At 43.6% G+C, this 120,015-nt stretch overlaps 1 protein-coding gene and 1 long non-coding RNA gene across 2 annotated transcripts; both read left to right on the forward strand.

Moving 5' to 3' along the window:
* Nucleotides 1-24,358: 24,358 nt before the first annotated feature.
* On the forward strand, nt 24,359-105,008 carry aprt (adenine phosphoribosyltransferase). Its single transcript, XM_061837791.1, has 9 exons — nt 24,359-24,429; nt 25,652-25,713; nt 25,824-25,911; nt 37,166-37,269; nt 44,374-44,507; nt 49,273-49,351; nt 74,269-74,387; nt 89,177-89,263; nt 104,923-105,008. Exons 1-9 carry the CDS (start codon nt 24,359-24,361, stop codon nt 104,998-105,000), a joined length of 822 nt encoding a protein of 273 aa, XP_061693775.1. The 3' UTR covers nt 105,001-105,008.
* Nucleotides 105,009-114,039: 9,031 nt separating this feature from the next.
* Nucleotides 114,040-119,954, forward strand: LOC133509590 (uncharacterized). Its single transcript, XR_009797387.1, has 3 exons — nt 114,040-114,170; nt 118,008-118,069; nt 119,833-119,954. It is a non-coding gene; the product is annotated as an uncharacterized LOC133509590 (long non-coding RNA).
* Nucleotides 119,955-120,015: the final 61 nt, after the last annotated feature.

Genomic DNA, 120,015 nt, shown 5'->3' on the forward strand with positions numbered 1-120,015 from the left:
GAAAATGGGGGTTATGTCACCTCTGCAATTCCTAAAGTCCAATATAAGTTATTTGGTTTTCTTTGTTTAAAATCCTAACGGGACAAGCTGAAAGAAGAAGAAGAAGTGGAGCACCACTGAGACAGATTTTGGACCTCAGCACAGTAAGCAGACTCATCCTCCCCTGAGATGAGTCCTACCACAGGTGTGTCATCTGTAAACGTAATGATGTGATGGATAGGTGTACAATCAGAGGTTTACAGACAGTTCAGAAGAGGGCTCAGCATACAGCCCCGAGGAGACCCAGTACTCAGAGTGATGGAGGAAGAGGGGTGAGGTGAGGTGAAGTATGACTGCTTGAGGGTGGTTAATGAAGTCCATAATCCATGAGCAGTGTTGTGTGTGTGAAGGCCAAGGGGAAGCAGTTTCCTCATCAAAACGTGTGGTATAATTGTATTAAATGCAAAGCTGCAATCAACGAAGAGCATACAGATGTACAAGTTAGTGTTCTAGGTGTTTCAGTGCTGAGTGGGGACCGATGGTGATGGCATCCTCCATTGACCTCTTTTCCCTGTAGGTGAACTGAAAGGTAGGAGTTAATCTAGTTATGTGCCTTGGTCTTTCCAGGCATTTTGTGACAATGCTTGACAGTTTTTACCACAGGTTTGGTCTTCCTCTTGCTTTTTTGCCTGGCAGCTCCATCATCAGCATCCTTCTACCAATATATTCACTCTCTCGCCTCTGAACATGTCCAAACCATCAAAGTCTGCTCTCTCTAACCTTGTCTCCAAGACATCCAACTTTGGCTGTCTCTCTAATGAGCTCATTTCTAATTCTATCCAACCTGTTCACACCAAGCGAGAACCTCAGCATCTTCATGTCTGCTACCTGAAGACTTTGCCCTTCATCCTAGCGGATACTCTTCTGTCACATAGAACACCAGACACCTTCCACCAATTGTTCCATCCCGCTTGGACCCGTTTATTCACTTCCTTACCACACTGACCATTGCTCTGTATCGTTGACCTCGTTGTCAACCAGGGAAGTAAAACTCAGCAACTGTCAACAGAAAGACGGAACCTATGGTTGTCAAGGATCAACTGAGCAGGATTTCTTCCTGATCCCAAGAGACACTACAAAGTTTGCTCCGATAATTTCATAACACGTAACGTTTTCAATTGAATACCTGAGGCAACAAGGACTGAATAAATTGTGTTCTACACAAAGCTATGACAGAGAATTATTTTATTATAAAGACTTTAAGAGAAAAAAAATTGCCTTACATTTTTAACTGCAGAGGGCAGTAACCAGTAAGACCTCTCTTCTATAACTGTCTTGCTATCCCGTAATTTTACTGAAGCCGCGACTGCGAAAAGAAGCGCAGCCCTGTGTGAACACACTTCTCCAAGACCGGCCATACAAGTCCAATGACCGGAGAGAACACAGCCATCTTTTTGGGATATGATCCAGGGACGTAGTCGTAGATCGGTAGACCTCTGACCTCTTACTCGAGCCGCCATTACACACTGATTACTGATCACGCATTGCCATACATCTTGAACCCACCCACTTACAAAGTCATTGTAGGATTGTAGAGACTCGTAAGCCTTTAGTTCATCAAGGGTATATGGACTCAGAATTCCCGTGATAATTCACGATATCGGATATGTCACGTCAGGGGGGAGCCTTCCACATCGTCACTCCAGTCGCTTGCTTGAAATTCATATGAATCTTTCCCGCCGATGTCCTTCAATTTCTCTTAATTATCTGGCTCTTCTTAAAGCATCAAACATGTTTTTGTTAGGGTTAGGGTTTGCATTTGCTTTAAACCAGTGGTTCCAAAAGTCAACCTGGGCCCGGACCCCATGAGTTCAAAATCTCCCGGCCAATAATGTAGTGCTGGACACAGCTATGCCCTTCTGGTACAAAGAAATACTCCATTTTAGTGGCTCGCGTGCTCTTGCTTTTTATTCTTGCACAATAAATCAAAACGTGGTTCAACACTGGAAAGGGAAATTCTCACATCATGATTAGCTTCCAGACGATTTCGTTTTTTCGTCTTCACATCACGGACCCCCTGGAAAGACGTTTTTCACCCCCTGGGGGGTCCGTGGACCCCTCTTTGGGAACCACTGCTAAATGATGTCATAACTTTTACACCAAACGGAAAAATTAACGATAGAAAAAACTTCACGCGTCACCATTCATCTGTGTTCTCTGACCTCTAAGACACACACAGTATGGCATCCGTTGCATGGCATGATGTGGATCATGGTCCAAGGGGATTCCAGTCTAACCTCAGCTGTCAGCCTGCCTTACTGCTGCAAACAGGAAGGGGCTCAGCTCGGAACTCTGATGCAGTCCCACCTCCACCTTAAATTCTTCTGACACACCTATCTCACCGCTGTTCTGCTCCCCTCATACATGTCCTGAACTACTCTAACATATTTCTCTGCCACACCAGACTTACGCATGCAGTACCACAATTCTCTCTTGATACTCCGTCATGGGCTTTTTCTCGGTCAACAAAGATACAATGTAGCTCCTTCTGACCTTCTCTGTACTTTTCCAAGAGCCTCCTCAAGGCAAATAATGCATCTGTGGTACTCTTTCTCGGCATAAAACCATACTGTTGCTCGCAGATACTTGCTTCTGTCCTGAGTTTAGCTTCCACTACTCTTTCCCATAACTTCATTGTGTGGCTCATCATCTTTATTCCTCTGTAGTTTCCACAGTTCTAAACGCCTTTGTTCTTTGAAATGGGGACTAATTAACTTTTCCTCCATTCTTCTGGCATCTTCTCTCACGCAAGTATTCTATTGAATAAGTTGGTCAAAAACTCCACAGCCACCTCACCAAATTGCTTCCAAACCTCCACTGGTATATCATTGGGTCAAAATGTCTTTCAAATTTTCATTCTGTTCCGTGCCTTTTTATCTTCTCCATTACGAATCATTGCCACTTTCCAGTCATTCATGCTTGCCTCTTCTATCTTCTCTCACATTTTCTTCTTTCATTTACTTCTCAAAGTACTCTTTCCATCGACTGAGCACACTACTGGCACTAGTCAACATATTTCCATCGCTATCCTTAATCACCTTTACTTGCTGCACATCCCATCTCAAGCCCTCTGTCTGGCCAACCTTTAGAGATCCTTTTCTCCTTCTTTTGTATCCAACCTGGAGTACATGTCGTCATATGCCACTTGTTTAGCCTTCGCCACCTCTACCTTTGTTCGATGACGCATCTCAATCTATTCCTTACGCCTCTCCTCAGTCCTCTGACTATCCTATTTCTTCTTTGCAAATCTCTTTCCTTGGATGACTTCCTGTATTTTGGGGTTCCACCACCAAATCTCCTTCCCTTTCCTACCAGAAGACACCCCAAGTACTCTCCTGCCTGCCTCTCTGAATACCTTGGCAGTGGTATTCCAGTCTTCTGGGAGGTCTTCCTGACCATCTAGAGCCTGTCTCACCTCTTTTCGAAAGGCCACACAACCTGACAGTCAGTAACCTCTTTCAGATTACATCGTCTGCACAAAATATAATCCATCTGCGTGCTTCTACCTCAGCTCTTGTAGATCACACCATGTTCCTGTCTCTCCTGGAAATAAGTGTTTACACCACTGCCAATTCCATCCTTTTTGTGAAGTCCACCACCATCTACCCCTCAAAGTTCCTTTGCTGAATGCCGTACTTAACTCCTCACTTCCTCATCGCCCCTGTTTCCTTTCCCAACATGTCAATTGCAATCTGCACCAATCACAACTCTCTCCGTGTCTGGAATACTCAAAACTAATTTGCGTAGTCCTTTTCAGAATTTCTCTTTCAACCCGCGGTCACATCCTACCTGTGGGGCATAGCCGCTAAACAAAATTATAAAATTAAATAATTTAAATTATACAAAACACTCTCAATGTCAAGTTTCATCATCATCACTCGATGTGATACACTTTTCACCTCCAGGACATTCTTTGCCAGCTCTCCCTTTAAAATAACACCTCCTCTATTTCTCTTCCCATCTACTCCATGATAAAATAATTTGAACCCTGCACCTAAACTTCTAGCCTTACTCCCTTTCCACTTGCTCTCTTGGATGCACAATATATCAACCTTCCTCCTAATCATCATGTCAACTCACTCCTGAGCTTTTCCTGTCATAGTTCCAACATTCAACGTCCCTACACAGTAAGGTCTGGGTCTTTCTCTTCTCCTTCTGCCGACCAAGCCGCTTTCCTCCTCTTTTTTTGTCTCATATTCGTATCCAAATTGGTCCCGTATCGTTCACGTTGAAGCTGCTCGGTCCAAGTTAGCTTAGTGCGCTAACATTACCTACGTAGAGTATATAACGAGGACCAAACAATTTAGGACTCAACCTTCAAGTACTAGAGTACTAGAGTTTGGGCCATTGTGGTTTGAATCCCATCCACGTATCATTTAAATCGCCATATCCTTTATATTTATCTTTCTTAACACAGGTAGTATGCGATTTGTATACCTTATGTGGTGACTGTGTTTATTGTGAGTGCTTTCATTTGACCTTAACTTTAACATAGATTAGGTGGTATGTGAATTGTATATCTCATGTGCCGTGTCACATGACATGTATTACATTATAACATGTAGTGGTCACAACTCCTTTGGCAATGGTTTTGACGGTAGCTCCTACTATTATGCCAATCTTCTCGTACCAAACACATTTGTGTAAATTAACTCCATGGCCACACATCATCCAATGTTCGTACGATGCATGGAATGTTCCTGGGCCATAGATTCTCTTATAGTCTACTCAGTCAAAACCTAGTAATCCCTTTCCATCACATAAGCTTTTTCGGAATGCATGTTCTTCAAGAACTTGTACGATGGGGGTCGGGTTGGTATGGTATGTGATTCTGTCCAATCGTTTTTATTAGACCATAATCTTTTTGCCATCACAAGCAATATTTCCTATCTTCACCAGGTTTCCGTAGCCACTGTTGTCGCAGTTTTATCCACGCTGGTCCTTCAATGGTAATGTAATCTCCATTAGGTTATCTATCATTGCAATATGCTTTAAATCTGGGTACCTCATTACACCGTCATCTTGCTAGTTTTATCGTGCAATTAGTTTTCTTCTTATCACAAGTCATTCTCCAAGGTCTAGGGTTGGCATAGAGATCAATTCCTCCCCTAGAGGCTCTTGAATAATTAGGCCATACATCTCGTTTTTTGGAGTACACTGTTGCCAGAAACTGGTATTTAACCCAGTAATTCTGTGTGGTGTTTAGGCAGGGAATCATGAACTGTGTCATCTCATTTTTGTTAAATCCTCACCAAGTCCTGGCTTCGTTTTTCATATGGTATTCACTCCATGCTTGCAGAACTCCTTTGACCGTCCCATTCTTCTTCAGGCTTGTGCAATTGTGAACCCATCGGGGAAGAATTGTTCCTTGGATTTCTTCTAAAGGACATTGTGGTGAGGTACCCTGTGTCCAGTCTTTATTAAAAAGTATGTTCTTTCGTCGTATATTTTTTAAACCATGCATTGGTCCAATTTTTGAAAATCATTTTTTGGCACTGAAAGGAAATCATCTGGAGTTGGGATACGTTGAACATACCAGCGTGCCATATTGTTTTCTCACTCATATGATGACGTAGGAATCAATTTTGGCATGTCCTTCTTCCATATCCAGGTTAAGGATGCGTTCAGCCAAGCCATTGCCCAATACATGGTAGAGAATGCTGGTACATCTATGGCCAGTATTCCAGAAACAAGACTGGAGTTTTCCTGACAAAGCCTTTTGGCACTCTTTGAACTTATCCATGTCCTTAATGGAGCGCCGCTTACGTGAATGCGCTCTTGATGTATTAGTCTCTGATTTGGCCGTATAAGGTTGTAGTGACATCGTTGGTGGTGAAAAAGTCGTGGGTCGCTGGCGGTCATTATCCATGGACAGTGGTTTTATACAAGTGAAATTCAAAAAGTTCCAAGAGGGTTCCCATATCGGCCACATGGTTGTACAGTTATCATCCAAGTGTGCCGCTGGGGAAATGATGTCGATGGTTGATGAGGCCACCCAATATCCTGCTGATTTATCCAGCAAATTGGTCAACCTGACATTTACTTGGTCTTTCGAGCCGGATCTCAAAATACCCAAGGTTTCCAGGGGGTGAGTCGATGTCCAGGCAAAGACCGTGGTCACGGCACTTGAGACCCTTTCCGAGACTGGGCCTGGACTTTGCATCTGGAGGCTGAGGGTTGACGAGAAGACGAAGGAAGTAAAGGCATCTCTGGTGAGTAGGGAACTCCCACACTCATGAGGAATGAGTGAATGCACGTCTGGGTGACTGTGGCAGAACCAAACCTTGAGAATACTAGTCCCCATCGAGTAGAGTAATTAGTCTATACAACTGAGAAAAGGGCAACGTGTGTCCTGTATGTACTTGAGCTCCATGAAACGTGTGCATGTGTAAAAGTGTGAGTGGAGGTTCGCTGCCTCATTTCAACAGGAAATTGAGTGGCAAATGTTTGAGGATGCAGAGGTAAGATTGCTCCGCCACTTATGGTAGAAGCTTGAGAATGACCTCAAACAGAAAGTAATTGTCACCGTGATCAGGGGGAAGTCAGTATAGTCACCCTAGGTGAACCACTGACTCCAACAGGGGAAAATATAACAAATATCAAAATAGTTGATACAGAACATCTGGAAAAAAAATGTGTAAGGATAGAGGTTTGTAGAAAAGCCAATGTCCTACTAAAATAAAACATTAATTTTGTGGATAACACAATATGGGTTTGCTGGCCAGCTCAACACACACAAAAAATATATATAACCTGCAGGATAAAATAAGAGAGAAACACACACACAAAACTGGAGTCAAGATGATGGACTAATGCTCCCAAAATGCAACTTTTTAATTTACCCATACGTTTGTTGGGAAGAGATGGCTTGCTGAAACTAGGAGTGGGCTTAATTCCCTCTCTGACAGGAAATATACAAGTAAAAAAAAAAAAGGAATTCCTGGGAGGACACTCAAATATCTTACAAAATAGGAACCCAGCACTCTACCACTACACCTTAGATATTCCAAACAAACCTCCCACATGAACAGGAGATCTCTTGCTGCAAACAGCTCAAGACATGATTGAACAAAATGACGAAGGAAGTGACTCATTGCATGTGACTATGTTGTATACCATACTGTAAACTTATAACAGCCTACACTTGACAAAATTATGATTATCTGTACTCAGATGGTATATCAGTCGTGACTCGAGGAACCAGACTGACTGACAAACTAAACGCATTACACAAGGAATGGAAACCACCACAAACGTCATTGCACAAACAAACTTAACAGGAGTGGAAGAGTTTGGGACAATTTGTATTGGCAGCACGAAACGTTCCTGATAGTACAGAAAAAGAAACAGATTTGGATTGGGAGGACTGAACTATACAGACAATACCTTATTGGACAGTCTTAAATAATCTGAGACCAGATGCTGTTGTATTCACAGTGGTGTCACAATCTACACAGACAATACTGGAAAAATAGAAGGATAGTGACAACTACAGGGAAAACAGTGACACATGCAAAGCTACGACAAAATTTTCTCATAACAGTTCAATTACCAAAAGAAATAGCCATATGTAAATGTGCAGTACATACATCAAATACAGGTAAAGTATCATTAGGAAATGGATTTACACATAAAACAGTAAAAAAAGTAGCAGCCAAAACCTTTATGGGATTAGCTGGCCATGCAACAAATGAAAACACATTTTCAGATAATGTGTTAAACAAAATGCAACAACAAAGCTTACCAGCAGAAACAAAAAATGTGGAAAAATAAAATACAGATAAAAAACACATTCTACCCAAAACATTTTTTACGTGGGCGGCAATCTTGAGCCATTGGAAGTCTCAGGTCTCAACATGGGGAATGGTAGCCCTGGTACAAAGGCATTACATGACCCAAGGATTTAATTTGTAATCAAAAAAAAAATTGGAGGGCTTCTTTGACCTGCGCTCGACATCATCCACAAGGGAATGTGCATCCAAAACGTGGTCAGTTTCCTCAGGCTACACATCCATCCATCCCTCCATCCATTTTCTTAACCGCCTATCCTCACAAGGGTCGCGGGGTGTGCTGGAGCTTATTAGCAGGAGGCAGGGTACACCCTGAACTGGTTGCCAGCCAATCGCAGGGCACATGGAGACAAATAGCCACACTCACAATCACACCTAGGGGCAATTTAGACAGTCCAATTAATGTTGCATGTTTTTGGGATGTGGGAGGAGACCGGAGTTCCAGAGGGGGCCCACACATGGATGGGGAGATCATGCAGGCTCCACACGGGTGGGGCCGGGATCTAATCCGGGTCCTCAGAGCTGTGGGGCCAACGCTGTGCCAACAGACCACCGTGCCACCAAGGCTACATATCATTTTCAGAAAATACACATGGATTTCATTGAACGAAACAAAAGTAAGGGAAAACAATAGTTTAGTCATCATCGATGCTCTTTCAAAATGGTTAGAAATATTCCCAGCAAAAGAACCTGATGCACTAACTGTAGCTGAAACATTATGCAAAGACATCATACTATTGGAACACACTTTGTAAACAAAGTGGTCGACAAAATGGATTCATGTTCCACATTAACTTGAAACACCACTCTTCTTACCATCGACAAAGTGAGAGAATGAATAGTACAATTAAGAACAGACTGAAGAAATGCATGGAAAATACACAGACCATGGACACAATGGATAGATTTAGTCAAACTATACATACATTACAAGCACGACAGGTCTCATTCCATTCAAAACACTGTTTGGGAGACCATACAAATTACCGATATTTTCCACACAATGAGAGAGAAACGAATGCAAAAAAAAAAAAAAGTTGGGATTCCGTGTATCCATAAACTTCTTTTGAAAAACAAAAAACATTGTTTTCTAATGGCGTGTCACAAGGAAATTTCAGATGCATCAAATTGATAGGACTGGAAACAAATTGGGAAATTTATCAGCATTGAAGTCTAAAACCATTTTTGTTTCATTGTCCTGGTGGTGCGGCGGTAACTGTCTTTTTAATTTTTTTACGCCGGATGCCTTTCCTGACACAACCCTTCTGCATTTATTCGGAGAGAGAGCTTGAGCAAATCCCAGCTAACTTTGGGCGGCGGCAGACTACACTCCGAACTGGTCGCCAACCAGTCGCAGTGTAGATATCGACACCATCACTGAGCGGGAATCGATCCCACGCTGCCTGCACTCAAAACGGCCCTCTGAGGGAAACCCAAACTACAACGTGGCCCGCAAAAGAAATGAGTTTGACACCACTGCACTACACCATCAGAAAAAAAAATGTAATAAGTTACTGTGCTTTAATAACTTTATTATTGCCATTTGTCTATTGATCCTATGTCTGTTTATAAATTGACATTTACTGGACATGCAGTTTTACCCGAACACTGGCATAGACTGAGCAAGAGCTGAATGACATGGACAAAATAGCAGAAAGAAACATACAACATGGATACACCTTACACATTGTAAAAGGTCGTCCCAGCTGAGTCACCCAAAAGGGAAAGGTGAGCAAAGTCCAGCATAAGGTGGGTGCAGATTTATAGGATCTGAAAATACCTGAAGGTTGGTGAAGATTTAAAAGACACCTGACTCATTTAGGGGTGACTTGGTCGACATGACTTCAAAATAGCTAAATAATATGATAGGATGTTGGGCTGCAATATTGACAGCCGTATTGATATTTGTGTTCATATGCTACTTTTGGACACCTGTAAAGCTGACAAAAACCCAGAACCAATAATTTTACTCTGTCAACTATGCCTACCACACATAAGATAAAGAGGCCCAACCTCATTTCAAATAACATTGATAAACAACTATGAGGCAGTAACTGAGGAATGAGGGGAGGACTACATGTGTGCCTCCTAATGATTCAGCTAAGCACTATTTCAATTGACCCCTCCGTAGAAATTGCGCAATCCGCGTCACTGACCAATCAGAGGCCAGAGATCTGCATAAACCACGCCCCTTTTTGGACCCGCAGTTTTCTCAGACAACGCTGGATGGTCCAGTATAGCTTCTGTTGCCGTTTTATCGCGTATTTGGGTTCTGTAACAATAGATGTGGTTAAGAGGTGAAGTCACGGACTTTATAATAGTGACGACAGGTATCCTGAAAGGCTAGTTGGTGGAGTTCAATTCGTACCCTTTCCAAAACCGAAGACCCAGTATGAAAAATGTCTTTGATGGATCAAACTTTGTGGAAGACCGCATCATCAACTGAATCCATCTAACATCAACCGGAACAGAAGACCGAGTACGAAAAATGTCTTTGATGGATAAAACTTTGTGGAAGACCACATGATCAACTGAATCCATCAACCGGAACAGATATGTTTGCACGAAGGTAAGTCCTATATTTTATTTTCAATACATGTCTCATATAAATGAATTAGCAGTTCTTCACTTGGATAATATAGCTACGTGTGAATGATTGTCACACTTGATCTGTGTTGAGCGATATTTTGCGATGATCTGACTGCACAAACGTGTCCCTTTGTTCGCGGCGACGCGGCTACACTAAACCGGACTGTGTTAGCACGAAGGTATGCCCTATATTTGATTTTCAATACATGTCTCATAAATGAATTAGCAGTTCTTCGCTTGCATAATATAGCTACGTGTGAATGATTGTCACACTTGATCTGTGTTGAGCGATATTTTGCGATGATCTGACTGCACAAACGTGTCTCTGTTCGGTGGTGAGCTAAGCTAAACCGGACTAGCAGTCCTAAAAGCCTTCGACGTGCACAGAGACACCAAGACTGAAGGAAGGATGTTTGAGGACACGAAAGTCGTGATTGTCATACTCGGTTGGGACTTAACGTAGGTTCGGCACTAATTCAAGAATAATTATTGAGGGGAGCGCGTGATGTTAAACAAAGAAAAGGAGAGAAACAAATCGTAAATCAAGCCTCGCCTTCTTTTCCTTCATACGGTGGTTCACACCCTGAACCACAAGATGTAGGAGCACTCTGGTGTGTAACCTGACACAATTTCTCTTCGAATCATTCGCAGCGCTTTAACATATATGCTTGGAGCTATGACTTGTCTTATTTTATGCCATACATTCAAGAACATGACTCATTGCTTGAGTCACTCTCTAGCTCTCTCTCTATGTGGGCACAATGATGGTCAAGAGCTCTAAATGCAATCGTAAGGAAACAGAATGTAAACGGTGAAAAATTAAACTCTAAATTAACTGACTTCTGCAGACAAAGTCTTCGAGACAGCAACAGTTTTATTTTTTTTTTGAATCAAAAAGAAGAACCCTATGGCATATTTGGAAATGCAGCTATTTTTTTTTTTGGGGGGGGGGGATAGCTATGAGTTTAAAAGTACAACAGAAACGTGTTTGAACTAAATTAACTGACTTCTCCAGACAAAGTCTCTGCAAATTTTTACCAAGAGTTGGTTAGTGTGAGACAGCAACAGTTTTTTTTAAAATCATCAAAAAGAAGAACCCTTCGGCATATTTAGAGATGCAGCTATTTTTTTTTGGGGGGGGGGGATAGCTATGAGTTTAAAAGTACAACAGAAACGTGTTTGAACTAAATTAACTGACTTCTCCAGACAAAGTCTCTGCAAATTTTTACCAAGAGTTGGTTAGTGTGAGACAGCAACAGTTTTTTTTAAAATCATCAAAAAGAAGAACCCTTCGGCATATTTAGAGATGCAGCTATTTTTTTTTTTGGGGGGGGGGCAGCTCTGAGTTTAAAAGTACAACAGAAACTTGTTTGAACTAAATGGTTAAAACATGCCCCTTTCCTATAATGCACTCAAGTTTGGGTATGCGCAGATGCCTCCAGTGTCTAGAAGAAGATGACTTTCAGCGCTCGTGGAAGAAGAAAAATCCACTTCAATTCTGGGTAGAAGAAGGGTCTAATTCAAATGAGAGTGGAACAAGAATCTACGTCCATTTATCGTACAAGAAAACAAAGCTATCTCTCACATATGCTTATCCCAGCAAACTTAGGGCGGAAGGCGGAGTACCCTGTGCGTGCATGTCTGTGTGTGAATATAATATATATATATATATATATATATATATACACACACACACAGTATCTTGTGAAAGTGCCAAATACATTTGAACTTTTCAACCTTTCGCCACATTGCAGGCTTCAAACATCTTCTTTTCCTTTCGGTTTGTCCCATTAGGGGTCGCCACAGCGTGTCATCTTTTTCCATCGGAGCCTATCTCCTGCATTTTCCCCTCGAACCCCAACTGCCATCATGTCTTCCCTCACAACATCCATCAACTTTCTCTTTGGTCTTCCTCTCGGTCTTTTGCCTGGCAGCTCCATCCTCAGCACCCTTCTACCAATATACTCACTCTCTCGCCTCTGAACATGTCCAAACCATTGAATTCGGCTCTCTCTATCCTTGTCTCCAAAACATTCAACTTTGCCTGTACCTCGAATGAGCTCATTTCTAATCCTATCCAACCTGCTCACTCCGAGCGAGAACCTCAACATCTTCATTTCTGCGACCTCAAGTTCTGCTTTCTGTTGTTTCTTCAGTGCCACAGTCTCTCATCCGTACCCTACATGGCCGGGCCTCATCACTGTTTTATAAACTTTGCCCTTCATCCTAGCAGAGATTCCCATAACACACCAGACACCTTTCGCCAGCTGTTCCAACTTGCTTGGACCCATTTCTTCACTTCCTTACCACACTCACCATTGCTCTGGATTGTTGACCCTAAATATTTGAAGTCGTCCACCTGTGCTATCTCTTCTCACTGGACCTTCACTCTTCCCCCTCTACTCCTCTCATTCGCGCACATATATATTCAGTTTACTTCGGCTAATCTTCATTCCACTCCTTTCCAGTGTGTGTTTCCATCTTTCTAATTGTTCCTCCGCCTGCTTCCTTCTTTCACTGCATATCACAATATCATCTGCAAACATCATGGTCCAAGGGGATTCCAGTCTAACATCGTCTGTCAGCCTATCCATTACTACTGCAAACAGGAAGGGGCTCAGAGCTGATCCCTGATGCAGTCCCACCTCCACCTTAAATTCCTCTGTCACACCTAAGGCACACCTCACCATTGTTCTGCTGCCATCATACATGTCCTGTACTATTTTAACATACTTCTCTGCCACACCAGACTTACGCATGCAGTACCACAGTTCCTCTCTTGGTACTCTGTCATAGGCTTTCTCTAGATCCACAAAGACACAATGTAGCTCCTTCTGACCTTCTCTGTACTTTTCCACGAGCATCCTCAAGGCAAATAATGCATCTGTGGTACTCTTTCTAGGCATGAAACCATACTGTTGCTCGCAGATACTTACTTCTGTCCTGAGTCTAGCCTCCACTACTCTTTCCCATAACTTCCTTGTGTGGCTCATCAACTTTATTCCTCTATAGTTCCCATAGCTCTGAACATCCCCTTTGTTCTTAAAAATGGGAACTAGAACACATTTCCTCCATTCTTCAAGCATCTTTTTGCCCTCTTGTATTCTGTTGAATAAGTTGGTCAAAAAGTCCACAGCCATCTCTCCAAATTGGTTCCATACCTCCACCGGTATGTCATCATGACCAACTGCCTTTCCATTTTTCATTCTTTTTAGTGCCTTTCGAACTTCCACCTTACTAATCATTGGCACTTCCTGGTCCTTCACATTTGCCTCTTCTACTCTTTTTCTCTCTCATTTGCTTCATTCATCAACTTTTCAAAGTATTCTTTCCATCCATTTACAGTGAAGAAAATGAGTATTTGAACACCCTGCTATATTGCAAGTTTTCCCACTTAGAAATCATAGAAGGGTCTGAAATTTTCATCGTACGTGCATGTTCACTGTGAGAGATAATCTAAAATGAAAAATCCAGAAATCACAATGTATGATTTTTTTTTTAATGAATTATTTGTGTGATACAGCTGCAAATAAGTATTTGAACACTTGAGAAAACCAATGTTAATATTTCGTACAGTAGCCTTTGTTTGCAATTACAGAGGTCAAACGTTTCCTGTAGTTGTTCACCAGGTTTGCACACACTGCAGGAGGGATTTTGGCGCACTCCCCTACACAGATCTTCTCTAGATCTGACAGGTGTCTGGGCTGTAGCTGAGAAACATGGAGTTTCAGCTCCCTCCAAAGATTTTCTGAGTTTAGGTCTGTAGACTGGCTCGGCCACGCCAGAACCTTGATATGCTTCATACGGAGCCACTCCTTGGTTTTCTTGGCTATGTGCTTCGGTTCATTGTCATGTTGAAAGACCCATCCACGACCCATCTTCAATCCTCTGACTGAGGGAAAGAGGTTGTTGCCCAAAATCTCACATTACCTGGCCGGGGTCATCCTGTCCTTAATACAGTGCAGTCGTCCTGTCCCATGTACAGAAAAACACCCCCAAAGCATGATGCTACCACCCCCATGCTTCACAGTAGGAATGGTGTTCTCGGGATGGAACTCATCATTCGTCTTCCTCCAAACACGGTGAGTGGAATTATGACCAAAAAGTTCAATTTTGGTCTCATCTGACCACAAAACTTTCTCCCATGACTCCTCTGTATCATCCAAATGGTGATTGGCTAACCGAAGATGGGCCTTGACATGTGCTTGTTTAAGCAGGGGAAACTTTGGTGCCATGCATGATTTCAAACCATGCTCCCTTGGATGCACAATATATCAAATATATGTAATATATATATAAATATTTTTCATAAAAAATGTGTCCCGACATATGTGATATAGAAATGTAAACTTTTGTGATTTAAAACATGGTAACAGGTCCAAATGCAAGAGCAAAATAGATGTGAAATGTGCACAGCTGAAGCATCCAAAGTTAAGGAAGACAGACAAACTACAGATGACTTGCTCCCATCCAGCATGCCTAACTACAGGTATCAAGGAAACAAATTACTGTGAGAAAAGAAAACTAATTTTGAAAAATTTAGAATGGCCTTTATTGACACATGAAAAACTCCGGAGTTGGTTGACATGATGATTAGGAGAAAGGTTGCTATATTGTGCATCCAAGAAAGCAGGTGGAAAGGTAGTAAGGCTAGAAGTTCAGGAGCAGGGTTTAAATAATTTTACCATGGAGTAGATGGTTTGTGTGGCTTTTTTTTGTTTTTGTTTTTTTTTTAAAGGAAGAGCTGGCTAAGAATGTCTGGGAGGTAAAAATCATATCAGATCAATTGATGAGGCTGAAATTTGAAATTGAGGGTGTTATCTTTCATGTGATTAGTGGCTATTCCCCACAGGTAGGATGTGACCTATTGTTGAAAGAGAAATTCTGGAAGGAACTAGATGACGTAGTTCTGAGTATCCCAGACAGAGGGAGAGCAATTGGTGAAGATTGGAATGGACATTTTGGTGAAGGAAACGGGGTGATGAAGAAGTGATGGGGAAGTATGGCATCCAGGAAAGAAACTTTGGGGGAGAGATGGTGGTGGACTTTGCAAAAAGGATGGAAATGGCTGTAGTCAGCACTTTTTTCCAGAAGAGTCAGGAACATCGAGTGACCTACAAGAGCAGAGTAGGAGCACACAAGTGGATTATATTTTGTGCACACGGTGTAATCTGAAAGAGGTTACTGATTTTAAGGTAGTTGTAGGGGAGAGTGTAGCTCGACATCATAGGATGGTGGCGTGTAGGATGACTCTGGTGGTTGGGAAGATTAAGATTAAGAAGACAAAGGTAGAGCAAAGAACCATAAGGTGGAAGCTGAGAAAGGAAGAACATTCTGCGACCTTCCGAGCACCTCCAATGGTCACAAAGTTGCTCCTTTCCTCCAGGTAGGACCTAAACCATTTAAGGACCGTTCCATTTTGTCCTACTCACGTTTCCAACCTGTTTAGCAGTATATTGCTGCGCTGAGATCCAACAAGACCAAAATTGACACCTTTCCTGAGTCAGTATTCAACCTTATATCATTTAGCACTTTGATAAGAGCAGAATCTGTACTGTGATGAGTTCCCAAACCTGATTGAAATTTGTCAAAAAGTCCATTAAAATTCAAGAAATTGATGAGTTGATTAAGAAGAATCTTGGCTATGAACAGGAGATTTGAGATGGGTCTATAGCTTGCTAACATGGAATTGTGCAGTGCTCTGTTTTTTCGAAGAGGCTTAACAGCAGCTACTTTGAGAGCTTTGGGAAACTCTCCAAGTGAGCAATTGATTATTTGCTGAAAATCAAGTAGCACTGACTTCACAATAGTTTTGAAAAAGTCAGATGGTATTGAATCGAGACAGCTCGATGGATGGTTTCAACTGCTGAACAGTTTTTTGGTCAACTATCAAATTCTGACAAGTTAATAGAGTTTTCTCTGGGTGGATTCAAATGTGAGATCATTCTATCTTTTTGCTGAATTGTGCTGACATTTTACCCGTTGGATTGTATTTTTTCACTAAAATAACAGGCAAACACATTTTCATTTGTCAGCTGTTACGAGTTCTGGATCTATCTGATTCGGGGGGGGGGGGTTGGAAGCTTGTCAACCACAGCAAATAGAGCACAACGACTATTGTTGAGGTTCTTACTGATGATTTCAGAAAAGTGTTGCTGTCTAACTCTAACTATTGGTTAAAATTACAAAGACACTGTCTGTGGAGGTCATGGTCAATTTGGAGTTTAGTTATTCTCCACTTGCGTTCTGCTTTCCTACACACCGATTTAGATCTCTTGACCATCATTGTGCTCCTCCTTGGTGTTGTTGGTCCCCTTAGGATGGTCTTAGTTTTAACAGGAACGACGGCATTCATGACCTTTATGATTTTCTAGGTGAAATTGTCCAAACGTTCATCAACTGTCTCAGCATTCACAGTCTGTGCCACATCCACAATTTCCTTTAACTTGGTTGCAGTACTCTCATTTATGTACCTTTTCCTCAGAGATAGAGGTTGTCTGAACTTTTGAAATCATCTGTAATTCAAAAGATACACAAAAATGGTCAGAAATAGCCATATCCTTCATGTCACTCGATATTTCTCGAATTTCACCATCCTTTGAGATGACCAGGTCTAAGATGTGACCTTGAGTGTGAGTTGGACTCTTAATATGTTGAGACAGGTCAAATGTGTCTAGTATTGCAGAAAGTTCTTTGGATGTTTTTTCCAAGTTATTGTCAATATGAATGTTAAATTCCCCTGTTATGACAAAATAGTTGTACTCAGTACAAATAACTGACAGCAGTTCTGAAAAACCCTCCATAAATTTTCCGTTGTATCTTGGAGGTCTATAAATTATTAAAATGATAACCTTTGGGTCACCTTTAACTAAAAAACACATATATTCTAAAGAGCTAAAATCACCCAGTATAATTTCTTTACATTGAAATAATGATTTAAAAATAACAGCAATACCACCACCTTTTTTCCCTTAGACATTTGTTAATAAAATTAAAATCTGCTGGTGTTGCCTCATTTAAAATGGTATTACAGCTACTTTCTGTAAACCACGTTTCATTTAATTACAAAAAGTCCAGACCATAGGTTGTAATGATGTTATTGATCAACATTGATTTGTTACCCAGTGATCTGATATTAAAAAGACTGTCACGATCCTGCCGCTTGAGCACAAGCTGTGCGGGTGTCTGCGCAGGTGCGCTGATTGGAAGGTGCACACCTGCGCCTCATGCAGGCTGATTATGCTGTGGATTTATATGACCGCGATGACAACTGGCCGGCGCCAGTTCGTATGATCTTCATGTCCCGTTCGTGTGCTCCGGTATCCCTGATCGAACCTGTGTGTACCGACCTTCGCCCGTTCTCCGACCACCCTTGTAAGCCTGACTCCTTTGATACTTCTGCCTGCGTTGATTGTTCTCCCGTGTACCGACTCCTGCCTGCCCGCTCACCTGCTCTCTTCGCCCGACGTCCCAACTACCGCTGCTGCACCGGACTGCCTGCTCGATCCCCTACCTCTGCATATAATAAACGTGTCTCTTCTTTAACTACCTTGCGTCTTCCGAGTTCCTGCATTTGGGTCCTACTCTCGTTCCGATGGGACGTGACAAAGACCTAGTCCCGCAGAGATGGCTGGAGAGAATGGTTTGATAGACTCACATTTTATCCTCACTAAGTTGGAAGTTCTAATTTTTTGGTGCCATGTCTTTTTGACTAACTTTCAGTCCCTTGTAATTACAGGGATCAAAAATGCCTGATCTCCATAGGGGTCTGCGTTATTCTGGAAAAGACCCGGTAAATATCAGTCAGATTTACAGAAAAGGAAAGAGGTGAGACAGGCTCTCGCTGGACAGGAGGAGCTCCCAGAAGACTGGAGAAAGATAAGGAGAAAGTTTGATATGTTGTGCATCCAAGAAAGCAAGTGGAAAGGGAGTAAGGCTAGAAGTTTAGGTACAGGGTTCAAATTATTTTATCATGGAGTAGATGAGAAGAGAATTGGAGTAGGGGTTATTTTAAAGGAAGAGCTGACTAAGAATGTCCTGGAGGTGAAAAGAGTATCAGATCGAGTAATAGTGATGAAACTCGAAATTGAGGGTGTTTTGTATCATGTGGTTAGCGGCTATGCATCACAGGTAGGATGTGAACGTGAGTTGAAAGAGAAATTCTGGAAGTAACTAGACGAAGTAGTCTTGAGCATCCCAGAGAGAGAGAGAGAGAGAGAGAGAGAGAGAGAGTGATTGGTGCAGATTGCATTGGACATATTGGGGAAGGAAACAGGGGCGATGAAGAAGTGATGGGTAAGTACGGCATTCAGCAAAGGAACTTTGAGAGTCAGAGAGTGGTGGACTTTGCAAAAAGGATGGAATTGGCAGTGGTGAACACTTTTTTCCAGAAGAGACAGGAACATAGAGTGATCTACAAGAGCGGAGGTAGAAGCACGCAGATGGATTATATTTTGTGCAGACGATGTAATCTGAAGGAGGTTACTGACTGTCAGGTTGTGTGGCCTTTCGAAAAGAGGTGAGACAGGCTCTAGATGGTCAGGAAGACCTCCCAGAAGACTGGAATACCACTGCCAAGGTATTCAGAGAGGCAGGCAGGAGAGTACTTGGGGTGTCTTCTAGTAGGAAAGGGAAGAAGGAGATTTGGTGGTGGAACCCCAAAATGCAGGAAGTCATCCAAGAAAAGAGATTTGCGAAGAAGAAATGGGATAGTCAGAGGACTGAAGAGAGGCGTAAGGAATACATTGAGATGCGTCATCGAACAAAGGAACATAGAGTGACCTACAAGAGCGGAGGTAGAAGCACGCAGGTGGATTATATTTTGTGCAGACGATGTAATCTGAAGGAGGTTATAGGCTGTCAAGTGGTGGTGGGGGAGAGTGTGGCTTGACAGCATAGGATGGTGGTGTGTAGGATGACTCTGGTAGCAGGTAGGAAGACTTGGAAGACAAAGGTCGGGAAGAGAATCAGGTGGTGGAAGTTGAGAAAGGAAGAATGTTGTGTGGCCTTTCGAAAGGAGGTGAGACAGGCTCTCGATGGCCAGGACAAGCTACCATAAGATTGGAATACTACAGCCAGGGTAATCAGAGAGACAGGCAGGAGAGTTCTTAGTGTGTCTTCTGGTAGGAAAGGGGAGAAAGAGACTTGGGCCACCAAAATACAGGAAGTCATACAAGGAAAGAGATTAGCGAGGGAGAGGGACACAGTGTACAGCAGGTTGGACACGAAAGAAGGAGAAAAGGATCTCTACAGGTTGGCCAGACAGAGGGACAGAGATGGGAAGTATGTGCAGTTGGTATGAGTGATTAAGGATAGAGATGGAAATGTGTTGACTGGTGCCAGCAGTGTGCTAAATGGGTAGAAAGATTACTTTGAGAAGTTGATGAATGAAGAAAATGAGAGGCAAGTGTGAAGGACCAGGAAGTGGCAATGATAAGTAAGGGGGAAGTTAGAAAGGCACTACAAAAGATGAAAAATGGAAAGGCAGTTGGTCCTGATGACATATCTGTGGAGGTATGGAAGCAATTTGGAGAGGTGGCTGTGAAGTTTATCTTTGACCATTACTGATATTGTGTGTAAGTTTTTGAAAATTATTACAACAGAACCACATTACTCACTAGCCAAAAAAAAAGGGATAAAATCTTCACGTCTGAAAAGACATAAAATATTCTCTAAGATAGTCATTCATACAACATACATTATAAACTGATATTAATTGATGTGGTTTTCAATTAGAGAACCTGTCATTGTATTAAATTTAATACTGACACAATTTAGCGTTTACCACAGCCAACTTTTTCAACTCCCTACTTTGTGCAGAGATACAATTATGGTTTAGGCCGGGCCTGGTTTTTCTGCCAGGCCAGTACATGGATGAGTAATTGTATATGGGGATATTCTAAGTACGGTCGTACAACGGTGCTTTAGCAGTCATATGCTATGTGATTTAGTTAACCTTTTGAGCTGTAGCCACCTGTTTCTTTCCTTTTTTTTGATGGGAATCTGAATAAAGATAAATTGGGACAGGTTTGCTGTCGATTTGTTCACATTGGAACACAGCATTGAGGCATTTTGGCAGAGAACTTTCACAGAGATGACTTTGACCAAGAAACGCGTATACTTTGTTTGGGCACACATTGTTATGGAAACAGGGTTCACACGCGGCCCTAAAAGTCCCTAAAAACCCCTAAATTTTCGAAGGTCCATTCAGGGGCTTCTAAAAGTCCTTAAAATCCGCAAAAACCGGTCAAGCCCCTAAAAAGGCCTTAAATTAAAAAAATATCAAAGGGAGGACCTCTACCGCCAAAATTCTCCCTAAAAATAAATTAATCTTTTATGTAAAAAAAAAATAGCGATCCGTCTGGCGTCCAAATCAGCCGGAAATTGTCAACGGAAGTCACCGTGTTGACAACTAGTCGCCATCTTGTCGATATTCCATTGTTTGTTTCCGTGAGTAGGCATTTCACTTCGTCTTCGTTACGATGGAGCGTAGTTCTTTCATGGGTCCAACTTGCATCACGGGGAAGTGCATTTTTCAAGAAGCTTGGGTTGGAAGTAAGGAGTTTGGGAGCTGGGTTCGTCGGGATCCAAAAGATTGGCACATGTTTTACTGCCATCTGTGCAAGCAGAGTTACCAGCTTGAAAAGATGGGCGTCAAAGCCCTGGAGTTGCACCGGAAAAACAGGAGACACGCTGATTTGGCGAAGACTCTCTCATCTTCCGTTGGTTTGAATCTGTTTCTAAAATATCAAGATAGTGAAGCATCAACTTCAGGCAGTGGTACTAGCAGTGCATGGGCACTAGGGATCGCAAAAAACACTTACTTTCATAACCGATTTTAACCGAACAGTTGTAGCAAAAAAAAAAAATAAATCGATTAACCGGTTTTAAAACCGGTACCATAGCGGTGTTTACATAGTTCACCCGCGGGACCTTGAGTTGGGGTGCGGGGTTCCGCATGGACTGTTTTTGTTGTTGCTCTTCCGGAGTGACGAGTTCACAGCGTTATGCGAGTAGTGTTTTGATGTCTGTCAATAAAACAAGTTTACTCCCATACTTTGGAGCATTTCCTCAATGCCATGTTTGATGTTTCTTTGATTTAACTGAATGTTCTTTTGAGTCCAACTTTACTCTAACAGCGAAACATTTAAAAAAGTGGAAATGATGTTGAAAAAATAGCGCAATGTGGAGTACCGGAACCGGAAGAAATGAGTGGAAATTTTAACTGATTTCGAAAGTCCGATTACGGTTTCGGTTTTAAAAAGAACCAAAAACCGGTTACAACCGGTTATTTGTGGGCGGTTGCGATCCCTAATGCGCACCTACAGTTGTCCAGCCATCGACTTCAACCAGCCAGAAGTCAGGCTTTATGAACGTAGTTGAATACACGAAGACGGACTCGTTAAAGGCAGAGATCGTGTGGACTTTAAAAGTGATCTGCAGCCATGACAGTTACAAATCTTGTGAAAATAGTGTTTGCAGTCATGTTCCCAGACAGTGACATTGCTAAAAACTACCACTGTGGGGAAAGGAAGATTTTGTACCTGGCTAAATTTGGCATCGCTGCCCACTTTTCATCTCTACTGCCTCAAAGCCAAAAAAGCCTGAATAGAGACTGACATATCTACGCTTATTGAGAAGGCTGACTGGCTGTGTGAGGAGGTAGAAGAAAAGAGGAATCTGAGGTTTATCACCGAGGCCAATGCACTCAGAGGCAGAGCAAAGGACAAGAGAGCCACTTTGGCACTTCTGCAGCAACAAATAGAGGAGGCACTGGGTAGGCTCAAGGAGCTAGAGTCGGGGTGCTGAGACAGACATCAGTAGAAGACATTTGTGTATATAGTTGCAATTGTAGTTAGAATCTGTTTTTCTGTAGACTTTTATGTGAAGACATTGACAATGGTCATAATGAGAACTACCACAAGGGGCGACAGGTGATCACTGTCACAGATACTGAGGTACTGTAAAATTTGATGAACCAAGAACGGTTGATGGCACCATTGGGTGAGTCTCTTTTTTTTACTCTTGATTTCCCACGATAGCCCTAAATTTTTTGTGTCGGCCCTAAATTTTTTCCGTGTCAGCCCTAAATTTTTCGTGTCAGCCCCTAAGAATGCCCCTAAAAAGCCCTTAAATTTTTTGGGTCAGACTGAGTATGAACCCTGGGAAAACATACACATGGTACATTGACACATACATATGTAATAGGAGGTACAGGCCTTAATAATGATGAGTGATGGGTCGCCAATTCTTAAGATCAGTTTTGTCTCCCTTTTTGTGTAATAAAGTCACTATCTCTACCCTAAAGTTGTCAAGTGGTCGACTGGTCTTATCAAACCAGTTAAAAACAGTGATCAACTCTGGTCCTAAAATGTGCCAAAATGTTATGTAAAATTCCAGAGGGAGCCCATCCTCTCCTGGGGATTTGGCTTTTTCAAAAGCAACAAAGATTTTTCCAGTTTCTCCTTGGTAAAAATTTGTGTTAAAAGCTTCTTATTAATCACTGTTTTTTCAACCAAATCTAAAACCTTTGACATCCTCTCTACTGTGGAGTCTTTCCAGTTGTACAGTTTTTGATAAAAGGTTTCCACAACATTTTATAGCTCTCCATTTTCTTCTGTAGTTTTTCCATTTTCCTTCTGCAGTTTAGAAATGCCCCCACCCTTGCTCATTTTTTAAAAAAAGTACCTTGTACATTTTTCTCCTTCCTCAATTTCCTGTTCTCTACGCAGTATCACCCCTTTACTTGTAATGTCTGCTAAAATTGTCAATTCCTTTTTTAGCTGTTTAATTTCATTAAAATTCATCACTTCTTTTGTGTCAGTTAAAAATATCGTTGCAGTCTTTTTTGCAGTCCCACCATGTGTTTCATTTCCTTTTCCTTTTTTTTTCTTCCTGCTTTCTGAGTCCTTAACTTTTATCATTTCCCACCATTGTGCCCGCGATTCAAATAAATCCTGGAGAGTCTGCCACTCTTGGTTCTGCTCTGTGTACTGGCCAACCAAGGCCTCATTCTCAAGCAGGGAGCAGTTCAATTTCCACAGACCCCTTCCAAAAGTGGGGATTTGTACGGTGCAGGATAAAAGCAAGTGGTCTGAGGAAAAAAAAACAGGACTTGAAGTTGCATCCACAGGTGACCGGTCCCGTGTGAAAATATAATCTATTCAAGAGGTTCTCAAGTTGTCTCCACTGAACCAGGTAAAACCTTGTTCTTTCAGATGCATTGCTTTAAAATAGTCTTTTAATTTAAAAACCTGACACATGTTCTGTTATAAAATAAATGTTTTGTCAACTTTAAAATCATCCTGGCTCCTTTTTTGTCTTCTCTTCTTAGCGTGTAATTAAAATCTCCACCCATAATAAATGGTGCCCTACCAAACATATAAGATTGCAAAGTTTCTAAAAGGTCATACCTGTTGTTTTTTTTTTGTTTTTTTTTTTTCATTAAAACCACAAATATTTAAGAGATTAAAATTATGGCCCATAAAATTTAAGTGTGCAAGCAGTGCTCTTCCGTCTTTCACCACTGTTCTTCCCTTCACCTCAACATGGGAGTTATTTATTAAAATAGCCACTCCATCACTTTTATTTTCATTTGAGCACTCAAGTGTGACTGGAGTGGCCACATATTCTCCCACTGTTTGTAATATTTTAAAAAGGGTAAGGCACATTCTTGAATTAAGAACACATCTGACCTAAAAGTTTGAAGAAATGATAAAACACTTTAATTTTAGATTTTACGCAACTGATGTTTATTGTTGAAAGTCATAGGAATGATTTTAAAAGTTTAAAAACAATGACAACACCGTAAAGCGGCCTGGCTCGGCACCGTGATAAGCCACCTTTGCACCGAAGATGAGCCACCCCAGCCGAAGCCGTTACCGGCGGACGCAGTGCCGAAGCCGGCGAAGGCTGTCGCATCCTGCCTCGCCCCCGAGAGTATGTATGAGCCAGCCTGGCCGAAGCAGTCACGGCAGCCTTCGTGTGCAAGCCGACACAGCAGCCTTCGCGGGTGAGCCTGATGCGGAAGCCGTCCGATGCGCACATCGACACATTTAGCGCCCCTGTCATACGTACGTGGATCTTTTGTTATATTATGAGATGACGGATTACGTGGTCCGCCCCAAACTATTATTTGTTTTAGTAGCTGTATACACATCTACCTGTCGTTTGGAACCCATGAAGCTCTCGTCCTTTGCACCTGTGCAATCCATTTTTCACGACAAACCGGGTCTCTTGCAAATTTATGAAGGGTAAATCCATCCTCCCGAGTGTTCAAGCAATGTCCAGCAAAGCAACGACCTGGCATTTTGGCTAACACGAAGGAACAACGAGCTACCTTCCCGGAGATAAAACTAATAGAAACAAACGAGTCCACTGGAGGGCGGTCCTGCCATGTACATCACTTCCTGCTTCTTCTCGAAAACAAATCCCTCGATAGGATTTTCATGGCTGAGGTTACAAAAAGCTGTATAGGTCAAATTCACATTTTGTGATGAAAAAGTGCATGGGTCCATGTCGCCTGCCGTTTTTTCCGTTAACATACTAAAAATCATGCATTTCATGACAGTGGCACTTTCAGATTCAAGTTCAAGCCTACGGACTAATAAAGGTGAAACTGAAACACTGGTGAAAAGTTGCTTCTTTGTGACCGCCTGCATGGTTTTGACAGCCTACAGCCCAAGAAGAATTAACCATATTGACACACAAAAATGCTAAACCTAATGTATTCTAACTAAATTTGACGTTATTGTGTTTCACAATCCACAGTTGTAAGGATGCCAAGGATGTCGACTCAAGTGAAATAGTACCTTAAGGAATGTTTTGCCCTGACCGGAAGTTGAAGCCGAATTACCATGTGAAAGGGGCCTGTGGGTGGTCTAATTTCATTCTAAATCATTGGGCCTAGCTATTCGACGTTCCAACGAAGTAACCATGTTGGGGAGGTCAAAGTTTTCATCAACGATAATGCATGAAAAAGTTCAATTAAGTCGTGACTTTCTCAACCAATTATTTACGACGTTTATTTTATTTTTCAACGCCAAAGCGTGTGCTATTAATACAGAACCTTTTTTCAAATTGGCTTGAAAAATATTTTTATCTTGTGTGTTCTTCCCATTTCCGTATTATGATTGTACAAGGTTGTAGGCAAACGTATTTCAGAACAACGTAGCGGCATCCTTGTTCTCTTTGTGTTAGTCCCGTCCTAACACATGATGTTTACCCTCCTTTAGCGTTGCTGGGGGCACGCAGTTCAAAAGAGCTGTTTCCTATTTAACGATTCTTATCTATCCGGGTACGTCTTCATCTTGTACCTACAGAACTCATCCCGTAGGTGAATATAACATACAACTCCAGACTTTTCAAGTTGACTTAGATATCCACTGCTATTCTGATTCATGGAAGGACTCCGAATCTCCGAATCCAAAATTCAACTGCTTCGTCGACATATCAATGCATTTCCAGACTTTCCAAAGAAGGGCATCTTGTTTAGGTAAACATGTTGTAATTATTTTAACGTAAATGAGACACTTTACACCTAAAAAGTAATGTTTGATGCCTTGTTATGGTGACTATATTCGGGTGTATGTGTAAAAGTTCAAATTATAATTGTTTTTACTGTGAGGTTAAGAATTTAGGCGTGACTGTTAAAAAAAAAAATCCATCGCTTGTAAATTTCTCATTATATCTCCAACTTTAGAAGCGTACATATCATTGCAAAATTCTGTAAACTGAAACGGAAAGCATGTAATTTTGATGGTAATTATTATTTTTTTTTTTTATCAATTAACTCAGACGTTACTATTTGAACATGTGGCACTCAAAACATTCGAGAAAGAAAGGGGGGAAATCATTTAAGACCAGAGAATGACCTAGCACTGAATGGGATCTTAAAATACATGGCAGAATTAATGCAGCACAGTTAAGAGGCGTTTTTAGTTGATAAACCTCCTGAAATCAACATTGTAAACGATATGAGCCATCACAGCAGGCTCTCAACATCACAAACTACCTGGCCAGCAGTGGGCCAAAAGAAGGTGTATGCAAATTGACCAATTTACATAAAATGCGTCAGAAGCATAGAACAACATATACAATGTGCCCTTGCCCATTTGGAGTTCACCATTCGTCACCCTGCGTATTTGCAGATTTTTCTCTTGTACAGTATTTTTCACTATTGAAGAAATCTTCAAAGTGTAACGACATGTAAAAAAAAAACATTTTTTTTGGTATGTTTTCAATTAAAAAAGAAAGGCAGCCGGAATGGACCCATCTGTTTTTTCACAACACGTCGTGATGTTATCGTATATGGATTTTTGCTTCTCCCGTCATGAAAATCCTCTCTTGGCATTTGTGTTGGAGAACAACCAGGAAGTGACATTTTTTTACAGTAGCAGGGTCGAGTTCTAATATTGATTTATATCTATTGTACCAGTGAAAAATTACTTGTTTTTTTTTCATCATGTTAGCCAAAGTGTCGGCTCGTCGTAGTGCTGGATTTTGCTCCAGCACTCGTGAGGGTGGATTCTCTTCACACTTTTCAAAAACACCCAGTTTGTCGTGAAAAAATGGATTACACGGGTGCAAAGGATGAGAGCTTTTTGGGTTCTAAATGACAGGTAGGTAGAGCTAATAAAAAAGAATGATAGTTGTTGGTGACTAATTTTTCCTCACAGTTTATGACATATGTTACGTGTGAATTGAGATTGAATCCCCTTGGTCAAACCGTCAACATATAACAAGGCACTTGTATTGCGTTTAAGACAATTTAATCACACACACAATACAATACAACACAAAACAATAAAATACAAGTACAAAGACAGTTTAGTAGCGTGTAACATGGGCTAACGAGACATATAGTCACCAAACTCAAACAACTTCTCCGAAAGCAGCAATAATAAAAAGCTCTGTCTGCGTCCGACGACCTAATCCTCTCAGAACATAACAAAAGATCCGTGTCATATTGGTAGTGTCCGTTGACTTGTTTGTTAGCAGCAGGATGACTAAAAACCCCTATCGGTGTCCAACGATGTAATCCTTTCAGAATGTCAGAAAAGAGCCGAGTCATATCGCCGGTCACCACAGTTAGCTGCCGTTTCACCCGATGCGGAGATGGGTGGAGAGGCTGACTGGCCTGTGTTGTCACACTGCTGGCGGGGAGGAGAAAGGAGCGCTCCCTCCCACTGGCCACCCCTGACGTACTTACTTCGCCCAGCATGGGTCCTCCTGAGTACGCTACATACACAAGACTTATAAGAGTTAGGAAATCAAACAATTATAGGCCTCTCATTTTGAATATTTCATCGTGTTCCTCGTCCGTCTGTCGGGGAGTCTGTCGTTTGTTAGAAGTGATCCGCATATCATCTAAATATGGCTCGAAACGATAGGGTAATATGGCCCTGGTCACTTCACTTGATTGTGAGATGTTTTCTTCTTTGAAAAGCGCTTCCGTGTCAGAATCGGCGTCAGAAAAATCTGAAAATCTCTGTTGTCCGTCTTCCATACCAGATGGCACAGTGTCTTCTCAATGGTGACTGTCCCAGTGTGACATCTGTAAATGACGTTGCAGGCAATATGGCTGGCACTGGTATGTTGAGTGAGACTTCCACAACTTTGCGCATGAATGACACGCTCTCCGCTCATTTTTTCCTGTATTAGAGATTGAAATGACTAATATTATATATAGTTTTCATAACAATGTAAATTTTAAAATGTATATAGGGATGTCAGTAGACCTTTAAATTCTCTTCTAAATAGATGAGGTGCCACATTAGACGTGGTGGCTAACAATGTGGTACACACTGAGTGCCAGGTGTGTAAGAAATAATATGATGGTGCTCATCAGGCAGTGAGGACCAATTGCATTTCACAACTCTAAGCAGAATAAGCTTATACTGCCCCACACACTGCATGTGAAGGCAGGTCATTACTGAAGGTGTTGTACACACCTATGGTGCGATAAAGATAAAATTATCACACCATAACAATCAGAATAACATAACTGACAAATAATTGAACGGTTAAAAGGACGACTCAAGAAATAATTTACACAAAACGTGTAAACTCTATTTACATGCTCCCAGGATGCTGGCAGTGCTGCAAAGCGTGTTGGGAGGATGTAAAGGCTGCTTGATTAGGCTGATGAGCTTCAGCTGCTGGACTTCTGCTCGTCACTCCTGCAAGGAACTCCTACACACACACACACACGCACACATGCACGCAACACACATCAGGGCATTGGGGCAGCAGGGCCTGAGAGTACCTACCCTACCATGGGCACTACCAGGCGCATGAGCCAAGCAATCAGATGTGGCACAATGGAAGTCGCAGATCAATGGCCTTTTCAGGAGAAAACGAGAGAAACAACTCGTAAATCAAGCCTCGCCTTCTTTTCCTTCATACGGTGGTTCACAAACGGCTATACAGATACATATACAGATTCTCCACACAAGTGTGATATGTAACACGAAAATAGGAAACTGTCAATGACAAATTCGTCTTTGGGTTATAATATATTATATTATGTGGCTTCTCGGTCTTCCTCTGACTCTGGAAAGATCTTGCGCTAATATCAATGGTTTCTCCGTTGATATGCATGTAAATACCATTGAAATACCGCTCGCTGAAATACTTGAAGCCCTGCTGTCTGCTTTTCAACGATATTTCACTGTTAGCTAAGAATGCGAGTGAGAAATCAGCCGGTAAATTGGACAGTTTCGCTCTATTCTTTTCTTGCTGTGGCGATATTTTTGCTAATTTTTTGTCTGACGTCAGTGCACGTGGCGTGATGTCACTTCAGGAGGCGTGGTTAAGTGCCCTGTACAGAGGGGTCAATTGTGTCAGAGGGTGCGGGAATGCAGCAATGGAGTGCTTATGTTCGAGACCTGGCAGAGGACCAGAGAAGCGCAGCACACACCTGCTTCCAGACCCTGGAGCACTGGCACATATGGATCTGCACAGATGGGACTGCAAGCTCCCACAATTGTGATGGGAACAATGGCGGTTGGTAGCCCAAGGAACATTGATAAGGGGACATGGTTAGGGAGGTGCTGGGTGGGGAATTATGGGCATACTCAATGCAGACCAGGTGGGTGCTGTGTAAAGAGAGGCGAGACTGTTGTTGGTGCGCTCACATTGGCCATGAGACTGACTGTGATAGTCAGAGGATAAACTGACACCAATAACCAGGGCAGTGCAAAGCACTTTCCAAACTTACGACGAGAATTTGGTCTGTTTGATTATATCTGACAGGATGCCAATGCAGACTGAAAACATGCTGGACCAGTAGATTGACTGTCTCCTTGGCCGATGGAAGCTTGGGAACTGCCAAGAAGTACGAGGCTTTGGTAAACCTGTCCACCACCATGAGAATGACAATGTCCCCATTTGACAGGCGAAGCCCAGAGACAAAGTCCAGGGCAATGTACGACCAAGAGTGCCTGGGAATGGGAAGTGGACATAATAAGCCCGAGCAAGGTTAAGAGGAATTCTTATTCTGGGTGCACATCGTGCATGCAGGGACAACGATTGGGTGTCTCTCTCCATGGTAACGTCAAAAGCGTTGACTGAGAAAGCCCAGTGTTCTGTGGATTTCGTGTGGATAGGTAAGTCATGATGAATGCAGCCCTATGGGGGAACAAGCCAATGCAATCTGTAGGCGCATCCCAAGCCCAGATAAATGCAGAAGGTTGTGTCAGGAAAGGCATCCGGCATAAAACTGTGCCAAACAAATATGAGCGTTCATTTAAAGAATACCATTCTGGATCAGTCGTGGCCCGGGTTAACGATGCCCGCCCCCGGCACTGTTAACCTCCAGGGTGTTGGTGAAGATTCAGCGACTGTGAGTCGATGACAAAGAAGAGGAGGAAACCAGATTTGTCGGAAGAAGAAGAAGCGGAATGCACAGAACCTAAAACTGAGTGCAGGGAGTTTGAATGTTGGGACTATGACGGCTTCTTCTTCAGCCAGATTTTTCATGGCGGAAGATGGGTAAAAAAAAATAAAATAATAATATACGACAACATTCTGATGTGCTGTAATGCAGCCCTATGTGGTGCACAAACCAGTGCGATCTGTAGGCCGGTCCCAAGCCCGGATAAATGCAGAGGATTGCGTCAGGAAGGGCATCCGGCGTAAAAACTGTGCCAAACAAATATGAGCGTTCATCTAAAAAATCCCATACCGGATCGGTCGTGGCCCAGGTTAACAACGCCCGCCCCCGGCACTGCTAACCTGCAGGGCGTCGGTGGAAATTCAGCGACTGTGGGTCGAAGACAAAGAAGAGGAGGAAACCGGATCCATCGTCAGAAGAAAAAGAGGAATGCACAGAGCCTACAACTGAGTGTAGGGACTTTGAATGTTGGGACTATGACAGGAAAAGCTCAGGAGTTGGTTGACATGATGATTAGGAGAAAGGTTGATATATTGTGGATCCAAGAGAGCAGGTGGAAAGCTAGTAAGGCTAGAAGTGTAGGAGCAGGGTTTAAATTATTTTACTATGGAGTAGATGGGAAGAGAAATGGAGTAGGGGATATTTTAAGAGCTGGCTAAAAATGTCTTGGTGACAAGAGTTTAATATAGAGTGATGAGGCTGACATTAGAAATTGAGCGTGTTATTTATTAGCGGCTATGTCCCACAGGTAGGCTGTGACTTAGAGTTGAAAGAGAAATTCTGGAAGGAACTAGATGAAGGAATTCTGAGCATCCCAGACAGAGACTTGTGATTGGTGCAGATTGTAATGGACATGTTGGTGAAGGAAACAGGGGTGATGAAGAAGTGATGGGTAAGTACGGCATCCAGGAATTTAACTTTTAGGGACAGATGGTTGTGGACTTTAAAAAACGGATAGACATGGCTGTAGTGAACACTTATTTCTTGAAGAGCCAGGAACATGGAATGACCTAAATTAGCAGAGGTAGAAGCAGAGAGGTGGATTATATTTTGTGCAGACGATGTAATCTGCAGTCACTGTGATTTGATGGATGTTTACGCACGAAAAATTTGTTACGAGTATAAGTACATGGATATTGAAAGACGTCGCTTATTTTGTGTAGTATTGACCAATGTTCTCTCTAAACTGTGGCACTGCGCACTTGTCGCAGACTTTCAGCACACATGAAAAACGATCCAGCACAGTGAACCACAGCCTGTTGTCTTTTTTTTTTTTTTTAACACAGAAACAATCGGTCTCTAGTGTGGTAGGGTAGTGGTAGGGGAAAGTGTACCTTGACAACAAAGGATGGTGGTGTGTAGGATGACTCTGGTGGTGGGTATAAAGATTAAGAAGGCAAAGGTAGAGCAGAGAACCATGTGTTGGAAGCTGAGAAAGGAAGATTTTTGTGTGGCCTTTTGGAAAGAAGTGAGACAAGCTCTCGATGTACAGGAAGAGCTCCCGGGCTGGACTACTACACCCAAGGTGATCAGAGACACAGGCATGAGAGTACTTGGGATGTCTTCTGGTAGGGAAGGAGAAAGGAGACTTGGTGGTGGAACCCCAAAATACAGGAAGTGATACAAGGAAAGAGATTAGCGAAGAAGAAGTGGGACACTAAAAGGACTGCGGAGAGGTGAAATTAATTCATTAAAATGTGATGTAGGGAAAAGGTAGAAGTGGTGAAGGCTAAACAAGAGGCATATGACGACATGTACAACAGGTTGGACACGAAAAAAGGAGAAAAGGATCTCTACAGGTTGGCCAGACAGAGGGACAGAGATGGGAAAGATGTACAGCAGATATGGGTAATTAAGGATAGAGATGGAAATGTGTTAACTAATGCCACTAGTGTGCTGAATAGATGGGAAAGAATACTTTGAGAAGTTGATGAATGAAGAAAATGAGAGAGAAGGAAGAGAGAAGAGGCAAGTGTGAAGGACCAGGAAGTGGCAATGATTAGTCAGGGGGAAGTTTGCATTTAAGATGATGAAAAATGGAAAGGCAGTTGTTTCTGATGACATGCCTCTGGAGGTATGGAAGCAATTTGGAGAGGTGACTGTGGAGTTTTTGACCTACTTATTCAACAAAATGCTTAACAAAAGATTAGTGGAGGCTAGCCTCAGGACAGAAGTAAATATCTGCGAGCAACAGTATGGTTTCATGCCTAGAAAGAGAACCACAGATTTATTATTTGCCTTGAGGATGCTTGTGGAAAAGTACAGAGAAGGTCAGAAGGAGCTGCATTGTGTCTTTGTAGACCTGAGAAAGCCTATGACAGAGTACCAAGAGAGGAACTGTGGTACTGCATGCGCAAGTCTGGTGTGGCGGAGAAATATGTTAAAATAGTACAGGACATACATGATGGCAGCAGAACAATGGTGAGGTGTGCCATAGGTGTGATAAAAGAATTCTGGAGTGTAAGTGGGACTACATCAGGGATCGGCTCTGAGCCTCTTCCTGTTTGCTCTGGTAATGGATAGGTTGACAAATAACGTTAGACTGGAATCCCCTTAGACCATGATGTTCACAGATGATATTGTGATATGCAGTGAAAGCTGGGAACAGGTGGAGGAACAATTAGAAAGATGGGGGCGTGCACTAGGAACGAGAGCAATGAAGATTAGCCGACGTAAAACAGAATATGTGCGTGAATGAGAGAGGGGTGGAGGGGGAAGAGTGAGGCTCCAGGGAGAAGAGATAGCGAGGTTGGATGACTTCAATTACTTGGGGTCAACAATACAGAGCAATGGAGAGTGTGGCAAGGAAGTGATCAAACCAGTCCAAGTGGGGTGGAACAGTTGCCGGAAGGTGTCTGGTGTTCTATGTGACAGAAGAGTCTCCAGTAGAATGAAGAGCAAAGTTTATAAAACAGTAGTCAGGCCAGCCAAGATGTACGGATTCGAGAAGGTGGCACTGAAGAGACAACAGGAAGCAGAACTAGAGGTAGCAGAAATGAAGAGGTTGAGGTTCTCGCAAGGAGTGAGCAGGCTGGATAGGATTGGAAGTGAACTCATTAGAGGGACAGCCAAAGATGGATGTTTTGGAGACAAGGTTAAAGAGAGCAGACTTCGATGGTTTGGACATGTTCAGAGGTGTGAGAGTGAGTATATTGGTAGAAGGGTGCTGAGGATGGAGCTGCCAGGCAAAAAGCGAGAGGAAGACCAAAGAAAAGGTTGGTGGATGTTGTGATGGAGGACATGAGGACAGTGGGTGTTAGAGAGGAAGATGCCCAAGATGGGCTTAGATGGAAAAAGATGACACGCTGTTGTTGTATGTTTGGAGACAAGGTTTGAGAGTGCAGACATCGATGGTTTGGACACCTTCCTGTTTCCTGTGGTAATGGATAGGCTGACAGATGAGTTTCTACTGGAATCCCCTTGGACCAAGATGTTTGCATATGATATTGTGATATGCGGTGTAAGCAGGGATCAGGTGGAGGAACAATTAGAAAGGTGGAAGCATGGACTAGAAAGGAGAAGAATGAAGATTAGCCGAAGTAAAACAGAATATTTGTGCATGAATGAGAGAGTGATGCTCCAGGGAGAAGAGATAGCGAGGGCGGACGACTTCTAATACCTGAGGTCAAAAATCCAGACCAATGGTACAGAAGTGAAGAAATGGGTCCAAGCAGGTTGGAACAGCTTGCGGAAGGTGTCTGTGTGTTATGACAGAAGAGTCTCTGCTCGGATGAAGGGAAATGTTTATAAAACAGTGGTGAGGCTGGATTAGGATGAAAAATGAGCTCATTAGAGGGACAGCCAAAATTGGGTTTTTGGAAACAAGGTTCGAGAGAGCAGACTTCGATGATTTCGACATGTCCAGATGCGAGAGAGTGAGTATATTGGTTGAATGGTGCTGAGGATGGAGCTGTCAGGCAAAAGACTGAGAGGAAGACCAAAGAGAAACTCGATGGATGTTGTGAGTAAAGACTTGAGGGCAGTTGGTGTTAGAGAGGAAGATGCAGGAGATAAGCTTAGATGGAAAAAGATAACACGCTGTGGTAACCCCTAATGGGACAAGCTCAAAGGAAAAGAAGAAGATGATAAGTCGTGATGAATGGGCCCACTGTATTATCTGGAGGGGGACCAAATCAGGGACACAGAGGAAGGTTTCGAGACCCCCGCCAAGATCTGCCTGTTCCTTCTGGGCATCCTTTACCAAACTCTCAATTTCTAAAGTCAGGGAGCCCAGAAAAGCATGAAAAGAATGTGCATGGGCAGACCTTGCCATCTGTCAGGAACACTGAGACAGCACCCCACCAACCCCTGCCTCTGAGATATATATATATATATATATATATATTATATATATATATATATATATATATATATATATATATATATAGGGGATTTGAAAATTCATAGTCTATTTTTACTTATTGAAGCTTTATTCAGCCAGGAAAACTGACTTAAGATGAGATCAAAAGAGTGCACATCTCATGTATCTTAAAGGTTCTGAAATGCCTGAGATGTGTAATGGGTGTACTTGAGTTTGAGAAATTCAGAAGTCATGGACAAAACAAAGATGTGTATGGAATCCGATTTTTGGCCTAAAAATTACACAAATGTTTTGAAATCACAAAAAAAGACTTCAAACACTATTTCATGAATTTCAAGCAAAAAATGGGCTATTGCTTGTTTTGAAAATATTTTTGGTTTCTTATGATATTCAAATTTGCGCTTCCTAAACTTGTTGCACAAGTTCCAATTTCTGCATTGCTGCTTCCTGACTTTGAGTTTTGTTTTTTGGCACAAACCTCTCGGGTTGATGGATTTTATGAGGAATGCATCCTCATTGGCTAATTCATTTTTAGTGACAGATAGATATATTTTTTCTCGTGTCACACTGAGCAAGCCAGCAACAAGAATACAATATTTAATTTTTCATCACCTTAAGGAAGTGTAACTATCCTATACAGTGTGCCCTTGCCCATTCACGGTTCACCTTTTGCAGACCTGCATATTTGGATTTTTGTTTTTATTTGCCTTATTTTCACAATCATAGAGGTCTTAAATTCTCCTCTAAAGAAACGAGGTGTCAAATTAGACATGGCTCCCTACAATGTGGTGCACAACATGTGCACGATGAGTTCCAACATTTGCAAATGTTGTTGTGTGACTTGTCCAAATTAGTCCATTTAAATACACTGTTTAAACTGTTAGCATGCATGCCAGCAAGTGTTTTACTATGTATTTAAGCTACCATATGATGGCCCTCACGAAGCAGTGACAAAGTTGCATTTCACATCTGTAAGAAGCTTACATTGCCCCACATACTGCCTGTGTAGGCACGTTATTACTCACGATGTTGTGAACTCTCACGGTGTCACATCAAAACTAAAATTATTACACCACAGTAAAAAGAGTACCATAACTAGCAAAATATAAAATAATGACTCAAGAAATAACTGACACAAAACATGCACTTTCAATGCTATTTACTTCTTCCCTGCATGCTTTCCGTGCGTCCCACACAAGGAGGTCAGTACAATTGCAAAACATTGAGTAGTTACAACCAGACTCAGTAAAAGTAGGGTAATTGTCGATAACATTATGTGGAGTGGGTGCAGCCAGAGGGCTAAGGGTAGTGATGGATACAGGCATTCTTCCAAAACAAAAGGTACATAAATGAGAGTATTGCCACAAACATTATGAAGACTGTAGCTGTGCCACAAACTGTGAATGCTGAGACATTTGATGAACCTTGATACAATTTTACTTGGAAAATCCCAAATGTCATGAATGCTGTCGCTGCTGTTAAAACAAAGCCCATATTGACCGACCTAGAACATTGTGGATGAACACGATGATCAAGAGTTCTAAGTCAATGTGTAGGAAAGCACAACATAAGTGAAGAAAACCTAGACTCCAAATTTAATATGACCTCTGCGGACAGTGTCTTCAATTTTAACCAAGAGTTAGTCAGGTCTTGACAGCCACACTTCTGAAATCATCAGTAAGATTAACAGGGACCTCATCCTGGGTTATGCGGAGTCTGTCAGGCATGCGGGCGTTGGAGTCCTCATTGATAACGTCGCCAGATTTATTCATGGAGCCAAACACAAATCCTCAAGAGATAAGTGTTGCTTGAACGCTTTGGGTGCTTGGTGCTAAACTTGGTGTCTCTGCGAAAAGGGAGTGACTGAAAAGACGCTCTGGTGAAGTCCAGACTGGAAGATGAAAACCATCAGCAAGTCCTGTTAGGTACACAGTTGACAGACCCCACTGCATGTTTAAACCTGGCTGAAGCCCGCCTCCTTGATGTAGAAATGCAACAGGATGACGTGGAGGCTCAATTAGCCAACCCCATTGCTGGAGCTGAGACTGCACAGGTGCCGTCTTTGGATGCCAGGGAATTAAACTGACGATCACAAACCGACACAAGTCCCTATCACGAGCTTTTCTCCATCTAATATGTGTGCAATGGACCAAAAATACGCCAGACACCTATTTTCTTGCTTTGTACAGAGAGCACACCCGGAGTGAACATCCCAATGTACCCTCTGTTGATATTGTGGGTGGCTGTAGTATCGGTGCAACTAAGTGTAATGCAATTGTGTGTTTATGAGAAGAGCTGGTTGTGTATCTGTAATAGAATTTATCAAGCACAAAGTGTTTGCATTGTTGTGTAACCAGGCAGCCAGTTAGTTCGATCAACCAACACTGCACTTTTATTTTAATTAAATCTTGATGTGGTTTATGGAGAAACTATCTTGAATGTCCAACACAAAGGCTCAGAAAGAACTTTGCCTAGATGTGTAACTTCTCACAAATATCCAGGTGTCTAATGTTAAATTTATCTCTTCCACAGAGATATATGTCCCATCCTGAGAGATCCAACTGCCTTAACAGCAGTAATTGACCTGTTCGAAGAGCATGTTAAAAACAAAAATTGGGAGGTCGATCTAATTGTAGGTAAGAAACCTTGCAATTTATTGGACAATTGTCAGAAAAGAAAGAAAAGCTTCATCAAATTTGATTAATAATTCTTAAGGTTCTGTATTGAGGAATGTACTTCATTTCATCCAGGTCATTGTATTGGCAGGGTATGAATTCATACCTATACACGTACACACAGTGCCTTGTGAAAGTATTCGGTTTCGCCACATTTCAGACTTCAAACATAAAGACATAAAATGTTCATTTTTTTGTCAAGAATCAACAAGTGGGACACAATTGTGAAGTGGAACGAAATTTATTGGATATTTTAGACTTTTTTTTTTTAACACATAAAAAACTGAAAAGTGGAGCATGCAAAATTATTCGGTCCCTATACTTTCAGTGCAGTAATCTCACTCCAGATGTTCAGTGAGGATCTCTGAGTGATCAAATGTTGACTGATGATAAATAGAATCCACCTCTCTGTAATCAAGTCACTGTATAAATGCAGCTGCTCTGTGATAGTCTCAGGGTTGTGTTTAAAGTGCAGAGAGCATCATGAAGACCAAGGAACACACCAGGCAGGTCCGAGATACTGCTGTGGAGAAGTTTAAAGCTGGATTTGGATACAAAAAGATTTCCCAAGCTTTAAACATCTCAAGGAACTGTGCAAGAAATCAAAATGAAATGGAAGGAGTATCCGACCACTGCAAATCTACCAAGACCCTTTCCGTCCATCCAAACTTTCACCTTGAACAAGGAGAAGACTGATCAAAGATGCAGCCAAGAGGCCCATGATCACTCTGGATGAACTGCAGAGATCTGCAGCTGAGGTACAAGAGTCTGTCCGGAGGACAACAATCAGTCGTGGTCTGCACAAATCTGGCCTTTATGCAAGAGTGGCAAGAAAAAAGCCATTTCTCAAAGATATTCATAAAAAGTCTCGTTAAAGTTTGCCACAAGCCCCATGCGAGACACACTAAACGTGGAAGAAGGTGCTCTAGTCAGATGAGACCAAAATCGAACTTTTGGCCACAATGTAAAACGATGTTTGGCGTAAAACCAACACAGCTCATCACCCTGAAACACATCATCCCCACTGTCAAACATGATGGTGGCAGCCTCATGGTTTTTTCCTGCTTTTCTTCAGCAGGGACAGGGAAGATGGTTAAAATTAATGGTAAGATGAATGGAGCCAAATACAGGACCATTCTCAAAGAAAACCTGTTGGAGTCTGTAAAAGACCTGAGACTGGAATGGAGATTTATCATCCAACAGGACAATGATCCAAAACATAAAACCAAATCTACAATGGAGTGGTTCACAAATAATAATAATTAATATTTTCATTCTCTTTATGTGCAAAACTGATAGAGACATACCCCAAGGCATTTGCAGCTGTAATTGCAGCAAAAGGTGCTGGTGCAAAGTATTAATGCAAGGGGGCCGAACAATATGGCACGCCCCACTTTTCGGGTCTTTATTTATTAAAAATGTTGAAAATATGCAATAAATTTTGTTCCACTTCATGATTGTGTCCCACTTGTTGTTGATTCTTGACACAAAATTTTAATTCTATATCTAGAGTAGAAGAGGTAAGTGTGAATGACCGGGAAGTGGCATTTATTAATAAGGAAGAAGTTAGAAAGGCACTGAACAGAATGGAAAAATGGAAAGACAGTTGGTCCCGATGACATACCAGTGGAAGTATGGAAGCAATTTGGTGAGGTGGCTGTGGAGAAGTTTAAAGCTGGATTTGGATACAAAAAGATTTCCCAAGCTTTAAACATCTCAAGGAACTGTGCAAGAAATCAAAATGAAATGGAAGGAGTATCCGACCACTGCAAATCTACCAAGACCCTTTACGTCCATCCAAACTTTCACCTTGAACAAGGAGAAGACTGATCAAAGATGCAGCCAAGAGGCCCATGATCACTCTGGATGAACTGCAGAGATCTGCAGCTGAGGTACAAGAGTCTGTCCGGAGGACAACAATCAGTCGTGGTCTGCACAAATCTGGCCTTTATGCAAGAGTGGCAAGAAAAAAGCCATTTCTCAAAGATATTCATAAAAAGTCTCGTTAAAGTTTGCCACAAGCCCCATGCGAGACACACTAAACGTGGAAGAAGGTGCTCTAGTCAGATGAGACCAAAATCGAACTTTTGGCCACAATGTAAAACGATGTTTGGCGTAAAACCAACACAGCTCATCACCCTGAACACATCATCCCCACTGTCAAACATGATGGTGGCAGCCTCATGGTTTTTTCCTGCTTTTCTTCAGCAGGGACAGGGAAGATGGTTAAAATTAATGGTAAGATGAATGGAGCCAAATACAGGACCATTCTCAAAGAAAACCTGTTGGAGTCTGTGAAAGACCTGAGACTGGAATGGAGATTTATCATCCAACAGGACAATGATCCAAAACATAAAACCAAATCTACAATGGAGTGGTTCACAAATAATAATAATTAATATTTTCATTCTCTTGATGTGCAAAACTGATAGAGACATACCCCAAGGGATTTGCAGCTGTAATTGTAGCAAAAGGTGCTGGTGCAAAGTATTAATGCAAGGGGGCCGAACAATATGGCACGCCCCACTTTTCGGGTTTTTATTTATTAAAAATGTTGAAAATATGCAATAAATTTTGTTCCACTTCATGATTGTGTCCCACTTGTTGTTGATTCTTGACACAAAATTGTAATTCTATATCTAGAGTAGAAGAGGTAAGTGTGAATGACCGGGAAGTGGCATTTATTAATAAGGAAGAAGTTAGAAAGGCACTGAACAGAATGGAAAAATGGAAAGACAGTTGGTCCCGATGACATACCAGTGGAAGTATGGAAGCAATTTGGTGAGGTGGCTGTGGAGTTTTTGACCAATTAATTCAATAGAATACTAGCGGCAGAAAAGATGCCAGAAGAATGGAGGAAAAGTGTGCTCATCCTCATTTTTAAGAACAAAGGCGATGTTCAGAACTGTGGAAACTATAAAGGAATAAAGTTGATGAGCCACACAATGCAATTATGGGAAAGAGCATGAGAGGCTAGACTCAGGACAGAAGTATCTGCGAGCAACAGTACAGTTTCATGCCTAGAAAGAGTACCACAGATGCACTATTTGCCTTGAGGATGCTCGTAGAAAAGTACAGAGAAGGTCAGAAGAAGCTGCATTGTGTCTTTGTGGATCTAGAGAAAGTCTATGATAGAGTACAGAGAGGAACTGTGGTACTGCATGCACAAGTCTGGTGTGGCGGAGAACTATGTTAGAATAGTACAGGATATGTGATGACAGCAGAACAGCAGTGAGATGTGCCGTTGGTGTGTCAGAAGAATTTAAGGTGGAGTTGGGACTGCATCAGGGTTCCGCGCTGAGTCCCTCCCTTCCTGTTTCCGGTAGTAATGGATAGGCTGACAGATGAGGTTAGACTGGATGATGTTCGCAGTGAAAGTAGGGAGCAGGTGGAGGAATAAAAAACAAAAGGAGAGGAATGAAGATGAGCCGAAGTAAAACAGAATATATGTGCGTGAATGAGAGGGGCGGAGGAGGAAGAGTGAAGCTCCAGGGAGAAGAGATAGCGAAGGTGGACGACTTCAAATACTTGAGGTCAACAATACAGAGCAATGGAGAGTGTGGTAAAGAAGTGAAGAAATGGGTCCAAGTGGGGTGGAACAGTTGGGGGAAGGTGTCTGGTGTTCTATGTGACAGAAGAGTATCCACCAAGATGAGGGGCAAAGTTTATAAAACAGTGGTGAGGACGGCCATGATATACGGATTAGAGACGTTGGCACTGAAGAAACAACTGGAAGCAGAACTTGAGGTAGCAGAAATGAAGATGGTGAGGTTCTCGCTTGGTGTGAACAGGTTGGATAGAATTAGAAATTAGCTAATAAGAGGGACAGTCAAAGTTGGATGCTTTGGAGACAAGGTTAGAGAGAGCAGACTCCGATGGTTTGGACATGTTCAGAGGCGAGAGAGTGAGTATGTTGGTAGAAGTGGGCTAAGGATGGAGCTCCCAGGCAAAAGAGTGAGAGGAAGACCAAATTGAAGGTTGATGGATGTTGTGATGGAAGAGATGAGGACAGTGGGTGTTAGAGAAGAGGATGCATGAGATAGGCTTAAATGGAAAAAGATGACACTGTGGTGACCCCTAACGGGACAAGCCGAAAGAAAAAAAATATTTGTTTGATGCCTGAAATGTAGTGAAAGATTGAAAAGTTCAAGGGGGCCGAATACTTTCACAAGGCTCTGTGTGTGTGTTTGTGCGTCACACACACATTTTCTCCGCCGCTTGTTCTCCCCTTGCCTACGCGGGTTTTCTCCGTGGACTCTGGTTTCCTCCCAGATCCCAAAAACATGCAACATTAATTGGACACTAAATTGCCCCTAGGTGTGATTGTGAGTGTGGCTGCTTGTCTCTGCTGCCTGCGATTGGCTGGGAACCAGTTCAGGCTGTACCCTCCCCATTGATAGCTGGGATAGGCTCCAGCACTCCCGTGACCCTCCTGAGGATAAGCGTCTAAGACAATGGACGGATGGATATACACACACTTTTGCTAGGATACTAATAGCATTGGTTAAAAGGTGTTAATACTAAAAAAGAATCCCATCCCAACCTTCGACAGTATTACTGTCTTGGTCATTTTCCCACATCCTGTCCTACCCTTTTTTTTCCTCTCTTTTTCTCTTGGTTAGTTATTCTATGCAAGCCAAGTAATCCACACATACAAAAAGTAGAAGAAGTGAAATCAGTAATTAAGTTGCACGTAAGGTGAAATGACTTGGGGGGCGGGGGTGGGGGGGTGAGGAGGGGCTGGAGTATTTCACAAGCCAAATGCTATGTATTTAATTATTGTTCCCAAACCCTTTATTTGAAATGACAGCTTCAAGACTCCTGCTACTCCTGACACGTTCTTCTACACAGCCAGTCTTCAAATCTTGAAGGTTCAGTGGGCTTCTTTTTTGGACTTTGAGTTCAAGTTCTTTCCTTTTCATATATTTTTTTTATTTAGTCAAGTGTTTGGCTGAGCCATTCCAGCAACTTTATTTTTTTTTCCTTAAAACCAATTTTTGGATTATTTTGATGCTGATATGTCCACCCTCGTTTAATTTTCATCATACTTATAGATGGAAGGAGTGTTTTGTCAGGAATGTGTTGATATATTTGCCCATTCATCCTTCCCTCAGTCATGTGATGTTTGCCAGTACCATCATGTTTCTACCGCTGAACTTCAATGTTTCTATGGTGTGTTTAGTGTTATATGCAGTACTATTTGTCCTCCAATCCAGTTCATATTTGCTGTCATCCAACCAGATTATATTCTGCCAGTATTTTTCTGGAATCGATGCCATCATTGCATACCTGTCAACCTATACCAATAAATACCGGCATAATCATATTTTATTCTGGCGATAACATTTATATATATATATATTCTGTTTTTTTCCCTTTTTTCGCAATTAAACAGACAAGCAATGTCCAGGACTTGAAATCAAAAATATTTTTTATTTATTACTAGGAGAAAATATTTCCATTAAATGAAAACAAAATCATTTTAATAAAATAAAATAATGGGGAAAATTGAATTGAATAATAAAATAATTCAAATAATTTTTATGGCAATGGCAATCAGACCATTGTTGACTTTATGCCATGAATGTCAGTAAGAAATTACGATACACGTTAAAATCTTTACCTTAGCTCTCTGTGAATCCGTGAACATAGATTTCACTAAGTCAGAGAAGTGGACAGCACCCATAAACAGGATATTGTGCTCCGCAAGAAAATGGCAGAAGAGAATTTCTGCATTTGTAACTTTGTAACTAAAGTGGGATAACGCTGGATCAGCAGTAGAGACGAAGTTCTTGGTCAATAAGATGTGTGATTTGCTTTTCGCTACATTTTCCACTTGTTCGGCAGTTTTGAAATGGCTCTTCAGATCGTAAAATCCACTAGCAACAACTTTCACATCCTTTTTACACAGAATGCAGAACGAGAACTCGGGACCTTTTGTTGATGATTTAATCCATCCAGCATATTCATCTTGGAGAGACTCCCATTCTTTTTGGTGTCGACCCGATCCTTGAGTTTTTCTCTTCCTACTTGGTGGTCCTTCAATGCTTACTTTCACGATTATAACTGGTTGATTCTTTGATTACAACACAAATGCCTTACTTCAAAATATACGGAAACGGAAATAACGTGATGCGCGCGCATTAGAGCCGAAATGGGTTTCCCGTACAAAAGTTGTTATTCTCCGTACACAATTTGAAATGATCAAAAACAAAAATGAATGTATAAGTTAACAGGTATGTCTTTTGCAACAATTAGTTTGCTATCTTGAGACAGCACTCTGCTTTTATCTATGATGAAATGTGACTTGACTCAGACCAACGGGCTGGATTGTTGTTTAATTACTGATAGGTTTTAGGTGTTGTCTTGGCATTACTTACCTTTCTAGAGCTTGCTTTCTTCATGTGTTCAATATCTTTTCCCCGTGTCATTTCACATTTTTACACGATTTAATTTCTGATCTTATTTGTTCAACTTCCTTTCTATGCCTGGGTTAGAGTTGTTCCCAACATATGGAGAAATTTTCAGATAAATAGCACCTTTTGAAGTATATTTAGTGAGGAAAAAATGTGACGTGTTAACTCTGAACTCGTGGCACAGTAAAGGTTGGCCTCACAGTTCTGAGGTGCAGGGTTCAAATTCCGGCCCCACCTGTGTGGAGTTTGCATGTTCGCCCTGTGCCTGCGTGGGATTTTTCTGAATACTCCGGTTTCCTCCTTCATCCCAAAAACATGCAATATTTGGAGACTAAATTACCCCAGGTGTGCTTGTTAGTGCGACTGTTGTCTGTCTCCATCTACCTTGCGATTGGCTGGTAAACAGTTCAGAGTGTACCCTGCTTCTTCCCCGATGACAGCTGGAATTGGCTACAACACTCCCACAACCTTCTTGAGGATATGCGATTCAGAAAATGGATGGATGGATGGATGGATGGATGGCTAGTCCTGAACTGTCATCAGTTTTATTTTTTTACAGTACTTTCAAGTTAACTAGTATCTTGCTTAATGTGTCTTTTTGTATCTGTATGTGTCTCTGTGCATGATTACATTTGTGTTTGACTGGTAGGTTTAGATGCTCGTGGGTTCCTATTTGGGCCGCTTCTTGCACAGCGGCTGGGAGTTGGTTTTGTCATGGTCAGGAAGAAAGGAAAGCTGCCAGGAGTCACTGTGTCAGTGGCATACGATTTGGAATATGGGAAGGTACTAAATATATGCACACACACTCACGGACGCCCCCTACGCACACACCTACACAAACACACGTACACACAATGATACACTAGTCACTGTGATTTGACAGGCACGCATGTACCTGCTCGCCATCGCACTCAAAAATCTCCACAGTCAAGCACAAAAATTTGTTACGAGTAGAAATACATGGATATTGAAAGACATAGCTTATTTTGTGTTGTCTTGACATGAATTTACATGTTCATTCCATAAACGTTTGTAACAAAACAAGCCTGATCCTAAACGATAAGTATTCACCCGGAAGCAGGAAATGCAAATTAACTGCACTGAGCATCTTCGGAAGTTATAATAAAAGCACATGTTCCAAGCTTCGCCACGTACTGCGAGCGCATTTACGTCGAAAGTCATCAACATCATGAGCTATTGACCTCTTAAAAATGTGTGTCTCAGTCCGTGCAGTGTCAAACTATGATAATGGTAACAACTACATACTCTGGTATAACAACTCAGTAAATTGTTTTAAGTGTTTCAGATTCCGTCCCTCATCACACCCACAACGTTATCTCTGGGCATTACTGACCACAACCGTACATTTTTTAAATATGAGTGACAGGATACATGTTTGTCCAGTAATAGTACTTTTACCACTGCTGAATGAAGGTTTTTCATCTCGATTATTTGCACTGAATGTGGATTTTCTTCTTTGCTCAAAGGACCTTTGAGCAAATTTTCCTGCACTGAACAAATCCGAACCTCAATCATTCCATCCCTTTCTCGAATTTTTATTTGCTTATAGTTTTGAAGTCTTGAAGATTGTCAGACAATTGTTAGTGTCAGACAAATATAACCCACATGATCTTAAAATACTGTTCTTGAAGAGTGATTTCATTTATTAGACATCGACCAATTTTACTCGAGAGATTATGTAAATCCCGGGATGCCAAACACGGAAACAATGAGTCTGAACCAGGGAACAATAAGTGCCTGCAATTTATCATCACAGACTAGCGAACAGCAAACCTCTGCAAAATTACAATTCTTGCCTAGGGGTGCTGCGATGCTGCAGACTTTTATTAGTATTTTTTTTTATACTGTCGGTAGAAAACCTTTGTTTTCCATTGCTGTTCATCTATGTTTCAGGCTTGTCACAATAGCAGTTTTTTTAGGGTATCACTGCAAGTGATGTATCGTTGATATCATGATAATATAATCTAGTGTGATATCACTATGCAACAATAATGATATTATAGCATAATTTGGAAGTACAATGTTTTTAAGAACAGTTAAGTTTTTATTCCAACTCGAACAATAATGAAGATTCACCTATTTTCCGTACCAGTTATCCTCACTAGGATTGTGTGCTGGAGCCTATCCCAGCTGACTCTGGGCAAAAGGCAGGGTACAGCTGTAACTGGTTGTCAGCCAATTGCGGGACACATACCATAATTTCTCAAAAATAATGTGCAATTTTTTCCCAAAATAGCCCCCCTCCGCGGGGGGGCTGTCAACTGTCACCGCCCAGAGCAGTGGCCTGACCACGCCCCCCTCAACCATCCAAAGCGAGGCGTCCGCCCGAGCAGGTCAGGAGGTTGGTCAGGGCGCCAAGCACCAGGATTCCCACAGGGTGATTCGGGTGGGCATCCTAGAGGAGGAACCCAAAGGCGGAGCAGGTAGCAGACGGGACCATCAACGGCTCCGGACGAAGACCTCCCAGGACGCGGTGGTGAGGCGGCCGTGGATCGGTCGCCGCCGAGGCTGGGTCCTCAGAAGGCCAGGAATTGGTCCCCTTGGAGTGTGGTCATCAAGCAGCCGTGGACCGGTCACCATCGAAGCAGGAGAGGGAGGTATGGCGGTCGCTGTTGAGACAGGAATGTGAGACGGAAGAATACCTGTCGCTGCCGAGACAGGAGCATGAGGCAGCCTCGTGCCGGTCGCTGTTGAGGCAGGAGTGTGAGGTGGCCGATGATTGGTCGCAAATTAGTTATGGTCATGAGTTGGCCAGGGATCTGTTGCCACCGAGACTTGGTCCTAAGACGGCCCGGAATTGGTGGCCCTTGAAGCGTGGTCATCAGGCGGCCGGGGACCGGTCGCCATCGAAGCAGGAGAGGGAGGTGGGGTGGTCGCCGTTGAGACGGGCGTGAGGCGGCCATATTCCTGTTGTTGTTGAGACTGGAACGTGAGGCAAAAGAATACCTGTCGCTGTCAAGAAATGAGCGTGAGGGGGGCCGCGTGCCGATCGCCGTCGAGACAGGAGTGTGAGGTGGCTGAGGATAGGTCGCCGTCGAAGCCGGGGGTGCCCACGGGCCAGTCGCCGTCTAGATAGGAATGTGGCCGAATACCTGTTCCCGCTGGTACAGGAACGAAGGGGACTGTGATGTCGTCGTTGCCGGGGCGGGAACTTGTGGCAGCGGCGAAGGCTTGTCGGTCGCCACACGTTCCTGTCCAGGCCTAACCCTAACCCTATGAAGAAATAATGTGTAAGTCCAAGATCCAAGAGAGGAACCTTGAGGGACAGATGATGGTGGACTTTGCAAAAAGGATGAAAATGGCAGGAGTGAGCATTTTTATCCAGAACAGTTAGGAACTTTGGGTGACCTACAAGAGCGGCGGTAGAAGCACGCAAGTGGATTACATTTTGTACAGACGATGTAATCTGAAAGAAGTTACTGACTCTAAGGTAGTGGTAGGGGAGAGTGTAGCTCGACAGCATAGGATGGTGGTGTGTAGAACTGTGGTGGTAGGTAGGAAGATTAAGAAGACAAAGGTAGAGCAGAGAACCATCTGGTGGAAACTGAGAAAGGGAGAATGTTGGATGGCCTTTCGGAAAGAGGTGACCTCCCGGAAGACTGGACTACTACAGCCAAGGTGATCAGAGAGACAGGCAGAAGAGTACTTGATGTGTCTTCTGGTAGGAAAGAAGAAAAAGAGATTGGGTGGTGGAACTCCAAAATACACGAAGTCATACAAGGAAAGAGGTTAAATGAAGAAGTTGGGGCACTGAGAGGACTGAGGAAAGGCGAAAGGAATACACTGAGATGTGATGTGTGACAAAGGTAGAGGTGGCAAAGGCTAAACAAGAGGCATATAATGATATGTACACCAGGTTCGACACAAAAGAAGGATAAAAGGATCTCTACAGGTTGGCCAGACAGATGGATATAGATGGGAAGGATGTGTCACAGGTAAGGGTAATTAAGGATACAGATGGAAATTTGTTGACTGGTGCCAGGAGCGGGTTAAATAGTTGATGAATGAAGAAAATTAGAAAGAAGGAAGAATAGAAGAGGCAAGTGTGATGGACCAGGAAGTAGCAATGATTATTAAGGGTGACGTTAGAAAGGCACTCGAGAGGAGGAAAACTGAAAGGAAGTTTGTCCTGATAACATACCTGTGGACGTATGAAAGCAATTTGGAAAATGGCTCTGGAGTTTTTGACCAACTTATTCAACAGAATACTAGCCAATGAGAAGATGCCTGAAGAATGGAGGGAAAATGTGCTTGTTCCCATTTTTAAGAACAAAGGTGATTTGGAGAGCTGTGGGAATTACAGAGTTGATGAAACACACAATAAAGTTATGGGAAAGAGTAGTGGCGGCTAGACTCAGGACAGAAGTAAATATCTGCGAGCAACAGTATGGTTTCATGCTTAGAAAGCGTACCCCAGATGCATTATTTGGCTTGAGGATGCTATGGAAAAATACACAGAAGGTCAGAAGGAGCTACATTGCGTCTTTGTGGACCGAGAGAAAGTTAGAATAGTTGAGGACATGAATGAGGGCAGCAGAACAGTGGTGAGGTGTGCTTTAGGTGTGACAGAAGAGATTAAGGTGGAGGTGGGACTGCATTAGGGATCAACTCAACAGGTGAGGTTGTACTGGAATCCCCTTGGACAATGATGTTCGCTCTTGACATTGTGATCTGCTGTAAAAGCGGGGAGCTGTGGAGGAAAAATTAGAGAGATGGAGGAATGCACTGGAAAGGAGAAGAATGAAGATTAGCCGAAGTAAAACAATAAATGTATGGGAATGAGAGGATGGAAGTGGAAGAGTGAGGCTCCAGGGATAAGAGATAGCGACGGTGGACGACTTCAAACACTTGGAGTTAAATAATCCAGAGCAATGGAGTGTGGTAAGGAAGTAAAGAAAAGTGGGTCCAAGCAGGTGGGAACAGCTGGCGAAAAGTGTCTGGTGTGTTATGTGACAGAAGAATCTCCTAGCCTCCTAGGATGAAGGGCAAAGTTTATAAAACAGTGATGAGGCCACCCATGATGTACGGATTAGAGACTGCGGCACTGAAGACACAACAGGAAGCAGAGCTGGAGGTGGCAGAAATAAAGATGTTGAGGATCTCTCTTGAAGTGAGCTGGTTGGAAAGAATTAGAAATGAACTAATTCAAGGGGCAGTCAAAGTTGGATGTTTTCGAGACAAGGTTCGAAAGGGCAGATGATTTGGACATGTGTTAAGGTGAGAGAATGAGTATATTGATAGAAGGGTATATTGATGGAGCTGCCAGGCAAAAGAGCGAGAGGAAGACCAAAGAGAAGGTTGATGGATGTTGTGCGGGAAGACATGACGGCAGTTGGTGTTAGAGAAGAAGATGCAGGAGATAGACTTACATGGATAAAGATGACGCGCTGTGCCGCCCCCTGACGGGACAAGCCGAGAGGAAAAGAAGAGGATAAATAGAAACCATTTCATCAGCTTGGAAAAAAAAGTTCAGTCCAATATTTTCACAAAAATACTTAACAGTACACAATTTGTTTTACTGTTCTAGGCAGAAGCAGAAGTTCAAGAGGATGCAGTGACACCAGGGCAGAAAGTCGTGCTTCTTGATGACCTTCTTGCAACTGGAGGTGAAATGTTTTATTCATTGTGAAAGCTATTTTGGTAAATATTTAACACGGGCATTGTGAATGTGTCCAGCAAAACTGTTGGAACAACATTACTTGTATTAGTCACAATTTTTTTCTGGGCGTTTAGACACTTGTATCCTTTGGTTTTTGGCTCAAACACATCACTTATAAGCTAGCGGTAGTATGCCAAGCCCTTTCCAGTCACGCGCCAAGGAGGCAAAAATACATTACTAAAGCAAAGTTAATTTGTTTGTATTGCGCATTTCATACACAAGGTAACACTGTGATTTACGTGATTAAAAACATTTAAATTCAAATAAATAAAACATTTAAAACCTGGAAAACAACTAAAAATGGGAAAAAACTAAAATTAAAATAAAAGAACCATCAAAATGATGTACACTGCAAGAAATATTGGAACGTGAATACCCGTACTCTGAAAAGTATGAAACAAAGAGTTTTTAACCTGATTTTAATAACGTTCACACTTGGGATTGACGTCACTTCTGTTGGCAATGTGTTCCATTTGTGTACAGCATAATAGCTAAATGCTGTTTCACCATGTTAGCTTTGGACTCCGCAATTTGACCGGAGTCTGTCAATCACAGAGCTTGATCAGAGCAGATCTCAGATTTGTATTCCTTAAAACATTTCTTACATGTATTCAGGACCTAAACTTTTTAGAGTTTTATAGACCAGTCGCAGAACTTTAACATACATTCTAAAACTGAATGGAAGTCATTGTAAAGACTATTTAAAATTAGAGTTATATGCTCTGACGTCTTTGTTCTGGTCATAACCAGAGCTACAGCATTCTAAATGAGCTGCAGCTTTTTAATGCTCTTTTGGGGTGTCCACTCAGAAGACATTTCAATAGTAAAGTGTACTTGAGATAAAAGGATGAATCAGCTTTTCTTAGTCTGCTTGACACATGCAAGCCTTCATTCTGTGTCTGTTGTTCAGATGGTGAAATGCAGTTTTATTAATTGATTTGATATGACTGTTGAAAGTCAAGCCGGAATCTTTCAGAACAGCAAGATTTCAGACAAGGTCGTTGGTTTTCAAAGATAGTGTGTCCTGGTATTTATTAACAACAATACTCTTTCCTTTATTGCCCAAATCAATTCTCAGTTTTGTTGTGGTTTCGTTGAAGAAAATTTTCAGCTCATCCAGTTATTTGTCTGCATTTGAAAGTGTATTGGACAATACTCTGAGTGTCGTGCTATAAGACATTGTCTCAACGGAATTAACTTTCAACAATATGGAGACATAAACAAAAATCACGTGATTTTATGACGTAGGTGCACGATCAGTGCTTCAGTGCATCTTGGTACCCCTCATCCCGCCCAAAAATGACAGATTGGCATACAGTTCTGGATTATGGAAAAGGCACTGGTTTGGTAAACCAGGGGTTGTGGGTTCGTATCCCACTGGGGCCTCCACTCCCTGAGAAGGGTTGCGTCAGGAAGGGCATCCGGCGTAAAAATTGTGCCAAACATATATCTGCACTCATCTGAGATGACACGCTGTGGTGACCCCTAAAGGGACAAGCTGAAAGTTCCAGCATTAGAAAGTGTAGCATATACAGGCTGAACAGGAGGGGTCCAGGAACTGACCCTTGAGGGCCCCTTTAGGTCATTGCCATTTGTTGAGATTGAGCACTTCCAAAGGTTGCAAAGTAACTCCTTTCCTCCAGGTACGACCGGAACTATTTAAGGACCATTCCATTCCAACTGCACTCCCCCTCCAGGAACTCATGGAATCATTCCAATCCCTCCAGCAAAAGGTATCCCATCATTCTTCCATTTGATAACAGACCCACCTCCGCTACATATTCCCCGTGAGCCCACAGGTTCTGAGCCATCTCGCGTCCTATACAGAGAACGTCATATCCCCGTTCCCGAGCCCTACTCTGGGGACCTCGATTCATGCAGCCATTTTCTACCCAAATGTTCGCTCGTATTCAACCTTCAACCATACAGTTATCCCACTGAATGTTCAAAATTAGCATACGTGATGTTACCGCACTTCAGATTAGTGACTTACCAGTGCAGTAAGGCAGCTAAATGGCCCACCTCATTACAGGATAACTCGTTTGAATTGAATTTGTTTGATTCTTTGTGTGTTGATCTCAGCAAGGTCTTCGATCATACCATCCAGGGCAAAGAAGCCACCCGTCATCTTCTCTTGCTCTCCCAGGGCACGAGGTCTGTTGCCGAATAGTCCGTCGACTTCTGTATACTTGTTGGTGAAAGTGCGTGGGATGACGCGACCCAGACTGGAATTTTCCCGAACGGCCTCAGCGACAAAATTAAAGATGAGGTCGCTGTCCATCATGAACCCTCCTCTCTCGAAGCTCTTATCTCACTTGCTATCTCCATGGACAATAGACTGCAAGAGAGCCCGGGAGAAAGGGCTCCCCTCACGTGAACAAACTTTCATAAAAAGCACCCGCTCCCTCCATCGCATTGTGGACTATCATCACACTTCATTCTTCTTTTCTTCTTTTCCTTTCGGCTTGTCCCGTTAGGGGTCGCCACAGCGTGTCATCTTTTGCCATCTTAGCCTATCTCCTGCATCTTCCTCTCTAACCCCAACTGCCCTCATGTCTTCCCTCACCACATCCATAAACCTTCTCTTTGGTCTTCCTCTCGCTCTTTTGCCTGGGAGCTCCATCCTCAGCATCCTTCTACCAATATACTCACTCTCTCGCCTCTGAACATGTCCAAACCATCGAAGTCTGCTCTCTCGAATCTTGTCTCCAAAACATCCAGCTTTGGCTGTCCCTCGAATGAGCTCATTTCTAATCCTATCCAACCTGGTCACTCCGAGCGAGAACCTCAACATCTTCATTTCTGCCACCTCCAGTTCAGCTTCCTGTTGTTTCTTCAGTGCCACCGTCTCTAATCCGTACATCATGGCCGGCCTCACCACTGTTTTGTAAACTTTGCCCTTCATCCTAGCAGACACTCTTCTGTCACATAACACACCAGACACCTTTCGCCAGCTGTTCCAACCTGCTTGGACCCGTTTCTTCACTTCCTGACCACACTCTCCATTGCTCTGTATTGTTGACCCCAAGTATTTGAAGTCGTCCACCCTCGCTATCTCTTCTCCCTGTAGCCTCACTCTTCCCCCTCTACTTTTCTCATTCACGCACATATATTCTGTTTTACTTCGGCTAATCTTCATTCCTCTCCTTTCCAGTGCATGTCTCCATCTTTCCAATTGTTCCTCTGCGTGCTCCCTGCTTTCACTGCATATGACAATATCATCTGCGAACATCATGGTCCAAGGGGATTCCAGTCTAACCTCATCTGTCAGCCTATCCATTACCACTGCAAACAGGAAGGGGCTCAGAGCTGATCCCTGATGCAGTCCCACCTCCACCTTAAATTCCTCTGTCACACCTAAGGCACACCTCACCATTGTTCTGCTGCCATCATACATGTCCTGTACTATTTTAACATACTTCTCTGCCACACCAGACTTACGCATGCAGTACCACAGTTCCTCTCTTGGTACTCTGTCATAGGCTTTCTCTAGATCCACAAAGACACAATGTAGCTCCTTCTGACCTTCTCTGTACTTTTCCACGAGCATCCTCAAGGCAACTAATGCATCTGTGGTACTCTTTCTAGGCATGAAACCATACTGTTGCTCGCAGATACTTACTTCTGACCTGAGTCTAGCCTCCACTACTCTTTCCCATAACTTCATTGTGTGGCTCATCAACTTTATTCCTCTATAGTTCCCACAGCTCTGAACATCCCCTTTGTTCTTAAAAATGGGAACTAGAACACTTTTCCTCCATTCTTCAGGCATCTTTTCGCCCGCTAGTATTCTGTTGAATAAGTTGGTCAAAAACTCCACCGCCATCTCTCCAAATTGCTTCCATACTTCTACCAGTATGTCATCAGGACCAACTGCCTTTCCATTTTTCATCCTTTGTAGTGTCTTTCTGACTTCCCCCTTAGTAATCATTTCCACTTCCTGGTCCTTCACTCTTGCCTCTTCAACTCTTCCTTCTCTCTCATTTTCTTCATTCATCAACTTCTCAAAGTATTCTTTCCATCTATTTAGCACACTACTGGCACCAGTCAACACATTTCCATCTCTATCCTTAATCACCCTAACCTTCTGCACATCCTTCCCATCTCTATCCCTCTGTCTGGCCAACCTGTAGAGATCCTTTTCTCCTTCTTTCGTGTCCAACCTGGTGTACATGTCTTCATATGCCTCTTGTTTAGCCTTTGCCACCTCTACCTTTGCCCTACGTCGCATCTCGATGTACTCCTTTCGCCTCTCCTCAGTCCTCTCAGTATCCCACTTCTTCTTCGCTAATCTCTTTCCTTGTATGACTCCCTGTATTTTGGGGTTCCACCACCAAGTCTCCTTCTCCCCTTTCCTACCAGATGACACACCAAGTACTCTCCTGCCTGTCTCTCTGATCACCTTGGCTGTCGTCGTCCAGTCTTCCGGGAGCTTCGGTTGTCCATCGAGAGCCTGTCTCACCTCTTTCCGGAAGGTCGCACACTTCATTGAATCCATCAAACTTGTGCAAATTGCTAAAACACGATTAGACCCCCAAGAGCATCAGCGTCGTGTTATCCAGCAGCTGTGTATTCATCGTGACCAACCTGATCATTTTTTGAATTTTATATCTTCATGCCCTCTCCGACTGAAAAGATTTGGTTCACCACACCCCACTACTGCCCTCATTGATTCCGCTGCTGATGAAAATTTAATTCATGATGGGTTAGCACCCAAATTTCCAATTCCCCTCCAGCCACTCCCATCTCAGGAAAATATCACAGCCCTGGATCTCTGAGTCATCTCCTCTGTCACCCAGCTACCAGTACCTATCACGCTTGTCATCTCCTGCAATCACTGACAAATCATATCCCTGTTAGTCCTTCCCCTGAGATACCTGTGGTTCTTGGTATTTCCTGGCTCCAAATTCACAACGCCACCAAAAACTGGACTCTTTTCTATCACTAGATGGAGTCCTCTTTGTCATTCCCACTTTCTTCTGTTACACCCTCCAAAGACACCCTACCTACTGCTGCCTCATTAGTACCACAGGATTATCATGACCTCTCACCAGTATGTAGTTAGCATTTAGCAACTTCTCTACCCCAACAACATCCGTACGACTGTGCCATTGACTTTTCGCCGTGGGCCAAACTTCCCTCCAGTGGACTGTACAATCTCACCGGTCCTGAAAAGAAAGCAATGGAAGATGACATCTATGACTACCTGACAAATGGCCTCATTCGCCCCTCATCATAACTGGTCAGGGTTGGCTTTTTTTCATTGAGAAGACACCACTCTCCACCCGTGCATCGACTACAGAGGACTGAACTATCCATCCATCCATCCATCCATCCATCCATCCATCCATCCATTTTCTTCTACATCCTACTCCAGCTGTCAATGGGCAGGAGGCGGGGAACAACCTGAACTGGTTGCCAGCCAATCGCAGTTCACATAAGAGACAAACAGACACACTCATAATCACACCGAGGAGCAATTTAGAATTTCCAATTAATGTTGCATGTTTTTTGGGATGTGGGAGGAAACAGGAATGACCGGAGAAAACCCACGCAGGCACGGGGAAATCATGCGAACTCCACACAGGTGGGGCTGGGATCGAACCCTGAACTTCAGAACTGTGAGGCCAACACTTGACAGCTGATTCACCGTACCATCCGGACTGAACTATCTCACGGTAAAAAAATAAATCTCTGCTTCCGTTCATCGATCCCTCATTTGAACTGCTCTGTGACTCCCAGATGTTCACCAAATTGGACCTCCTGAACGCCTACCATCTCATCTGTATCCGAGAGGAGGATGAGTGGAAAACAGCCTTCAATACCCGTTTGGACTCTTTAAGTATCTGGTCATGCTTGTTTAACCAACGCCCCTGACGTGCTCCGTGATATGCTCAATCAGTTTGTGTACCTTGATGACATCCTCATCTTCTTCCAATCCCCCGAAGAACATTGCATCCATGTCCCTCAAGTCCTCCAGCACCTCTTCAAGAACTGTTTATATGCTAAACTGGAAAAATGCAAATTCCACCTGTCCTCGGTACATTTTCTTGGGTACGTCATCTCAAAACGTCAACTACAACATTATTCCGCCAAGATCCAAGCCATCATCAACTGGCCTATCCCCACCACACGGAAAGAACTGCAATGCTTTCATGGTTTTGCCAATTTCTACTGTTATTTCATTCGCAACTACAGTTGAGTCGCACTTCCCTTCCCCTGCCTCACATCCACCAGTCTCCCGTATCAGTGAACCCTGGCAGCCTCTCAAGCATTCGACAAGCTCAAATTCCTGTTCACAAACGCTCCCATTCTGCGGCACCCTAACCCCTCCCTCCAGTTCGTGTTAGAGGCTGACGTCTCGGACTCAGGAGCTGGAGCGGTCCTTTTATAGCGAGACCCCATGACAAAGAAATTACACCCTTGTGCTTTCCTTTCCCGTCGACTTTCTTCAGCATAAAGAAACCACTTCGTCGGCAACCGTGAATTACTCGCCGTAATGTGGGCTCTGGAGGAGCGGAGGCAGTGCAGGGGGATTGTCCAACTGTTAATCATCTGGACTGACTACAAGAACCTCGCTTACCTCTGTTCCGCTAAACGCCTCAATCCTCAACAAGCTCGCTGGGCCCCATTCATCAGCCGATTTAATTTCAGTCTCTCCTTCTGTCCTGGTTCTAGAAACAAAAAAGCAGATGCCTCGTCCCGTATCCACTCACCATCCACGAGTTCATCAGAGCCCTACCCCATCCTTCTATCCACATGGTTTGTGGTAGATGCCTCGTGGGAGATTGAGTAGGTCTTCAAGGAGGCCCCAAAAGATCCAACCTGACCCCAACACTGGGCCCTATGACCGTGTGTTCGTCCCATATTTGGCACATCCCAAAGTCCTGCAATGGGCCCACACCTTGAAACTCACCTGTCACCCCAGCATCATCCGTACAACCCATTTCCTCTAGCAACACTTCTGGTGGCCCAGCCTCATTAAAGACACCTGAGAGTTTGTCTGTCTGCGCTCAACGGAAGCCCCCGCACCAGGCCCCAGCTGGTCTACTCCACCCTTCCAAGTTTCCAAGTCATGCCTGGTCTCTCATCACCGGGGACTCTGTCACCAGCCTTTCCCCCCCTGAAGGTAACACTGTCATCCTCAGAGTAGTTGATCGATTTTCTAAATGTGTTCACTCCATGCTCCTCCCAAAACTCCCATCCGCCCTGTGTTGCATGTGTTCAGACTTCATGGGATTCCCGTTGATATTGTCCCTGACCAAGGTCCCCAAATTCTCGTCACAAGTCTGGAATTAGTTCTACAATGTGATGGGTGCAGGAGCCAGTTTGTATCACCCGCAAACCAACGACCGGATTGAGTGGGCGAACCAGACCCTCAAATCTGCTCTCATGTGTAGTGGCCAAACACCCCGTTTCATTGAGTACGTTCCTTCCATGGATTGAGTACGCCCACAATCCCGCACCAACTCCGCAACCGGTATGTCCCCGTTCATGGCTTGCTATGGTTACCAGCCCAATTGTTCAGGAACAGCGAATAGCGGTTCTCGCTGTCAAGGATCATCTCCAAAGTCTAAAAGCTGTATGAAAAAACAAAGCCGCATTAAACCTCTCGTCTGCTCCCACTAAATGGCTCATGGACCGTCATCACTTGGGGGCGAGTCGGTCTGGCTGACTTTTCATTACTCCCACTCCAAACTGAACCCCATAAGCTCTGGACCCGGTTCATTGCCCCATTCTGGATTACCAAACTCATCAACCCTACGTTTGTCCTGTTGTCCGTTCCTAAAGATTCTCCCAACCTTTCACGTCTCCTTGCAGAAGCCTTTCTCCACCTCCGCCCCTGGGGTGATCGACAACCATCCGGACTTCACAATGTTGCGCATCCTTGATGTGAGGCTGAGGGCGAGTGGGTTCCGGTGCTTTGTTGACTGAGCGGGGTATGGGCCTGAGGAGCGTTTTTGGATCTCCCATAAGATCATCCTTGATCCCACTCTCCTGGTGAATTTCTACAAAGCGCATCCTGGGAAGTCTGGCAGTATGCCGGTAGGAGTCCATTGGGGGTTAGGGTTGTTCTGTTCTGGGTTGTTTACCCCAAGTATTTGAAGTTGTCCATGCTCGCTATCTCTTCTACGTGTTTCCCCTCCACCCATTTCATTCACGCACATATGTTTTGTTTTACTTCAGCAAATCTTCATTCCTCTCCTTTCCAGCGCATGCCTCCATCTTTCTAATTGTTCTACCATCTACTCCCTGCTGTAACTGCAGATCACACTGTCACCTGCAAACATCATGGTCCAAGGGTCCACCAGTTTAGTTGACTTTAGCCTCCACTACTCTTTCCCATAATTTCATTGTGTGGCTCATCATCTTTATTCCTTTATAGTTTCCGCAGCTCTGAATATTGCCTTTGTTTATAAAAATTTGGGACTCGCACTCCAATAACTTCATTGTGTGGCTCATCAACTTTATTCCTTAGCTCAGCAAATCGCCTTTGTTCTTAAAGACGGGAACTAGCACACTTTTCCTCCATTCTGCAGGCATCTTCTCACCCACGAGTATTCTGTTGAATAAGTTGGTCAAAAACTCCACAGCCACCTCTCTAAATAACTTCCATACCTCCACAAGTATGTCATCAGGTCCAACTGCCTTTCCATTTTTCATCCTCTTTAGTGCTTTTCTAATTTCCCCCTTGCCAATCATTGCCACTTCCTAGTCCTTCACATTTGCCTCTTCTAGTCTTACTTCTCTCTCATCTTCATTCATCAACAAGTATTCTTTCAAAGTATTTAGCACACTACTGGAACCATTTCATTGTTTGACTTCCTGTATTTTGGGGTTCGACAACCAAGTCTCCTTCTCCCCTTTCTAACCAGAAGACACACCAAGTATTCTCCTGCCTGTTTCTCTGATCACCTTGGCTGTAGTAGTCCAATCTTCCAGGAGCTCCCCCTGTCCATCTAGAGCCTGCCTCACTTCTTTTCAAAAGGCCGCAAAACATTCTTCCTTTCTCAGCTTTCACTGCACGGTTCTGTGCTATATCTTTGTCTTCTTAATCGTCCTCCCCAGTACCAGAGTCATCCTCCACACCACCATCCTATGCTGTCAAGCTACACTCTTCCCTACCACTACCTTACAGTCAGTAACTTCCTTCAGATTACATCATCACCCTATGTTCCTGCCTCTTATGGAAAAAAAGTGTTCAGTCCAATTTCAAGTTTCAACCCCATCACTTCATCTGATATTCTTTTCACCTCCAAGACATCTTTAGCCAGCTCTTCCTGTAAAATAACCACTACCCCAGTTCTCTTCCCATCAACTCCATGGTAAAATAGTTGAAACCCTGCCCCTAAACTTCTATTCTTATTACCTTTGCCATGGAAAAAGCAAAAGAGAGAGTAAATATGAGGCCAGCTTGCTAGAATGCGCCTTTATCTGAGTGCGATCAAAGTACCTGCCACTCCTGAATCAAGCGACAAGCTGTATGATAGGCTGACGTTTTTTTGTTTTTGTTTTTTTTTTGGGGCACGCCGTCACGACACATTGAGAATCCCTGTACTACAGACTTCACAATCGTTTTGAAAACGTCAGAAGGTATTGATTAAAGACAGCTCATTAATGATTTCAGTTGCTGTAATGTTTTTTTTCTACAGTTTTTTGTTCAAGTGTATCAAATTCTCATAGAGTGATAGTTTTCCCTGTGTGGCATCAGATGTATTATAATTTTAGCATTTTTCTGTTTTGTGTTGATCTTAAAACTGATGGATTGTATTTTTTCACGAAAATAACGGGCAAACGTTTAGCATTTATCAGCTGTTATGAGTTGTGGAGCTATCTGATTGAGGATTGGAGTTTATTTTTTCTCCACTTACGTTCTGCTTTCATGCACTTTAATTTAGAGCTATTATCATCATTGTGCTTCTCCGCTGTGTTCTAGGTTACATCAAGGTGGTTTTACTTTTACAGCGGAGAGAGACAGCATTCATGATATTTGAGAATTTCCAGGTGACCTCCTATTTCAGTCCCTTTTGTAACACCCCCGGGTAGATTGTGATAGGCTTGCTGCTTGAAAAGTAGATCTTGGGGTAAAAAAGTCTGGGCAACCACTGATGTAAACAGTATTTTTATTTTGTACATTTGAGACAAATATGCAAAGGTAAAATCACTTTTTGCTAAAATTATATAGGTTTTTAAGCTGAATTCAAATCTGAAATCAGATACGAAGGAAACATTTTTGGGTATCGATTATCGGGAAAAATTGATGGCACATTGACGAATTCCACGCCACAACCTGAGCATTGGAAATTCTCTAGAAGAGTCATGACGTCACACCGACAAAAACAAACATGGCCGCAGTGCAAGATCAATTAAGACGTCACACCGACAAAAACAAACATGGCCGCAGTGCAAGATCAATTAAAGAACGGCGATGAATTTTCTGATAATTCGAGCGATGAGCGTGTGAATATGGAGTATATAAAGACGTTAAAAGTTATCAATTTGAGCCAGTTAGACAGAATCCAGTTCGAATGCGGATGAAGCGGCTGGCCATGAAGATGCCAATCCAGCAGTCAGACCCAGGGAGGAAAACATGCTTCATGTTGGAAACACTGACTGGTGAGCATTTGTGAATTTTTTTTTTTTTTGCGGGCAGCATTAATTGATAAATAGAAATGGATTATCTCTCATGAATGAATATATGAAGTTTTAGTTCTTGTTTTAAAATGATGCAAAGGCCCTTTATTTTTTCTGAACATTTTGACAGCAAGTGGCTGCTGTCAAAGTTGGTATATTTTCACAAATAAGGATTTTAAGGAATGAAATACGTTTAAAAAGCTGTCACATTGATTTCACAGCAGTAACTGATTAAAACTTGCTTCAACACAATTTTTTTCACGTGATAAACTGATCCCAAATCTTGGTACTTCTTCTGAGAGCCATAACCAGACAGTACCTAGAATCGCCCATCCCCATTTTAGTCACAATTTTCCCACGATGTCATGAGTAAAACTGCTAGAATTTATGTGGAAAGCTGTAAACTGGTGTCTTTTGGTTGTGTTTGGGCACTAAATGCTTAAAATAGAAATTTAAATGATGTGGATATTTCTGTACTGGACTGATATGAGTCTTTGAGCTGTAGAAGTTTGTGAGTGTGAACAGATTTTTTTTTTAATATCCACAGATGTGCATGTACAACCTGCATACCCATGAAAACAACAGAAGAAAGTTTTTGTTGCCATGAGTCAATATATTCACCAGAAAATTTCAGATTATCCAGACCATCCACTGTAGTGCATGACAAACCACCTAGGATTTATTTCCAGCTGCCTGAACTCATGGGTACTTGAGGTTGCCTATTCAGCCAACAGTATCAGCAGCCACAGGAGGTCAAAGGTCAAGGTCAAAACAGGTCTCCTGGATAGCACAAATTCATTCCAACCAGCCCTTGCTTCGTACTTTGGATGAGGTTTTAAACCAGCATATGTCGATAAAATCTCCATATTACAACATGGTAACAAAGTAGAGTTTAGTTCACTAATCTTATTCAAAGTATTACACATACTGTTTTCTCCTATATATATACACACGCTGCCGGTAACTGTCACAGTTTTTACTTACTTGACAACCAAGTTTCCCAAGGAAGTATACAATCAAATTTGCGAATAAGCGAATTTACATTAGTTAGTGATTTGAAGCTATTCTGAGAGTGACGAGTCTGTAATACTTCTTGTTTTTATACTATGTTGTATTTTATTAAAATCACAACCCTCCACACTTCAGAACATAAGCTTGCCTGCACTTGTCAATACCCAGATATACTTCCTGGTGATACTGTTTGTTTAGGGTGGAGTCACGGGCATTGTTTTACATTTTTCACAATTGTCATGAAATTGTTAAATAAGAAAAGGTTTGTCCGCAGTATTTTCCTGTTTTTCGAGTTGAGAATGGCCAAACTATTTCCTATAATAGAACTTGTATTTTTCACTAAGAACAGCATATACTGCTTTAAAGTGCCACTGAAACCTGAAACATGAAATTTAAGTGTATTGTCAACTAGAAAAAAATCAGCCAGAATGGAATCATCCATTTGTTCACAGCATGTCATAATGTTGCCATGTATCGATTTTTTTTTTTTTTTTTTTTTTTTTTTTCATCTCCCGCCATAAGATTTCACTCGACTGTTTTGAGTTGAACAAAAACAGCCATCCTTGTCCTTATAGGAATAGGAAACCAAATCTGATGACGTAATTCTTCTCTCAGAACATAACAAAAGATCCGCATCATAATAACTGAATAAAGTACGTAAGTGCTAAATGTGTCAATGCGCGGTGGCTGCCATTTACCCCAACGCGGAGGTGGGTCAGGGGGGGAGGTCGGTGGCCACATGCACGTGAGGAGAAAGGATTCCCCCTCACCCACCCACACCGGCCACCGGTGTGTGGGCACCCCTTGCGTATTTGCCTGCCATGGGTCCTCCTGTCATCTTTCTTGTCTCTTGGTCGGGGAATGTGTTGTTAGTTAGAAGTGATCCACATATCGTCTAAATACGGCTCAAAACGATATGGTAAAATGGCCCTGGTCGGTTCACTTGCTTCTGAGATGTTCTCTTCCTCAAAAAGAGCTTCAGTCTCAGAAGGGAGATCAGAAAAATCTGAAAATCGCTCTTGTTCATCTGCCGTTGCATTTGCCACAGCGTGTTGTCAATGTTGACTTACCCAGGGTGATGCCTGCACATGAGGTCACGGCAATATGTCTACCACTGGGATGGCGAGTCATACTTTCGCAAATTTTCGCTTTAATAAAACGCTCCCACCTCCGTTTTTTCTGACTCGTATTATTAAGTGATTAATATTATATATAGTTTTGATAACAACACCTATTTTAAAATGTATGTTATGGTGTCAGTGGAACTTTAATTCAACCATGTCAACAGTATTAAGTTTTCATGAAACAAGCAACAAAAGAAAGACAACCAACATACCTCTGCAACTTGTCTTTTTACAAAAGCTCTTCTCAGTTTTGGTACTTTGGAAAAATTGTCCCTCTTCGTTTGCACAAACCTGATCCACTATCTTCTGAGGTTTTGATCTTTGGGAAAATAATGTGAACCGAATACTTCAAATTACTTCAAAATTGAACCACACACTTCTTCACCATTCACCACCTTAAAATCACTGAGGAATTCTCAAAACAAATGGTTTTTTTCTTCGGCGTCAACAAGCAATGTTGCGAGTGATAATCCGAGTCCACAGACACACCATACAGAGGCATGCTTCTGAGGCCGTAACGGTTTAGAAATTTTTCAAACTAACCTTTGCTTGCCGAAAAACCTTGTCTTCCCTCAGGGGGTATCTTGAGGTTCGTCAGCACTTTCTTCAGCATCTTCATCATCGTCGCTGGGCCTTTTTTGATGGTGGATTTTCATTTCCAGGAGTCCATGAAAGTTCTCAGTGGAAAATGGAGGCATCTTAACGAATGGTCTTGTCGCTAACACCAGGCTTGTGCTAACTAGCAGGCCATGCTCACGTAGTGGTTAGAAGGTATCAGAAAATATTGGAATATGGCAACACCTATCTACAAAAAGTAACGTACAGGCCCACTGGCTCACATTCATACCTTTGCACTCACAAGATTAAAGGATTTTTAACTAATGGTCAATCAAACATTTGTCCTGTGGTGCTGTCTGTCACTGGCAAGGGGCAGAAGGAAGGACCAGCCCAAACCACTCTTTGACTCTGCTGACCAGGTGCTGGGATATGTGCTGGCTCGGATACCAACAATGGCAGCAGCTGAGTGTTGTCACACCATTAAGAAGCAAAAAATGAATTATTTTCATGAAGCATGACTGATATGTGGCTTGAGTCATGTGGTTGCTAAAAGATTCAATTTGGAATAACAGGGACATGCAGATGTTTTTGGGGGGCAGGTGGTCACGGAAACATAAGGCACTTATAAAAAAAAAAATTCATACAATGAAAAAAAAACCTTGGATATGAATGTTGGATTTAGTTAACACAATCAATAATACACTAAACAAAGAAGGTGAAGAGAACTTACAGTGGAGATATGGTATTTTGTTGTGCCAATCCCCAGGGAAGTGCACACTGAGACCAAATGGTGCAATCCCTTACCTTTTTGCCCTTGTTGGAAAGAGAAAAAGTTTTTTCTTCATCCATCAAAAGTATTAAGTAATAAAAAAAAATAATACAGTGTGCCCTTGAACATTCGCAACCCTGCGTATTTGCAGATTATGCTCTCCAAGTGCTTTTTTTTAAATTCCATATTTTCATGATTGTAGAGGTTTTAAAATCTCTTCGAAATAGACGATGCACTACATTAGGCACACTCAGTTCCAACATTTGCAAATGGTCTGTGATTTATCCAACAAAGTACATTTAAACACACTCTTCACACTGTTAGCATGCATGCTGGGCACATGTTTTAGAGTGTATGATGGTACAAGGCAGTGAGGAATAATTAGATTTTTAGATTTCACAAAAAAAAGCTTACATTGCCCAACACACTGCCTTTTCAGGCAGGTCATTACTGACAATGTTCTACACACTCACGGCATCAAAACTATCATGACACCACCGCAAACAAAGTAGCATAACAAGCAAATCTTCTTCTTTTCCTTTCGGCTTGTCCCGTTAGGGATCGCCACAGCGTGTCATCTTTTTCCATCTAAACCCATCTTGGGCATCTTCCTCTCTGACACCCACTGTCCTCATGTCCTCCATCACAACATCCACCAACCTTTTCTTTGGTCTTCCACTCGCTTTTTTGCCTGGCAGCTCCAGCCTCAGCACCCTTCTACCAATATACTCACTCTCACACCTCTTAACATATCCAAACCATCGAAGTCTGCTGTCTTTAACCTTGTCTCCAAAACATCCACCTTTGGCTGTCCCTCTAATGATCTCATTTTTAATCCTATCCAAACTACTCACGACTAACTAGAACCTCAACCTCTTCATTTCTGCTACCTCTAGTTCTGCTTCCTGTTGTCTCTTCAGTGCCACCTTCTCGAATCCGTACATCATGACTGGCCTGACTACTGTTTTATAAACTTTGCTCTTCATTCAAGTGGAGACTCTTCTGTCACATAGAACACCAGACACCTTCCGCCAACTGTTCCACCCCACTTGGACCGGTTTGATCACTTCCTTGCCACACTCTCCATTGCTCTGTATTGTTGACCCCAAGTAATTGAAGTCATCCAACCTCACTATCTCTTCCTCCTCCGCCCCTCTCATTCATGCACATATATTCTGTTTTACTTCGGCTAATCTTCATTCCTCTCCTTCCCAGTGTGTGCCTCCATCTTTCTAATTGTTCCTCCACCTGCTCCCTACTTTCACTGCATATCACAATATCATCTGCGAACATCATGGTCCAAAGGGATTCCAGTCTAACCTCATCTGTCACCCTATCAATTACTACCGGAAACAGGAAGGGGCTCAGTGCGGATCCCTGATGCAGTCCCACCTCCACGCTAAATTCTTCTGACACACCTATGGCACATCTCACCGCTGTTCTGCTGCCCTCATATGAGCTCATTTCTAATCCTATCCAACCTGATCACTCCGAGCGCGAACCTCAGCAGCTTCATTTCTGCCACCTCCAGTTCTGCTTCCTGTTGTTTCTTCAGTGCCACCGTCTCTAATCCGTACATCATGGCCGCCCTCACCACTGTTTTGTAAACTTTGCCCTTCATCCTAGCAGAGACTCTTCTGTCACATAACACACCAGACACCTTTCGCCAGCTGTTCCAACCTGCTTGGACCAGTTTCTTCACTTCCTTACCACACTCACCATTCCTCTGGATTGTTGACCCTAAATATTTGAAGTCGTCCACCCTCGCTATCTCTTCTCCCTGTAGCCTCACTCTTCCTCCTCCACTTTTCTCATTCACGCACATATATTCTGTTTTACTTCGGCTAATCTTCATTCCTCTCCTTTCCAGTGCATGTCTCCATCTTTCTAATTGTTCCTCTGCATCCTCCTTGCTTTCACTGCATATCACAATATCATCTGCGAACATCGTGGTCCAAGGGGATTCCAGTCTAACCTCATCTGTCAGCCTATCCATTACCACTGCAAACAGGAAGGGGCTCAGAGGTGATCCCTGATGCAGTCCCACCTCCACCTTAAATTCCTCTGTCACACCTAAGGCACACCTCACCATTGTTCTGCTGCCATCATACATGTCCTGTACTATTCTAACATATTTCTCTGCCACACTTGACTTGTGCATGCAGTACCTCAGTTCCTCTCTTGGTACTCTGTCATAGGCTTTCTCTAGGGCTACAAAGACACAATGTAGCTCCTTCTGACCTTCTCTGTACTTTTCCATAAGCATCCTCAAGGCAAATAATGCATCTGTGGTACTCTTTCTAGGCATGAAAACATACTGTTGCTCGAAGATACTTCTGTCCTGAGTCTCACCTCCACGAGTCTTTCCCATAACTTCATTGTGTGGCTCATCATCTTTATTCCTCTATAGTTTCCACAGCTCTGAACATTGCCTTTGTTCTTAAAAATGGGGACTAGCACACCTTTCCTCCATTCTTCTGCCATCTTTTCTCCTGCTAGTATTCTATTCAGTAAGTTGGTCAAAAAACCCCACAGCCACCTCTCCAAATTGCTTCCGTACCTCCACTGGTATGTCATCGGAACCAACTAAATTTTTCATTCTGTTCAGTGCCCTACTAATCATTGCCACTTCCCGGTCATTCACGCTTGCCTCTTCTACTCTAACTTATGTCCTATTTTCTTCATTCATTAACTTCTCAAAGGGGTCTTTCCATCTACTTAGCACAAATACTGGCACCAGTCAATATATTTCCATCGCTATCCTTAATCACCTTTACTTGCTGCACAGCCTTCCCATCCCTATCCCTTTGTCTGGCCAACCTGTAGAAATCCTTTTCTCCTTCTTTTGTATCCAACCTGGAGTACGTCGTCATGTGCACTTGTTTAGGCTTCGCCTCCTCTACCTTTTCCCAATGACGCATCTCAATGTATTCCTTACGCCTCTCTTCAGTCCTCTTCGTGTCCCACTCGTTCTTCGCAAATCTCTTTCCTTGGATGACTTCCTGTATTTTGGGGTTCCACCAGCAAGTCTCCTCTCCCATTTTTTACCAGAAGACCCCCCAAGTACTCTCCTGCCTGCCTCTCTGAATACCTTGGGTGGAGTCTTCCAGTCTTCCTGACCATCTAGAGCCTGTCTCACCTCTTTCCGAAAGGCCACACATTATTCCTTTCTCAACTTCCACCACCTGATTCTCTGCTCTGCCTTCTTAATCTTGCTACCCGCTACCAGGGTCATCCTAGAGACCACCATCCTATGCTGTCGAGCTATACTCTCCGCACCACTACCTTACAATCAGTAACCACCTTCAGATTACATCGTCTTCACAAAATATAATCCACCTGCGTGTTTCTACCTCCGCTCTTGTAGGTCACTCTATGTTCCTGTCTCTTCTGGAAATAAGTGTTCACCACTGCCAATTCCATCCTTTTTGCGAAGCCCACCACCATCTGACCCTCAGTTCCTTTTCTGAATGCCGTACTTACCCATCACTTCTTCATCGCCCGTTTCCTTCACCAAAATGTCTATTGAAATCTGCACCAATCACAACTCTCTCTCTCTCTCTCTCTTCTCTCTCTCTCTCTAGGATGCTCAAGACTACTTCGTCTAGTTCCTTCCAGAATTTTTCTTTCAACTCGAGATCCCATCCGACCTGTGGCGCATTGACACTAATCACATTATACATAATACCCTCAATTTCAAATTTAATTTTCATCACTCGATCTGAAACCTTTTATCTCCAAGACATTCTTAGCCAGCTCTTCCTTTAAAATAACCCCTCCTCCATTTCTCTTCCCATCTACTCTATGATCAAATAATTTAAACCCTGCTCCTAAACTTCTATCAATACTCCCTTTCGACTTGCTCTCTTCAATGCACAATAGATCAACCTTTCTCCGATTCATCATGTCAACTAACTCCTGAGCTTTTCCTATCATAGTCCCAACATTCAAAGTGCCTACACTCAGTTGTACGGTCTGTGCATGCCTCTTCTTCTTCTGCCGACTAAGCTGCTTTCCTCCTCTTTTTTGTCTTCAACCTACATTATCTGAATTTCTACCTACGCCTTGCAGATTAACAGTGCCGGGGGCGTGCGTAGTTAGCCCAGGTGACGACCTATCCGTTATGGAATTCGTTTGATGAACGTTCATCTATGTTTGGCACAGATTTATGCCGGATGCGCTTCCAGCCGCAACCCTCTGCATTTATCCGGGCTTAGGACCGGCCTACAGATTTGCACAGGAATTGTGCCCCCCTTTGGGCTGCAGATAGTCAAAACAAGCAATCAAAAACAAAGTCAGCACATAAGATACACAATTCACATACTACCTAATCTATGTTAAAGTTAAAGTCAGATAAAAGCAATCAAATAAACACAGTCAGCATATAAGGTACACAAATCACATAGTACCTGTCTCAAGATATCAAGGATTATGGTGATTTAAAGGATATGTAGAATAAAGTTATTAAATTCACAATGGCCCTCACTCTAGTAGTTGAAGGTTGACTCCATGTTCGATGTTTGGTCCTTGTTGTATACGCTATGTAGGTAATGTTGTTTGCGCACTAGGCTAGGCTAACTTGGGCCGAGCAGCTTCAACGCGAACAATATGGCTCCAATTTGAGTACTAAGATATACTAAGATAAGACTTGTTAAATTTCCTATCAGTCTTCACTGCCCTCGTTGTACAAGTTGTTTAGGTCGTACAAGTTATGAAGTTACTCAAGTTCTATGTTTCTTCAACAGCACGGTTTGGGGCTAAAAGCAAATTTAAGTTGATGTTTCCACTTGCCCAACTTCCTAATAAGTACTCACGGTCCTCAATGTATACGATACATAGGTTTTGCAAGTCATGTAAGTACTAGCATTTGATGTTTACATTTTCAGCAAATATTTGATTACATATGTACATATGTTGTCAAGCTAGGCTAGGCTCAGCTGTGCAGCTTCAACGCGAACGAATATGGCTCCAATTTAGGTACTAAGATTACACAGATGTTGATTTTAGTCCACTGAAGTCGTCACCAGGGGCATCCCATGTCAACTATTCACAACATATGGTCCAAATTCTGCAGGATTTATTGTATAGTCATGCAGGGCCGAGTCTCCTCGATTTGTTTTCACCAGTTCGGGAGCCAGAAGCCAACAACCCATAAAAAGCAAAGAATAAAACAAATAAGACACTTGCGCCAATCCAATTTAAACTGTAATTCTAGTTCCCCAAACAACAAAATAAAGTTACGTTACCTCAGACAACTTCCACTTTGGGTCTCCCCGCATAGAGACTAACACCAGATCAAACACACAAACTGCTTTAAGTCCAATCACTTGCAGCATTGCCACATGATAATGGTAAACATGGTCCTTGAAGAAGTATGTATGCCATATTACAAGGCTTCCGACAGGTACTTGTGGAAACATCAGCGCATATCCAAAATGTTTATTTGGTTTAGTGAAATCTCCTATGGTCACCCGACATTTTGAAATCGGTGGAACAGAATCTCAGCTTTTGTTATGCTCTGTGTTATCAGATCACACCACACACACTACGTCCAAAGCGTTAAATGTTTTATCTTCATATCTGGGGCCTGTCACAAATAAGTAATCGCTTAAGATTTTAAATACTTGTGTGTGTGGACCAGACTTTTGTGTTATTGCTCAACAAATGTTATTTAGTGTCTCATTTAAAATGATTTGTGTGTTCTCCAGGTACTCTGTTTGCAGCATGTGAACTAATGAAGAAACAAAATGCAGAAATTCAAGGCTGCATGGTTGTTATTGAACTGACAGAACTGAAAGGTGTTGACAGACTGAAACCACACAATGTATTCTCTTTGGTTCAGTACTGAGATTGTTTGTGTTCCTTCTGTATTGAAGTACACCTCAGATTTTTCAAACATGTTTTACCATAAAAAAATTGATCCTCTTCAATCTGTGCTGTCATTTTCTAGATAAATTAAGAATTAATTTGAATGATTTTCAACTCTTTGTAGATTGGAATGTCTTGTTGTCTTGAGATGTGTCTTTTTTTTTCCACAAAAGGGGACACGGTGAAATTAAATAGAGAAAAATGTATTCACAATTGAAGGGGACGGTGGCGCAGATGTAGAGCGTTGCCTCACTGTTCTGAGGACCAGGGTTCAAATCCCCACCCCACCTGTGTGGAGTTCACATGTTCTCCCCATGTCTGGGTGAGTTTTCTCCGGGCACTCCGGTTTCTTCCCACATCCCAAAAACATGCATGAATTAGAGACTCTAAAATTGCCCTTTGTTGTGATTGTGAGGGTGACTGTCGTGTTTCTCTATCTGCCTTGTGATTGGCTGGCAACCAGTTCAGGGTGAAACGGGAATGCCAGTAAAAAACCCACACAGTCACTGGGAGAACATGCAAACTCCACACAGGGGGAGGCCGGGAATTGAACTCCGGTCCTCAGAACTGTGAGGCCAAGACTCTACAGCTGCGCCACTAAAATGGTAAACTGAAAATACAGGCTCAAAATGTTACAAATGTCATAGTTAGTATATCTAAAGATTCCTTCAAGTGCAGTTTCTTGGAACCCTGTATGTTTGTGGCCAATGCCACAAAAGTGTATTTTGAAATAAAGTTAATCTTTTTTCATCTTGCGTCTGTTTATATGCTTTGATAAAACATATATGAAACTGTATTGCCTTGTCAAAAGTTTCTCCACAGTTTTGATCAATTATGATAACTTGCTTTATTTGTTAGAGGGTCTCTTAGCGCATAGTAATTAGTAGGGAACAGATTTGTTTACTTAAACACAAAACTAAAGTATTGGAACCCTGCATGTTTTTTTGGGGGGGTATGCTTCATTTTTTTGCAGAGGATATTTCATGTTTGTGGGAAAATAATGCGACAGTCTGTATGAATGTACATTGGTGGAGAACATCTGAGCTAATAGTGGGAAAAATCATCCACGATGGAGCTAGTAGTCTTGTTGGCCTGTGGTGGATTGTAAACAACAAGTACTTGAAGAATATTTCGCCATCACCTAAACGGCTACATACCATTTGTTGTTAACTAATTTATGGCCACGGATTTGAAATATCTACAAAAACCCTATCATTTAGTGCCATGGATGTAAAGTTACATTCTTGGTGTTTTTTAATTTAAATGTGTAAAAAGGACTTCACACAGGTCCTCAGTAAGTATCGAGGGTTTGGGAATGGTTTCAGTATGATAAATCAACGATAGGTGACAGGAGTGGCTTTGCTCAGATCTTTGATCATTGTGCAACCCCCACCTCCCATATCCCATAATCCCATTTTCGGCGACACTCAAACTGATGAGGTGGTGTGAGAAAAGACTAGTGGTTTATCGAAATATATATTTGAATAATATCAAATAACTCAACAGAGAAATTAAAAAAAAGTCCTACTGTCATCCTTGTTGCAAAAGAAGTGCAAAATGATACAAGATTTAATTCAGCAAAGGTGTCAATTTTGGTCTTGTTGTATCTCAGTGTGGCTTTTGATACCGTAGATAACATTATACTGTTAAACATATTTGAAACGTGGATAGGACGAAATGGAATGGTCCTTAAATGGTTCAGGTCCTACCTTTTGGAAAGGAGCTACTTTGTAACCATTCGAAGTGGTCATTCTCAACAAATGGCAATGACATGGGGGTCCCCCTAGATTCAGTTCTTATACCCCTCCTGTTCAGTTTGTATATGTTACCCTTGGGTCGAATTTTCCAGAAATTTAGATTTGATTATCATAGCTAAGCAGATGACACACAGTTATTTGTAGCAGTGTCTTCAGATGACTATAGTTTATAATTGATGTGTCGTGCCACTGTCAAAAGCAGATAACTGGATGAGCACAAATTTACTTCAACTAAACCACAACAAAACTGAAATAATTCTTTGTTGCAATAAAGAAAAAATGATTGCTGTTTGTAAATACGCGGACTCACTATCTTTGAAAACCAAAGACTAAGTCCGAAACCTTGGTGTTCTGATAGATTCCGACCTGACCTTCAACAGTCACATCAAATCAATTACTAAAACTTCCTTTTACCATTTGCTGAATAGATCTAGAGTGAAGGCTTGCATGTCTCAAGCAGACCAGGAGAAGCTCATCTATGCTTTTATCTCAAGTAGACTTGATTGTAATGATCTTCTGACTGGACTCCCCAAAAAGAGCATTAAACAGCTGCAGCTCATTCAGACTGGTGCAGCTCAGTTGTGACCATAAAGCGGTCAGAGTATATAACTCCCATTCTAAAGTTTTTACACTGGCTTCCACTCATCTTGAGAATAGATTCTAAAGTTATGCTGCTGGTCTATTTACTGTCCCCCACATCTTGTTAGTGAAAATGGGGCCCAACAGTCAGCGTCAAGAATCCCAAAACACAACAGTACTTGAGACTGAAAGTTGTGCCCACAAATTTAATGGCGCATCTTTGTTTTGATCTTAGATTTCAGTTTGGATTGCTGTTGGAATTGTGAAACTACAAATAAACAGAAAATGTGTTTTATAAATGTGATCACTCTCTCGCTAAAACATACATTTCACTTCAAATACTTAGGGTCAACAATCCAGAGCAACGGTGATTGTGGTAAGGAAGTGAAGAAACTGGTCCAAGCAGGTTGGAACAGCTGGCTTAGGGTGTATGATATGTTATGTGACAGAGGTCTCCACTAGGATGAAGGGCCAAGTTTATAAAACAGTGATGAGGCCGGCCATGATGTACGGATGAGAGACTGTGGCACTGAAGAAACAACAGAAAGCAGAACTTGAGGTCGCAGAAATGAAGATGTTGAGGTTCTCGCTAAGAATGAGCAGGTTTGATAGAATTCAAAATGAGCTCATGAGAGGGACAGTCAAAGTTAGGTGTTTTGAAAACAAGGTTCGAGAGAGCAGATTTCGATGGTTTCGACATGTCCAGAGGCGAGAGAGTGAGTTTATTGGTAGAAGGGTGCTGAGGATGGAGCTGCGAGGCAAAAGAGAAGAAGACCAAAGAGAAGGTTGATGGATGTTGTGAGGGAAGACATGAGGGCAAATGGTGTTAGAGAGGAAAATTGTGGCTTGGGTGCGTCTTCCCCCCGCATTGTGAATGTCATTTCACCAGCAAGTCGCCGTGTTGTTGACAAAATCGGTACTGCACTCCGCTGGAGCCACGCAAGCCGCCTTAGGGGTGCTCTTTTCCCACTGAGAGGAACTGTCATGCTTTTGGGTGTCCTTCCCCAGCATAACAGCCCGCCTGTGGGTGTCCTTCACCCTCCTAAAATGTGTGGTTCATGCCCGTGTACCCTAAGTGTGGAAGTCATGGTTGTCTTTCATCCAGGCAGCACAAGCAGGGCGGAGGACACAGTTGTCATTCATCCATCCAGCACAACCAGTGCGGAAGTCATGGTTGTCATTCATCCATCCACCACAACCAGTGCCCTGCAAGCCCCCTTGTAGATGTCCTCAACCGCCTAAATTGCGTGGTTCATGCCCCTCTACCCTTAGTGTGGAAGTCATGGTTGTCTTTCATCCAGCCAGCACAACCAGGGCGGAGGTCACGGTTGTCATTCATCCATCCAGCACAACCAGTGCGCAGCAAGCTCGCTTGGGTGCGTCTCCTCCCCCACCATTGTGAATGTAATTTCACCAGCAAGTCCCCGTCTTGTGGACAAAATCAGTACTGCACCCCCCCAATGCAACCGCTGGACCCACCCAAGCCGCCTTACGGGTGCTCGTTTCCCCCCGAGAGGAACTGTCATGCTTGTGGGTGCCCTTCCTCAGCATAACAGCCCGTCTGTGGGTGTCCTTCATCCGCATAACTTGTTCATGCCCGTGTACCCTAAGTGTGGAAGTCATGGTTGTCTTGCATCCAGCCAGCACAACCGGGGAGGAGGTCACGGTTGTCATTCATCCATCCGCGGCCGTCCCATGCTTCGACGGCGACTGGCACAAGGTCGTTCCACTCACCTGTCTCGACGGCAACAGAGGATGGCAACGGCTCATCGGCATCCTTCGTCGTTCATCGTTCCTGTCCAGCAGATGGCGATGGTACCACAGTCCTCTTCGCTCCAGTCCCGGCGGCGACCGTTCCGCGGCCGTCCCACACCCCTGTCTCGACGGCAACAGGAGCTGGGGAGTTCAGATGGGCCACCCCGGAACTGGAAGGGCATCGGGATGGCTATGATGATGATCGTGGCGGTCATAGCTTTGCTCCTTCTCTCCGTCGTCCTCCTCACTCCTGATGTTTCCCAACCGCTTCATGACCTAGCCTTGGCCGAAACTGAACCCCGGCCGCCTCATAATGAAGCCTCGGTGGCGACCGGCCCCTGGCCACCTGCCGACCGAGCCTCGGCGGTGACCGATACCCGGTCGTCTCGCAACTGCGTCTTGGGAGGGCTTCATCCGGAGCAGTTGCATGCCTTTGTCTTGTTCGCGCTTCGCCGTTGGGTTATTCCTCGTGGACGTGCACCCGAATCACCCCGTGGTGCTTGGCGTCCGGGTCGTCCTCCTGACCTGTCCAGCTGGACGCCTCGCTTTCGGTGACCAGACAGACTAGGGTTGGGGGGGTGCCCTCCCCCAGGCCCCCTTCCACCCGCCCCTGGAAATGTTAAATTTTGTGTGTGTGTTTCTTTTGTTGAGGCACGTCTGGGAGCCACGCCTTGGGATTTGGGGGGGGGGGGGGTTCTGTCATGCTCCTGCCGGTCCAGCCCTGGCTGGGCGGGTCCCAGCACACCGGCGCTGATTAGGAGGCGCACACCTGTGCCTCATCCTCGTTGATTAACCCCTGTATTTATAGGACCCAGGGGACGACTGCTCTTCGCCAGATCGTCGCAACTCATGCCCCGTTCCTGCACTCCCGTATTCTTGATCGTGAACCCTGGTGTACCGACCTCCGCCTGTCCTCTGATCGACCCCGTAAGCTTGACGTCTTTGATACTCCTGCCTTCTCTAATCGATCTCCCGTGTACCGACCCCTGCTTGCCCGCGGACCGGCTCTCTCCGCCCGACGTCCTGACTACCGCTGCTCCACTTGACTGTCTGCCTGATCGCTTACTTTGGACCGAATAAACACTTTTCCCAAACTGCCTCTGCGTCTCCGGAGCCCTGCAATTGGGTCCTCCTCCGTACCGATGAGTCGTGACAATGGGTCGCCTCTAAAATATACAATTTTGTCCAATTTTCCTTCTAATTCTTTAATGGCAGTGATCACTCCAGCAGGCAGAGTTACCGCAACCGTATTCATGTTTCATGTTTGTTTTGAGCGAGGGAGAGACGTTTGATCATCTACAGTACATCTTCTTCAAGTTGACCCGCAGTTGCATTCAACAATGGAGCCTGAAATTTCCTGGCTTCATAGTAAGGTGGTACACATGGGTGATTTGGAGACAACGCCAAAATATGTTTCTCCTCCAAGTCTCCACCTCCACAAGGTGCATGCATGAATAAAATAGAATAAAAATAGAAGAACATCTTGGATAAGAACAACATGTAAAATACATCTTTCATCAAAACACTTCCATCAAGGAACAGTTATTGCTAAAATACATAAATAAATCCACATTGTTTAATTTTCAGTTTTATGCTCCCTGTCCAGGCTTTGAAAGATTATTAAAGCCAAGGAAAGCAAACCAAAGTGCTGTTGCATAACATTGTATTACAGTACTGTTATGTGCAGTGGTTTTGAGTTCAAGGAGTTGATGGCTCTGGGGACAAAACTGTCTTTGAATCTGGTTGTCTGTGTTTTGTCGGACCTGTACCGTTTGCCAGAGGGCAGCATGTTAAACAGGTGATGACCAGGATGTGAAGAGTCCTTTACAATCTTAGGTATGCTGAGTGGTAAAAAAATGTATACATATACATTTCGATATGCTATTAGATGTCTTATGTCACACATTTATATATATTACGGTAATGTGCGCCCCCAACCTGAGCTCCTCGGGGAGCTTACATTTTACGATGGTTTGTGTAGTACTACAGCACCAAAGATCAGAAACGACTGCCCATGAGTTTGTTCAACTTAAACTAAGACAAAAAATGTCAACTACAATCGCTAGTTGTGTAGCTGCTTTTAAAAGAAATGTGTTATCACTCGTGCCGATGACGTCGCCAACCTGGAAGTAGCGACGTATTCAGAAACTACGATAGATCAATGACTTCCGGTGGGTATCAAAACAACGTTAGCTCAAACTACTTACTATGAGTGTCATGGGCATATTAAAAAAAAAAAAAAAAAAACGGGAGAGCGAAATTCTATCTTTTTTTTTTTAAAATGTGGCAATTACGCTGGTTGCTACATAGTTTGAGCTCACGTTGTTTTGATAACCACCTGACGCCATAGTGAAAGCTACTACAGATTGGAGCCCAATGGAGGGGGAAAGGCTGCTCAACCAAAACTCTTGGGATTAAAAAAACGTTTCCTCACAAACATCATGGATGGCACAGAGGATGACACGGTGGGAGCAAGATGGGATGTTCATGATGCAATGCAAGAGGCACCGGAACTGTCCCAAATCATCAATGATGAGTTCCACAGTGATGCACCAAAGGTAGCTACAATGAATCCTTTTCGGATTGGAGATGAGTCAAATGCGTCTTTTGATGTGTAATACAGTAGATAAACTGCACTATGCACAAATATTTATCCATCTTAGGCGCTTATCCTCACCAATAACAACCGCGAGGGAGTGCTGGAGCCTATCCCAGCTGTCAACGGGCAGGAGGCAGGGTACACCTTGAATGGTTGCCAGCCATTCGCAGGGCACATGGAGACAAACAACAATTGCACTCACAATCACACGTAGGACCAATTTAGTGTCTAATCAATGTTGCATGTTTTTGGGATGTGGGAGGAAACTGGAGTACCCGGAGGAAACAAATGCAGGCATGGGGAGAACACGCAAACTCCACACAGGCGGGACCGGGATCGAACCCGGGACCTCAGAACTGTGAGGCCAAAGGTTTCCAGCTAATCCATCGTTCCGACGCACAAATGTTTAATGCAAAAAAATATTGAACAGTGTTAAATGGTTTTACTAAGACTGTAGTGTGTGTTATCAACAGTATTAATAAAATGTTGTGCCATCATTGAGCATTTATTTTAGTTTGCTGAGGGATTCTGTTCTGACAATTACAGGGACCAGGACAAGCGTCGGTTGTGGCCTGTGCCAAGATTATAATTCCGCTACATCAGCACATGCACAATGATTATTATGAATGATTGTTGTACGGACACATTGTACTCGAGAAATTACGGTATGTGAGGAGGATGGTCTCCACGGTGGTTCTGTAGAAAGCCTGCAGCAGTTTAACTTCCAAGTTGTACTTCCTGAGCACTCTCAGGAAATGGAATCCTGCTGGGCCTTTTTCACCATCGCAGTGGTATTTATAGTCCTGGTGAGTTTGTCTGTGATGTAGACTCCCAGAAATCTGAAGGAGTGGAACCTCTCCACACACTCTGCATTGATGAACAGTGGGACCAGGTCGATGCTGCACTTCCGGAAGTCAGGATGATTACCTTCATCTTTGTGGTGTTCAGTGTGAGGTTGTGAGCCCGATCACGGTGGTATCATCAGCAAACTTGATAATGGAGTTGCTGGGATGGTCTGGTATGCAGTCATAATTCATACAGAGAATATAGCAGAGGGCTAAGTACACAGACTTGGGGGGGACCCAGTGCTGAGGGTGAGTGAGGTGGGCCAAGTCTGCCAGACTGTGGACAGTTTGTGAGGAAGTCTTTAATCCGGGAGCGGATGGAAGGAGAGAGTCTAAGGAGGGAGAGTTTGTCAGCCAATATATAGTACCTGGGATGATGGTATTACAGGATGAGCTAAAGTCTATGAAAAGCATCCTAACGTAGTTCCCTTGGCATTCCAGGTGGCTCAGTGCAGTGTGGAGAGCTATTGCGATAGCATCCTAGGTGGAAAGCTTTCCTCTATAGACATACTGGAAGGGGTCGAGTGAGGGATGGAGTGAGCCCCTTATGTGGCATGCAACGAGCCTCCCAAAGCTCTTCATGATCACAGGTGTGAGTGTAACGGCCCTGTAATCATTTAGACTGTCAATGGCTGATGTTTGGGTTATGGGGGTGATTGTTGCAGGGAGCTGTTGAAGATGTTCGTGAAAACACCCACCAGCTGATCAGCAATTGCCTTCAGTACCTTCCCTGGCACTCTGTCTAGGCCAGCAGCTTTCCTGGTGTTTACAGTCCTGCGCACACCTCTCACTTCATGTTCTCAAAGTGTCAGTGTGGTGCTAATGGGAGGTGGTTGTGATGAGCCTGGATTTGATCTGTCCGTCTCGAAATGGGCAAAGAAACGGTTTAGTTCCTCTGCCAGTGAGGCGTCTGTTTCCGCCACGCATCTTGTTCTTTCTGTTGTAGTTTATGATGTGTTGTAATCCCTCCCACATCTCTTTTGGGTTGTTTTCTGTGAAGCTCTCCTCAATATTTCTTTTGTAGGCCGCCTTGGCCACTCTGATGCCCCTCTTTAAATCAGCTCTCGCGACACTGTACTGTGCCTTGTCCCCTGAACGGAAGGCGGCATTGTGGCATCTCAGGACTGCGTTGGTCTCTCGGGCCATCCAGGGTTTTTGGTTGGGGAAAACCCGGATCCATCTATTGACAGTCACAGTGTCTATGCAGTTTTTGATGTAAGATGTCTGTGTAATCCTGGAGGTTCTGGTGTTCAAATAATTCCCAAAACAATGCATGAAAAACAGTCCTGCACCTGAAATAGTGCATTATCAGTCCATGTTGTAATTGTCTTTGTTTGAGGCTTTGTTTGTTTAAGTAGGGGGATGTACAGTGAAGAAAATAAGTATTTGAACACCCTGCTATATTGCAAATTTTCACACTTAGAAATCATGGAGGGGTCTGAAATTTTCATCGTAGGTGCGTGTCCACTGTGAGAGAGAAATCCAAAAAGAAAAACCCAGAAATCACAATTTATGATTTTTTAAAAAAATGATTTGTGTGATACAGCTGCAAATAAGTATTTGAACACCTATCTATAAGCTAGAATTCTGACCCTCAAAGACCTGTTAGTCCGCCTTTAAAAGTTCAGCCCCACCACATGTATTATCCTGAATCAGGTGCACCTGTGTGAGGTCGTTCACTGCATAAAGACACCTCTCCACCCCATACAATCAGTAAGTATCAAACTTGTAACATGGCCAAGATGAAAGAGCTGTCCAAAGACACCAGAGACAAAATTGTACAACTTCACACGGCTGGAAAGAGCTACCGAGAAATTGCCAAACAGCCTGGTGAAAAAAGGTCCACTGTTGGGGCAATCATTAGAAAATGGAAGAACCTAAACATGACGGTCAGTCTCAATCGGTGTGGAGCCCCATGCAAGATATCACCTCGATCAATGATCCTTAGAAAAGTGAGGAATCAGCCCAGGACTACACAACAGGACAAACCAAAAAAACCCTTGCGGACCTCCTGCTGTCAATAAGTAATTGGTGTTTTTATTCCGTTACAATGATCTGTCCCAAGCAACTTTTATTTATCAATTATTGCTTATCAACTATTTGTGCACAAGACTACGAATTTAACATTGGCAATGGCCGCTGTTTGCGCCAATCCAATTTAACCACTGTAGGTCTAGTTCCCCAATCCAACAACGCAATAAAGTCACATGACCTCAGACACACTTCCACTTTGGGTCTTTGGGGCATAAAGAATAACACCAGATCAGACACACACACACACACACACACACACACAGCTTTAAGTTCGTTCACCTGGAACAACAGGTTGTTGGTCTCAATGAAGATGCAAGATGTGGCATTTACTCGCTATTTGGCACAATACTAGGCAGAGAAAATGTAAATAGATTAAAATAACATACAATACCAATTCAATTCAAAGACTCAGTTGAAAAAAATCAACATTTTTTTAAAGTGGCTTTCATTCTTCTTTCGGCTTGTCCCTTTCGGGGTATAATGAAAGGCACACTTTCAAACATTCCATTCCATCAGCATTTTTTTGTCATAACAGTCTAAAAACTTACCAATTTTAGTGGAAATAGTGTTGCTGGTCTCCTTTCTTTTTTGCCAGTGCATCAGTCTAGAGTTAGCGTTGTTGTGGCAATTCGCAGGATAGCTCTGAGGTGTTTGTTAGTTAAAGTGGATCTGTGACGTGCTTTGTTGATATTAATAACGCTGAAAGTCTGCTCACACACATAGGTCGTGCCAAACAACAGCAGCATCTTCTGTGCCGTCCTTTGGATGTTTGGAAATGTCTTTGTTGAGTGAAGCGTAAAAGTCATTCAGTTTAAGAGACTTGAATTTCTTTGTGGCAGAGTTGGACTGAAGATTTATCAGTTCCAATTGCAGCTCCAGCAGTGCCATTTCAGGGACTTGTGACAATACACAAGAAACCACCTGAAGTGTCATCTCAATTTGATCAAAATCAAATAATTGATAGCAGAAGTCTCATGCAGGTCGTCCAGTGATTTGCAGTATTTCGTCGTGTTTTGAGTGGCCTATTTTTGCGGGGCTGGTGTGGGGAAATGAGTGAAAAATTTGTATGACATTTGTCTGGAGAATTAAATCAGCTTGGAGTTTGAAGGCTCTCACACTGACTGATGTTTACACCTGTAGCTTCACATTCAGTCCATGTCCACAGCAAACGCAAACTCACAAAGCCAGTTCACATCACTCAGCTCAGAAAATTCATTGGATTTTTCAATTAATTGTCCGTTCTTGCATTAACTGTTTGCTAGCATAATTTGCATGTTTCGTCGCAAAGTGACGGCTAATAGTGTACTCTTTATAAACTGAAACAGCTTCGTGGCATATGAGACACACAGCCATTGATCAGACTTCATTGAAAATATATTTAGTTTACACTCTTTATTAAATACTCGGCAGAGACTGTCCACTTTTATTTATATGGTCCGCTCATTTTTATAGAAGGGATCAAACAGTAGCAGGAAAGCCATTTCTAAAGCTTTAGGATTATAGAGAAACATTGGGAGACCCATTACACTCAAATGGAGAAATTATAGAAGAGTGGTGAACCTTCCCTAGTGTGGCCGGCCTACATAGATGACCCCAAGAAAACAAAACAGACAGACAGAGACTTTTTTTAAGAACTGCAGACCTCTCTTGCCTCACTTCAGGTCAGTGTTCATGACACAACACTGTGTCACAAGACTGGACAAAAATCCCGTATATGGTGAGTTCCAGGGCCAAAACAAACTCAAGAGAACATAAAGGCTCATCTTAGTTCAAAACAAAATAAAATATAATAATTTAAAAAAACATCTTAATGATTCTCAAGATTTTGGGGAGAATATTACATGGACTGATGAGTTGAAAGTTACTTTTTTGAAGGTATGTGTGTCATTAAATCTGTTGTCAATGTACCACAGCATTTTAGAGAAAGAACATCCTAAAACTAGCCAAAAACTGAGGTTGTAGTGTGAGGTTTTTGACCTGCTTAATTCCTTTTGATTAGGAGTATAAAAAAAATATCTACTACTCGGGGGACCGGTAAATCATGACCTATATATCTGAAGTTATTTACTTTATAATTTAAAAACAACAACTTCATAAATGTTCTTTGTTGTAATACAGTCCAAAATAGTCCAAGCCCAATATTACTCTTAATCATAAGACATTTAAAGTTTTTTGTTTTAATTCTGAGGAAAAAGACCACATGATGATCAGCTATTCAATATAAGTACACAGATTAAATTAATCCGTTCCGGAAGTTGTTTTGCAAAGTAAAATTTACATGTAAATAGCCTAAGCCATTCCAAGTACCCTCGCAAAAAATAAGCAAAGCAAGCAAACCAAAGAAAATTTACTTGTATAGCGCATTCATACATGAGGTAACTTAATGTGCTTTACATGATTAAAATTATTTGAAAACAAAGAAATAAACATTTAAAATGGGATAAAAATTGAAATAATACATTTTTTTAAGTACAATTAAAACCGCGTACAGTGCAAGAAATATGGTTAAAAAGTGGAAATATTCTAAAAAGTATGACAAAAAAGAAGAGTTTTCAACCTGCCTTTAAAAACATTCACACTTGGGGCTGACCTCACCTCTGTTGGCAACTTATTTAATTTGTGTGCGGCATAATAGCTAAATGCTTTGCTTTGGACTCTGCACTCCACTATTTGACCTAAGTCAGTCGATCTCCGAGGTCTACTGCAGTGGTCCTCAACCTTTTTTATCACTATGGACCGGTCGAGGTTTGACAATTTTTACCGCAGACCGGGTGGGGGGGCATTTGTTTGTATTGAAAATCGTTTGTATTAAATATTGAAAACAATTCACATGATAATGAATAATAAAATAAACGTAAAAAATACACATGGAAAAATAAAGAACAACAACCAGCCATTCCAAATTTCTTTGTTGTATCTAAATATACCAGCCAGTTCAACTGTTTTATTATTATTAAACATTCCATGAATGTTATTTTTCAACAGCTGAAATAGTTTTGTCAGTTTGGACCATTTCCCTCTGTTGGCGACCACAGCCCTAGCACCCTCTTAACTGGTCATTAGAGTAACGTTTAAACGAGCCTTCAAAATAAGATACAGATACACCACAAAAATGAATTTAATGTGGATGAAATTTTCAACTCACCGTAACGCTAAATCAATGGGAGCCCTAAGCTTGTTTCTCTGCAACGAGCTGGTCTTATCTGGGGGTTTGGTTGCTGTCACTCCAGAAAACCCCGGTTCACAGATGTCGGAAATGAGAAAAATCTTTGCAGCGGCTCTCGTAATTTAAAAACTCTTGTGAGTTATTTCCCTCTCGATAACCAACTTATTTCCGTGTATAAGAGATGCATCTGCATCCATCTCTTCAAAAAGTTCCTCAAATCGGCGCAAATTAGTTGTAAGCTCTGCTTCAATCTCTTCACTGGGCCTTTTCCGAATCGAAAAGAAATTTTCCAAAGACGTGGTTTTTCTAGCTTGTGGGGGTAAATTTGGCACTTGAGTGACCGAGATGTAACCCAGAGAATCTGGTCATTTTCAAAATTAAAAATATTTTTCAGACTCGGATAATTAATACAACGGCGGCCTGGTACCAATTTATCCACGGATTGGTACCAGTTTGCGGCCCGGTGGTTGGGGACCACTGGTCTACTGTGTTTGTATTCCGTAAGCATTTCTTTCATGTATTCAGGACCTAAATCCTTTAGTGATTAATAGACCAGTAGCAGAACTTTAAAATCTATTCTAAAGCTGACTGGAAGACAGTGCAGGGATTTTAGGATTGGAGTTATATGATCTGACTGCTTTGTTCTCAACGTGAGCTGCAGCATTCTGAATCAGCTGTAGCAGTTTAATAATCTTTTGGGGGAGTCCAGTCAGAAGACCATTGCAGAAGTCAAATCTACTTGAGATAAAAGCATGGATGAGCTTTTCCTGGTTACATACAAGTCTTCACTCTAGATGTGATTTTTAGATGGTGAAAGGGAGTTTTTGTGATTGATTTGATATGACTGTTGAAAAATGAAAAGCATCAGAGTAAAGACATCCCTCCTAGCCAATGGGATGCCAAGAAGATGCTACGCTGATAGCCAATGGGAGGGCCGTGCTATCGCACTACACAAGCCAAGATAAGGAAGTGCATCATGGGTAAAAATTGATGTCCCTCTTAGCCAATGCTATGTCACGAAGATGCTACGGCAATAGCCAGTAGGAGAGCAGTTTTATCGTGACACACAAACCAAGATACAGGAAGTGCATCATGGGTAACGATTAACGTCCCTCCTAGCCAATGGGATGCAAGGAAAATGCTACAGCGATAGTAAATTACATTCCCAAGTCGATGTCAATTCCCCCACATCCTCACTATACACAGTGTTGCTGACAATGAACTTGCGTCTGGAGAGCCTTGCACACAGGATCAGAGTCAGCTGGCTCCATGTTGTACAGTGATCACGAAGCAGCTTTTTCGTGAAGGGAAAAAAAAAACAAAGCAACGGTCTTCGCAAAAAAGAAAGTTTGCTTACATTATGGATTGAGGATCAGAATCAACGTAGACTTAATATCAGCCTTATGTTAATTAAGGGAAAAGGCATGGGGTATTTTCTGAACTTTGAAAGAGCAGAAAGGCAAGGATGCTGTGGAGGAATTTACTGCTAGCAAGGGCTACTTGCACATGCTTCCTTAGCAATAGCTCAGGACAGCCTCCCCTCATTCTTCGCTATCCACCTCTCGCAGTAATGGTAAGTAGAGCATCTTTGTTTTTTTTTTATTTTAATCTTTGAATTTTTTTTATACCAAGTACCAACACCCACCCATTTTCTGAGGTGCTCATCCTCACAGGGATCGTGGGAGTGCTGGAGCAAATCTGAGCTGTTATCGTATAAATTTATACTTTATTGGTGAAATCAGATTTTCGCGGAAATTCGCATTGTGTCGCCAACGTAGGAATGGATCTCATTCCTAGATCAAGGACTGTTTTATCTTCGATCAAAGTACAGAAAACCCATGCAGACTTCGAGAAACCATACAAACTACACACAAGTTAGGTCAGATTTAAACCCAGGTCCAATGAGTCAGTTGGCCATCATGCCACGGATCATGGAACAATTAAACATTAAACTTGTATCTCAAGGCATGCCTGGAGACATATCCACAAGTGTGGCCTTAACTAAATATGCGTGGCACCCTCTCGCCTTCTCTCTTTCCAGAACCTTACTCAGCTACACACCTGTCACCAATCATACCTCGTCACCACCTGCATATAGAGTAGTGTTCAAAATAATAGCAGTCCAATGTGACTTACCAGATCAGTATGTTTTTTTATTTCAACATGTCAAACAAGTTTCCATGAGTTGCAGTCAGTACACAGGCAGGCAGTCCAAACAGGCAGCAGTGTCAGAATCACTAGGAGAGGCAAGAACATCAATGAGGCAGGGTTCGGTACACAGAGCATCAAGGACACGGACATGGATTTGTGGGAACATGACATGCAAGTACAACGATCCGCACAAGTGGCAATATTTCTAGACCGTAATCAGCGCGACAAGAAGCAGGTGGGCGCCTCTGCTCACTGGAGCAGGTGTACAGGAGCCTCAGGATGTGTGGCAAGGAAGTCCCTGATGCCTGTCATCGGGGCAACCTTTGGGACTGCAAGAGTGTTTTAGCGCATCTTTAACTTGTGTTTCAATTTCCCAGGTGAAAACCGAGGCGAAACAAGCTACGCATGAGGATGGATTTGGTTTTCTTCCCATCATGAACCTGTGGCGGTGCATCAGGTTTCCTGTTCTGGTTTCCTGGCAAATAAGACATCAGAAAGCAAAACCACGTGAAGAAAGAGTGCCTTTGAAGCTTCCCTGACATTAAGCCTTTTGGCTAACTTAAGATGTTCCCTCTGACCAGTGTCTCCATTCAGACATTGCTGCTTTGACTGCTAAAAACTCCCGGTCTCCAATCTCGTAATTTCGTTGCCGAGGTCAGTTTTTGGGATAGAAACTCACAAGGGTGCAACCTTCTGTCCTTGAGACTCCTCTGTGAGAGGACCACCCCTATCCCCGAATCCGAACCATCAACCTCTACGACAAACTGTCGATCGGGATCCCGCAAGGTTAGAATTAGAGCAGGGGTAAAGCTGGTCTTGAGCTTATGGAACGCCGCCTGACATGCCGGGTTCCAATGGAAGACACTGTTGGGAGAGGTTAGTGAATGTTATGAAGCCACGACTGTACTAAGGTTCCGAATGAATTTACGGTAGAAGTTTTCGAACACTATAAACCTCTGTACTTCCTTGTGAGTGGGCCAATGAAGAACAGCCTCGACCTTGCAAAGATCCATGCAGCTCTCACCCTCCACCGGGACGAAGCCCAATAAATGATACTGAGGGTTGGTAGAACTCACACTTTTCCGCCTTGACATACAGGTCATGACGCAGCCACTGCTGTAGTACAGCTCTAACGTGCCCAACATGGGAATTTTTATCCGGAGAGAAAAACAGAACGTCGTCTACAAATGTGACAAATTTGTTGAGAATTTCGCGTAAAACAATGTTGAAACCACTGCAGGGGCATGAATCACCAAATATTCATAATGACCTGTGGACGTGTTGAATGCCTGACCTGTGGACGTGTTGAATGCCACTTTCCACTCATACCCCTCTCGTATCCGTATTAGGTGGTATGCACTCCTCAAGTCCAGCTTGGTAAAACCCCTTAGGTGTGATTGTGAGTGCGGGTGTTTGTCTCTATGTGCGATTGGCTGGCAACCAGTTCAGGGTATACCCTGTCTCCTGCCCATTAACAGCTGGGATGGGCTCCAGCACTCCCGCGACCCTTGTGAGGATAAGCGGCACAGAAAATGGATGGATGGATGGACAATAATGAAATTTATGGTGTAGAATTCTTACAATTAACAAAATAAATTAACCAAAATGTTCAAGAATTCTTTAACATTTCTCTGAACTCTCTTGGCTCTATTTTTGTTTGTTGGGCACTAATAATTCTCATTATTGGCTATTGGGACACATGGGAATAAAAGCTACACCATCTGCACAAAAGTCAGAAGCGTCATTGTCTAAATATGTGATTAAGAACTATTACATTCATGTAAATAGAGACGATTCAAACACCAACGTGCAAAACACAACTCCAGGAAGGAGATTATTCCAAACATTTAAAAAGCTTTCCATGTTTCAGAATCAAAATCACCGGGAAACAAAAAATGAGACCATAAATTCCTTAAGGTACAAGAAGCATTCCTTCACAATCAAGTCTGTGGTTTGATCAGTATCCAATAGATGACCCTTTTGAGTAATAAAAGTCAAATATGAAGTCAACAAGACCCACAAACAAACAAAGGAAGTTGCCTGAAGTGAATGTTTGGCAAAGGATCTATTTAAAGGAAATTCCCAGGTGATGTCCACAGCCACCAGATTCCAGGCACTCATTGACTACTCAGGAGTTTAATTTTCCAATTGTCAATTATACAAATGTTATACTGTATAGAATTTTCTGAATTGAACTGTATCCATCAAAATTCCTACACAGCATAGATTGATAGAGAATTCTGAGGAATTTTTTGTGTCAAATAAATTGAATCTGAACCGATTGAGTGGCAGTTTTGATCGATCGCATGGCAGCATGCCACCACCCCCCCAAAAAAAAAAATTCTTGGCACCCCTCATTTAAACACTGCATTTGTTAAAATCAATTCTGGTGGTGTAAAGGCAAAAATATTTCACTTTTCAAATACATTTGGACCAAACTAAACATCCAAGGCATTTCTAAACATCCACAATCAATTTTGAGACACAATAAAACAAAATAATCCAGAAAAAAGGTCTTGACATTGTCAAAAGCAAATAATTGTTCAGAACAAAACATTTGGGTAATCCAAAGCATCTCTGTCTTACAATTTGAACGTGCATAGAGGTGTAGGTTATAACAATAGTCTTATTTTTTTCCAGGAGAAAAGGCTAGCTTGTGATATCTTAAAAAAATAACATCAGTGACACTTTTAACCAAAATAACATACCACAGCTTCCTAAATTGGAACAATTCCACAAATTCTCTGTTCATGGTTTGATAATATTGGTCCATTTTTAAGATTCTCCCCTCTCCTCCTTGTCACCTGGTTCTGATTTGATGTCCCCTGGGGGACAAAGAGGAAAGTTTGGTGTTGTAGTTCTGGTACACACATACCACTCCTTCATGTTAGGCAACTCGGGCATGGCTGGGATGACTGACGGCTGGCTCCTTCCTGGGGTTAAGCCGAGCCATTACCTGCCGCAACAACATCCTGCTGCTCCACCTGCCGACCAAACATCATGAAACGTTCTTCATGTTGGGCAAGGAGGAGCCCTTGAGCCTGGATAGACTTGCGCACTGAATCAGAGTTGACTGGGTCCATGTCATGGCCAGATCATTCTGTCATAACCATAACACGAGGCTGAACCCAATATGCACGACTCACGAGACCAGGTACAGTTAAGGGAGGGTATTTATTCAGTCCAAGGTCGGTGCACAGGCAGGCAGTCTAAACAGGCAGCATTGTCATGTCAGAATAACGAGGCGGAGAGGCAAAGTCATCAATGAGGCAGGGTTCGGTACACAGAGCATCAAGGACAGGGACAGGGAGTTGCAGGAATGACACATGAAATTACAGAGATCTGGCGAAGGACCAGACCGCACGCTAGGCAATATATCTAGACCGTAATCAGCACAACAAGAAGCAGGTGGGCGCGTCTGCTCACCAGAGCAGGAAGAACATGCCCATGACAGGATTTACCAATCATTTGAATCACAAAACTAATATTTCGTTAAATGACCAGTTGTTTTTGATCTGTGTGGCATGGAGTCAACTAACTTGTGGCACCTTTCATCTGTTATTCCACTCCAAGATACCTTAACAACATTCCACAATTCATTTACATTTCTTGGTTTTGCTTCAGAAACAGCATTTTTGATGTCACTCCAAAAATTCTCAATTGAGTTAAGGTCCAGAGATTGGGCTGGCCACTTTGTGACATTAACTTTGCTGGTTTGGAACCAAGAATTTGCATGTTTACTTGTGTGTTTGGGTCATAGTCTTGTTGAAACACTGATTTCAAAGGCATGACCTTTTCAACTATTTTGACATATGAAAACCAATCCATTATCGCTGGTATGTGATAAATAGGCCCAACACTGTAGTAGGAGAAACATGCTCATACTGTATCATGATGCTGGTATCATCATTGTTCAGTCTTCACTGCGTACTGTGGCTTGAATTCAGCTTCAGGGCCGTCTCACAAACTGTCTGTGGCCGCTGGACGCAAAAAACAAAAAAAAAACAATTTCACTCTCATCTGTCCACAAAATGTTCCTCCATTTCTCTTTAGGCCAGTTGGTGTGTTCTTTGGGAAATTGTTGCCTCTTCTGCACATGCCTTTTTTCTAACAGAGGGACTTTTGCAAAGGATTACGCAGTGCCATGTTTATAGATCAGCTTCGCTGTCACAGTACTTACAGGTAACTCCAAACTGTCTTTGATCATCCTGGACTGATCATTGGCTGAGCCTTTGCCATTCTTGTAATTTGGAGATCCATTTTGATGGGTGTCTTCCATTTTTTGTCACGTGTCTCTGGATTTGATCTCCATTTTAAGGCATTAGAGATTATTTAAGATGAACAGCTGATTTTTTTTTGTTTTTGCATCTCTTCATAAGGTTTCTCTTTTCCGATCAAACTTAATCCAAGTATGCTGTTCTTCTGAACAATGTGTTGAACGACCCATTTTCCTCAGGGTTTCAAGGAGAAATGCATGTTCTATAGGTGCAGGCTTTATCCTTAAATAGGGGGCATCATATTCACACCTGTTTTTCACAAAATTAATTACCTCACCTATTGAATGTCACACAACTATTTTTTTGTTTGACAGACCCCTTTCAACAAATTGTCCACTTGCACAGCCTGATGAGGGTCTATATCATGAATTATTGGAAATTTCTTGTTGGTTTTCTGAGAACCTACTGTTTTTGTTTATCTTGTTTGGCATGTAGCAATAAAAAATATATTGAAAACATGGATTAATCAAGTTAGTCACATTGGACTGCTATTATTTTTAACACTACTATAACCTTCCCTGATCCCGTATATCCTCCATAAAGTGTTGTTTGTTCTCACCTGCATCACGTAAGATAGACAATTCCTAATCTCCTTTTATGACTCATGTCTCTCCTCATTCAGTGTTTCCCTGTGCTTTTTCCAGCCACCTGCTGGTCCTCGCCATTGCCTTCTGGAATTCCCTTCCTACACTGCCAATGGCCTCCAAGGACCGCCTCACTTACGTTCTCTAGTAAATAGTTCATTATAATCTATCTACCTCTGCCGGCTTCTCTCCATTCTTGATATGATCTCCTTTTAAAAAAAATAAAAAACTGGGAACATTTACATGGCCAGCAATATTTTGAAATCCCGATTAAGACAATTTACTGGTCAAAATTAGATGATGTTTCTGACTACCGAAAACATTACAAATTATTGTAAGTAATTGAGTCAAGACATCAATTTTCTCTTGGGTTTGTTATTTTTGTAAACATGTACATTATACACATTAATTGCACTTTCATATCACAGATAGCAGTACAGTACTGCATGATGGTTCATACAGATATATGTCTTGGTCTTGTTCTTTTGTGTTGGTGACTCAAAGGAAATTTTCTCATGTTAGAAAAAGAAAAGATTAAAATGGATCATGAATGATAATTTTCTCCTGGCACTCCGGTTTCCTCCCAGAGCCCAAAATCATGCAACATTAATTGGACAATTGCCCCTTAGGTGTGATTGTGAGTGCGGCTGTTTGTCTCTATGTGCCCTGCGATTGGCTGGCAACCAGTTCAGGGTATACCCTGTCTCCTGCCCGTTGACTGCCGGGATAGGCTCCAGCACTCCCGCGACCCTTGTGAGGATAAGCGGCACAGATAATGAATGGACGGATGATAATGAAATTTATGGTGTAAAATTATGTTCTGCGTTTCAACAGAGATTAAGAGTTTTCCTAATGTTGTGACGAGAGTGCAAAAATATGGGTCAAAACAAGACACAGCAATGTACATTCAAGTAAAAGTTAAAAAAAAAACAATGCAGTAGTAAGTAAATAATATACCAATGTTATAGTTTTTGGTGTCCTTGAATATTACTTGAGACTGTTGTTTTTTAAAATTAAACTTCATCTTTTTCGATGGTCACTTTTCCTCAATGTTGCAATTTATGGTGTAGAATTCTTACAATTAACAAAATAATAAATTAACCAAAATGTTCAAGAATTCTTTAACATTTCTCTGAACTCACTTGGCTCTATTTTTGTTTGTTGGGCAATCATAATTCTCATAATTGGCTATTGGGACACTTGGGAATAAAAGAAACATCATCTGCACAAAAGACAGAAGTGTCATTGTCATAATCTGTGATTAAGAGCTGTTACATTAATGTAAATAGAGACGATTCAAACACCAAGGGGCAAAACACAACTACAGGAAGGAGATTATTTCAAACATTTAAAAAGCTTTCCATGTTTCAGAATCAAAATCACCGGGAAACAAAAAATGAGACCATAAATTCCTTAAGGTACAAGAAGCATTCCTTCACATCCAAGTCCGTGGTTTGATCAGTATCCAATAGATGACCCTTTTGAGTAACAAAAGTCAAATATGAAGTCAACAAGACCCACAAACAAACAAAGGAAGTTGCCTGAAGTGCCCCCCCCCCCTCCCAAAAAAAAAAATTCTTGGCACCCCTGATTTAAACACTGACTGCATTTGTTCAAATCAATTCTGGTGGTGTAAAGGCAAAAATACTTCACTTTTCAAATACATTTGGACCAAACTGAACATTCAAGGCATTTCTAATCATCCATAATCCATTTTGAGACAAAATAAAACAAAATAATCAAGAAAAAAGGTCTTGACATAGTCAAAAACAATTATTCAGAACAAAATATTTGGGCAATTCAAAACATCTCTGTCTTACAATTTGAATGTGCATAGAGGTGTAGGTGATGACAACAGTCTTATTTTTTTCCAGGAAAAAAGGCTATCTTGTGGTATCTTGAAAAATCAACATCAGTGACACTTTTAACCAAAATAACATACCACAGCTTCCTAAAATGGAACAATTCCACAAAATTTCTGTTCAGGGTTTGATAATATTGGTCCATTTTTAAGATTCTCCCCTCTGGGTCCAACTGTATTATGTGACATAATCCTCCTCGTCACTTGGTTCTGATTTGATGTCCCCTGGGTGACAAAGACGAAAGTTTGATGTTGTAGTTCTGGTACACACATACCACTCCTTCATGTTAGGCAACTCGGGCATGGCTGGGATGACTGACAACTGGCTCCTTCCTGGGGTTCTGTGAATCTGCTGCTGCTGAGCCAGCTGACTCTTCAGTCCCGAGAGTGATAGGTCCAAAGGCATTGCCGATGGAGATGAACTGGGCTGTAGCTTGTTTAATTTGTTGGCTGTATTCTTATCAATGTCAAAACTTGTGTTTTTTTTGCTGAATGATGGTGACAAGTGGTTGATTTTAAGATCAAGTGGTTCAAGAAGAGGATGAGGTTGTTGGTGTTGTCGGATGGAATTAGTCATGCCAAAGGGTTCAGAGGTAGGTGATGATTTGATGTGGACTTTCATGTGCTTGCGCAAAGAGCTTGGATGTGTATAGGACTTGGTACAGCCCAGGGCCTTACAGTCATAGGGTTTCGAAGAACTGTGGACTTGTGAATGCTTCTTACGGTCACTGCTGTTGGCAAACCGTCGTTCACAAAACTCACACTGGAATGGTTTCTCACCTGCAACAGAAACAGAACTCAAAATTATACTGTTTTCAATGAGCCCAAAGTAAAACTCAGCTGGAGTCATCAGTTCTGAATATGGCTTAGTGTGTGTCAACGGAACTAAAACCACGACTTAGACCAATACTTTGGTGCTGCAGCCTGATGCTATTGTAATTTTTAAATCCTTTTATTAACTTAATGTCAAGGTGAATATGTTTATTTTTGCGACATAGGATAAGAAAAAAATGGAATGATATGGTATGGCTATGGATGGGTACTGAGCTACGGTATAAAACTAGTCCTGAGGCAGACTTTTTAAAGACCGGAATCTTGATAATGCTTGGATCAAACTACAAGAAAAATTTGGTCTTTCATGATTGTACTGTCAGACTACTGCCATAAAATCATCTCCTATCTTGGGCAAACAATAGCAGAACTACTCCGCATTTATTCCGAAAGCACTGTATCACGTCTTTTAAGATCACTGGGCTTAATTTGTGAAATCAAACAGAGTCAAAGAGGATGAACAACATTTTTTTAAAAAGGTCACCGGATACACCTATTACCATGGTGACAAAAACAACAATGGCTCTCGTCACTATAATGTATTGTGTTGGGTAAAAGGGGAAATGCATACTGTATGCATAACCCGTGCTCCAGAATGGACTGTCCATTTGAGAAGATCGGAAGGTGTGTTCACGTACTTTTAATAAGATACGGATTGCCAGCAGGCAACATAATGTTATGTAGCTCAGTAAGCTAGTGCTCGTATTAATGTTATTGTCTGTTGAATCATACTTTAAAGAAGGGTTGGCCAAACAGTTAAGAGACCAAGAGCCACATTTTTATTGTGTTACAGCAAAGAGCTGCATCATACGCATGGAAAGAGCCAAAGAGGCATAACATACACATGAACATGATTCCCTCCTCATACACATACCTTTGCTCAGCCAGATTTATTGTAAATGGCACACATCAACATGATAAGAAAAATCGACTCATACAGAGTAGCAAGACTGCAGGCCAGTAATTTTGAAAAAATAAATTTGCGTGCTCTTTCTCACACAGACAAGCCACCAGCTCAACTAAGTCTTGTCTTGTATTTCATCTAATGCAAAATACTAACATGATTGGAATTCTGGGTGCAACTGTAAATCAGCCATGCTAGTGTCCAATATTATCTGCTCAACAGTGTGGTGGGACAGTTGAAGGTCTGATACAAGTTGTTAAAGATTTTTGTTTTCAGGATACAAGATTTCTGCAATGTCACCAAGGCATTTTTTAAAATAAATCCCCCTTCTTTGTATTGATTTTTGGCCTTTGCAATGTTCCAAGCCAGTTGATGGGATGCAAGCACACTCATTATTCATTCCTTATTTTAAAAATGGCGTCACAGATCCGCTTCTCCTTGAGCCATCACCTTATCATGGTGGAGGGGTATGTGTCTTCCGGTGATCCTACGAGCTAAGTTGTCTGGGGCTTCATGCCCTTGCTAGGGTTGCTCATGCCAAATAGGTTCTAGGTGTGGAACCAGACAAGGCATGGCCAAAAGACCCCATGATGGTAAACAGAAATGGATTCGGGTGCGGGTCACCTTGGCCCCTCTATGGAGCCAGGCCCGGAGGTGAGGCTCGAAGGCGAGCACTTGGTGGGCACTCGTGGGGCTCGGCGGGGCAAACCCCGAAAGGGTAACATGGGTTCTCCTTCCAATGGGCTCACCAAGTATGAGAGGGCCTATAGGGGTCGGGTGCAACATGAGTTGGGAAAGGGCTGGGACTTTGACGATCTGATCCCTGTCCACAGAAACTGGGTTTAGGGACATGGAATTTCAAGACTCTGGCGGGGAAGGAGCCAGAGCTGGTGTGTGAGGTCAGGAAGGCTCGACTAGATACAGTCAGACTCACCTGTAATGCAGCCCTATGGGGGCACAAACCACTGCAATATGTAGATCGGTCCCAAGCCCGGATAAATGCAGAGGGTTGCATCAGGAAGGGCATCTGGCTGAAAACTTTGTCAAACAAATATGAGTGTTCATCTAAAGAATCCTATACCGGATCGGTCATTCCCTGGGTTAACAACGTCCGCCCCCGGCACTGTTAACCTGTAGGGCGTCAATGGCAATTCAGCTACTGTGGGTCGAAGACAAAGAAGAGGAGGAAAGCAAATTCATCGGCAGAAGAAGAAGAGGAATGCACAAAGCCTACAAATGAGTGTCAGGATTTTGAACTTTGGGACTATGACAAGAAAAGATCAGGAGTTGGTTGACATGATTAGGAGAAAGGTTGATATATTGTGCATCAAAGAGAGCAGGTGGAACGGTAGTAAGGCTAGAAGTTCAAGGGCAGGGTTGAAAATTATTTTACCATTGAGTAGCTGATAAGAGAAATGGAGTGGGGGTTATGTTAAAGCTGGCAAGAATGTCTTAAGGGTGAAAAGAGTATCAGATCGAGTGATGAGGCTGAAATTGAGGGTGTTATGTATAGTGTCATTAGCGACTATGCCCCACAGGTAGCATGTGACATAGAGTTGATAGAGAAATTCTGGAAGGAACTAGACGAAGCAGTTCTGACCATCCCATACACAGAGAGAGTTGTGATTGGTGCAGATTCTAATGAACATTGAAGGAAACAGGGGGATGAAGAAGTGATTTGTTAAGTACAGAAATGTGGGACAGATGGTGGTGTACGTTGCAAAAAGGATGGAAATGGCAAAAGTGAAAACTTTTTTTTCCAGAAGAAGCAGGAACATATGGTGACCAACAAAAGCAGAGGTAGAAGCACACAGGTGGATTACATTTTGTGCACACGATGTAATCCGAAGGAGGTTACTGACTGTAAGGCAGAGTATAACTCGACAGCATAGGATGGTGGTGTGTAGGATGACTCTGGTGGTGTGTAGGAAGATCAACAAGACAATGGTCGAGCAGAGAATCATGTGGTGGAAGCTGAGAAAGGAAGAATGTTGTGTGGCGTTTCGAAAAGAGGTGAGACATACTCTCGATGGACAGGAGGAGCTCCCGGAAGACTGCAGTACTGCAGCCAAGGTGATCAGAGAGACAGGCAGGAGAGTTCTTAGTGTGTCTTCTGGTAGAAAAGGGGAGGTGACTTGTTGGTGGAACCTCAATATAGAGGAAGTCATACAAGGAAAGAGATTAGTGAAGAAGAAGTGCGACACTGAGCGGACTGAGGAGAGGCGAAAGGAATACATTGAGATGTGACGTAGGGCAAATGTATAGGTGGCGAAAGCTAAACAAGAGGCATGTGACGACAAGTACACCAGGTTGGACACGAAATAAGGAGAAAAAGATATCCACAGGTTGGCCAGACAGAGCGATGGGCTGGCAACCAGGCTGGCGGGAGTGCTGGAGTCTATTCCAGTTGTCATGGGGCAGGAGATGGAGTACACCCTCAAATGGTTACCAGCCAATCGCAGGGCACAGAGACAGACAACAGTCACACTCACAGTCACACCTTGGGGCAATTTAGAGTTTCCAATTAATGTTGCATGTTTTTGGGATGTGGGAAGAAACCAAAGTGCACGGAGAAAACCCACACAGGCACGGAAAGAACATGCAAATTCCACACAGGTGGGGCCGGGATTGTACCCGCGTCCTTAGAACTGTGAGGCCAACACTTTACAGCTGCGTCACCGTTCCGCCTTTTATGCTAACATTTAGTGATATTTAGGGAATGGAAGTGCTTCACTGAATTATTCGATGAGCTGAACACAAAGTTGAAATGGTTGAAGAATAAGGAAGTTATCTACATTCATAAAAATGTTGGATTTCTGGCTTTTATTTTCAAAATTTGTAAAATCTAGGTAATTTGAATACCGTACAGTAGTTCACTGTTTGGCTTGAATGAGCTGAATACACGTACATAAAATGGTGTGAATCAGCTGAGAATAAAGAAAATGAAATTAAAATATAATATAATTATAAAATATAATACCACCTTACCATAGTGGAGGGATTTATGTGTCCCAATGATCCTCTGAGGGAGGTTTTGTTGGGCTATGCCACTGGGAGTGATTGCAAGTAGGTCCTAGGTGACTATCCATCCATCTGTTTTCTTTGCCGCACATCCTCACAAGGGTCGCGGGGAGTGCTGGAGCCTATCCCAGCTGTCAACGGGTAGGAGGCGAGGTACACCCTGAACTGGTTTCCAGCCAATCGCAGGGCATATTGAGACAAACAGCCGCACTCACAATCATATCTCGGGGCAATTTAGAGTGTCCAGTTAATGTTGCATGTTTTTGGGATGTGGGAGGAAACCAGAGTGCCTGGAAAAAAACCCACGCAGGTATGGGGAGAACATGCAAACTCCACACAGACTGGTCTGGGATTGAACCCGGATTATTTATTATATGTATATAGTTATTATCATTTGTCAAAACCAAAAAAAATGTTGTGGTTCCAATTTCTGACATTTCAGAACCAGGGTCGGCAGGCCAGGTTTTTTTTTTTTTTTTTTTTTACAAAATATTTTTACTCCATCTCATGCACATGGTGCCACCATTTTCTTGTTAGTTCACATTAAGTAACGAGATCAAAATTCACAAAGGTCCAACAAACATGAAATAATGTCAAAAATTAGACATGGCAAATCATGAAAATGTAACTTGACTTGATATGGCTCAATAACGCTATGACATGGGATGAGGCAGTTATGCTAGCTGACGCTCGAGAATACACATGAATATGCACACAACAATCTGCCAACAAGTGGCATGACAAACAAGGCTTAAATACACAATGTAATCGGTGCGCACAAGGAAATGGCACAGGGCCACACCGCCGCCCGCCACGGCTGCTGTCAAACATCAGACTTAAACTCTGGGTACGTAGAGAACCATGCCCCTAACATATTTATTATGTGGTGTAAAAAGTAAGAGTCGAGGGGAATTTTTTGTGTCGGTCGTGAATTATGAACCTTTTTTTTTAAACACCTTATTATCATTATTGTTATTTTTATATATATTACATATTTATGATTCTAGCAATAAAAATTACAAGGATAAACAAATGGCAGCGAACTCCTGGTGTGAAAGTTTACGGGTGGGAGTGTTAGCATAGGTGGAAACTGATGAGGGACAAATACGTCCACATGAACAGAATACCTGTGAGGAGTGTGGATGGTGGCGGCAGGAAAATCTCAGGTTTCTATTATTTTATGTCGTGGCTGTTTCTCCATGTCCAGCAGCATGAGTCAGATTCAAACTATCTGCTAACAAACTATCTGTCAATGTACAAATGAGCAATTAATTAAATTAGATTTAATTAATGTAGCCTTCTTGAGGTTAACCATCAGCACGCTGGAAAGGAGAATTCCAGTGCTCTTGTGTGCTGTTTTTCTTTCTTTTTTTTTTTTTTGGTCATCGGCAAAAACTTGAAAATACCACCAGAATAGATTTTACAGTTAAGTAATTTATGTGTAGACATGCACTGTCAATGTTATGGGTCAGGTTTTGGGGTACGGTAGATTTCAAATGATTCTATTCTTGGACATTTAACAACCGAGAATTTAGCATTAGTGACACCATTGAAAATGAACTTTACCAAGGAACTGAATATCTCCCAATACCACTGGAGTTTGTGACTGTAGCTAGAGGTCCGTTGTGTATTTGTTTGCTAGCTGTTGAACAACACATGAATAAATCTTAATTGTTTCACATTGTTTCCATAACAGAGATCTCCCTTGCCTATTGTCTCTCCCAAGCAGTCACTCCAGCAGTCCATATCTCAGTAGCCCTCAGCCCAACAGCCCTCACCTCATTTTGCTTTCCTGTGTGCACATATTTTTGCTTATCTTGGCCCCTGTTTTTAAACAATTTTATATCTCGTTTTTCTCTGTTTGCACATTTTTTCAACACAGACTCATCACTTAAACAAAACATTTTCAATGACTTCAATGTCTTTGTTTACATCTAGGAATACAGTATTTTTTGCATATATTAAACGTGTTTATGTCAGTTGCCAACATCTAATAATCTCCTTTTGCAATGGCACCAATGTTAGAGGAAGTTTGTTTGGTGTACCCTGAGGGTTATGGTTGATTTTGTGGAGCATGACCACCCATGAGGCCATTGTTCCCTGACAACATTCTCCTACTTGGGAGCCTGGTCCTGCTTGTCTGTCCTCTCACAAATGATGGTGGTATGTATTGGGTTGCCCCAGCATTGGTCTCATCCGTGTTTCTTAAGATGTTTTGAAACACCATACAGGTTTTGACAATCACCACAGCTTTGACTGGTGGGTATTCCATAACTCTTCCAAGTATACGCCATCTTGCCACCAGAATCCCAAGACTTTTTTCAATTACTCACCTGGCTCTGGAGAGACACTAATTGAACACCTGCTTTTTTACAGGTAGATTTGTCCCTGCAAGCACAAAAGGCATAATACTTTCATGTTAGTTGAAATATAATAAAATATAATAATCTTACTAATGCCTGGAAATGGGCAATAAGACTAGGCACCTAATTTTTTAGATCTTTTAGCAATAACTGTGTCTAGATGGTAATTTTTTTTATCTGAGTCACTTTACATCACATCAGATATGTTTTACTTATATCGGTTCAAGCTCTTTGCGGAGTAGCGTTCATTAACTCGTTGGCTGCACAGTTATATAATTACAATAAAGGGTTTTGATTTTATTTGCAATCACTCCACATTCAAGAATCAAATAGTATACACTGTTCTTGCAAAGTACATGACAAGCTGCAGGACAATAAGAGTTTTGTGTGTTAGTGTAGTAAGTAAACAGAAGTCAAGGATAGATATGCAACTGATGACAAGACAAATAATACATGTGCATAAAAAAAGGCAATGTATTCTAAAAATAGTGACGGATAAACTTCTTGTGCAGGGAGAATGCTTTATCACGAACAATGACATGGGCCACCTTGACTTCAGCCCCTGGAAGATTGGCCAGCGGGGGGAAGTTGGCCCCGACATGTACCTTTGTGAACCAGTACTGTCCATCGCAAGTGGCCAATTCAACAATAGAATGACTTCCCTTTTAGTTGTAGTACATGCTCGTGTGGAGCCAGAATGTGTCACGAACGGGGCTCGAGGGCGGACCCAAATGCACGACTCCAGAGACAAGCAGGCAGTACAGAGGAAACCTTTACTCGGTCCAAGGTCGGGAATCAGGCAGACAGTCCAAACAAGCAGAGGTAATAGTAACGGCAGGCTGACGAGGGTGGTCAGGGGACGGGTGGGTCGGTACATGGAAGGTAGACGTCAGGCAAACGGGAGTGCGGGAACGAGGCATGAGAGGCAACGATCTGGCAGAGGACTAATTGTCCCCCGGGTCCTATATGTACTGAGTGTCATTAACGTTCATGAGGCGCAGGTGTGTGTCTACTGATTGGCTGGCCACACCGAGCCCGGGCTGCATGACAGTACCCTCCCCCCCCCCCCCCCCCAATGGCCGGCTCCGGACGGCCCAGGAGCATCAGGACGGGCCGCGTTAAAGACGTGGAATGGAGCCATACCTGTCGAAGCGGAAGGCAGAGAATTATGTGCATACTCTACCGATTTAAGGTGCTGGCTCCACGTGCTCTGATCCCTGAACGCCAAGCAGCGAAGTCCAGTCTCCAGGTCCTGATTGACCCTCTCTGTCTGGCCATTGGACTCTGGGTGATGGCCCGATGTCAGACTCGCCGAGGCGCCGATGAGGGTGCAGAATTCCTTCCAGAAGCGGGTGACGAATTGCGGGCCTCTGTCCAAAACGACGTCCTGGGGAAACCCGTGGTAGTGAACGACCTCGTCTAATAACAGCTGGGCTGTCTGCTTGGCCGAAGGGATCTTCGGGACCGGCACGAAGTGGACCATCTTCGAGAACCGGTCCACTATAGATAGCACCACTGTGTTCCCCTGGGAGGGCGGTAAGCTGGTGACAAAGTCCAGGGCGATGTGCGACCACGGGCGGGAAGGAACGGACAGAGGCCACAACTCCCCAAGAGGCCGCAGGCGAGACGTCTTATTGGCTTCACACACCGGGCAGGCGTTGACAGATTTTCTCACATCCTTGCTAAGGTTCGGCCACCAGAATCGTCGTTCGATAACCGAACGAGTCTTTGCCATGCCCGGGTGGCAGACCGTCCTGTTGGTGTGGGCCCAGTTGATGACGTCTCCCTGCAGCGACGGTGCTATGAAGAGGCAATAAGACGGACAACCAGCGGCAGGTGGTGTTTCTCTCAGGGCCTCCTTCACCCACGTCTCGACCGCCCAGGTGAAGCCGGACACAAAGCACGCTTCTGGTAGGATAGAGGCGGCTGCCGGTTCCGCGCGCTCCCCCTCGTAGATCCAGGCTGAAAGACAAGGTAAAACGGAAGCGGGTGGAGAATAGGGCCCACCTGGCTTGACGAGCGTTCAGCCACTTCGCGGCCCTCAGGTACTCAAAGTTCTTGTGGTCGGTGAGGACCACGAACAGGACTTGCGAACTCTCCAGCCAGTGCCGCCATTCCTCCATCGCCATCTTGATTGGCAACAGCTCGCAGTCCCCGATGTCGTAGTTTCGTTCAGCCGCGGAGAGCTTCTTTGACAAGAAGGCGCACGGGTGGATCCTTCCATCCTTGGGAATCCTTTGTAACAGGATGGGTCCGATCCCTGAGTCCAATGCGTTGACCTCAACCACGATTTGGTGCTCCGGATTCGGCATGATGAGGACAGACACAGCAATGAAACTGGCCTTGAGTCTGTCAAAAGCCTCCTGGCAGTTCCTGGTCCACTCAAAGGTGTTGTGCGGGGACGTAAGAGTGTGCAGAGGGGCGGGAACGGAACTAAAGTTTCATATAAATTTCCGGTAAAAGTTCGCGAAACCGATGAATCTCTGCACGTCCTTCCTACTGGCGGGAGTAGACCACTGTAGCACCGCGACCTTCCCAAGATCCATACGTATCTCCCCCTCCGCGAGGATGAAGCCCAGGAAGAACCCGGATGCTCGGTGGAATTCACATTTCTCCATCTTGACGAATAGTTGATGCTGTAACAGATGCTGGAGCACCGCTCTGACCTGTCGAATGTGGGAGGTCAGGTCCGACGACAAAATCAGAATGTCATCCAAATACACAAAAACATTCTTGTTCAGAAACTCCCGAAGTACATCGTTAATAAAGGTCTGAAAGACGGCCAGGGTATTTGTTAGTCTGAACGGCATCACCAGATATTCATAGTGTCCTGTGGGAGTGTTGAATGCCATCTTCCATTCGTCCCCCTCCCGGATCCGCACCAGGTGGTAGGCACTGCGCAGGTCCAACTTGGTGAAGATCCGGGCTCCCTGAAGAAGTTCGAAGGCCGTGGCGATCAGAGGCAGAGGATACCTGTTTTGACGGTGACCTCATTAAGTCCTCGGTAGTCGATGCTGGGTCATAGCGTAGTATCCTTCTTCTTGACGAAGAAGAACCCAGGTGGCTGGTGAGGACGACGGACAGCGACTCTTCCACGTATCTCCTCATGACCTGGTGCTCCGGTCCTGTTAAGGAAAACAATTTCCCTCTAGGTGGTGAGGTACCTGGGAGGAACTGAATGGCACAGTCATATGGCCGATGTGGCGGCAGGGATTTCACCATAGTCTCCGAAAACACCTCCTTCAAGTTGTGATAGCAGGAGGGCACAGCGGTTAGCTCTGAGGTGGTACTAGAATCTTTCCGTCTTCCTGGGCAGTGAAACAATGTCTGCGACAGTCCTCTCCCAATGTCTTTATCTGACCCTTGGCCCAATCTATGTGCGGGTTATGCTTTTTGAGCCACGGGCTGCCCAAGATGATGTTGCTGCTACGTGCTAGCCACGGCTCCAGCCAGGCGCAGATCTCATGGAGCCTCTGATTGGTTACCTGGAGAGCAGCCTCCTGCTCAACCAGGTGTCTGCCATGGACTTGCAGTGAGCGGCGGATAGCTTCTGAGTCGGCTGGGTCCATGTTGTGGTCAGATCATTCTGTCACGAATGGGGCTCGAGGACGGACCCAAATGCACGAATCCAGAGACGAGCAGGCAGTACAGAAACCTCTATTCGGTCCAAGGTCGGGGATCAGGCACAATCCAAACAAGCAGAGGTAATAGTAACGGCAGGCTTACGAAGGAGGTCAGGGGACAGGCGTGGGTCGGTACACGGAAGGTAGACGTCAGGCAAACGGGAGTGGGGGAACGAGGGATGAGAGGCAACGATCTGGCGGAGGACTAGTTGTCCCCCGGGTCCTATTATGTACTGAGTGTCATTAACGTTCATGAGGCGCAGGTGTGTGTCTCCTGATTGGCTGGCCACGCCCAGCCCGGGCTGGAAGCCAGGAGCATGACAGAATGTTTACGTTTCCCATCCGAACTTCAAACAGAATTAGGGAACTTCCAGAACATCCAGAAATCCACCATGACTGCTTCCTATTGACCTTCAGCTAGGTGAGGGAAGAATTCAGGCTGCAATGCTTTGCACAATGCACCCATCACAATCCACAAGACGGCGCTTATGAAAATGCAGTAGCTTGGAGCAATTACTTGCTGGCATGCACTGCTGGCCAAAAACTTCAACATGACTGCAAGCATCTCCTGGAGTGCTATGGAGTCCATATGTGTGATTTGGTGTGAAATATGAGGGCAAAGTCGACATAATTCATCAAACCTTGTTGCGCCCATCCTGAAATACATGAAATGCATTTCTGTATCCATTTTGTGAAGGGGTCAGAATAAATTGGTCAATTCACCATTGCTTCAACGAGTTTCATTTAGTGACTGAAGATACCACCAACCCCGCTGCCTTCTTGATCATGTTTGCAATATATTTATACATGACACATAATTACACTTAAAGTGACATAGAGGAAGTGGCGTCACGTGACATGGTGGAGGGGTTTGTGTGTCCCGTGGTCCTTGGAGCTAAGTTGTTTGGGGCTTCACGCCCCTGGTAGGGTCACCCATGGTAAACAGGTTCTTGGTGAGGGACCAGACAAAGTACGGTTCTATAAACCCCTATGACGAATAAAAATAATAGATTCAGGTTTCCCTTTCCCGGAGGAGGGGTACTGGGGCTCTGGAGCCAGGCCTGGGGGTGGGGCTCGAAGGCAAGCACCGACTTGCACACATGGTGCTTGGCCGGCACAGATTGTAAGTCTAACGTGGGTCCCCCTTCCCATGGGTTCACCACCTGTGAGAGGGGCCATAGGGGTTGGGTGCAATGTGAGCTGGGCGGTAGCCGAAGGTGGAGACCTTGGCTCTGTTATCTGGCTACAGAAACTAGCTTGAGGGACATGGAATGTCATCTGTCTGGCAGGGAAGGAGCCCAAGCTGGTGTGTGAAGTAGACAAGAACCAACTAGATATCGCCTCTACGCACAGCTTGGGCTCTGGTACCAGTCCTCTTGAGAGGGGTTGGACTCTGTTCCACTCTGGAGTTGCCCACGTTGAGGTGGCAAGCAAGTCTGGGTATACTTATTGGCCCCCCGGCTTGCTGCCTGTATGTTGGGGCTCACCCTGGTGAATGAGAGGGTGTCCTCCCTCCGTCTTCAGGTCAGTGAATGGGTCCTGAGTTCAGAGTACCCACCTTTTTTGGAGGGCCCACACCCTGTGAAAGCTAACAACCAACATCACAAAGCTGTCCTTAACTTGGACTCCTCAAGGAAAGAGAAACAGCGGAAGGCCAAGCAACATCTGGTGCCAGGTCCTTGACACAAATATAAATCTGACAGGGATGACATGGGGACAACTGTGGAGGACAACACAAGATAGAGACCGCAGGAGGACAATCATTAAGGGTCTATGCCCCAGCGAAAGCTTCCTCCGTGGCACCCAAGAAGTGGTAACTCCAAGGGCACTTTTATTCTTTTAGGGATCCAACAGGAGGACTAGGGTCCTGTTTAGGAGTACTTATATCCCTTTTGGGATCCAGCAGGAGGAATCAACCACATTGTGGAGCAAATGGCACAGGCACCTACTGGGATGTCTTCCAGGGTTTCCTAAAGTGCACTTTTCTCCTTGTTGGACCCTAATCGACCCCTCGTGGACAAGGCTTTTTGGCCACCAAAGGCCGGTTCGAAAGATTTCCCTCTGTATGGTGCTCCCTGTCATTAGGTGGAGGAAGAATTTCCTAATCTCATCAGTTTTTTAAAATTGATGAAACAGATCTTTTTTGGAAAAGGTCACCTACGCGTACTTCTCAAGAACAGTGTTTACGATAATCATCTGGCAATGCTACAGGTAAGTGAATTTAAAGCCTCAACGAGCCTCTCCTGCCATCGAAACAAGCAAGCCTCTTTGCCTCTCTCAGTAAGCAATGTTGTTAAATGTGTGTGCGAGTGTGTGTCTGTGTGTGTGTGTGTGTGTGTGTGTGTGTGTGAGTGAGAAAGAGAGAGAGCGACCGAAGAGAGAGAGAGAGAGAGAGAGAAAGACGGGTCTGTGCAGGCATGTGGCAAAGTTAAGAGTGAGAAGAGATAGAAACCACCGTGAGCACTTGCTCCTGTGTACAGTTTACCAGTTTAGTAAGGACGACTGGGAAGGAGTAATGTTTAAGAAAGAACAAATTGATACTGAGTGGTTAAAGGATCTAATAAAGTCTTCCAAGCAGCAAACCAGTTATTGTTCTCGCCACCAAGGTGTCTCCCCTTTGTTTCCCAACTACGGTCACACGACTGTTGCAGGAAAGATTGACAAAGGTTCTGGAATTAAAGATTTAAGTAAATACGTGTTCTGTTGAAACATTAGTTTCAAATATCCATCCATCCATCCATCCATCTTTTTTCTTAGCCGTTTATCCTCACAAGGGTCGCGGGAGTGCCAGAACCTATATCAGCTGTCAATGGGGAAGAGGTGGGGTACACCCTGAACTGATTGGCAGCCAATCGCAGGGCACATAGAAACAAACAGCCACACTCACAATCACACCGAGGAGCAATTTAGAGTGTCCAATTAATGTTACATGATTTTGGGATGTGGGAGGAAACCTGAGTGCCCGGAGAAAACCCACGCAGGCACGGGGAGAACCTGCAAACTCCACACAGGCAGAGTGTAAGATAAGCTTACACATTTCACAGAGGCCTGTGAAACGTATCACCTCATGTGTCATAAATCTCTTTTAATGACTCTGTTGCTGTGCAGGGATGCGTGTGTGTGCTGTTTGTCTATGGGAAGTTTAAGAGCTCAAGGTGACTGCAAATTTATGATAGCTGCATTCTTGTGGGTTTTTGTAACAGGAAGAACTGTCTACTCAGAGGACACCCGGCCTTGAGAAGATTAACTGTCTCTGTATAACAACTTTACTTGTCTTGTGAAACCTGCTCTCCCCCACCCTATGTGTGGAGCTCAATAAAATGTGTGGTTTTGGGGAGACTCGGAGAGAGTCTTACGTGCGGGTGTGGAGGATATGTTCTTCTCTCCTAAGCTCTCCCCAAACTGCAGTTTGGTAAAAAATAACTCTGCCTCTGTCTCAATCATTCTATCCCGGTGTCGTGAGCTTCTGGGTCCACATTGAGCGAGAAGTCCGTGCTTTGGACCTAACATTTTCTCTGGTGCCGAAACCCGGGAACCCAACAGCTTGACGCCTGGAACGACGCGGGATCAACGAGACCAAGAATCTGGTACCAGTGTCCTCCATTGAAGGATCGGTCGCATCGCTGATCCAGCGCCGGACCGGACTGTCGGGTGACGGGTCCCAACGGACCAGGGCCACGGCACTGAGGTAGGATAAAACTTATTTGGTCTCATAGGATGGTTATATGGTATAACTTAACATTTAAAAATAAAATAGAGCGGAAATAAACCCAGATTTAACAAGTAGTAAAATTACGTTAAAATAGGAGACTAAAAGTGGTGTGTGAGGACCGCTCCGATACTTCCTGCCTTTTAAAACTTGTCTCTAGGTGAGACACAGACAGAATAGGTTTCTGTAAAGAGTAAAATACGTGTAAGTCTCTAGGTGAGACCAAGCAGAATAGGTTTCTGCATACGCGAAGTTTCTAGGTGAAAATAAAATAGAGTAGGTCTCTAGGTGAGACCAAGCAGAATAGGTTTCTGCATACGTGAAGTTTCTAGGTGAAACTAAAATAGAGAGTAAACGCTGCAGGACGCTGCACAAGTGAGCAGAGGAGGAGGAGGTTCGTGAGCCCCAACCACACCCGTCAAAATTCAGAATTTTCTAAAAAAAAAATCTCGCCTTAGGAGCAACAAAGGAAAAAAAAAATGGGACAAGCAGAGACAAAAGAGGTGGCTGAACCTCCTGATGTGAAATTTATGCAGAGACATCATCCGGGTAGTTGTGAGTATTTGAGAAAATGGGTCAATAAATATGATTTCCGACCCGATCTTAAAGATCCGGAGGAAATTAAGAGATTAAAAGCATGCATGAAAACTCGATGGGAAGAGAAGGTGAGAAAGGGAAAGAAGACAGGGAAAGTTGAGATGGAATTAAGTAAGTTGAAAATTTGGGAAGACCAGTATGTTAAAAGGCAGAGAGATATAAAAGAAAAAGAACAAAAAAAGAGAGAGACGAGAAAGACAAAGAGGGGGGTTGATTGCCGCCCTTGGCATCAAGCCAGATGAAGAAACAACCGCGCCACAAAGGAGAGCGGCAACAGGAAACGCACACCAGCAAGCTGCAAGCGCAAAAGGAAGTGAAACCACCCGAGCGGTGAGCCAAAGCCCAGCATAAGGCGGGGCTGAAGAGGAAGAAGAAGATTGGAGAGAGGCAACAGATCCTGCAGCCCCTGCATTCTCGCCGATCACCACCATAGGGGGACGCCGGAGAGCTGATGAGACAAAAGTGAAGATCTACCCCAGCTTATCTGATTGGCAGGAGCAGACCCCAGCAAGGAAACAACGCCACCCAGCAGGGCCAAGTGGAACTACAAGTGGAGCTGCAGAGATGTACCCACTGTATGCTGTTGCCAATCCTCATTATGGGATGGATGGAGATAACGAACCCACCATCCTAGTGCCAAGACCATGGACAGCAACTGAATGTTCTGAAGCCTGTACAGGCCTGGGGGATCCAGAGACTGACCCAGCTTCTTGGTGTTCTAATTTCAGAGAACTAAAAAGCTCTTTTCACCTTAATGGGACTGAAGTGGAGACAGCATTCAAGACAGCGCTGAAACATCGTTGGGGAAGAGTGAGAGGAAATTTTAACCTCCGTGGAGGAAACAATGGACCAATCCTACGCCCAGATGACCCCCTCCTGACTACCAGGATGGATGAAGTCACCAGCTAGACACCTCAGCATTACTGCTACATTACTCTCACAACCACATCTGACCATACAGCGATGCAACACTCTCAACCCTGCAACCCTGTTGCCAACTCCAGAAGATGGAGACCCGCACAGCTGCACAGACAAAACTGAAGTCTGCTGCAAGCCACGCCCAGATCTCAGAGACACTCCATTGGGAGTAGATCACGTCGTCTATGTTGATGGGTCCTCATCCAGGACACCTGATGGAAAGAACAATACAGGCTATGCAGTGGTAACAGAAGAGGCAATACTCAAAGCGGGAAAGCTCCCTGGCAACTGGTCAGCGCAGGCAGCAGAAATCGTGGCACTCACAGAAGCATGCAAACTCTTCCAAGGTCAAGAGGTCACGATATATACAGACAGCCAATATGCCTATTCAACGCTCCACGTCTTTGCTGCACAATGGGCCAGGAGAGGCATGCAAACATCAAGTGGAAAACCAGTCCAGCGTGCTGATCTGCTCAAAGCCTTACTCCAAGCAGTTCTACTCCCAAGGAGAATTGCTGTCTGTAAGTGCAAAGCCCACACGAAAGCCACAGATCCAGTCTCCCAAGGGAATGCTAAAGCTGACCAAGCAGCAAAACAAGCAGCGATGGGAACCAGCCACACCCATGTTCAAGAAGAAGCAGACAGCACAGATGAAGATAAGTGTGAACGAACGACACATCCTTCGCAGAAGCAAGACATCATCCCTCTCCAAGTTCTGAAGGACATGCAGGACAATGCCCCGCCGAATAAAAAGCAACAGTGGACTGCAGCAGGAGCAAAAATGGACGGCCTGGGCATTTACAGAGTTTTGGACAAACCCTGCCTCCCTCGGAGTCTTTTTCAAGCAGTGGCTAAATTGAGTCATGGGCCAAGCCATGTCTCAACAGGGGGGATGGTGGGGATAGTAGAAAATAACTTCTACTGTACTAAACGCCTCATTACCTATTTTAAAAATTTTTGCAGATCGTCCCTCACATGCTGCAAACACAATGCTCAGGGAAATGTCAGACCTACAAGAGGGAAGTGCCCACAAGGGTCTTACCCATTTGAAATCATCCACATGGATTTCATAGAACTGAACAGATCCGGTCCACACAAATACTGCTTAGTAATAGTGGACTCATTCTCAAAATGGGTAGAAATCTTCCCAGCAAAAAAGCCAGATGCACTGACAGTAGCAAAAGCTATAAGTAAAAACATCATCCCAGATCACGGTATTCCAAGAGTTATTTGGAGTGACAATGGGTCACATTTTGTTAACCAAATTATTGGAGAAATGGCCCAACATCTAGGGATCAGCCTAAAACATCACTGTGCTTATCATCCACAGAGTGCAGCACTAGTGGAGAGAACTAATGGCACTATCAAACTTAGACTCAAAAAGACCATGGAAGAAACAGGGAAACCATGGCCAGAGTGTTTGCCCTTAGTCAAAACATACATGAGAATAGTTCCAACAGTAACAGGCATCACACCTTTTGAAGCAGTAAAAGGAAGACCTTTTCATCTTCCATTATGGGAAGCGTCAGGAGTACAGGAGGAAAAAGGGGAACTTGACCCCATGACAGAGTGGCTGCTTAGACTTTTCCAAAATGACAATGTGAAAAGAGCAAATGATCTGCCAGGTCCTTCTCTCCCTTCCACACAGGAATCGCTGACTCCAGGAGACCAGGTGCTGATAAAGGTCATCAAGAGGAAGTGCTGGTCCAGCCTGAGGTGGGAAGGCCCATTCACAGTGCTCCTGACCACACCCACAGCTGTCAAAATCGTGGAGAGAGAGAGACGTGGATTCACCAGTCCCACACCAAAAAGGTCCATCCTGTCACTTAAAGCAGCTACTATGGGTTCCAGTGTGAGAGTTACAGTTGCAGCTGTAGCAACCGTCATCCTGATCAGTGTAGGGACACTGATCTGGTTTAGTGGGGAAGGCCCAGAAGCATCGCATGACGAGACTACCATGGCCCTGACGGCCCTGGAGAAGAGGGCTCTCCACGAACCTGACGACCCAATTCACATGTTCCAACAGAACTCATGGTGGAGGTACAGTAACTTCACAGCACATGAGAAGAACATGACTAACTGCTATGTGTGTGCGCATATGCCAGTGTCAACCACACACGGAGGAGGCCGAGCCCACGCCCTCCACATCAATCTCACTCGCTGCCTTTTGTCAATGTCCACCCACCCAGGAACGGGTACAAAGATGTTAGATGCCAACTTCACCATCCCCTATAACAGGTCAGAATCCCCTCTCGTGGGGTCTAACTGTAGCCAAGTGCGTGATGTTTTACCTTGGCCCCAGGTCAAAAAAACATTGGTGATAAAGGATGTTGCACACCCCCACAACTTCTCTTACTGTTTCATGGGTAATGGTTCCACGAAAGTAGATTCTCATTCTTGCTTACAGAGTCGTACCTTTTGCAGATACAAAAATGAAACCGCCTTTTTGGCCTGCTCCGCTAATATAACCTGCCAACAAAATTCCACTCTCCTCTCTGCAGCCAGGACAAAACATTTAGAGGACGAAACCTGGTGTAACGCAACGCATAGCTGCAAATGTTCTGGTATAGCTCCCACTAAATTGGGCACACGAGTTCTGGCTAACTATTATTTCCTGTGTGGAGATAACATCTATACCAACCTTCCTCCCAACTGCGGCGGTTTATGTACGGTAGTTGCCTATACCGAGCCAATCATGATTATTCCTGAATCTGCCCTAAATCACCATCCAGTGACCAAATTGTATAGACAGCGTCGTGATGTCCTCTCTGATAGAGATGTGCCACACAATCAAAGAATTTGGGGTAAAGGCACCATGATTGCTTATGCCTTATTCCCCAGCACGGGCCTCTGTGATATTATGAGAGAAATAACGTACAATCGATTTGCATTCCTTAAATTTTTAAATGCTTCCATTGATATCCAGAACGCCACAAATGAGGAAGTTACTGCCCTTAGACTCACTGTCGTGCAACATAGAATGGTATTGGACATGTCCTTGGCCGCCCAAGGAGGTGTTTGCGCTATAATTGGTGAAGCCTGTTGTATGTACGTTCCAGACAATTCTGGTTCCGGTGGTATCATTGTTCAGAAATTGGGCAAATTGTCAAAATTACGTGATGAGGTCCAGCACTCCATGGCCCAAGAGAACTGGGACTGGTGGTCATGGTTGTCCTCCGGATCATGGACCTCTGTGTTGCTCAAAGCTCTGCTCCCAATACTTGTCATACTGATCACGTTCTGCTGTTTCTGTATGTGCGTCGTACCACTGGCTCGTTGGTGTGTGGAACGAGCGGTGATAGGTGTGGTGCAGATTCAGTATCATCAGCTGCAGCAGAAGGATGATGTGCACTTTCCTGATCTTTTCCCTGACCCGGACTATGGTGACGACCCGGTATAAATACTGACTGATTTCCTACTGTCTACGGGTGCGGTACTGAGAACCAAACCCCACCGGTGAGGACATGTGCTAGTAACCTATGTCCTCCGCTTTCTTTCCCTCTTTATTTAGGTTTACTGTGTTCTCTGCCATTTTTTATTTGATTCCCTTCTCAGCCAGGCCATGAGGCTGTTGCTCCAAGCGGAGGGCAGGGGAGGAATTTTTCCCTACTAAGAGGGTTTTCGCCTCCCCCTGACTGGGTACCTATGTTGTGCATTATTATGATGTTGTGCTCTAAAACCTGTTATAGGACTGAGCTCAATTGATGTTTCAAAAATCCACAACAGGGGGGAAATGTAAGATAAGCTTACACATTTCACAGAGGCCTGTGAAATGTATCACCTCATGTGTCATAAATCTCTTTTAATGACTCTGTTGCTGTGCAGGGATGCGTGTGTGTGCTGTTTGTCTATGGGAAGTTTAAGAGCTCAAGGTGACTGCAAATTTATGATAGCTGCATTCTTGTGGGTTTTTGTAACAGGAAGAACTGTGTCTACTCAGAGGACACCCGGCCTTGAGAAGATTAACTGTCTCTGTATAACAACTTTACTTGTCTTGTGAAACCTGCTCTCCCCCACCCTATGTGTGGAGCTCAATAAAATGTGTGGTTTTGGGGAGACTCGGAGAGAGTCTTACGTGCGGGTGTGGAGGATATGTTCTTCTCTCCTAAGCTCTCCCCAAACTGCAGTTTGGTAAAAAATAACTCTGCCTCTGTCTCAATCATTCTATCCCGGTGCCGTGAGCTTCTGGGTCCACATTGAGCGAGAAGTCCGTGCTTTGGACCTAACAGAGAGCCGGGATTGAAGACGCATTTTCAGAACTGTGAGGCCAATGCTTTCCAGCTGCGACACAATGCCGCCTAGTTTCAAATAACCATCCATCCAACCATTTTTTGCCGCTTATCCTCACAAGGGTCAAGGGGAGTGCTGGAGCCTATCTCAGGTGTCAACGGGCAGGAGGCGGGGTACACCCTGAACTGATTTCCAGCCAATCGCAGGGCACATAGAAACAAACAGCCGCACTCACAATCACACCTAGGGGCAATTTAGAGTGTCCAATTAATGTTGCATTATTTTGAGATGTGGGAGGAAACCTGAGTGCCTGGAGAAGACCCACGCAGGCACGGGGAGAACATACCAATTCCACACAGGGAGGGGAGATTGAACCCGGATTCTCAGAACTGTGAATCCAACACTTTCCAGCTGCAACACCATGCCATCTAGTTTCAAATATGTAAAGTATAAATATTGTTTACATATTTTATTAAGCCTGCTACCCAAATAGACATCCATGAAAATTCCTGGGGTGTGTTTTTATGTGTCGGGGGAGGGTGGGTCGTACTTCTCAGTTTTTCACATTTGAGGGGGGGTTCTGGTCCCCATTAACCTCAAAAAACGAGGGATTAGAGTATACCCACACCTGATCAGCACCACTCACCGTGGGCAACTCCAGTGTGGGAGAGTGTTCAACCCCCTTCGAGACCACTGGTACCATAGTCCAAGCCTTGTGCGGAGGCGAGCCCAACTATATTTAGTCGGAACCTTTCGACCTCACACGCCAGCTTGGGCTCCTTCCTTGCCAGAGAGGGGGCATTCCACGTTGCCAGAGCCAGCTTCTGTAGCCGGGATTGGATCGCCAAGGTCCCTACCTTCTGCCACCGCCCAGCTCACACTGCACTCAAGCCCTATACCCCCTCCCACAGGTGGTCAGCCCATAAGAAAGGGAATTTAGGTTAGCCTTTTGGGCTGTGTCCGGCCGGGCTCCATGGGTCCAGGCCCAGCCTTCAAGAGACACCTGCAGGACTATCTCCAGAGGAGGGCCCCGTTGAATCTACTTCCGGGCAAGGGAACCATCAATCCATTATTTGTCATGATATGGGTCTTTTTGCCATGGTTTGTCTGGTCCGTCACCTCGCACCAGTTTGCCATGGGTGACCCTACCAGGGGTGTGAAGCCCCACACAACTTAGCTCCTACGATCATTGGGACCAACAAACCCCTCCACAACGATGAGATGATGGCTTCCACTTCAGCGTCTTCTATGTAATCTCACTGTGAATGACATGAGGAAAATTGTACTTGAGAACCACTATTGAACCTATGCTTCAATATAATAGATTTATGAACACTCCAGCAGAATTCCCGATTATATCAGATGTGTTTAACTCACTGCGTGACAAATTACAGCAGGAGGATTGGACGCTCAATCTTCAACACTACAAAATGACATTTCTCTCCTTTGCCTTAGTGGACAACCATTTAAATTCGCTTGCGTTGTTACATTGGGTAATTGGGCTATAATCGACTCAACCCCAACTGCAACGGACAACCAAAACCACTGAACAGATTGTTGGCACCACCCTACCCACCCTTGAAGATTTGGACCAGAGCGGGCAGAATCCTTTCGGACCCTCCAACTTCCTGGCCAGCAGCTCTTCCAGCTCCTTCCGTCGGGTAGGCTGTACCGATCAATGCAAAGCAAAACTAGCAGGCATTCAAATTGTTTTTTTCCCTCTAGTAATTAAGTTCTTGATCAACCTACTAGTTCTGCCTTGTGCCATAGTTGGGACATAGTATTAGTATTATTGATATATAATGTAGACCATTGGTCCTCAAACTATGCTCTGCGGGCCGGACCCAGACCGCCTCCACGTTTGGTCAGACCCCCTGAACAATACCAAAGACAAAATTTTTTTCATCTATGTGTATTTATATTTCACAATAAAGTTGGTCTTTTGCAATAGAATTTTCCTTATTTATGAAATATTTTCATGATTAACTATTAGTTGGTAACTATTTCATTAACACATATATGTGACATTTGTTCCACCCTTCTGAAGTCTCATCTCAAATAAGAGCACATGTTGCTATTTAAGGCTTATCCGGCAACCCCCAGAAAAAAATCCTAAACCCGTGAACGGAATGGAATCATGGCAAAAAGTTTCGGGTAGAGAAAAATTGATACATAATGGAGGGTATTTAACCCAATGTGGACAAACGATTATTTTTTTGTGCAATGGAAAGAAAAGTCACATCAGTCAAGAGGCGGTGGGGGGATTCAAAGAATACAATCTGTGGAGACACTACGAATCCCGTCACAAAGACAAGTATGATAGCTTGCAAGGCCAAATGCGAGCAGACAAACTCAAATCTAAAAATTGGAATGTTAGCTCACCGAAATACATGTGTACGCTAAGCTCAGCTGAACCAGTCATCTGTTCGGGCTAGATTTCAGGTTGCTCAACTGATAGCAAGCGGCGGTAAACCTTTCATTGACAGAGTTTGTCAAGAAATGCATGAATGCTGTCGCGAAGCAAGTGTATCCCAAGAAAAAAGACGTCTTTAATACCATGAGTCTGTCAGCAAGTACAATCACCAGACGTATTGAAGAAATTGTGGGTAATGTTCATGCCCATCTGCAGCAGAAGACGAAAGAATTTCAATTTTTTTTGCATCAGTGTTTGAGACATTCAACTTTTCACCAACGAGATGAGGCCGACTGTTCACATTGATGAACATCTAAAGGTAAGCTCACTTTTCTGACCTTCATTCTGACCATATATAAATATAAACGAAATAAGATCTGCTCAGATAAAACTGATCACCACAACCATACTGGGAGTGGTAATGGTTGTGCTGTATCACTGGGTTCAGTTTCTCAGCCTGCGTGCTCTGTGGTTTTCACAGGCGAGTTGACAAGAGAGAGCTGCAACAGCGATGTCTGCAAGCCTACTGGAACCTACAATAGAATTATAAGGAAGCAACACAGTAACTTTGAGAGACTGCTCAGGTGAGTCATTTGAATAAAAGATTCTGCTCTAAGAAATCAGCTAAAGTTGAAAATGTTAAAATTGTGCATGGCACATCAGAAAGTTTATGTTCCTTATTTCTGTAAAAACCCATAGTGTCAGGCAGTTCGGGAAATGTATTTATTCAGTCCAGTGTTGGGGATCAGGCAGGCAGTCAACGGGAGCAGCAGTAACAAGTACGTCAAGCGTAGGAGGCAGGTCAGTGGGCAGGAATGGGATCACGAGAGTGTGGGAACGAGGCATGAAGCAACGATCTGGCAAAGGCCAGCCCGTACGTGTGGTTCTTTATACCTGGGACGTAATTACTAGAGATGAGGTGCAGGTGTGCGCCTCCGCCGATTGCGGCAAGTGTGTGCCGCCTCGGGGACCGGTACGGCCAGGACAGGGACCGTCAGGGCCATGACAGTACCCCACTTTAACAACCGGCCCTGGATGGCCCGGGTGCCTCGGGGTGAGAGTCGTAAAAGTCTCTGATGGGGAGGGATCAACCATGAACCGGGACGGGATCCATGATCAATCTTTGGAACCGTAGCCCTCCCAGTCCACCAGGTACTGGACACCCCTTCCCCGACGGCGAGACGACAGGAGGCGGCGCACAGTGTAGACCGGACCCCCATCACCCATGCGAAGGGGAGGAGGGGGCTCGGTAGGCGGGACCAGCGGAAATGACCGAGCTGGCTTGATCACACTGACATGAAAGGTAGGGTGGACCTGCATCGATCTTGGGAGTTTCAATGATACTGCCACTGTGTTGAACAGCTTAGTGACAGGGAAAAGACCGATGAACCTGGGGGCCAGCTTACGAGATTCCATCCATAGCGGGAGGCCTCTTGGCGACAGCCAGATGCAATTTCCAACTTTATAGGTCAGAGCCCTCAACCTCTTGCGGTCCGCTGCGGCCTTGTAGGTGCACCTCATACGTAGCAGCATTCGTTTGGCTCGCTCCCGGGTCTGCTTAAAGCGCTTTACCATGGCCATTACAGACCAAACCAGTGAGTCAGTGTCGAGAGACAGGAAGAGAGAGGTTGGGTAGCCCTGCACCACATGGAAGGCGACATACCTGTCGAAGGTGAGGGAAGGGAGTTGTGGAAGTGGAAGACCGGTCACAAAATCTAGGGAGATGTGGGACAATGGACGTCGAGGAACGGGCAGCAGATGAAGTTCTCCTGCATGCTGTTGCCGGGAGGGTTTGTTGGCAGTGCAACCTGGGCACACATTGACATTCTTGTATGTCTTTTTTTATGTTCGGCCACCAAAAGCACTGTTCAACCACCGACTGCGTCTTTGCCATGCCCGGGTGACACACGGTGCGGTTTGTGTGGGCCCAGTCAATCGCCTTCCCCTCAGAGGAGGAACGACATACAGTTTGTTGGTAGGGCAGTCTTTAAGTGCTTCTTTCACTTGGAGCTCGATCTCCCAAGTGAAGGTCGACATGAAGCAGGTGTCCGGAAGAATCAGGGGGGTGATCGGGTTTGTGCCTCTCCTCCTCGTATATGCGCGACAGCACATCGGGATTCCCATTTTTGGACCCCGGCTGGTAGGACATAGTGAATCGGAACCTAGTCAAAACGAGGGCCCACCTAGCTTGCCGGGCGTTCAGCCTCTTAACGGTTTTTAGATATTCAAGGTTTTTACGGTCCGTCAGCACTATGAAAGGGACCTCAGTCCCCTCCGACCAGTGTCTCCACTCCCCCATGGCCGTCTTAACGGCGAGTAACTCCCGGTTGCCGATATCATAGTTCCGTTCCGCCAGAGTCAGCTTCTTGGAGAGGAAAGCGCAGGGGTGTAGTCTCCCATCCCTGGAACTCTTCTGAGAGAAGACCGCCCCAATTCCAGAATCTGATGCGTCCACCTCGACACTAAACTCGAGAGTGGCGTGCACACAATCCGCTGGGCGTCCATGACCGGCAGGGTTGCGGCGCGGACGGTCTTGGGCTCGGGGCGGCGGTGGCTGTCAGCGGACTGGTGTTGGGAGCACTGAACATGGACGTGAACCACAAACCCAGCAGCGCACACATCTCCTGTAACCGGTGACTATTTACCTGGAGAGCGGCTTCCTGCTCGGCGATAAGTCTGACCTAGATCTGCAAGGACGGTGGATCCCAGCTGAGTCAGCTGGGTCCATGTTAACGCCAGATCGTTCTGTTGCAACCAGAACACGGGGTTGGACCCAAATGCAGGACTTGGGAGACGTAAGGGCAGTTCGGGAAATGTATTTATTCAGTCCAGTGTCGGGGATCAGGCAGGCAGTAAACGGGAGCAGCAGTAACAAGAACGTCAGGGGTAGGAGGCAGGTCCGTGGGCAGGCAGGAGTCGGTACACAGGAGATCAGGAACGGGATTACGAGAGTGCGGGAGCGAGGCATGAAGCAACAATCTGGCAAAGGCCAGACCGTACGTGTGGTTCTAAGCAACACAGTAACTTTGAGAGACTGCTCACGTGAGTCATTTGAATAAAAGATTCTGCTCTAAGAAATCAGCTAAAGTTGAAAATGTTAAAATTGTGCATGGCACATCAGAAAGTTTATGTTTCTTATTTCTGTAAAAACCCAGAGTGTCAGGCAGTTCGGGAAATGTATTTATTCAGTCCAGTGTTGGGGATCAGGCAGGCAGTCAACGGGAGCAGCAGTAACAAGTACGTCAAGCGTAGGAGGCAGGTCAGTGGGCAGGAATGGGATCACGAGAGTGCGGGAACGAGGCATGAAGCAACGATCTGGCAAAGGTCAGATCGTACGTGTGGTTCTTTATACCTGGGATGTAATTACTAGAGACGAGGCGCAGGTGTACGCCTCCGCCGATTGCGGCAGGTGCGTGCCGCCTCGCGGACTGGTATGGCCAGGACAGGGACTGGCAGGGCCATGACACAGGGTTATTTCATAAATAGTGTCATTTATTTCCTGGCTTTTTTTCTGTGAAGAACCCGGGGAGGGTTATTTAGTTGTTATTTATTTCATTAATAGTATTATTATTTATTTCCTGACTTTTGTTCTGTGAAGAATCCAGAAAAGGTTATTTGATTTTGTGTGAGTTTCTGGAAAACAATGAACTTTTACGTTTAGGTACTCCTGCAGTACCTCCTGGCCCATCAGAGAAGCAAAAAATAATGTGGCTCTCACAGGAAAATGTTTGGGGACCACTGCTGTAGACTATCCCAGATTTGTCAGTTTAAACTGCTCCCTTTGCACAATTGTCATTGCACTGCTCTATAACGATGAAACCTAACCCTAAACCTAATGGGTAAGAGCAAGCTGTATTAGCGTAACATAATGTAGCGCTTTCTACAATATGTTAAACTGCTCTAAATGCAGACTCTGCATCTTGTACAACTATGACTCTCTTAATGAATAGTTCATATTAATTGAATGTCTATTGTTCTTCATTCTTGTTTGTTTGATTGTTCTTCTTCTCAGTACGCAACATGAATGTTATACCAGGGCGGCACCGACAACCAGCGAAAAAAACCTTTTGTCTTGTAACATACTAGGCCATTAAATCAAATTCTGCTTCTGATTCCATAATTCATCTGTGTTTATGTTACCTGTCAAATCACTACCTTTGTCCGTTGGACAATATCTGTGAAGTCCCTTTATGCTATTAATTTACTATACTCGGTGTATGACGTATACACAGGTGCAACGACCCCTGCGAATATCAAAACGCACCAGAGAAACCACCCAGTGTGATGCCCTGACCCTTCTTGGTGTGCCGCCCTCCCAATCCTGCAGATGGATGATATCTTGACAGAAAAACCTTCTCTACACCTTTCAAATTGCACCTCAAGGCCATTTTACCCACCCCGCCGACCCTCTTGTCTTCCAGGCAACACCTTGGACCCGACTCTTCTGTTCCAGATGCAGTGATGTACAATAACATCTGTGCTGGTACGCAGCCTTTCTCTTCTCCTCTGCGTTTTTCATGATCTCCACAGTGCCTGCTTGTCATTTAATCTGTCTGTGGCTCACCTTGACCACCACTCTTTATATTATTTCTTCCTGTGCCCTGCACAAGCTTAATTCTAATTTCTCCTCTTTTGTGTAGCTGCTCATTAGCATTATTGAAGACATTGTTTTAGCAACTCTGTGAATCGCACTTAACAACCACCCTCGTAGCAAAGTTTGTCACACAAGCAACCGCCCACGTTGCATCATGCACAAAACAAATAATGATCAACACAATGAGACCGGACCAATCAACCAGTTCCAACCTCTGCGTGCATGCTTACTACACCAAGTCCGCCAATGCAGATGGTCAACTAGGACACTGAAAAATACAAATGTACTGCTTTACTGGAAACTAATAACATAACGGCTGAAATAAAGTGCATTCTCAGTGCGCCCATCAGTGACACTCGCAGCCGTACTACCAGCAAGACACAACTTCAATAATTCCAGTCGAAAATCAACAACACATGGTTAATGAAGTAACCAATTCTTGGTTCCTAAGCAACGCGCTGACAATCGCCACTTTAGTTCTTGACTCTTATAGTGCAGCTTTGAACCTAAATAGGCAGGCCGTAATCACTCTCTTGTCTGCGTCACACAAATTGCTAACATATTGATGAATGACTGGCTAGATGAAATTCCTCCCTTTCTAAACAACTTAGCAATTGATCACATTCCCCCACATTTGTGGCCCCTAATCTTCATAAAAGGGTATAGAAAGTCTTCAAATCGCCTTTTGCTTATATTATATAGTTTTTTTAGGCTGAATTTAAATCTGAAATCAGATATGAAGGCAACATTTGTAGTTATCAATTATCGGCAAAAATTTATCACATATTGACGAATTGCCCAGAAAAACCCAAGCACGGAGCGAAAACTCCCAAGAGGATGGGTGACGTCACACTGAGAAACACAAACATGGTTGCAGTACAAGTACAAGTACGAGAACGACGATGAATTTTCCGATAATTTGAGTGATGAACATGATTCTGAAGGGTCTCATGAAGATGGTAAAGAATACTAAGTATATAAATGCGTTAATGGTTATCAGTTTGAGCCAGTTAGACACAAGTAAAAAAATCGGGTCCAAGCGGGGTGGAACATTTGGAGGAACGTGTCTGGTGTTCTATGCAACAGAAGAGTCTCCGCTAGGATGAAGGGCAAAGTTTATAAAACAGTGGTGAAGCCGGCCATGATGTACGGATTAGAGACGGTGGCACTGAAGAAACAACAGAAAGCAGAACTTGAGGTAGCAGAAATGAAGATGCTGAGGTTCTCGCTTGGAGTGAACAGGTTGGATAGGATTAGAAACGAGCTCATGAGAGGGATAGTCAAAATTGGATGTTCTGGAGACAAGGTTAGAGATAGCAGACTTAGATGGTTTGGACATGTTCAGAGGCGAGAGAGTGAGTATATTGGTAAAGGGGTGCTGAGGATGGAGCTGCCAGGCAAAAGAGCGAGAGGAAGACCAAAGAAAAGGTTGATGGATGTTGTGAGGGAGGACATGAGACAGTGGGTGTTGAAGAAGATGCACAAGATCGGCTTGGATGGAAAAAGATGACACGCTGTGACGACCCCTAACGGGACAAGCCGAAAGAAAAAGAAGTAGACAGAACACAAGTTCAAATGCAGACGAAGCAGTGGACTTGTTGAGATGTCCATCCATCAATTTCCTAACCCGCTTGTTGTCACTATGGTTGCAGGTATGCTGGAGCGTATCCTAGCTATCTTTGGGCGAGAGGCAGGATACACCCTGAACTGGTTGCTAGCCACCACAGGGGATATATGAACAAACAACCATTCACACTCACATCCACATCAGGGGTAAGTTACAGAATTCAATTAAAAATTACAGTACATGATTTTTGGAATGTGTGAGGAAACCG

Source organism: Syngnathoides biaculeatus, chromosome 12 (assembly GCF_019802595.1).
Source record: "Syngnathoides biaculeatus isolate LvHL_M chromosome 12, ASM1980259v1, whole genome shotgun sequence".
Taxonomy (NCBI): domain Eukaryota; kingdom Metazoa; phylum Chordata; class Actinopteri; order Syngnathiformes; family Syngnathidae; genus Syngnathoides; species Syngnathoides biaculeatus.

Coding starts and splice junctions, on each gene's coding strand:
- aprt (XM_061837791.1), top strand. CDS start 24,359: ATGTATGAGCCAGCCTGGCCGAAGCAGTCACGGCAGCCTTCGTGTGCA. Junction 37,270..44,373: donor GGAGGTCGATCTAATTGTAG/GTAAGAAACCTT, acceptor TTTGACTGGTAG/GTTTAGATGCTCGTGGGTTC. Junction 89,264..104,922: donor CGCCTCACTTACGTTCTCTA/GTAAATAGTTCA, acceptor TTTTTGTAACAG/GAAGAACTGTCTACTCAGAG.